This window comes from Crotalus tigris, unplaced genomic scaffold, assembly GCF_016545835.1.
Source record: "Crotalus tigris isolate CLP2741 ecotype Arizona unplaced genomic scaffold, ASM1654583v1 scf7180000017764.6130737, whole genome shotgun sequence".
Taxonomy (NCBI): domain Eukaryota; kingdom Metazoa; phylum Chordata; class Lepidosauria; order Squamata; family Viperidae; genus Crotalus; species Crotalus tigris.
In genome coordinates this window covers 2,491,637-2,610,606 of record NW_024096618.1, presented here as the reverse complement: position 1 = coordinate 2,610,606, position 118,970 = coordinate 2,491,637, and the positions used below count along the sequence as shown (strand labels likewise).

Sequence of the window (118,970 nt, the reverse complement as noted above, 5' to 3'; positions counted from 1 at the left end):
TTAATTTCATTAGAAGCTTTTCTGTCAGTTGTAAACATTACATCCTTCTTTCTCTCCTCCCTACCACTTCCTGGAATTTGGATTGTTTTGCAGATGAAGCATGAATATATCTTTCTGAATTTCAAATCACTAATAAAGCTTTGTGAGAATTATGTCTTTGTTGGAGGACTTCAGCTTCAGTTTAAACATCTGTATCTATCTGAATCATCCTCATATAGTACTGGAAATAATTGAATTCACTGTGTACTGCTACTGCTCTGTATTTCTGCTTCTCTGAAAATGAACATTTGGTGTCATGGATCAGTCTGCTGAAAGGACACTTCCAAATCCACAGTGGACATGGTCAATGGGAGAATCCATACCTGTTCTGTAAAGTGAGGGGTCTGAGGCCATAGCATTTGAGAGACATGAATAAAAGAAACCCTTAGGGAAAAAGCTAGGAAAGCTGGACCAGAAGCAGTGCTGAGGGTTGCAGGAGTCTATACTAGTATTCTGGAGAAGAATCATCTCTTCATGTTTGTAAGCAAAAGCCAAATTTAATGGTAGGTTTTTTTCCCCCAGGCATGTCTTGAAAAGCTCCATGTCTGAAAACATTGGAAACTTACTGCTAGTCAGTATGCAGTATGATTGAACAAGTTAGAAAGCAGCTTTCTGTATTCCTTTTGGATATCTGAGACTTAAATGCGGGACTCTGCTTTCCTCTGCTTTTATCTTTGTAAATCAAACAGGAAGTCTATATGGAATTAGGGAGTCTGTAACAACAGAGCCTGGGAACAAAGGCAAATGTCTGAATATTTACAAGAAATATTAACCATTTCCCCCTAGAGTCTGACAGTTTGCAACACAATGGAAAATTCAAAGTTGTTCTTCCTCATATAGCTTGTTTTCCTCCTCTGTAGGGCAATATGCCATCTGAAAATAACTGAAAATGACCATTTACCCCTAATATGTCTGTCTCTCTGTGTGTGTGTATTTGTTGTCTGATTACAAATGGCAGTTCATCCCAATTGCCTCATTGTTTCTGCTTAGGAGTGCAAGTTATATACTTTTGGTGATAGGCAAAATTTATTTTAGTTTTATTAGCTGCTTAGAACTTTCCTGGATTATTATTTCTTCAATTAATACATAGTGTATATTAATATTTTGTTCAGATTTTAGAGCATTCTCTCTTTTAGTGAATGGGTTGGTAACAGGTTTTGGTATTTCCCACTGCTTTCCAGAAGTCTGAAGAAGTAACGGACTTCTGGCTTTATAAGACATGACAGGTATTTGGTTAAGATGAGGAAAAAGTCAAAGTGGGAAGAAATAACAAGCACTTGATAAAAGGGTTTTTTAAAAAAGCCATTTCCTGAACCACAGTTTGTAAAAAGAAGACTCAAGGTGAAGGCTATATCGCAAGGCAATCTCCATGCAGTGATCAGCACAGATAATTTATTTGTATCTGCTTCAAAGTTCCTATTTATTAGAGCCCAATTGAGTAGGCCCCTGAATCAGTTGATTGCTTCTCCTCACAGCGGCCTCCCAAAGTTTGGTCACTTCGATACACAGAGCTGCTAGGAATGTCGGGACGCAGAACCGTCTCTGATACCTGGTAAGACAGACATTGAGACCTGTTAATGCTACTCCAATCTGAATATCTGTACCCTCTTTATTTTACCTGAACTATATACTTGCCTCATATATTCCTGACTATTGGACTTATCTGACCTTAATATTGTATCCTTCCTCCAAAATGCTCAGGATAGCACATGTGCTTTTCCCATGCCTTTTTTTTTTTTTTTTTTGTCCTTCCTAAGTATCTTTTGAGTTGGTTTGGGATCAGGGATAAGGTAAGATAAGAAGATAAGATAAGATAAGATAAGATAAGATAAGATAAGATAAGATAAGATAACCTTTATTGTCATTTTTTATTGTGGGCACAATGACACACATCAAAAATGAAATTTAGTTGTCCGCTCTCAAAGTGAACACATACATGACACACACCTAAACTTACTATATATAACATATACATACTATATACAACATTTGTGTAGACCTACACAGTGCTTTTTTGTAAAAAAAAAAAAAAAAAAGGTGCCAGAACTCACACACGTCATACAACCCGCCTTGCCTACCTTACAAGATTTACCTTTGTAGTTGAAAAAAAAAAACCTTCAATTTTTAGTGTATCTAAAAGACTAGGATTTTGTTCAAGGCAACTCTGGAAAATCTGTCAAAAAAAGGTGCCGGAACTCTGTTCCGGTTCGTTCTATGACAAAAAAAAGCCCTGGACCTACACCCCTACATATACATAACATATGAATATTAAACACTGTCCATCCTGAATATATAACGAAAGGAGGAAGCTTTAGTTGTCTCCATATGGCAAAATAGGGATTTTAACCTGGTTCTCCCAGTTCCTACTTTTTTTCAATTCTATCGTTTGCTGCAGGGAATTTTGAAAGACAGTTGGACAGATCAATGAGGTACCAAATTATGGAGGGCTACTCTAACCACTATGGAAAATTTTCCCTTTTTATTTTGTATTTTATATTTTTTGAAATTTAATAAGGTGGAAAGTTGATTTAAAAAGCGAAGGTCACACTAATCTCGTACTAAGAAAAGGGAGGCCCTTTGTGTAATTTTTGTGTAATTTTTACTTAAGCTCTTACGCAGATTCTTTGCTTTATCTTGTGCCAGAATAATTTTACATAATTCTCAACAAATTCAATGATTTAGCAGTTTTTGAAATTCAGGAGAACATTGCTTTAAATAGATTATGATAAACTAAGCAGACTTCTTGTATCATCTGAAATTCTTTAGAGGAAGTATAATAATAACGTGGAATGCTTTATGTATCTATTTTTTCTTAACCTAACTAAATCGCCCCATTTAAAGATATTTCTTTGTTTTTTTAAAGTAGTTTTATTATACTAAACCAATCAGTAAAAGAAAGCTTCCCTCTACATGATTCCTCTAAAAAATAAGATGTTCTGTTAATATATTCAGTGTAATCCTGCATGTCTAATCAGATGTGAGATTTGCTTACTTAAGTAGCACTTAACTCTCTGATAAATGAGTATAAAACTGTAATTTTCCCCTTGAATCTGTTTCTCTCTGATTTCTAATTCCATAAGAATTCAGCTATTGAATAATTCAGTATTAAGGATTCAGTAAATATTTTTGAAAATGTGTCTGATGGGAAGTTTTCTGATAAAATATATTTTGAAGGCATTTTTGCTTGCCTGAATTTGAAAGTTCCCTTAGCCCCTGTCTGTTTCCTCCCTCGTGTGACTTTTGTATTTTATTAAAAGTTTAATTTAAAAGCTTAGGAACTGTTATGGAAAAGCACCAGTCTTCAGTAATATTTTTGTAAAGTTAAGCCGGGGCAAAGTCAAACACAGACAACAGGGAGAAGCTAGCAATAGCATTATGTTAAATTGGTCCTTTCTTAAAGGGCTGTATGCCCAGAACATGGTGATCCCTACTCTAGATTAAGAAAAATGAGATGCAGTACTAGGCTTCAAAGCATGAAGCAGCTCATCACCTCTTGGTTTTCTACATTTGCAGACTTTTTTAGAGCATCCAGATCTGTTTTCCTCACTATTATAGAAACCCAGAATTAAGGATAGAACAGCAGGTGTTCTACTTAAATTAGATTGCTTTGTGGAACACAATGGATTGCAAATGAGTGACTCTCAGAAGCCGGTGCAAAACTCCAACTCTGATCCCTCAGAAGATGCTATCAAACTGAAATTTCTGGTGGGACTAAAGAAAAGATCATTTCACATGGGGAACAACTATAAGTGTAATGATCCTTTGTAATTTAATTTTAATTAGAGTTAAATGTCTGTTAAATGAAAGAGAATGTCTAGTAGTTTTCACCCTGTCTACATTTACAGTATTCCTGGCACACCGTTCAAATGTTTTAGTTGTTACTTCTAAGAGCATTTTCGTTCCTATTCTTGCTCTTATGCTTTGAGAGCCATTATGGCAGTAGTGGGATTCAGATATGTGAACAACCGGTTCTCTGTGTGGATGCCGCTTCTGGAAGTCCATTCTGGCCTGGGCAACAAAAAATTAGCTACCGGTTCTGCCGAAGTGGTACAAACCGGCTGAATCACACCACTGCATTATGGTAAGAATCAGGCATGTATACAATACATAAATGCCTAATCAAAGCTGAATCTGGCAGGAAGAGAGGGGAAATAGCCAAAGTAGGTAATGATGAGGAATTAATTAATTAATTGGAAAAGAAAATAGATTTTTTTCTCCCCCTTCATGGAGAATAATCCTAGAGAAGAGTCTGTCTTGCATTAGGGAAGACAGGAACAGAAGATTTTTTTCTTAAATAAATAAAGACGGCATGTTTGGTCTTCAGTTGCTTGGCTGGGCTCCTTTATTGGATATCCTTGAAACTTTTTATGAGGCTGCCAAAAATCCAAGTGGGAGCTTGGATAATGGCTGTTCATCAAGAGGATTATAGTTCCAAGTGTCTGAAATATGCCAAATTGCTTTCTTCTATAATAGCAGAATAAATTATAATAATAGCCCCAAGTGCACATTTCAGTTTAAAGGGTTTTTTCCCCCCAAGTCTGAACTGTCTATGTTGTGCCACATGCTGCCTCTTGTTTGCAGAGAGACCCTAGGAAGCCTAATGGTATATTTTGCACAGATTTACCTCTTCGAATTTCTTGGCCTTATACTGATCGGCACCTTTCAGGAAGTTGAGGAGAATGATGTCACATAGGACTGTCCCCTGAGGTGAGAAGAAAACAGGTGATATGGCTAGGCTAAATGCTATAGTGGAAGGCATAACTGATAACACATACATGCTGATATTATACAATTTTACACATTCTAAAATGTTAAATTTCCTAAAAGCCAGAATACTTTCTGCCGAGGAAGAAATCCAATTATATTGAAGGTTCTGCCAAAGCACGTCCTTTAATGCCCTACACAAAATTTATGGCACAATCAGGATAAAAGATGTACCATATATATATTCTTTTTTTGCATTCATTTTTAGATTTTAAGAAGAATAGAAAATTGTCAGAAAGATCAGAACTGCAGTAAACCATTTTTAAAAGTTGGTTGCAAAATTTGCCATTAATTTTAATCTACCCATTTATTTATTTATTAAACTTTGATGTTGCCCATCTCACTGGTATAGTATTTCTTAACATCTAATATATTATTTCACATGTTTAACTTCGAGGTATCAGCAGATGCAGATAGAGGTAGTCCTCATCTTACGATCACAACTGAACCCAAAATTTATGTTGCTAAGTGAGATATTTGTTAAGTGAGCTTTGCCCCATTTTATGACTTTTCTTGCCATGTTTGTTAAGTGAAACACTGCAGTTGTTAAATGAGTAACACGGTTGTTGAGTGAATCTGGTTTTCCCATTGACTTTGTTTGTCAGAAGGTTGCAAAATGTGATCACATGACCCCTGGACACTGCAACAGTCATAAACGTGAGTCAGGTGTCAAGCATCCGAACGTAAATCACGTGACCATGGGGATGCTGCGATGATCATAAGTGTGAAAATTGGTCATAAATCACTTTTTTCAGTGCCGTTGTAACTTAGAATGGTCATTAAGTAAACTGTTTGTAAGCTGAGGACTACTTGTAATCAGAGAGTAATCAGAGAGAGATTATTTTTAGTTCTAATGAGTTAAGAATTCAGAAATAGCAATAAGCACTTAGACTGATATACCGCTTCACGATGCTTTACAGCCCTCTCTAAGCAGTTTACAGAGTCAGCATATTGCCCCCAGCAATCTGGGTCCTCATTTTACTGACCTTGGAAAGAGGGAAGGCTGTGGAGCTTACCTTTGGATGACTAAATTTTCTATAGAAAAGGTGCCCTGTCTATCTTTTCTTTCAAATGACTCTGTTGCATTAAGTATACCCTTGATATGTAAAGTCATGCCAAGTAGCCAAACAGGCCAAAAAGCTGTCTTTTCTTAAGGTTTAAGGACACTTTCTTGGAGATACAGCTTAGCTTAGCTTTGAAAACCAGACACCTTTTAACAGTGAGCCAAACTTATGGAAGAAACAATGGAAGAAAAAAAGCTAATGGAACGGAGATAAAAAGCTGAGTTAGACCAAAACACTTACCACCCCAACAGAGGTGAAAGCAGCCACACAGTTGATTAGTGTTGGTATGATATTAAATTTTCCAGCCTGAGGGAAGATAAGGCAGAGTAAGCAAATAGAAACAGGTTCGCCTAAATAAATGGGGGATGGGGGAATTGGGGGGTAGGGCAGTTGGTACGTGTGAGTAAGCAGCTGTGGCCAAATGCTGCCTCTTGTTCTGTCTTTTGTGAAACGGCTTTTCTGTCCATTCATGGAATACAGGTGGTCCTCAGCTTACAATCATTTGTTTAGTGACTGTTCAAAGTTATAACAGCACTAAAAAAGTGACTTATGACCAGTTTTCACACTTACGACTATTGCAGCATCCCCATGGTCACATGATCAACATTTGGGATGCTTAGTGATTGGCATGTATTTATGACGGTTGCACTGTACCCAGGGGTCATGTGATCACCATTCGTAACCTTCCCAGCCGGCTTCTGACAAGCAAAGCCAATCGGGGAAGGCAGAGTCACTTAATGACTGCATGATTCACTTCACAATGGCAGTGATTTACTTAACAACTGTGGCAAAAGGGTTGTAAAATGGGGGCAAAACTCACTTAACAACTGCCTTACTTAACAATGGAAATTTGGGGCTCAGTTGCAGCTGTAAATTGAGGACTACATGTATTGCTTCCTTTTATATCCTCTCATGAAACAGCCACAATCCTGGCTCACATACTCTTAAAATTATAGCCTCAACCTGCAACCATTCATTTAGTAATGTTTAGTTACAAAAGCACTGAAAAAAATGATCTACGACTGATCCTTGCAGTTATGACCATCACAGCATCCCCACACTTACATGATGAAAATTGGGGTACTTGGCAAGCGGCATATATTTGCCATGGTTGCAGCATTGATGGTTGTAATGTGACTGCCGTGTGATTCCCTTAACAATCATGGCAGGAAATGTCATGAAATCGGCAAGGACTCATTTAACAATCACCTTGCTTAGCAATGAAAATTCTGGCCCTAATTGTGATCATAAGCTGAGGACTACCTGTATTCCAGAGGGCCATTTTCACTCTGTGGGCGCTCATTTCCTATTACTTCTCAATAATCTCTCCTTTGTACATAGCAGAATTGTTTTGTTGGGGGGGAGGGAACAGTTGACTTCCTTCTGAACATGCAGTTCAGATTGGAAGACTGGAAAGCCTATCTCAGTGATGGCGAACCTTTTAGAGACCGAGTGCCTAAAAACTGCCCCGCCCCCTGCCCCCATCGCTCCACCCCACCCCACCCCGCACCACCTGCTGGGCCACCCACCAACTCCACGGCCAGCCGCAGATCGCTTAAGCGGCCCTGCAGCGCCATGGTGGACACGCTCTCCATCTGCACCCCACAGCATCATCTGCATGCGACGGGGCGCGAGGGCAGAGTCTTGTCCCTGCTGCCCAGCTGCCATGTGCTTGGCTGCGCTGTTCCACACCCAGGGGTAACTCTCCTCCGGGGGGGGCTGCTGATGAGGGGATGGCAGGGCTGGGGCGATGGCACACGTGCCCACAGAGAGGACTCTGAGTGCCGCCTCTGGCACGTGTACCATAGGTTCGCCACCACTGGCCTACCTTCTTACAAAGATTATCAGTGAGTCCTATTGCAAGATGATACCTCCCACAGGCAAGTGACATGGTCCTGGTGCTTGTAAGGTAGGTAAAACATCCAGTGCTGTTATATTTCAAAATGCAAACAAGTCCAGTGTCTGACTATCTGCAAATAAATCAGTTTTCTTTTTCTTTTGCTTCTGAAACCGCCTGGTAATTTTTCTTTAGCATGACAATGATTTGGGCTACTAGCCTGGATGGTTCGTTTCTGTCATGAAACTGTTTACCACAATTGCAATGGAGCCCATTCTGCAAGGATGAAATCATGATTCTTTCCTGGAACAGAGTTACGGCAACATAGACGACTGTTTTCAGAAAGTAAATTTGGATTCACACTAATTCAGCTGCACATATTTCTTACGAAAGCAGTGGAACTGGTAATTATAAGTTATGGCCTGTTAATTTCTATTCCAGCTGGCTCAGGAATTCTGGGAGTTGAAGTCCACGAGTCATAAAAGAGCCAAGGTTGCCTACCCCTGGTCTAGACCTAAGCTCTATATCTTTTGTGTAAATTAAATTCTTCAAATCTTCCTCTGAAGATTGGATCAGGCCATCCACGATCATGGGAGATTGTAGATGAGATCCCTAGCCCTGCACGCCCCATTTGAAGGTGAATTCTTCAGTTGAAAAAGTCAATCTAGAATCTTGATTGCCCAGAAAAAATTCTTAACAATGAAACTTATGTATATTAATTTGATTTATCTCATTGAGGTATTTTGCCTTGCTAAGGTGTATCACTTAGTTTGATGAAGCAAAAGGCCCGTGCAGAAGGAGACGCTCACTCCACCTGTTAGATGTAGGGAGGATGAACTTTCTTAGTAGGTTCTACAATGGAAATGTCACCTGTGAAAATAAGCTCTGCCATATTCCATGGTTTAAAAGCGAACATAGTCTTTTGTAGAAAACCTTTGATGGGAGAATGTCTATGGAGATTCTCAGTTATCCAGGTCATGGTTGTCCCAAAGGTGCTGTTCAAAAGGCAACTGGACTTTCTTGGTTTTTTTCCCCTTGAAAACATTTAGCTTCTCATACAAGAAGCTTCTTCAGTTTTGAAGAGGCTACTTGGATGACAAGCAAAACATTTTCAAGGGGGAAAAAAAATCAAGAAAGTCCAGTTGCTTTTTGAACAGCACCTTTGAGATTTTGATGGGAGGTTTCACTTGGACTTTGATCCAGCTGAAGTGTTCCTTTAAAGATTGCACAGCTCTAGAGCTCAAGAACATTAAGGAGGCTTTGCTCTCACACTTTTCCTCCATTGGAGGAAGAAGAGGAGAAGAGGAAGAGGAGGAGGAGGAGGAGGAGGAGGAAAAGGAAGAGGTCAGAAGCTACTAATGTGGATGATGAAGGAGGCAGGCCCAGTGAGGGTGGCTCTACAACATTTTTTTATACATTTTATAATGATTTGCAATCTAGGGCACTCAAGAACCAACACCTTTCCGAAAGCAAAAGAACCAGGACTTCTTCTTCCTCCAGATACTTCCTAATTCCCTCTTTTATATTTGAATTCCTCTCCCTCTACAATTCAGCAGCCCTGGGGTCCAAGATGTGCAGGTCTGCCTTGCCTCACTTACATTTCCATATACAAGAACATCAAAGCGAATGCCGTATGCCTTCATCAGTGTGCGGAACTCTGTGCCGTTCTCTTGCTTGTAATATTTAGCATATCTGTGGACAAGGAAAAGGGGGTGGGTGTATACGTATGTATGTACAAACACAAATATACACAAAGACCTGGCCTAAGTATTCTGAGAGCAAACATAATTACTTGCCACATTTGCCATGCAACAGAATGGCAACGAAGAAGTTTTACAAGTGGCTATGGTTTCGGAAGGTACACGTATCTAGTTTTGGCATAATAGCCTGGGAGGAAAGATGGAGCTTCCTGTCATGTTAACTCTGTGACAATAGGGCAAACTTAGTGTGCTGCAAGAAAACCACTAGTGTATCAGAAAGGAGCTAATGAAAAGTGCTCAGGCCCAAAGTTTATTAAATCAATCCATTAGTCCCTAAGGAATAGTCTGCTTAACAGAGACCCTTCGGACCTTCAGGCTGGAAAAAAGTCCCTGATCATCTACAAGGGTTTTTTTTTTCCCCATTGGAAGTACCCCAAGACTGAATGGGAAAAGCAAATGGTCCAGGCTTGAATAACCCACCTTCCCATACATTCTCTGCATCTGGATAGAAAAGTGAGAGCTTGTACTGGTATGTTATGCAACTTATTTTATGCTTTGCCTGTGATGAAAACCAAAATAAAAAATGGCCTCCTTGTAAGAAATGTCTCTGAGGTATCTACACAGAAGAAAAGCTTTTCAGCAGATGGAATCTGAAGCATTGTATATTTGTAAATCAAAAGCTAGTACAATTGCAGAGAGAAATCTTAGTTAATCAATACTGCAAAAGGGGATTTCTGTGTACTGCTTTTCTACAGGACTTGCCTGAAATTGTATCCGCTTGAAACTTTGCTCTTTTCGGAGATGCTGTCAAGCCGACTGAAAGAATAACTGGGAATGCAGTGCTCCCAGGAATGATCCAGATCACACACCCATCCAATCTTGATTCCTATTATCCCACCCTGTGTAGAAAAGCACAGCTTTAGGAGAAATCTCAGGGAGACCCTAGCAATTAAGCCAAAGAACAAAATCAGAGCTGCTTCTACTCATTAATCACCTAATCCACTGACTGTTCGATCAATCAAGTTCACTGGCAAATAGAAAAAGGTATATTTCTTCTGCATAGCTCTGAAATGTGGGGTTCTGCTTATTAATAAGTGGTTAAGAATGAGGGGTAATTATTCCACACCAATTAATGCAACATACACTTCTGTATCAAAAAAGTTATCTATTGCTTTCCAGGCAATCCTGTTTTGTCTGCAGTCTCTAGTTGCCATGCTATTCTCTTGGTCTCATTTTGGCCAATGGCTCTCCTATTTCACTATTTATCTCACTGATAATTACATTTATACTTCTAAATTACCATAGAGATTAGAAATTAGCATTTTAGAATTTCAGCCACCCTGTAATTTCCGTCTGACGATGACTTTTCAACAACCCTGAGCAATCTCTATGGCTAACAGGGGATTTGAAAACAAATTTCCAGGCAAACCCAAATGTTGGTTGCTATTCCACTATGATCACTGTGCAACTGGCATTCTCACCGTCTTTGCCAATGACGTAAAGTTTTGCCCTGCAAATTTTACAATGTCCCCAAGGCGCAGGATTGGACAGAAGGGTTGCTTTAAAGGATGGAAGTGGCATTTCTGGATATCTTTCGTTGTGATGTTGGGTAGCAGGTTTCCCCTGTGAAGGAAGCAAAGAGGTGGTTGTAGTCAGAGGACAGAGTAGAGAATGACAATTCTGAACTTGGCAAAATGCATTTTAAGTTATGGGATTTTTCAAAGCCACCTCCTTAGCCTCAATTAGAGATAATACAAAGGTTGAGAGCTCTAGCTATTAAAACTACCAGCAGTTACCCGAAATTTGCTAGCAGGATACAGAAACTGTTTTCTTGTTCACTCAACCCACTTCATAAGTAACAGGTTGGTGGGAATTATTGGAAGAGTAGGCCACCCCATTTGAGGAGAAGCAGGGCAAGAAAGACTGATTCCACATCAGAGTGAATTTGTGGCTGCTCTTTACAAACAAACATATAAACAGGTGTAAACATAAACACATGCCCATTATCCAACAACTAATTAGATATGTCAATGTATCTTATATACTGATTTGATGGTCCAGGTAGACTTGTGAAAGTCAGTCTCTATCCATGCTACTTTTCCAAGGGACTTCCTGAAATTCACAAGATCAGGTGGTATTGGTCAGGCAAAATCTTTGTATCAGAGAAGTAATACTCAGTCCACTTCCACCTATTATTTACTGAGAAGTAAATTCCAAGGAGTAGTTTTGGTCTGTGTTACTCACTTTTCAAAATTGAACAGTGGAAAGCGAATACTATTCTTAATGAAGAGAGTGAAGTTTTCAGCTTCTAGCATTACAGGTCTGCAGAGAGAAAAATACTGATTGAAATTAGATTAAAATCAGGAGTGAATTAAAGAAAGGAAGAAAAAGAACTCTAAAAAAATTGTCCTCTGGAAATCTATATCAAACTGGAGAAACTATAAACAGGAAAATCTTAATTTCTCTTTGAAAGCAAAGGGTTAATACTCCTATTGGGGAGGGAATTCCCCCCTTTACCAAGGTTCTCATTTCGGATCTTTGAATTTCCCCACTTTCTGAACTTCTGTTGTCTTCTTCTAACTTAGCATTAATCATTTGTGAGGAGCATACAGAGATGTCATTGTAGAGGTCCATGGTCCTTATTGACAAGCAAGAGGGACAGTAGATAGGCATACAAAGCCAATAGCAAAATAGGACGGAGGACCTTTGGCAATACTGAACTTCATTCCTACTCTAAATATCCAACCGTTAGTTCTCTTAAGAAGAAAAACCGGTGCATTGAATGAGGATCTGTATTACAGCCTACATAAAACTCAACACAGTTAGTTGACCCTTCAAAATTAAAAAAAAAATCTTCAAGCAAAATCATCAGTTTTGCCCATAAAATAATCATACATGGCAATTCCATATAATTATTACAACTAGCTATTGCATTCCACAATTTGTCCAGGTCACACACCAAGAAAATTCCTTTAGTGATAGTGAGGCTGATGTTGAATCCATAGCTTTCCATGTGCACAGGCCTTTATCACCCGTCCCATTAAAAAAAAGCTAATAAAAACATATAAGTCAACCCTCCCAAAAGGAACTCTAGATTTCCAGTCAACTAGTTTTACATTCTGGGACTATGTTCCCAACTACAGTATGGCCTATGTTCCCTTCCTGTGAAATAACATAGGCTGCTATAGGTGAGTGCTTACACATCCACATTGTCCATTTCTGCTGGGCACCAGCCCTGGATCTGACAAGTCCGAAAAGTAGCATTGAAATTGACACATCGGCCTGTTAATATTCCTGCAGAAGGGGGGAAAAAACATCATTTCAATAACTAAATGCCTAATTCACTCCATTGCTTGGGATTCATCTTGACAGCTTGTCTGGGGGCAATTCTGCTTCCGTCTGTCTCATCAGTAGAATGAGGCAAAAAATACTTGTAATTTTTATACCCCTTTTTTTCCTAGAAAATGTACCCCAGCAAAAGGCCAATAATATAGCAGTAGCAATAGCACTTGGACTTATATACCACTTCATAGTGCTATCACACACTTTGGGCAGGTTACAGAGTCAGCATATTGACCCCAACAATCTGGGCCCTCATTTTACTGACCTCGGAAGGATGGAAGGCTGAGTTAATCTTGAGCCGATCAGGATCAAACTCCTGGCAGTGGGCAGAGTTAGCTTGCAATACTGCATTCTAACCACTGATCCACCATGGCTCTCATATATTCATATACTCATCAATAGTGGTACCTAGAAGCCATATTTTTTTCTGCACAGTTTAATTTATATTTCTATCAGATTTATCTTTCAAGAGATAAAAAGTCTCCCCAATATAAGGATAGTATCATCCAAGTTTTGGAAAATAATTTGTGCCAGAGAGGTAGAAAATGGAGGGGACAATTTGAAGCAGAAATAGAATTGGATTGGAAGGGACTTCTGTACAGTAGCCTGTTGTGGATGAGGTACCTTCGGGATGCATAGAGAGAATAGTAGTTTGCAGCCCCTAGAGCAGTGGTGGCGAACCTATGGCAAGGGTGCCAGAGGCGGCACTCGGAGCCCTCTCTGTGGGCACACGTGCCGTTGCCCCAACCTTGCCTCCCCCCATGACCCCCTCCTCTCCAGCAGCCCCCCTGAAGTAGAGTCACCCTCGAGCGTGGCCCACATGGAGCAGCGCAGCCAAGGACATGGCAGCCAGGCAGCGTAGACAAGACTCTGCCCTCACAGCCCATCATGCAGTTGATGCTGCAGGACGTGGGCAGAGGGTGTGGCCGCCATAGCACTGCTGGGCTGCCTGGGCGATCTGCGGCGGGCCCTGGAGGCAGTGAGTGGTCCTGTGGGTAGGCAGGGTGGGGGATGGAGGGGCAGAGCGGGGGTGGAGCGGGGAGGTGGAGCGGGGGCGGGGGCGGTTTTTGGGCCCTCAGTCTCTAAAAGGTTTGCCATCACTGCCCTAGAGGGATCAGAGAATGGGCAACACACCCTCTTAAAGTCCCTGGATACCCTACAAGTCCCAATGGGTCAGATGCACCATTTTCATTTGCTGGCTGAAAAGTATCAAATTGACATTATCTTGATGCTATTTCAGTGTTCTTTATGTTCCAGTGCTCTTACAGCTCTGTTATCTTTAGTCTCTTAGTACAATATACCGATACAACATACTCATCAATATTATATAAAGCAGAGAAAAGTTGTAAGAAATAGGAAGCCAAGTAAATTAAAGACACGTGATAATAGAAAAAGAAATATAGTTAATTTGATTTACATTCTCTATATTCCTCTATAGTTTTGTATCCTTGCAAACCATCCTTGCTTGTTTTGTGCCCGTACATTATTTTTTTCTTTTTTCAACTTCTTTCTCTCATTTTGAGGATTTAATTAGTTCCAGTCAACTAAAATTTTCACATTTTTTTCTCTCTCCCTCTACCCATTCACTGTTATATCTTTTGTGATTCAATACTCACTTATTCTTTCTATAGGATTAAACTACCACCAAGTGCTTCTTTTTTCATACTGGCCACTAACTTTTATATTTGATACACATTTATTCTGCACCCATTCATTCTTGACTCCATTTTTTCTTGATTTACCCTAGGATGATCATATGTAAGTACTACATTCCTACTAGATTCAATTTACTTTTATGTTTCTGCTTCATACTTCCATACAACAATCTTATAGATAGCTATTTTTTATTCTTTCAACAAATATTTGTTTCTTGTTAACAGATTACATGCCATCCAGTGGTGGGATTCAACCAGTTCACACTAGTTCGGCAGAACCGGTAGCTAATATTTTGTTGCCCAGGCCCAGAATGGACTTCTGGAAGTGGCATCCACACAGAGAACCGGTTGTTCACATATTTGAATCCCACCACTGATGCCATCTACTATCTTTCTACTGCTATTTGAATTTCTTAAATTTTCTCCATTCATTTCAATCTCTTTAGTAAACATTCTGCTGAGGATCACAAATGTATTTATTTGTTCAAGTCTTTTTGCCTTTTATGTATGAATAGCCATTCAATTTTCCCTGTAGTCTAATTGCAGCCTCTGTATTTTTTGACCATGAAGGATGCAATATCCAATTTGGTCACCGTGTGTATAGATTTTTAGCTGCTCTGTTCGACAGAACATTACCCAGAACAAAGAACCATAGCGGGGGTTTATTTAAATTAAATTTATTTAAATTTTATTTAAAACTAAATGTGTATATCAGTGATTGCATGACCCCTGTAGATGCTATACACTAAATAAATAAGTAATAATATTTTTTCCCTGTCAAACATAATCTTCTTGATCTTCAATACAGTACATTAATTTTCAGGTGCATGCTTCTCATTGTATTATACAGGCCACCTAACATTCACTGCAAATCAGACAGTAAGATGGTATTGTCTGCATACAAAAGTACAGTACATGCATATTCACATCCCAACAAATTCCTTCTACTATCACAAGGATTCCCTGCACGTTCACTCATAAATACATCATTGTCATGCTCCCACCTTTGTAGTGTACCATTTGCTAAGCATTTATTGTCATGCATACTTTCTTCCCTAATATACTGTGCTTATCACACTTTGCAGCCAACCTCCATCTGTATATTTATGCAAAACAATTCCATAATTCAAGCCTATTGTGCTTTCTCTAAACGAATGAATACACAATAAACTTTCTCACATTTTTAGATTTCTTACTAATTTGCTAAAGTGCAAAAATCTGGTCTGCATACTCTTCGCCTAGCGTAAAGCTGCACTGCTCTTCCCAGCTTTTACTGTCACCTCTTGTCCTCTTTCAGTCAGAATTCTGCCAAACCCTTTCCCAGGCACATTTAAACCAGTCCTCCTGCAACGTTTGCATTCACTTTTGTTACCATCCAGTTTGTATCAGAAAATGGTGTAACTCTAGCAATAGTCAGGCACACAGTCTTTACCGCATTGAGGGAAGTTAGCCCCCCCCCAGAAGGAAATATTAAAAAGGAAAATATATTTTTCACCAAAAGGATTTTTTGAAAAGCAGAAACCAAACTGGCCCCAAATTTCTTTGCCCCAAGCAAGAGCTAACCTCATAGAACTGCAGATATAAGACCGTTAGGAAGGTTGGAGCCAGGGAACTCAAGACAAAGAAATTCTTAAGAGTCATTAGCCCAGCCCCAGGGAAGCAGGAGATGACTTTGGGGATATAATAGGACTAACCCATTACCATCAAGTATACCATAGAGGCACACCTAAACTCAGGCCAGAATACGTGACACTGGAAATAGCCTCAAAGTTCATGCCACAGGAACAGGAAACTATTCCAAACAAAAGGCTAGAGGCGATGTAAAAACCTACAACACCATGTGCTCACCCCTTCTCTCCTCTGCTTTTTCCTGAAGAACCATCTTTCTGCAATAAACTGTAACCTTCTTCCCAAAGTAGTTGCCATGTTTGCTTATTTATTCCCGGCTTGGATGAACCAGGATGAAGACTTTACTTCTAACAGCATGTTAAATAAATTTCTTAGTCTCTTTAAGCCCCTCCATAATCATACTGGGAATTAACAGATAGTTTATGATGAGCATTTTCTCCCCTCTGCGTGAGATATCTGGCTTACCACCTCCGGTGATGGAGACAGGCTTCTTGCATTCACTATCTGAGGTACACTGGTAATGATGATTATTCTAAAAGAGGAAGACAAAGCAAAGGGCAGAAAGCATGAGAAGCAGAAATTACTGGTCCACTTCCAGGTCACCCCCCCCCCCTCCACAATTATATTATGAAGCTGGAAGGAAGTAGCCCACTATTTTGAAAGTCAAAAGCCCACCACTTAATTGTAGCTCGGTGGGAAACACATCCAGTGCATGCAAATTATTCCCAGGTGAGACTTTCACTTCTTCAGGTATGGCTATTAGAGACCTCAGTCTGGAATGCCAAAGAGCTGCTGCCTTATTAAAAACAAAAGCCGCTTGCTATAATCCAGCTTCACTCAAGTCATGGCCCTCTGCAGCTTTCTATAAACAATTCCATGAAGCAAAACACTAAAGTTTGGAGTCTCCTACCTGCTGTTAGAAAACAGCTCAAAATCTGTGCAAAGCAGAAGACAGCTACCACCCCTAGCCCCCAATCTCCAGTTTATCTCACTTCCTGCTCTCTTGTTTTACTAACATACCTCAGGGCAGAAGCCTTGAACCTGGTTCTCCGTCACAATGAGTTTGGTAATGATGACAAAGACTGATGTCCCCTGGCAGGTGGACAGATCCAAGAGATGAAGACAAAGGGGGAAAAATGTGATGTCAAATATCTTGAATGTAAGAGCATAGAGAAGGCAAATCAACTCCCAATGACTTTTTTCTGTCTGGGGATGATCATAATAGGCCCCCAGCCTCACAACTTTAAGATTTAGGATTAGATTAGAATTTTGAAAACAAAAGCAAAATGTACTAATAATAAAAAAGTTCAACAATGAACAGGATTATCAATTGAGGTATGAGCTCTCTCTTACTGGATGTTCTCAAAGAAAGATATGGTTTGAGAAAGCATTTCTCTGAGATTCTGAAGTTTGGATTCTTGAACTGAAGAGAGGCTTTGGACTCAATGGCCTACATGACCCCTCCCAGTTCTGTGATTTTTAGGACTCCACAAATGTCCATATCATCCCCCCCCCCAATATTTTTCAACACTGAAGCGTAAGCAGGACCACTTCCAAGATACAGGACGTTCCTAGCCTTGCTTGTGTCATTTCCACATTGCAACAGGCAGCTTTGCATTCCATTATTGCACGCCTGTAAAATGTTTCACAACCTACAAGTGTGCACAAAGAAAAATTGCACATTTCCTAACATGTATTTCACATGCTCCAGAAGTTGAGACTGATTATAGTTTCCAATAATGACCTGGCCAAAGGAAGGAGATGGAGAAACAGCTGCCGTCAGGACATCTACGAGTCAGAATGCTGGATTATGGCTATCAATGGACAGCCTTAATTAGAAGAATCCATTTTTAATACCACTATTTAGAAAAACTTTGGAAAACTTTAGCTGTCAGATAATCTTTGTAGTTGATTACTAGCCAATCTTATGCCTATCCTGCTGAATTACGTACATGGGATTTCTTCCCAGGTAATTAGGAAGTGGTGATTGGTCTATCTTTCAGGAAAAAAAGACACCCAGAATTGCTCACTGGGTCATTTCTGACTTTGCATTTAACAAAAATTACCAATTATTTTATTTTCTTAAATTATTCAGTTGGTTTTGCATTTACCTTCAGCTGCTACTTCATTTGCCATTTTCTCCTTATTCTATTGTCTAAATGCATAAACATTGTCCATGGAACAGTGTCTTTCCTAATACCAAGAGATTTTACATTGGTTTCACGTATAGTAGCTGAATTAACACAAATTTCTGCGATTTCAGAGGCAAAGTACAATATCAGCTCCTTCCCCCAAATCTACAGGAAAGGTGTTAAAAGAAGAACAAGGAAGGGTTTGTGTGCCAGTTAGATACTAGATAGTGTTCCTGGATTGGTCAACTTGTGGGAGGACTGATTAGCTCAAAAAAGAGAAGATCAGACCAAGCTCCAAGCAGGACAATCCTGCTTATAGTTGGGGATGCAGTGCAGAGGGGAAGGGAAGGATTAAGAAAAGCCAAGATGGTGATTACAATCACACAATTGAGACCCCATCCATTTTTATATGCAAGAAATGTGAAAGACACCTTGACTTTTCGGACATATCCCTTTTCCCTGCAGACAACCCTGGGGAAAGGAGGAAGCCAGTGGTTATATGGAACCAGCCTCAGAATTCATTACTATAGATGTGATTCGGGATTGGACTGGAAAAATAATAAATTGAGAGTTTGCTCGTGTTTTCAGTTAGCAGTCATTCTAATTATGCCATGATTCTTGAATATATCTTTCCCTCTTTGTAGTTAAGCAAGACTGTCAGGGTTCTTTGTGAGTATGTTCCCCTTTTGCGGTTTTCAGCAATCAAAATGAATAAATGAAGACATGTTCTCTAACTTTTAGAAAAACAAGTGGGATTTGCAACTCCATGCAGCATGAAAAATTTGTTAGGCATTCTCTATTCTTGTTCTCTCCCCAACCCACTCATCCATCCCTTTTCTTTTGAACAGGGACTAGCTTTGTGCAATGTACAAAATTGTTTGTTTACCTATGGTTAATTCAATAAACTGTAATTAGGTTGCAACAGCATGCTAAGCCATAAAACATGGTTTAGAAGTCTCAAGAGATAACCAAGCATAGAGAGATCACATTATGAGTCAGCTCAATATAAGAACTTTGTTAGTAAATTGGCATTCCACGTTCCATATTAGGATATTTATTCCCTAGTAATTCCCTAACTTCCTAAGTAAATGCAGAGGGGCCATTTCTGGCTTTACAGTATAAGCATGCCATTCACATCACGAATACCAAAAATGATAAAATTAAATGTCTTTTCAATTTGCTTGGTACTGTATTTCATTTTCCCTTATTTTGATGGTTGGTGGGTGCAGCCTAAAGAATGTGTTTTGGTTCTTTGTTGTGATGGTAGTATAAGCAAAACATTGTGATAGTTGTCAAGCAGCAGTCATAGATACCCCTCTTGAAATTCTCACATAATGCTCCTAAATGTGGGTACTTGTAGAGCAGGGGTGTCAAACTGCCAGCCCGCGGGCTGGTTTCATCATACCGAAGCCGCACCCACCCCATTGCTAGCAATGCAAAAAGAGTTGTGACACGTCGCGACATGTCATGTGACATGGCGAGTTTGACACCCGTGCAGTTGAGGGAGAGAAACAAATGAAAAGCCATGCATTTGCAATATTATCTTGCTAATGCTATGAATGAAATACCCAGATTAGATGTCATGATATTAATAAGTACATGTGAGATTTGTAGAATGATGTTATTACGTGTTTATCATTTTGATGTCATCATGCTTTATTATGGAACCTGCTACTCCTGCAATAGCTTTGTTCTAGAATATTGCAGAGATTTTTTTTAAGGGCATTGAAGTGTTAGAAACAGCAATGGACACCATCACTGTGTTGGGCTTCCTCTTTTGGTTGCTGTATACTCTGCAAAAAATCACTCAAGGTATTTATGGGGCATAGCTTGTGATGCACTGCACACCAGACTGAAGCCAGTTTGGTTAGCTGATTGCCCTTGGCTCAAATGAGGGACCCATTCATTTTAATACCATCTGCTTTTAAGCTCATCTCTCCTTTCTTCTGTCTTTCTCATGGCTTAATAGCAATAGCAATAGCACTTAGACTTATATACCACTTCACAATATATACAGCCCTCTCTAAGCAGTTTACAGAGTCAGCATATTGCCCCCAACAATCTGGATCCTCATTTTATTGACCTCAGAAGGATGGAAGCCTGAGTCAACCTTGAGCTGCTCAAGAATCGAATTCCTAGAGTGAGCAGTGAGATAGCCAGCAGTACTGCATTCTAACCACTGCATCACCATGGCTTAATAGACAGTGTATGAAACCAGTTGGCTACTGTTATTAGCAGTTGATTATGGAATTTCCTATCCCAACACATCTCCCCACATTGGGCAAATAAAAAGTAGAAATTACCCAACTGAGTGAAGCAGAGGAACCAAATCCTGGGTCATCAGTAGCCACCTAATGGACTATGTCTTGATGGTGGCATTATGGTGGTAGAATACAATGTGTTTTATCATGTGCTTTTAGACTTATTTGAAACAACTAGTTTTGAAGAATGTCAATCTGCCTAATCTCTCATTAAGCAAACAATCGTATGATGCTTACATGTCACACTAAGCTAAAATGTAGCTTGTTTAATTTGGGCTTAACTCAATGTAACTCAGACATACACACACACAAGGTATATCTCACTGAAATTGCTGTGCTTTTTGCTCCATATTTCAAGGGCAGATCACATTCCTGCATCATGGAAGAACTTTTATTATTGTTTTTAATAGCCATGGAAATAATGAAGTAATGTAATAAAATTAACAGACGGGGCAGGGAAGAATTTTCACTTGGTTTTCTCCCATTTTGGCAGCATGTGTGCGTTTGTGTGGGAGGTGGGATTTTATTTTTATAGATGTGTTAAACTGATCAGAGGCTTTGCATGCTGATTTCCCTTTGTTTCCCACAGGAAAATCATTCTGCAGCTGATATTTGGTAGCATGTTCCTGAGGGAGTTCTATGGATCCCCAAATGGGCTAAGGCTGCCTGTGGCCTATACTAAAGTTGCATGGCTTAGCTGAGAAGATATCCAAGGCTGCTGTTTGAAGGGGCTGGTGCACGTTCTCCAAGCATAGCCTTGCTCATTTTTTGCAGCAAAAACAATCTTGTGAGCCTCTTTGCTATCCTTTCCTTTTTGGACAGCCTTACCTGTGGAGGTGTGACGTAATCTGCTGTATCCATGATGCGGTTACTGTAATTGCCAAACCCCTTCACTTTTGTCACAACAGAGGATTCAATGGAGGTGTCCCTTATCTGGTAGGCCTTCTCATGCAGGAACACCCACCTGTGGAAAAGAGATCTTTCAATTTAATAACTCAGCCCTGGCTGGCTGAGGAATTCTGGGAGTTGAAGTCCACAAGTCTTAAAGTTGCCAAGTTTGAAGACCCCTGCAGTAACTCTTCTATGACTAATGGAAGGTACAACTTCTGTCCTGTTCCCAATGTTGCTGAATTGCCCAGAATCCACACCTCCCTCTTGCCTGAGGCTAGTCTATTGAGCACTTTAGTTCAGCTGCATTTGAAAGTTTGCACCTGCTGCATTATAAGAAAATATAACATGGGAAATTAATTAATTATTATCAGCAGCCTTCATGAAATGGTTCCTAGATCTGTAGCTTCTGACTCTTCTTGGCTTTGATTGGCATCTCTAGCTGTTCTCAATTAGCAGTCTCTCAATGGCATTCTCTGCTGACTAACTCCCATTATGGCTTATTTGGACCTATTTTAATCGTAGCCAACCCATTCATCTAGGGCGATGTTTCTCAACCTTGGCAACTTTAAGACATATGAACTTTAACTTCAACTGATCTAGAGATGCCATTTTGATGAAACATACCCTAGGTTTCATTAAGGTGTTGTATCTCCCAACCCTTCATACAACATTAATAATGATGAAATGCCTTTTGTTTTAAATTTTTATCTGCTAAGTTGTTTTAGACACCTGTGAATTGACTGCTGTAAGCTCAATTTTGTCTAACTTCAGGAAACTAACAAGTTTATTCACAGGTGAACTAGATTCATTCTGGTTTGCAATTCAGCCACCAAACAAGCCTGTATGAAATCTAGCTTTATTGTAATATAAGTAAATTGATTGTACAAACCTTTAGACTGCTAGACTATCAGTTAGAACTGGCCATTAAAGGATGTTAAAATTACTCTTTTGCTAACCTAATCAGGCCATTCCACACATTCACTTTACTTCTTGATGTGCACTGCCCTCTAGTGTACAGAAAAAATTTAGTTTATTACCACAATTCATTGAATTTAATTAACTCAGCATTGATTTCCACAAGAACAAGCACATGCAGATTGTCAGCATTGATAAAATTATCTCTTGAACTCAGGTACTGAAGAGTAGGCTCCCCTGGTTTTAATTAAACTTACTTCTAACTAAGAACATGCACTTACGAATGCAAAGTGTAACATAACCAAACTGCAAATTATAGAACCCCTCTCATAATTAGTCTGATTTCTCATGGGCAAGAGGGTGTAATGTGCTGATAATGTATAAGCATTTAACATATGTTTTTTTAATGGAATATGAGATGCCTAATTGTGATTCCGCCACTTCCTCTGGCAAAGTATTTCCAATTGCCAATTATTTCTTCTATGAAATATTTATACCAAATTCCTAATTCAAATGCTTCATTCTCACTGCTGGATTTCGCTCTGCCTGTTTAGATTTTTTAAAAAAAGAAAGACAGAAACCCTGTATCTCAACTATGAGACATCTTGCAGAACTTGCGATCAAATGTAGTTGATGCTACCCAGTTTGCACTGGAAGAATTTTTGAGCATCGTAAGAGGGAACAAAATCTCCATGAAGTATCAGATACCACACATTCAAGGCTGGATGGCCACTAATGGAATAAATTCAATTACAGCTTTTTTGCCTCCTACCTCCAGATCCACTGAGAACTTGGTAAAATGCTAACACCATTAACCACAATTATCTTGAAATCAAACTACCCTTTCCGCTAAATGTTCCTGCTTTTACTTCTCTTTTTGGTCATCATGGGAGAACATAATCCATATAGGCCATACCTTTCTTATTCCAATTAATGTTTATCATTTAGTTGCTGGTGTGCTAATTTCTATCTTCATGGGCAAGGTAGTTAAGTACCAGGGGAAAAAAAGAAAAGAGGGGAAAAACATGGAACTGGTCTTTGAGTTGTGTCTACACTATTCCATTTTCTCACTAATGATTTAGAGGGCTTTTTTTCATAGCTGTGTTAAAATAGAATCAAGATCACATGAAGTGTTAATGCCACTTTATAATGCCTTGGTAAGGCCACACTTGGAATACTGCATCCAGTTTTGGTCACCACGATGTAAAAAAGATGTTGAGACTCTAGAAAGAGTACAGAGAAGAGCAACAAAGATGATTAGGGGACTGGAGGCTAAAACATATAAGGAACGGCTGCTGGAATTGGGTATGTCTAGTTTAATGAAGAGAAGGACGAGGGGGGACATGATAGCAGTGTTCCAATATCTCAGGGACTGCAACAAAGAAGAGGGAGTCAAGCTATTTTCCAAGGCACCTGAAAGCAGGACAAGAAGCAATGGGTGGAAACTAAGCAAGGAGAGAAGCAACCTAGAACTAAGGAGAAACTTCCTGACAGTTAGAACCATTAACCAGTGGAACAACCTGCCTGCAGAAGCGGTGAATGCTCCAACACTGGAAGTTTTTAAGAAGAGACTGGACAGCCATTTGTCCGAAATGCTATAGGGTTACCTGCCTGAGCAGGAGGTTGGACTTGATGACCTCCAAGGTCCCTTCCAACTTTATTATTATTGTTGTTGTTGTTGTTATTATTATTTCCCTCCAGCCCTTGAAGTGGCAGAAACCTTTGCCAGTCTACTTTGCCCTATCCCATCACTGAACCCTACTCGATAACAAGTCGGGAAATGGTTGTGTCCCTGTAGTGAAAACCTCTGGTTTTGTTCGCCTCCCCACAAGTATCACTAGCAGGCAGCAGAAACGTCAACCAACTGCTGTCTTTGATGTGGGATTGGGGTTGTAAGAAAGTGAACTTTGTGCAAGAGTTTTACGAATGTGCTTCCCAAGGGAGCTTGTTAGGTTCCTTTGGGGGCTTGTGTTTAGCACTATTCTGGAATAGTGCTCTTCCATGAATTCTGGAGTAGCCCCATTCTTGTACAGCATTACATCTGAGTATATAAATAGCCCAAACAGGTTGGCAGGCAGGAGGGAACTGCTGAGAGGTATAGTGGGAAGGATTATTGGGTGGGATGAGGAAGGGCTGTATGGCAAAGAAATGCAAGCTGTTGTTTTTTTTAAAAAAATAATGTGGGGAGAGGAACTAAGGATGAGATATCATAATGGCAAATCACATCAATATGACAAGATGTACTAGTGTTTGTGTGTTTTACATTTAAATGTAAATTGGTTCTTCTTTTCCCCTTTGGAACCAAAGATGCTGGAGTGGGGAGGCACCCCCTACAGTAATGGATTTTAATCAGGGAGGGGAAGAATTTTAGAGTGTTTGCTAATTGATTAGAGCAAGTGTTCAAGAGAGCAAGGTTGGCTGGGAACAGCATTCCTCTGTTTACCAGCCAAGATGTTGCAATTCTCGTGATTTTTCTGGTCAGTTATTCCACTTGACAAACTTGTAAGCACATAATGTCTTGTTTTCTTTTTATTATTTTTTTTAGATGGGTTTACTGTTCTTTCAAAATCCCAGCTCCCTGAATACATTATCACCGGCATTGTCAATGAAGCATCTTTGATTATGTCCCGAGTTAAGACTTTTATTTATTTTTTATATATTTATTTGTTAAATATATTTATCGCCCATCTCGCTGTGAGGCTACTCTAGGTGGCTAACAATAGTAAAAAGAAAGCAAGCAAAAGGAATGCAAACAGAACAGAGGTAAAATAATAGAACCATAAAATAAACAATGAAAAAGGAAGACAATGAGAATCCATCAATATGATAACCAAAAAGATGGATGGGTGGAAAACAGAGAGCGAGGTGGGTGGGGGTGGGGGAGGTGGAGTCTGCCATCAATCCAGCAGCCATTTCCGGTGTGGAACTCGCTCTTTTGGTCCCCAGCCCAACCAGCAGAGCCAGGTCTGCAGGTCTTCTTTTCTCAGAAGAGGGAAAATACTACTTTTCAACTGGAACAGCTACAGATAAACATAAACTGCTTTTCTTTTCTAGTGAGCAAGGACTGAGGCAAGACTTTTAGCTCAATTAGTGAAACATCTTCATGCAGCAGCTAGAAGAATATGGTGACAAGCCTAGAGCACATCAGTCCAGACGGCATTGATCTAATAGGAGCTGCCCTTGAAGAGTATTCAGAAGCTCCCATTGGTGCAAAATGTAGCGGCATGGGCAGTCATGCCTGCACCGTTACACCCCTGCTCCATAAGCTGCATAGGTTACCAATTTAATTTGCTTCTGAGTCCAGTTCAGGATTCTGGGGGTAACCTATAAAGCCCTTCTGGGCTGCGTTGTTTCCCCAGTGACATCTACTCATCTCATCAGGTCCAACAGAAGAGGTTTGTGGTGGGTTTCCTCTACTAGAGAATGTCACCTGGCATTTACTTTTGTTGTAAACTACTGACAATCTGAATGGTTTATTGGTATGCTATTATTGTTGTTGTTACTACTATTGCAGGATGATAACATGATCTATCACTGAGCATTCAAGGCACAAGCACAATATCCTTTTGGCTTTTTCTCAACAACCTGGGGTCCTCCAGAAGAACTCAACTCATGTCACTCAATCAGCAGATTTATCAGGGATGAAGGGACTTACGGGACTGGCATATATGTTTTGAACTCTCAGTTTAGGTTATCTTGATGTCTTTCTTTGGTAAGGGAGCAGAGATTTTTGATTTGTTTTTCTCAGGAGGAAACTGGTCTCTCTGGATATGGAGCCAGGAGGCAGAGAAGTCTGGGAATCTGGGCCATTGGATGTCTCACTCCTTAAATCATTCCTCAATCCTCTTGTTTTTGTTTGTTTTTAATATTTAGCTCATATAAATCCCTGATGTTTGGTTTACCACCATGACAGTTATCTCATTGGTTCTATCAAAATGGAAGCTGAACTTCTGCCCCCTCCCCAACCCACTCCCGAAAAACCTAATTATCTGGTTTATTTCTGCAGTCCAAGTCAATGTCAAGCATCAGATCTCACACTCAAAATGTTCTCTTGGAGGCTTGGAGATGAACTAAAGAGCACTTCCAGATGACCCACCTTTCCGTCTCCCAGCATCCCAACACAGAAATGCCTGGGATTGATCCAGGGAGATTTGATTGTTTGTGAATCTATTAACCAGGTGAAGTGAGCAGGGGGAAATTGACCAGAAACTCACCAGACCTAATTAGCAATAGACAGTAATTGGAAACAGTCTGTTTTGAGAGGGCTGGAGAGAAAAACTGGTTGATAGGGAATGAACATCTCATGCTAAACCCTGGGCTATTTGTTGTTCTTGTGTGGTTAGTTGATTTCAAAAAAGAGCAACTGCTTTGAAATTTAAACAAAATCCTTGTTCTCAAAAATAACAGACATATATTGGGATTTCATGCAGGTTCATGATTTGTTTGGTTACCAGTAGGTTCATCTCACAATGAAATTGAAACTGACCTTTCTCTAGTCACCCTTAACTCTATCAAGATTAGCTCCTTGTGAATCAAGGGACTTTTTAGTCTGGCTTACTGTATGAATGATGGGGTGTGGTGGCAGACACTATCCCCACACCATATGAGTTCATAGAAGGGTCTGCATAAAATATGTAATTATCTTTTACAATATGGCTTGGTAACATCTTTGGGCTGCAAATTCAATCCCAATCTTATTTTTGCAATCCCCAGAACTGTGCTGCTGAAAGTCAGCAGCAAAATGACAATTTTTCAGCAGTGCAGTTTTTAAAAATTTTATTTACAAGCAAAACAAAGCCATTTAAATTACAAACTAGGTGTATCTAGCCTTGGGAGACTTGATGCACCTGACTTCTATAAACACTCTAATATTTCTAAGAGTGCAGAGGGACCCCCAGATCAGCATTACCCATTCCTCAGAAACTGCATATAATAAGGAAAAAACAGAGTTTCCCTCCAGCTGAAGAAAAGTGCTGTCCACTTTTATAGCTACAAGTTAGGTTATACATTTCTTTGAGCAGGGGCCAATTCTCCTGTGCTTTACTGAATAATAAAGGTAGTATTGTTTTCTGCATGCAATTCAAAATTCTGAAAAGTATATTTTCCTGGCACACAGACAGAGACATGTCAGCAACACAGTACATCCCCTTTGCAAGGTTTTCAGTTAGACTTAACTGAACTGAACTGCATACTTCTCTGCTTTCATTTTTGATGTGTGCCGTTGTGCCCACAGTAAAAAAAAAAAATGACAATAAAGATTATCTTATCTTTCATTATTTCTGTATGGAGCAGACCAGGATGACTTTTCCAGATTGTACAGCAATATTCCACAATGATAGCTGAGCATTCAATGCACAAGCATGATATCCTTTTTGGCTTTTTCTCAACAACCTGAGGTCCTCCAGAAGAACTCAACTATATCATTCAATTGGCAGATATATCAGAGATGATAGGATTTACAGACTGGCATACATGTTTTAAACTCTCAGCTATCACTGGATTTACAAGTAGGAGCTGGGGCAAGGGGTACCTGTGTACAATTACAACTAGTATGCCAACTATAAAATAAAATATAAAATAGGGAGTCAACCTGTTTTCCAAAGCACCAGAAGGCAAGACAAGAAGCAATAGATGGAAACTGAACAAAGAGACAACCAACTTAGAACTAAGGAGAAACTTCCTGACAGTAAGAATAACCAAGTAGCAGAACAACTTGTCTCCAGAAGTTGTGGATGCTCTAACACTGGAAGTTTTTAAGAAGAGATTGGACAATCATTTGTGAAAAATGGTATATGCCCAGGGTCTCCTGTTTGAGTGGGGGGGTTGGACTAGAAGACTGCCAAGGTCCCTTCCAACTCTGTTATTCTGCTAATACAACTGCTGCATTTGGTGACTATTTATCCATATCTTCTCAATTTCTCACAATAATGCGCCTTCCATGAGGCTATTCTTGAAGGCTGACCTGAAACCCGACCCGGTGCAAAACACAACAGCTTGACTGCTAACTACAATTATGTATATGGATGATATGATGCCTATAGTGAGATATCAGCACTGGTAGACAATACCATCTAAGGACTGACCTTTAAAGACCCAAATGGTCTCACTCTAAGGCAATATTTCTCAGTCTTGGCAACTTTAATGGCTTCAACACCCAGAATTCCTCAGGCAGCAAATACTCACATTGTAAAATTGCTGAGGTTGATAAACACTGATTTAAGGGGCAGCTTTCCTATTACAAAAGATTTCAGAGCTGCAGAAGAAGACCTTTTGAAAATGTCTCTGCTGTCAGAAGCCCATTCCCCCCCCCCCAACAAATGGTAAAGAGCCTTTCCTGTGTTGCTATTCCCCAGATATGGAATGTGTTCCCTCAGGACCTGTATTTGGCCTGCTGTCTCTCTGCACTCAAAAAATCTGTAAAGACTCTTCTCTTTCACTAGGCTTTTAATAGCGGAATTATTTTAGTGCCTATTTTAGTGTCAGTTTTGAACAGTATTTTTAGCTCGTTATATTTTGGTGTTTTAGCTTTTGTGAATTGCTTTTAATACTCACCAGGGTAGAACGATAGGAAAAATCCCTCCATCCCTCCATCTAATAAATAAAGAACTACAGAATAGAATAAAATCAATGAATTATTTGAACTAGTGGAGGTGATTTTGTGTGCGTTTATAGTCATTCTCCAGATGAGTTGACTAATATAGCAGTAGTTGGATTTAAGTTGCTGTGATGCTCCTCTTCCAAAATATAATGGATGCATTTAAGCCTTTGGGGTCTGAAAAGCAGAATGATATGGGTAACAGAATTCCAATATAAAAGCCTAGGCAAAGCTAAGGAGCAGCGAGAAGTCTCAAAGGGGATGGGGAGCGGGAAAGTAGGCCAACTGAATGAAAATGCCAAGCCAGAATAAGCAGCATAGCAAAACAAAGCTCCACCACATCACTGTCTAGATATAAGAGCAGAGAGAATGTCATATTGCAAGCAGCAATCCTCTTCATGTCATTGGAGATGGCATGAGTTATAACTGGGGAGCTGGCATTATAACCCATCATTATACAGAGGGCACCAGGCTGGAAAAGATAGATCTGTTGCTAATCCAAAACTCTGTCACAGTAATGAAGCAAGATGATTGTGCTGCTTGTCACTTGAGAGGCTTCAACTTTTGAACTGTCTCCGGTTGACTTGTACAACACTGACAAAAAAATAAAATAAAATAAATTCCCCAACAAACTCATTTTAACTGGGACATCTCTGTGGATATAAGGGTGTGTGTGTGTGTGTGTGTGTGTGTGTGTGTGTGTGTGAGAGAGAGAGAGAGAGAGAGAGAGAGAGAGAGAGAGAGAGAATGGTCTCCTTTTATCCATGACCAATTATTGCAATTCAAGTATTCGAAAAATGTACTTAAAAATTCCACACATAGAAAGACAATTTTATCCAGCTGAAATTAGTGATGATGAGCACTAAACATTTGCATCCTGAGAAAATGCTAATGCATTCATGTGAACTCGATATACATAGATAGGACCGTCTCCTAAATCATCAACGGAAGAAACTATTAATAATGGAAGCCCCATTGCTTTCAATGGGAGATGCAGGATAATACTGCATCTTGACTCAGAAGTGATTCAGCCTATGATTAATGAGTCTTACAGGTAGTCCCCAATTTACAACTGGTCATTCAGTGACTATTTAAGGTTAATATAACCCACCCAAAAATACTTGTGACCTGGATTCAAGTTTTGATGGCAGCCCTCCCCTGCAGTCATATCAGCATTTAGTTCTGTTTTTCAGCAAAAAACACTCTATAGTGAACAATACGTTTGCTTAACAACCACCATGTTCACTTTATGATCACCACATTTTCTTTACGACTTCCACAAAAATGTCATAAAATCGGGTGCAACCAGTAGTGGGATTCAAATATGCAAACAACCGGTTCTCTGTGTGGATGCCGTTTCTGGAAGTCCATTCTGGGCCTAGGCAACAAAAAATTAGCTACCGGTCCTGCCAAAGTGGTGCAAACCGGCTGAATCCCACCACTGGGTGCAACCATGTGATGACCTGCTTCATGGCCATCATGACTTATGATCAAAATTATTGGCTCAATGACGATTGTAAGTCAAGGTCTACCTGTATTCTCTAATAATTATGCTGTGGTTCAGAGTCTTAGCTACAAAGATCTTTAGCAAGAATTGGGTCAGATGCATTTCCAGCAGTAAGAAATAATCTGCCTAAAAAGAACAAAATTGCTCATCATCTTGATAGACTCCAGGGAAGGGAGCAAGATTTAACAATCTAGTTCTTGCCAGCAACACTGTATTTGAGCAGAACCAAATTCTCCTTTTGCAAGGGAGAGGGGGAGAGGGGGAATTAGTGTGTGGGTGTGTGTGTGAGGGGTGTTGGCAAGGCTGAAGCGCCTGTTGTTGTTAATGAAATTTTGTTTTAACAACCTCAAAAGGAAGAGGAAACCAACTGTGGCACTCATACAGAGCTTGGAGGGGAGTGGATGACAGGACTCAAGTTATTTCCTTGCCATGAACCCCTTTACCTATCCATAACCATCTAGGCCAGGGGTAGGTAACCTTGGCTCTTTTTTGACTCATGGACTTCAACTCCCAGAATTCCTGAGACAGGCTGGCTCAGGAATTCTGGGAGTTGAAGTCCACAAGTCATAAAAGAGCCAAGGTTGCCTGCCCCTGATTTCTAGGCTAACGCCTAGGAAGGAAGTTTACGCGAGGAAAGGCAAACAGACTCATTCTTTCCTCTGACATGAATGCAGTTTCCACATATTGCATCAGTTCTACAGCTACTGGCTGTATCACCCCTTTAACAATGCAGAAAGTGACTTTTTTTTTTTTTTTTTTTGCTTTATGTTATACTTCGGTAGCTGCATGTGTTTTTCAGTCCATTTTACAGATCAAAAAAGGCCACAAACCTACAGCCAGCCTCTCTAATGACTGGGACAAAATTGTTATTTTATCTTTAACTATAAATTAAGTTAAACTTCTGCAGATGGATTTGCAGGACATTTTGAAGAATACTGTCTTGATCGTGAACATCAGAATATTTTCCCTGGCTTATGTGATGTGTTTTCCAGATCAATGCTTCCCTTTGTTTTGAATTCATATTCTACCCTTTGGTCACTGAGCTGCTGCCTCCTCTCTCTCTCTGTCTCTCTTTCTTTACAGCCACTGTCTAGATTATTTAGTCAGTTCAAAAACATTAAAATAATAATGCTTATCATCAAATGGAAAACTTTAAAAACACACCATTAAATTGTTCCCAGTTCTCCAACAGGTCAACCTTACCTAAAGCTTTCTTCAGAGCAGACAACATGGAGATTTACAGATTTTTTTGCAATATTTGTATCCCCCATCATGCCAAGAAAACTGCACGGATATTTATATTTCCATATAAATGTTTTGTTTGCAAATGTATAAGCAAATAGGAAAAAGCAGCAGATCTGCTTCCTTATATTGTATCTCAGAATTACCCTGCCTGCTATGATCTCTCCAGCTTTCCTGTCCACCCATGTTTGAGTGGCTGCAAAACACGCCAGAAATAACCATAGCTGTCCCTATCATTTCTCTATTTTACCTGTTCTGGGTCATGGCAGAGAGTTCTGCCCAGATTGGCGACTGCTCCACTCATCACGGGAGGGTGATCAGGGTTTGTTTGTTTTTCCTGACCTTGCTGCCATCCCCTTGCCACACATCTCTGGTGAATGGGGAAAATGTCTACCAATCAACCCACTGTAGCAGGATGGAGGAGACCTCATTTCAAGACTCTGCCTGGGTTTCTGTAAGTGCATTATCTGCCTCTCTTCTCACATGCTATTTGGGCATCTCTCACGTTTAAATCACATGGAATAATAAGAATAATATTAATTAATGCAGAAATCACCCTAGAGAGAAAGGAAGCAGATTGCCTGTGATGTTTGCCTAATTAAATAGATTTTGTAAAGCAGGAGAACTGAAACTGAACTAGCCCATCTCTCTTACTTCTTGGGAGGGGAAAGTGATTGAAACTGAAAAATACAGGAAAGATTGCAGATATGCCACAAAAGCCCGCTTCAACATCTCTCCTTATTTTCTCAATAACAGCAAAAAATTAAAATGAGGTTGCTCCACCTTAAAATAAAGATACACCTCCAAGCACAACATTGTTAAAACAGAAGCCCCCCCCCCTCTTTCTAGCATGGCATGGCAGAGCATTAGCATAGTTTGCATTTCCCTTTTAAAAGCCTGGAGGGAACTTGGTTTCAAGTGTACTGGAGGGAGAAGATAATGGGTATCAAAGAAACTCAAGAAATAAAGTGGGAATGGAGAGGGGGAACACTGGGAAAGAAAGAGTTGTGATGGAATTTAAGTGGCCAGAATAGAAGGGATATAGCCTCACCTCCTGACATACCCAAAATATATCTGCACCACACAAGTTGATTGACTTCACCTCCAAAATAAGAGATGACGTTGAAAGTGTGATGGAACAGTGTTGGTTTGCAGGATGAGGGAGAGTATTATTTTAAAACTGGCAACCTAATGATCACTTAAAGAGGTTTTGTTTCTTATGAAGTGATGAATTGAAGACATGATACAACCATGGAGCACATTGTTATACTCTGAGTAAAACTGTACCATCGTAAAGAGGAAGTGAAGGCAGGGTCTCTGCCTCATATATTTATTTCCTGTCTCATATATATTGTCTGGAAGAGGTGTTGTGATGTATCACCTTTTCCAAACTCTGATGACTTACGTGTTCCAAATACTCCAAAAAATGTCTATAACATTAAGATTTTTTTTTTTTACAGAAGAGTTATAGGAACCACTAGGAGTCAGCACATTATTGGTTTCATTTTTACTGGGACTCTTCAGATGCAAGTAGCATCTGAACCCTGAATATTGTTCTATGTGGTTGAAGACCTCTACAAGGAATTGAACTCACAGATATTCATATTTTAGATGACTACATTATATACAACGCATTGCCTTAGGAGTTTTCTTCGTCTTGGTATTCAGAAGCTGCAGGTAGAGTTACCGTAGAGGAATATCTATAATCTATTTGTAGTCATAATGGAACATTCTTTTGTTAAGTTTCAGATTCTAATCAGACTTTACTATGAAAGACTGAAAGATATCCCAACTGATCGGTAGCAGAAATCATTCAGATTCCCGAGTGATTTACCATAAAATACCAAGTATTTCAGATTCTCCTTTAAAAAATAATAGCAACAACAAAATAGCACACAGAGAAACTCACTCTAATATATTGAGAAAATGCAGAAAATCCAAAGTATAAGGACATTTTTTGTGTGTGAAGAAAGATTCTGAGCTTTGTTCAACTGTGGTGCTCATTATAAATGCTGAGACACAGAATTGATCCAAACATGTAATTTTTACTTTGCGAGCCAACTAGTGGATTTTAGAACTTAATAAAAGTCTGAGTAGATACAGTAAGCCAGTAATTTGCCCATCCTTGCTGTGAGATGGATTTAATATGTTATCCTATTCATAATAATAATAGCAATAGCTAGGGCTTTTTTTGTCATAGAATGCCCAGAACTGAGTTCTGGCACCTTTTTTGGATGGAACCTTGTAGGGTAGGCAAGGCGGGTTGTATGACATGTGTGAGTTCCGGCACCTTTTTTTCTTTTACAAAAAAAGCACTGGCAATAGCAATAGCACTTAGACTTATATACTGCTCCATAGTGCTTTACAGCACTCTCTGAGCAGTTTACAAAGTCTGCATATTACCCCCAATAATCTGGGTCCTCATTTTACTGACCTCAAAAGAATGGAAGGCTGAGTCAACCTTGAGCAGGTCAAGATCGAACTCCTGGCAGTGAGCAGAGTCAGCCTGCAACATTGCATTCTAACCACTGCACCAAGATAGCTCTGGTCATTGTAACTATTCCATCACACTTAACTGGAATGTTCCTGCAACTATGGCTGTTTCTGTTATTGTTATGTTAACACAAGATCTTAACAGAAGTGGCTTTGTAACCATTGCCTCCTCTTCTGGTTAGTTGCAGACTTTCACCAGTGTTCTCATCACTCATGTCCCTGTAGATGATAATCACATTAATAGCTTCCTTTCCCCATGACCCTTCTGCTTATGTTATCTTAAAAATGGATTAAATAACTTCCAATTTCCTAACATGCCTTCCAACATAATTCTCATCTCATACAGTAGTCCCATGTGCCCTTTTCTCCCTCACACATAATTATAAGTAACATTTTCTGTGGACTGCTACAATACTCCAATTCTATTCCAAAGAATCCTCCAGAGGTGCTTCCAGATAAGGCTTTGAATTATGCCTCCTTGTTTAAAAATTTTGTGTATTGGTGGCCATCCAAGCTTTCCTGCATTTTCCCACCATTTCTTCCATCTTTTCCTTATCATTCACATAAAAAAAATAAATGAATGAGGGAGGGGAAGAATGGCTTCACAACGCTTTTTCGTTGTCCCTGAGCCAGAAAACCTTAATCTGGAAGTATCCTTAGGATTTAGGGAATTCCTCCAATGCATACAGACTGAGGCAAAATATCATCTCATCAGAAAAACTGTTAGTGAATTTTTGATGCTTCCTGCCTATGTCGTCTTCCATGAAGCACTGAAAACTATCTTAAACCAGGGGCTTGTCCATCTACCCAGTATTCTTTCCTCTGTTTGGGTTGAGACTCCCAGGCAGAGCATTTTCATATTGTTTACTGCTGGAACATTTTCACCAGAGATATCCAAAAAAACTCCCATATACAAAGCAAGGATTTTATCACTCAGTTGCGATTTCAGTGATTTCACTATTCTTCTATTCCCCCTCAAAACCCCTCCCTTATTCAGAATAGGCACTGGTTACTATATGGAATGATAAATTGTCACCAATTTCTTTGCCTCTTCTCTGCCTCTCCGCTAAAGTCCACAAAGCACAGAACAGCATGGATTCACACAATTATTGGTAACATCTGGCCATAAAGTGGTATGAATGATATATGGGAGCATGGTAAAGCAAGTATCGGTGTGCAGCAGATTATAAGGTTGCTACTACAGTTCTTTTTTTTTAATAATTTTTTTTATTTTCCATTTATCCAGCATAGTTATACAACAAAATTCACTTTACAAAATAAAATAAATTCATAATCATAACCATAACCATAAGTGCCACTTGCTCCTTCCCCCCAAGCTGCATCCACCCTCTCTTCTACTACAGTTCTTGATATCACATCGGGTGGTTTGAATCTGAGACAACGGTGAAATAATTATTCCAAAATGTTCACTCTTTTTCACTCTCGCCTTCATTTCATTAGTTCAAAGCTTCCTTTGCCTTCAAATGTCCTAAGTTCTAACTGTCTCTACATGATGCATAACAACAAAAAGGCAAAATATTTGCACAGGAAAGCAGAAACAAACACTGACAACCCTTCTTTACTTCTCAAAGTAATTGCCTCTAAATTAACAATAGGCAGAAATCCCAGATTTGTGTAGCTTTCACTTAGATGATCACTAGCTGAGGATCTTTCAGATAAAAATGGTCTGAATCCATTTTTCTACTTCTTCAAAAAAAAATGTCCTGTCTTCATCACCGCAGAATGGAGCAATTGGCAGCTTGTTACCTAAGCCCCTACCTGTAGGAGGAGACACTGGCAACAACCTCATGAGACATGAGCTTCCTTCCATACACTCCTTTTTCAGACCTGGCAGTCATAGATACCGGTATATGAATTTCTGCAAGCTTAAAGATAATTAGGAAGCAAATGCTTACCTCTATCAAATCTTCCCCATGCTTACGACCCCATGCATTTGAAGTTGCACTGAGGACACCAAATGTTCAGTCAAGCAGCCTGTCCTGCCTCGTTTTTCACATCAGTCAGTATTCAGATTTCCCCCCCTCCTCCACTGCATTCTTCCCACCCCCTCTGTTAAACTTTCTCAAATAAAGAAATCTTTTTTGAAAAGTGATATCTGCGGGTTAGATTCCTACCTGCTATTTACATCCTCCCCCCAGGTTGGAAGATATCACCCCCAGTGCATCTACTTTCCCTCACCCAATGAAGTATGAAATGATGAGCAGCTGGACAGCCCGGTTGATCACGCCGATGGTCCAGCTCTTTACCACCACCGATTTGGTGGTTTCATAGGTGAAGAAGTTTGCTACGCACTTCATGCTGGAGGAAAGCATGGAGACTGAGGAGCAACTCCAGGATGCCCTGCAAGCCAGAGGAGAAGGCCAAGGGTTGCAATGATGAGGGCAGGAACAGACACCAGTGGTGGAAGCGGTGCTGGCAGAATGCACAGAAGACACTTCCAAAGGATATCAAGTTGTCTCCTTCCAGCTCTTCTCTGCTGCAACTCTGGGCCAGTCTGAAGTGCAGGGACCCCTTTAATAAGATCTTGCTCCCGTCTCCACTGAACACTATAATGATGCTGTCAGAGGAAGGTGGGGCTTCCCAGCTCATCAGTTACAAATTGGATTCCAGCAAGTATGTAGATGGAAGACATCTTAGCATTAAATAATGAATCCGCAAGTGCTGCATTTTCTTGAGTGGTGTTCCAGCCCTACAGACTCTGCTTATGTGAGTGCTGGGAACTTCACACAGTCGAAAGTGGGGGAAGGGATCACAAACAAAAGAGGAAGGTTAAAGAACCTTAAAGAACCGTTTTCCTTGGAGACCAAATTGAAAAATGGGAGTTGTCCTAACACAATCCTGTCTCCACTACCTTCCCAGAGTCTCAGATCAATGATAGCGAGAAGAGCTAAGTAACTGGATATCCGGTGAGAATATCTGTCTCCAGATACATCTTTCAGGCTCCTTTCCAAAGGCGGCATGTGGAGCTCTTTCTAAAGCATGTGGGTTCAGACTTATTAATGTTCCTGTTGGGGATGAGAGTGTATGTACATGTGCTTTTTAAATATTAATGTTCACCATTTCCACAAAAGCGATTTCTATGGTCATCGCTTTGGTGATATATGTGTAATGAGAGCAGTTTCATTACCAATGGCTTGGTGATGCTATAAATCACTAATGTATAAATGCTTATCATAATTACATTACTTTTATATCTTGCCTCTCCTCTGGGAGATCAAGACTGGGCAGTACGCGCTCTCCCCACTTTGTTCCTACAACAGCAACTCTACACAATAAGAGTTCTTTGGTTGAGTAGAACTTGAACCTGGATCTCACAAGTGTCAGTCCATCTGCAGACCCCTTCCCAAAGTGTAAAACCATCTCTCTCTCTCTCTCTCTCTCTCTCTCTCTCTCTCTCTCTCTCTCTCTGTGTGTGTGTGTGTGTGTGTCTGTGTGTGTCCAGTTGGGACAGGGACACTTAACTCATCCTCACCTAACCCTGAGAAGCAGTAGCAAAGTGCTAGCGTTCAGCAAAAGATCTTGTGAAAAAAATGCTGATTTCAGAGAATGCTGATTGTACTTATAGTCCCTATTCTGTCTTGGTACTAAAGTAGAATAGGGGTGAGATCTGCATGAGAAGCAGGAGGAAAAGAGAGGTAGTGTGCAATTCTCCTCTGCAGCAAATAACTGACAGCAGACGGCCCATTGGTTTTCTGCTCTTCATTCTCTTATCCAATGGAGCGATCATTCCACAGAATCAGGGAATTGGTAGCCAATTGCTCCCTTCCTTTTGTCACCCTTTCTATGGTAGGAATAGCAAAAGTGAGAAAAGGAGAAGCGAATCTTAGAGATGCCAGCTGTCCAAGCCCAGAAAAAAAACAGAATAGTGCTTTCCTCCATGAAATGGTGGCTGAAGAGCCATTTTATACACATTTCTTCCCTTGCACCCCACTGTGTGTGTGTGTGTGTGTGTGTGTGTGTGTGTGAAGACCACTTGACATGAGAGAGAAAAAAACATCCCTGAGGCTTTGGCCCTGCAGCATCAAAACGGAGGGGACAGAAAGATCTACTATATTCTGGCAGGATATGCCTCTGCAGACAACATCCCTACAATAAAGCAAACCCACACTCTGGGCATTGTCTTGACTATGGAATATTGACTGAAGAACTGCCTCCATCTCCCTTTGCATTGCCACTGGAAAGTCAATTGTTACTCTTTGCTGGTAGCGGCTCTTTTGGATGCCAGGAGAACCAGTACTAAAAAGCCAAGTTCTCCACTTTCTCCTACCAACCTTTCACAGCACGTTCTCTAATTCCACATTATTACCACTGACAACAGAAAGCCCACTCCTTGGGTTTCTCTCTTCTGTTGACAGAACTGATGTTGAAGGACCTGCTTTTTGTCTTCTTAGTTCTGGTGCCATCTATGGGTTAGCACAGTGTTTCTCAACCTTGACAATTTTAAGGCACGTGGACTTCAACTCCCAGAATTCCACAGCCAGCATTGCTGGCTGTGGAATTCTGGGAGTTGAAGTCCACGTGCCTTAAAATTGTCAAGGTTGAGAAACACTGGGTTAGCAAGAGAAGTGGGCGACGGAACTGCTGGCAATCTCTCTTGTCTCTCTCCCGATTCTCTTGCTGCCAACAGGCCCAGTTTGTTCCAGCCTTGAACAGCCCAGGTTCTATTTTCATTCCACTCACATTTGGGTAACCAGGGTTCCTAGTTTTACAGACTTGGTTTACATGCAGATATTCTGGGCATTGTGTTCACCCTCGATCCTAAGTAGAAAAATGTCTCCATTTTCAGGATTTCAAAGCAAGGATCAAGACACTTATAAGAGCAATAGCAGGACTGTGCAAGCCTCAGTGCAGGAAAACTTCTATGCATTCATTGCATATGGATACCTGAAGGATAACACGCAATGGCAGTGTGGGACACAAGATTAAAATTACATTAGGCAGGCTCTACTTTCATAATTTGGTGGCTTTTGTACATTTCCTCCCTATGAATTTATAAAGGAATTGTGGGATTATTTTTGTAGATTATTCCCAAAATAGGATTGGATGGTATTTCAAAAGCATTTAAGCCTCTGGGATATGGAAGGAAGCTCATCTCCCATAGGTTTAGCAAGAGGAACCTCAGTTATTCAAGGCTTGAAAGATAATTACCAGTTCTTATGCATGGAAACATAACCAATGCAACTATTATAAAAGGTGTGTGAAATGCTTCACTTGAGATCGTCCGCCAATATCCAAGTTTGATTCCCTTGCACAAAAAAGTTTCAATATTGGTTAAACAGATGTGGCAAGAAGAATGTGAGTGTTGAGCACCTTAAACAAAGAACAACACATTTCACATAATCCAAAAGTACAGGCTGCCTCTCCCGACATGATGTTACCTCACCAAGCCCCGAAAGGACAGGAAAAAGTGTATGGTATCAAGAATTGTGCCCAAATTTGCTGGTTATATTAGGGAAAACTGTCCAATATACAATAGCTGGATAAGCACATGAAAGAGATACACATTTCAGAACATTTCTCTTCCTTCTATTACTATGATATTGAAGTGTCAGAGAAGATGAAGTCTAACACTGGGGTATTGGTTCAGTTGTATTCTCCAAGAGAAAATATTTCAGAATTATTGTATCAATGACCTTTTTTGTTCAAAGAAATTGCCCTGTGTCCTGTTGTTGTGCTTTATTAGCTATGGCAACTGCTTGTTCCTGCAGTTTTCTTGGCAAGATTTCAGAAGTGGTTTGCCCTTGGGCTGAGAGTGACTGGCCCGAGATCATCCAGCTGGCTTTCTGCTTTAAGGGTAGATCAGAACTCATGGTTTCTTGCTTTCTAGTCCCATGAGCTTAACAACTATGCCAAACTGGCTCTCTAGAATTAATACCCATATCATTTGAATAATTCATCAGCTCAGTACCTGGGAATTATAGAGCAGTCCTTAATTAATAAATAGAATAGGCAGGTGAATAAGGGTACCTGGCATATGGAAATTAGAATCTTTTTTTGAAAGATTCTGATTTCCATATGCTAGGTACAGGGTTTTGCTCTAGCTCTTCATTTTTGTAGAAAATGTTTTTTGCTATAGCAATTATACTGCAGTCCAAAAATGATCTATAACTACTGAAACAAATGACAGAGTATTACTATATACCAAATTGGGATTTTTTTTTTCTCCCTACGCTGTTCTATCACCTTCATATCTCTAGATCTTCAGCTTCTATTATCTGATCAACTCAGTGATTTAAGAATCTGTTCGATTGTTCTAGGAAGCAGTAAACTAAGAAATACTAAGCAGTATCTTAAAAGACGATGCAATAAAAGTGCTACACTCAATTTGCCAGAAAACTCAACAGTGGCCACAGGATTGGAAAAGGTCAGTTTACATTCCAATTCCAAAGAAAGGCAATGCCAAAGAATGTTCAAACTATCGCACCATTGCACTCATTTCATATGCTAGTAAAATTATGCTTAAAATCCTACAAGCTAGACTCCAGCAGTATGTGGATTGAGAACTACCAGAAGTACAGGCAGGATTTTGAAGAGGCAGAGGCACTAGAGATCAAATTGCCAATATACACTGGATCATGGAGAAAGCTAGGGAGTTCCAGAAAAACATCTACTTCTGCTTCATTGACTATGCTAAAGCCTTTGATTGTGTGGAACACAACAAATTGTGGCAAGTTCTTAAAGAGATGGGAGTACCAGACCATCTTATTTGTCTCTTGAGAAACCTATATGCAGGTCAAGAAGCAACAGTGAGAACTGAACACGGAACCACTGATTGGTTCAAAATTGGAAAAGGAGTCCGGCAAGGCTGTATACTTTCGCCCTGCCTATTTAACTTATATGCAGAGCACATCATGAGAAAGGCAGGGCTAGATGAATCAAAAGTTGGAATTAAGATTGCCGGGAGAAATATCAACAACCTAAGATATGCAGATGATACACTCTAATGGCAGAAAGTGAAGAGGAACTAAAGAGCCTCTTGATGCGGGTGAAGAAGGAGAGTGCAAAAGTTGGCTTGAAACTCAACATTAAGAAAACCAAAATCATGGCATCCGGCCCTCTCAATTCCAGGCAAATAGATGGGGAAGAAATGGAGGTAGTGACAGATTTTATTTTCCTGGGCTCCAAGATCACCTCAGATGGGGACTGCAGCCAAGAAATTAAAAGCTTTCCTGGGGAGGAAAGCTATGGCAAATCTAGACAGCATACTAAAAAGCAGAGACATCACCCTGCCAGCAAAAGTGCCATGGTTTTTCTAGTTGCAATGTATGGATGTGAAAGTTGGACCATGAGAAAGGCTGAGCGACAAAGAACTGATGCCTTTGAACTATGGTGCTGGAGAAGACTCTGCGAGTCCCTTGGACTGCAAGGTGTTCAAACCGGTCAGTCCTAGAAGAGATCAACCCCGACTGCTCTTTAGAAGGCCAGATCCTGAAGTTGAAACTCAAATACTTTGGCCACCAAATGAGAAGGAAGGACTCACTGGAGAAGGGCCTAATGCTGGGAAAGATTGAGGGCAATAGAAGAAGGGGACGACAGAGAATGAGGTGGCTGGATGGAGTCACTGAACCAGTAGGCATGAACTTAAATGGACTCCAGAAGATGGTAGAGGACAGGAAGACCTGGAGGAATGTTGTCCATGGGGTCGCGATGGGTTGGACACCGCAATTAACAACAACGTAAGAAAAATGTAAGACATGCTTTTCATGGCTATGTCAAATATATGTTAAATGTGGAACTGTTGTTAAAGACTCTCCCTAGAAAGAAATGTAGATTGAAGACTTGTAGCAGAATCAGTGAAAGTGTTAGGGGCACCTCTTACAAACACTTCCATGTATGTTTGGTGAAGAATCCTAGCAAACAGATTCACTCTAAGGAGCGATATGTAGAGCATGGCAGAGAAACATGTGAAACGCCTAAGAGAGATTGAGTCATTAGTACAGTGATTTAACACATCATCTCTATCAAAAACTACAGTATTGGCAACTTAGCGGCTGTGTTTGCCTAATTTGTTATATGAGTGTAATAAAATGTCAATTACATATAACTGACAACAAGAAACGCTAAAAGCCAAATTAAAGTTTAAGCTGAAAGGGTTGAAACGATTGAAATATTACATAAATTAATATTTATATTAATTAGCAAATACAACCTTTTTAGGGCTTACATTGATCAGCTCCTTTTGCTGTAATATTGGATGTAAATTAAACATTTGTGACTGTCAACAATTGAGACACCACAAGACTGAAGAAGAAATAGTGGGTGAACCAGTGGCACTATCACTCTTATATGTTGTTATAGGAATGACTTTTTAAAGCTAAGGAAAAACATGAGGGTAAAGTGTTTTAAACCAAACATTTTAAATCAAATTCAAAGAACAACCTTGCCTCTTTAATAATAAACAAAAATCCAGCCTGAATGATTAAAGGTAATATTGTTTTTTTCACATATTGTCACTTGGGAGAAGTATTTCCCAATGTTTTCACAGCTCAGCAATTATTTATCTATTGCAGTTGAGATTTACTGTTCGAGTGAGCAAAAATTAAGCAGTGGCAGTTCCTCTATAATATATTTTTACCCTGATCTAACAGAAGGAAGTTGAGAGCAATTCCATGAAGAATAACTGCAGTGAATCTCCCCTCTGGAAAGTTACTTTAAGCTGGTAAAACATTTATACTCCAGATCTCTTTTGTCAGCTTGAGAATTACTGCCCCAGGGACAAATAAAAGATAGTGCATGTGGAAAGAAAACAAACAATGCATTTTTTGTTGCAGGTTCAGACAAAGATTGAGTCTAGGAAAAATAAAGAGTCCCCAAATGACTTTATATGGAACTGTATTTTGAAGAAGCCATGCATAAAAGGGCTAGGCATGGGTGAAAAATTTTGGACTTAGTGGCAGCACAGACCCACTTGTCAATTCAATATGAAACCCCCTTTTTTCAGGCTTTCTCATGGGGATGGGAGGAAAGCACAGCCTCTGAGCTCCATGGATGAGACCCAATTCGTGGTTTAGTTCAGTGGTTCTTAACCTGGGCAATATTGCCCCCCAGGGGGCGATTTCATTTTTCATGGGGGTGCTGGAACAAAAAGGGGCGACACGGGGGCAAAGGAATGAAAAGGGGGCGATATGGGGGCGATGGAGTGAGATGATTTGGGGACACTTTTGAGACTTTTTCGTACAGTGTATATCTGTCGTACAAAAACATCAGATCGCTTGCTATTAGTGGATTGAATTGTGTTTTCAAATGTTCCTCCAGCTAACTTCAGTACAGAACGCCGTACTTATGTGAATACGCATCGTTTATCTTCATGCACGTTGCGCAGCAGCCTCTACCCATACAGTGGCACGCCATTGGCCAGAATATGGGAGATACGGGAAAAAGACTGGAAATAAATTATTTGCATCGATATGTCCTGATGACAATTTTAAAGAAAACAAAAAAAAATGTTTGCATAAATTGAAGAATTATTTCCTATGTTGTGATTGAGAGGTTATGTTGGGGGAGGGGGGCGATGACAACTTCCTCATTGGCTCAAGGGGCCGATTCGTTCAAAAAGGTTAAGAACCACTGGTTTAGTTGACCTTGAGTTATTAAATAAACCACATTTGGTTTCATACAGTTTGTCCAATCATAAAGCTTACAATATAATAAGCATAAAGCTTACAATAATACAATAAGGCAAAACAAAAGAAATCACACTGTTGTATTATGTGGACCCTTGGTAAAGAGTTGAAGACCCATCAGGGAAGGCAAGAATCTTTGGAATAAGCTTGTCTTCTGAACACTGCCAGGAAGTGCAGTAAATGTGTACAAACTTTTGTTAGCATGGAGGGTCAAAAGATGGTGGGGGCATTGTTTTTTGTGTTTGTCTTCTTCCCTTTCTTACAAAGGAGAAGTTGCTCCCTAAGGCCCTCCTTTGAGGGAGACGCTCGACACTCTCCTGTCCTATTCAACATCAAACACTATTCACTGGTTTGTTATTTGGTATCATAGTATGTTGATGGTATCCAATTATATCTTTTGACCTCCAAACTGGCTAGGTGAGGCTGTTGAAGTTTTGTCTCAGTGTCTGGAGGCTGTGGGGATTTGGGTAGGGAGAAATTATCCCACCAAAAATGAATATAACTGAAATGGCTGTGATGTAACCTGGTGGAATCTTAAACATGAAAGGTTTTATGTGGATATACATTAAATAAATGAATAGATCTGCCAACAAAAGTGTGTATAGTCCAGGCCATGGTTTTCCCAGTTGCAATATATGGCTGTGAAAGTTGGACCATAAGAAAGGCTGAGTGCCAAAGAATTGAGGCCTTTGAACTATGGTGCTGGAGAAGACTCCTGCGAGTCCCTTGGACTGCAAGGCGTTCAAACCGGTCAGTCCTAGAAGAGATCAACCCCGACTGCTCTTTAGAAGGCCAGATCCTGAAGTTGAAACTCAAATACTTTGGCCATCTAATGAGAAGGAAGGACTCACTGGAGAAGGGCCTAATGCTGGGAAAGATTGAGGGCAATAGAAGAAGGGGACGACAGAGAATGAGATGGCTGGATGGAGTCACTGAAGCAATAGGTGTGAACTTAAATGGACTCCAGAAGATGGTAGAGGACAGGAAGACCTGGAGGAACGTTGTCCATGGGGTCGCGATGGGTTGGACATGACTTCGCAATTAACAACAACAACAACAAAATAATTACTCTTTTCAGACCATCAATAAAATCAATAAACTATTGCTTTTTAAAAGCTAATGGATCCAGACATTTTCTAATTATGTTGAACATATTTTCTCATCTCCAATATGAATTTTTGAAAGATGTCTTTGAGATCAATTTCCTTTAGACTTTACATGAAATTATTTTTGTTAACAACACTACTAGTTTTAGTAGTGGTGCAGCCAGACAGCAAGAGAAAAAAATTCAAATTCAAAGAGGCAGAGAAATTATAAGGTGATTTTGATGGAAATTTTAAAATTGTTTTGAAAATGAGGACTAAATAGGGTGTCTGTATTAAAGTCAATTCTGTAGAATTAACATTAACAATGGTGAAATAATTTGGGATGAAACATGTTAGTGTCCAAGAAAAAATGGATAAAAAGTAAGTAATAAATGCTGTGACAGTTCTGAATAAAAGGACAAATCCAGTTTTAACATCTGGTTGACCATGCAACTAACCGTAGTAATATTAATAACATATTACACATATATAATTACACAATAATATATAATAAAATATATTTTATTTTCAATAAATTAAAAAACCTGCAGGCAAAGCAGATAATGCAAGACCTCACAATGGCTAAGAGCAGAAAAGCTGAAGAAAAAGACAGAAGGGCTCATTCTGGCTGCACAAGACTAAGCCTTAAGAACAAATCCATACAAAGTCAGAACTGAAAAGACAGTAACAAAAAGCAAATCCCACCTCTGCAAAGAAGTGGAAGAAAAATGGATCACCTAGTTAGCTGCTGCAAGAAAATTGCCCAAACTGACTAGAAACAATAGTATGATAAATTAATAATAATGATGCACTGGAATATCAGCAGGAAATATCATTTGATTGCAAGCAAGAACTGGTGGGACCACAAAATAGACAAAGTAATAGAAAATGAAGAAGCTCAAGTGCTCTGCGACATTAGAATTCAAACAGACAAACATCTGCCACAGACCCCAGACTGTTGATAAAAAAGACAAAAAAGTCTGGATAGTGGATGTTACAGTAGATAAAGAAAGCAGACTAGAAGCAAAAAAAAAAACCCGTAGAAAGTCACCAAGTGCAAAGATCTACAAATACATGTAGAATGACTGTGGCAAATGAAAGCAAAGATAATACCAATAGTGATAGTTATGATGAATAATTGTTGCTTTAGGGAAAAAGTATACTAAAGACTTGAATTATAGAATGTTTTGCCAAAACTGAAGGTTAGCTGAATGTGGTAAGAGCAGCGTATGTTGGAAATATATAATGCATGAGAATAAATGGGATTCTTCAGTGAATGGATCTATTCTGAAAGGGGAATAAGACAAGAATGTGTGATGTCTACTAGCTTGTTTAATGTGCTAATGGATATATACTCTAATGATGTTAAAAGTGTGTTGGTTAGAGATATAAATTCTACTCTAATGTATCTTTGTATGCAGGCAATTTTCTATTGTTGGCTGAAAGTAAATGGTAGTAGCAAACTACTTAAACAGACTGTCTGATGCAACAGCAGTTTGAAACTGAAAACTAACAAATCAGTTACCAGAATATATACATGTATATGTACATACATGTAATATCTCATCTTTAGTATTTAAGTTGTATTTAACAAGACCGATTGCAAGTGTTACATAAATGGCAAAAAGTCTTGAACAAATTCTTGAATTTGAATACCTTGGTTGAATATTTCTAAAAATGGAAAACTTGAGTGTAGAGATTCTAAGATGTGCAAATCTTGGTAAAAAGTAATGGATTGTATATGGTCTATTCTGAAGAATTTTTTCTTAAAAGAAGTAAAAATGTCTGTGCCTCTGCTCACTTTTTTTATAGAAGTGAAAGCAAATGTGGCACATCAAGAGAAAAAGAAAAATTGAATGCAGTGGAATAGGTACTTATGAAGAGTGGGTCAAGAATGAATGAAGAAATAGCTGATAAATATGAATTGAATGCGAAAGTGAGCGGCCAGTAAAGAAGAAATATCTTCAAGTACTTTAGCCATAAGAGAGACTGAATCAGAACTGACAGAAAAATATATAAAGGGAACGGGAAGGGGGAGCAAAAAGAAGTCGAAGACTGACAAGGAAGATATAGTTGGAGTTAGTAAAATCCTGAAAATGAGAAACAAGACATTGAAAGATAAAACAAGCATTGCGAGTAATGATGTATGGGTGTGATGGCAGCATGCTTGATTTGTAATGAAGAGCTACAGAGGCAAACTATATCTACCTCTGCTTTATTTTCTTAAGCTTTTTAAGTTCTTCAGCTATTTCTTATTCCTTTTGTACACCCTGCGTATTGTTGCTTGCCCTGAAAAGAAACAGCTTGATGACTTACTTATTCATTTTCGCAGTATTACTTATTTGTTAACTTCTTTTAGGCAAAATTTTGTTTCCAAGCCAGAGAAAGCAGGGAAATGCTTTCAATTAAGAATGATTTTGAGCCTAGGACGGGAGGCTGCGGTCCTCGCCATAAAGTTAGAGGAGAAAGGCAAGGTACTCTTTCCTCGGTGCCTATAGAAAACAGCGACGCCTCTCACCATCAGGCCTTCAGATTGTAGGAAAGCAAAAGTTAACATTCCCCCAGAAATCCCCCACCGTTGTTTCGGGCGCTTTTAATCAAAACCCGACCGCGCTCCAAAACTTTAGCCATAGAGACGTGAACGACTAGAGCGGAATTGTTCCGCAATCATAGAGGAACGTGGCGTAGAGCAGCCGTCCTTTTTGATCGGAAGTTTAGCACGCAGGAAGAAACGCCAGGTGGAAGCCTCGCAGGAGCGACGGTCGGTCTGTAGCTTCGGAAGGCGGAAGTGAGGTTAGTTTCCGGTGGCAGCTGAAGGGGTTGCTTGGGTCTCGTGTTGCGCAGGCGGGAAACTGGCGAGAGAAGGGTGAGCGATGCGGGGCTCGGGCCGGCGGTCCTGGAGGTTGTAACCCGGGTGGGCATGAACTCGCTGGCGACCGATGGCCGGTGTTGTGGTGGAGGCGGGCTTTGTATCTTCGTCTCTGCGCTGGCCGGCTGTGTAGAGCAGCGATCTCTGACATCCGTCTCTCCTAACTGGCGCCCATCCACTCTTTTGGGGGGGTGGGGGGGGACTGCCCTTCCTAAGTGGGGCAAAAGGGCTGTCCGTAGCTCTACATAAGTTCCTGACTTACTTCTGAACTGACAAGGGCCGTAAGGATTGCCGGCAAATTCTTTATGGGCTCCCACTGGGACAACTTAGTAAAGATCCCATGTTGACTTTGGGATACTGTCTTTAAAGCTGGCTTGACATGAAGAGAGTGCTCGGTTCGCAAAGGTAGAGGGAAGCTGGATTTTATTTTGGAAGTAAATGCTTGTATGTATCTATTTACTTTCCAGATTTCTGAAAGAAGGGAACCAGTGTTCTTGGTCTCCCAGGGCTTCCTTGGCTTCTCTCAGGGTAGAGAATATGCCATTCACTAAGACTTCTGCTTAATGTCCTGTGTGATTCCTTGCAAAACGATATACTAAACGGTATACTTCAGTGATCTCGCACCAGCCCCTGCCATAGTGGGCAGGGAGCTGTCAACATGGCAGATACATTGGAGTTCAATGAAATATACCAAGAAGTGAAGGGATCTATGGTGAGTGATTTAATAACATTTCTGAATAGATATTGATGACTTGGACATAGGGCGTGTAAACTGTGTTAGATGAGAAGCATTTATATACCTAGGTACAGATCAGCTTTGTAGATAACATACCATTTTCTGTCAGAGAATAGATCTTGTCTCCAAAGAATTTTGATTTAGGCATTGTGAACTCCATGATGCTACAGTAGCTTAATTACTAAAAATTTATCTTGAATTTGCTGATGGTAATCACATTTATCTTAAGGCCTTTTTAATTTTTAACATTAATGCCATTTAGTGTCTAGCTGTGGAGAGTAATGGTATATCTGGATATTATCACTGTAAAAATGCACAGGGAACCAGTTTAACTTAGCTTAGCTTGATTTAAAAATAAATAGTCCAAACTTCTAAAAATTACTGAATGATTTGTGTTATATGGTAGTACAGGAAGTCCTCGACTTACAACAGTTCATTTATAGATCACTTGAAGTTACAACAGCACTGAAAAAAGTGACTTGTGACCATTTTTCACACATACGACTGTTGCAGCATCCTCATGGTCATGTAATCAAAATTCAGATGTTTGGCAGCTGACTTATATTTATGATGGTAGCAGTGTCCGGGGTCATATGATCACCTTTTGTGATCTTCTGACAAGGAAAGTTAATGGAGAAGCCAATTTCACTTACCAGCCATGTTACTAACTTAGCAATTGCAGTGATTCACTTAACAATGTGGCAATAAATGTGTAAAATTGAGCAAAATGTCTTGCTTAGCAACAGAAATCTTTTGCTCAATCATGGTCATAAGTCAAGGACTATCTGTATTCTATGTCTCAATGCTACTGTTTTGGTATTAGCTTGATTTCTAGGAACAGTTCTCTCTTCCTGTGTATGTTAATGTTAGTTTTTAATTCTAATAAATATGTGACACTTGTCTTTGATAATATATGTTCTCCATTACCCTGAATTGTTTGTTCAAAACTGTTTTTTTCATGTATATGAAAGGAAGGCTAACCACATGACTTTATAGTTAAAACTTTAAATTGTGTGAGGCATAGGAAATAGTTCTAATTGGATAAACATATTATTGATGTGTATAATATCTTGAGAAAAATAATCTTCAAATAGTAGTATAGACACAATGAATGTGTCCCAGATATCAAACAAGAACGATTATGTTTTATTGCTAGGTTCCTTTTTTGAACGTTGGCACACTATATTAAGTCTGGGAGAACATTTATTTTGCTCTGCAAAAACAGTTACATATTCTAATTGACAAGATGGCCGCTGTCTATAACCTAGGTGTCAGTGATACTGAATTCATAATGACCAATCTAGGTGGGAACTAGCATACAGGAGTCCTTGATTTACGACCAAATTTCTGTTGCTAAGTGAGACAGTTGTAAATTATTTTTGACCCATTTTATGATCTTTCTTGCCACAGTTGTTAACTGAATCACTGCAGTTTTAAGTTAGTAATGTGGCTGTTAAGTGAATCTGGCTTCCCCATTGACTTTGCTTGTCAGAAGGTTGCAGAAGGCGATCACATGACTGCAATTGTCATAAGTATGACCTAGTTGCCAAATATCCGAATTTTGATCGTGTGGCCATCCCCGTGATGGGGATGTTGCAACGGTTGTGTGAAAAATGGTTATAAGTCACTTTTTTCAATGTTGTAACTTCTAATGATCACTAAATGAATGGTTCTAAGTTGAGGAATATCTGTATATATAAAATGTAGTCTGCTGCCTCTTAATTATTTGGACACGATGTTAGAAGGAATTTCTGTAACTTGATTGATTGATAAATTATGTGGTATTGAGTTAACTGAGTTCAGGTCTTTCATTGTCGCACTCATTGCCATTGTAACTGAAACCATCCACCTCGCTGTTGGTTGTCTTCTTCCCTCTCTTTTCACCTTTGTCAATGTTATGAACTTCTCCGGAGAATTAGGTTTTTGCATTTTGTGTGCCTATTCCCTCAGTTGTTTACCTATATGGATGTATGCTGGCTGCCAGTGATTCTAAATTTTAAAGAGGCTCTTAGAGGCTCTTGAAAGAATGAAGTTACTTAGGACATAAATTCTATTTTTTAACAGATAAGAAAATAGTTTATTCTTCCTTTAAATAGAAATTTGGTTTCCCTTTGTGTGAAAAGTTAGGTACCATCCTTTGCTTTTAGCTGCCATTCACTATTATTTTCCTACTAACATTTTCTGTTCTGCACTAGAATGATGGTCGTCTGCGGCTAAGCCGTCAAGGTGTGATTTTTAAGAACAGCAAAACTGGGAAAGTTGACAACATCCAGGCCTCCGAATTGGCAGAGGGTATCTGGAGGCGAGTAGCATTGGGCCACGGCCTCAAACTGCTTACTAAAAGTGGCCATGTCTACAAGTATGATGGGTTCAGAGAAACGGTAAGACCTTTTTGATGCAAATTCATTTTTGAACATGATGCATAGAGAAGAATGCAGAGCTTTAATCAGATAGGCAGTTGAAGATATTTTAAAAACTACAGTGTTCACTATAGCAAGAGATTTTGCAGTTGGATATCCAATCTGATTACATCTGTGTGTTTTTCAGTTGGAAGATATTTTAAAAACTACTGGAGTGTTCACTATAGCAAGAGATTTTGCAGTTGGATATCCAATCTGATTACATCTGTGTGTTTTTCAACCTTGGATCTTATAATACTGTTTGTAATATGAATGGCAGCTGTAGCAGCAATTCTTGTTTCCTATTTAACTCTGACTGGAGATACTGGCATCAGCTGGTGATAGCACCTAGCTAACCTTGACTAGCTTAACAGAGTTGGCCCTATTTTATAATGATGTGGGAGACAACCTAGACTTTCTAAAACTCTTCCTTCCTTCCTTCCTTCCTTCCTTCCTTCCTTCCTTCCTTCCTTCCTTCCTTTCCTTTCTTTCCTGTCTGTCTGTCTGTCTGTCTATCTATCTATCTATCTATCTATCTATCTATCTATCTATCTATCTATCTATCTATCTATCTATCTTTTGGATTCATTCAGTGAGAATATTTTTTAAAAAAGTCCAGAAAGAAAGAATGGCAAAACACTTTTCTATCAAGCCAGGAAAATTTCACAGTTATATCCCTACAAATTGCCAGTAGCCCAATTTAAATCAAAGGAAGTATAGTTTTGTTTTTGTTGGGGTTTTTTTTTGTTGTTGTTGTTCAATATCCACATAATGTTTCTTAATATTATACTTTAGGGCCTGTACTATAAATATGATTTCATATTTATAAAATAAATATCTGAAGTATAATGTAAATTTCTTTGGGTGAAAAAAGGGAGTAGGTTCAAACTACTTTTGTACATGTCTTTAGCTTATGGTGTGTAAATTGGCTGTTTTCATTCTTAGGAGTTCGACAAACTTTCAGATTTCTTCAAAACACATTTTCATTTAGAGCTTGCTGAGAAAGATCTATGTGTAAAGGGTTGGAACTGGGGGACAGTCAAATTTGGAGGTGAGTTTTACATTATAACTCCATAGAAATGGGTAGTTGGAAACAATTCAAGGAGACATACAGTACTGGTCAAAATTGTGGAAATCTTTTGGGAAAAGTGTACATTTGAGGTTTGATGGCTAATAACACCACTTTGTTTTTGAGTAGTAACATAACATTATATATCAATGGAAAGATAATTTAATCAAGAATGTAATGCAATAACTTTTATGAAGGATTTGCTATTAGAATAGCAGTTATAAAGAAGAAAAGTGAAACATGTAGAAAAAATGAGATATACAAAAATTATCACCATAGGAAAAAATGAGATATACAAAAATTATCACCATAGAAAAAACAATATATACAAAAATTATCACCATGTCAGTTAATTCATGCTAAAGGGTAACATTTAGCATGAATTATGCCTTACAACGTCTTCCCATGGAATGAACCAAGTCCTTTAGTTCTGTAGCTGTTATAATGTGAAACTAAGATTGAACGATTGCTTCTATTAACTGAGTTTTATTGCTGGGTCGCTTCTGATTAACAAGTTTCTTTAGTCAGCTCCATAGATTTTCAATTGGGTTAAGGGCTATTCCCAGGCCATTCCAGCAGTGGAATATGATTATCTTGAAATTACTTTTTGCACATAGCAAGAACATGAATGGAGCTGAATCCTGTTGAAATATAAATGCTTCTAGGAAAAGATCATGTGCGGAAGGCTTCAGTTTGGGCTCAAGTATTTCATTAATGTATTTTTGGCCATTTATATTCCTATTAATCACACAAATTCTGCCCACATCTTTTGATGTCATACGACCCCAGATCATAACACTGACTGGGTGTTTCAGGGTACATGTAATACAATCAGGATGCAAATCTTCTCTGATTCTTCTCTTTATGTATTTTATGCCATCACTACCAAACAGGGAGATCTTGGTCTCATCACTCCAAATAACACTGTCCCATTGTTCCTCTGTCCAAATAACTTGGGTTTTAGCCCAGCTTAGTCTTTTCAACCTTTGTTTGAGAGATAAAAGTGACTTTTTTTGTGGAATTCTAGATTTTAGGCCAAATTCCTGCAGTCTGCGCCGAACAGTCCTTGCACTCAACTTCACATTGCATTGCGCCATTTCATTTTGTATACACTCAGATGATTTTCTTCTGTCACGTAGACACAGTCTCTTAATTCTTCTATCATCACTTGCTGTTGTGCACCTTTTCCTGCCTTTACCAGTGTGGTTTTGTACTGACTGAGTCTCCTTATACCTCTTCAAAAACTTAGAAATGCCACCTTTGGTTAAGTTTCCACCAACTTTTCTTCTAATTTCTTTATAACTGTAGCCTTGTTCACTTAATAATACTATTTTACATTGCTTTCTAGGTGACCAGTCAACTCTTTGCACCATTACTTTAATTTTATTACGTTTTAAAAGCTCACTAAATGAAAGAACACAAAAAACCCAACCAGCCTGATAGCGATTACATAACACACTGACAAATGTCCTTGTCTCAGCTTCAATACATGACATCAATAACTGAATCCTACTGTGATCTGATTGGCTCATTGCCAAAACAAGATGACACCTGATTGGCTCTCTAAACACTCATGCTCATTGGCTACAATCAGATGAAAGAAAGCTAGCTGATATCAACCTAAGCAAGTTGTGCTTCCTTTTTCTGGTTATTTGGCTATAAATTTTCATAGAATACAGTACAGATAATTGAACAAATGTTGTTGCATTACATTCTTGATTAAATTATCTTTCCATTGATATATAATTTTATGGTACTACTCCAAAAACAAAGGAACATTATTAGCCATCAAACCTCAAATGTACACTTTTCCCAAAAGGTTTCCACAATTTTGGCCACTACTGTAGCTAATTGAAAATAATAAAAGTGTTTGCTTGGAGGAGGGATTGGTTGTTGGCTATGAGGTAGTAATTGAACATACATATAAGACTAATGTAATCATCAGTTATTAAACAAGCAACATTTGGCTAAGTTTTTATAGTGTATAATGCTAAGTCATAACTTCAAAATTGAAACCTTGTAGACCAGGACAATTGACTTTCAATCTTCGCTTGCAGCAGCTGCCCCAAACTTACAATCTTTTATGCTAACTACTGGAGGCTTTGTTTTTGAGGCAGATTATACCGTAAAATAGGCTTTTAAAAAGCAAAATTACCATTCCCCTCTCCTGCCTCCAACAAAACTGTAGGGGAACACTGAATATTTCAGTCCAGGTAATCTATCCCTTTTATATCACTTTCCTGCTTGGTGTAGCTTTGTTGTTCCATGTTAAATGAGGTTCCTAACAGTCAAAAGGTTGCCCACCCCTTCTGTATAAACCTTAGTATGCAGATCACCAAGCATTTTGCAATTAAGCAGTTAAAACCAAAGCCCAATGTGCTAAGCTTATGGCTTAGCAGGATGTGAGAAATAAGGTAATGTACTTTGGTGAGTTGAAAACCTTTTTTTTTTTTTTTTCCCCTAAGGGCAACTTCTGTCTTTTGATATTGGGGAGCAACCGGTTTTTGAAATCCCGCTCAGTAACGTGTCCCAGTGCACTACTGGCAAGAATGAGGTGACTCTGGAGTTCCATCAGAATGACGATGCTGACGTATCCCTCATGGAGGTCCGCTTCTATGTACCACCCACTCAGGAGGATGGAGTGGATCCTGTGGAGGTAAGTTGAACTTGAGGTTGAGGTGACGGAGTGGAGGAAGAAACACTTGTTCATGAAACTCTCCTTGCTGTTGCAGGCATTTGCCCAGAATGTATTATCAAAGGCCGATGTCATCCAGGCCACTGGAGATGCTATCTGCATCTTCCGAGAACTGCAGTGTTTGACTCCTCGTGGACGCTATGATATCCGTATCTATCCTACCTTCCTGCATCTCCATGGCAAGACGTTCGATTACAAAATCCCATATACTACTGTTCTGCGACTTTTCTTGCTTCCCCATAAAGATCAGCGCCAGATGTTCTTTGTGGTGAGGAACTTTGGAATCATTGTCAAAATATTTCCTACGAGAAGTAATTGCTGTGATTGCTGCTCAGAATAGGTTTCATTCAAAAAAAAAAAAAACTTGGTGTTTTGGGAGCTGCTTAAATTCTGTATATCTAATTTAAACCCCAAAATAAAATTATTCATCCTTTATATCCCTTTCTGGTGAAAGGAAGAACCCAGAAATAGCCTCTTTTTCTTAGTTTCTAGTTATTCCAGGCAGATGTCCGTCTTCTTGGTTATTATAGAAATAAAAGGAATTTACCTATTTTCAACATAACATTTAGCTGGTGGGACTCATATCTCTTGTATTTTGGGGCAATAATAAGAGTGGAAAGAAAGGCAGCTTTTTCCTCAGTTTCTATATTATTCTCTTTTTATCATGCTTGACCAATCCTATCTCTGTTTTGTTCCAGATCAGCTTAGACCCTCCTATAAAGCAAGGCCAAACTCGCTATCACTTCCTTATTCTATTGTTCTCAAAGGATGAGGATATCTCCTTGACCCTCAACATGAATGAGTAAGTACCCTCATATGGTCAAGAGTCATACATCTCAAGAAGCCATTGATACTTTGGCCTTGGATAGTTAAATAAGTCACACTGACTGGGATCACAGTTTGTTTAAACCATAGTCAAACAACCTAAACGTCTTTGTATTTAGTCTTGCATTTGTTCATATAGGCATGTACACATGTATAAGATAATTGCAAATATTGACCATTTATATAAACTAATGTCATTTATGTGAGAGCAGCACAGTCAACTGTTTTAGAACTGGGTCTCCATCTATTCTCTGTTACTGCTGTCAACTCCTGGACTCACATGATGTCCAGTGTCCTAGTATTGCATGGGGAGTCTCTCTCTGTCTTAATTTGTATTCTCTCTGCTGAAAGGGATGAAGTTGAGAAACGCTTTGAAGGACGGCTCACCAAAAACATGTCTGGCTCTCTGTATGAGATGGTCAGTCGCGTCATGAAAGCCCTTGTGAACCGCAAGATAACTGTACCCGGCAACTTTCAGGGGTAAGGAATGTAGATTGTAGGAACAGATGGAACTGTGAGTAACCATCTTTCAGTGTTTGGAAGGGGAGTGAAAAAGAAGGCATTAAGATCTGGGTGATGGCTATAATGAATAACACAGTAGTAACTACACTGAGTCTCTACTAACTATCTTTTCCTCTTCATTACTAGCGTTAAGCCAGATGATGGTAAACTAAGATAGGATAGTCAGGCTTTCTAGTTTGATAAGCTGCCTCTGTATTTTTTAAATAGCTGCCGTCATCTGGTTCAACAAAATTTATATTGATGTTTCTTTTCCTTTGCTAGACATTCCGGAGCCCAGTGCATCACGTGTTCTTACAAGGCTAGTTCAGGACTCTTGTACCCTTTGGAACGTGGCTTCATCTATGTGCACAAGCCACCTGTTCACATCCGCTTTGATGAGATTGCTTTCGTCAATTTTGCTCGTGGGACCACAACAACACGTTCCTTTGACTTTGAGATAGAAACGAAGCAGGGGACCCAGTATACTTTCAGCAGCATAGAGAGGTAAGCGAATGCAATCCAGCAGAGTTCGTGCTTTGTAAAGTATCGACTCTCTCCCTTTTCAGAGGATACTAGCAGAACCTTTGTGATTCAAAAATTCTGTTTGTATTGCTTGTCTGCTACAGTGACCCACGATTTCAAATGTTTTCTTTTTTTCATTTGATCCTCATCTTGCTTTGGTCCTTTTCCTCCTCCTGCTCCTCCTCCTCCTCTACCACCACCACCACCCACTTTTCCCGCTCCCAATTCTCTGTAGTAGCAACAAAAGATTGTACTTCCTGTTTGATCTGCTTCTGCTATAGGCAGGTGAATATTGGGTCCTATCCTAGATCATACTTTCTGTGATTTCTATTCCCTGCAGAGAAGAATATGGCAAACTCTTTGACTTTGTGAATGCCAAGAAGTTGAACATCAAGAATCGGGGACTTAAGGAGGTACTTGTTTCAGGGGGTGGGCAAGAGAGAACAAGGAAAGGCAATTGCTGTCTAGTCCTGTTCCTGATCTGCTTGGGGTGGGATGGGGGTTTCTCTTTCTCTCCAGAGCTTTCTTCCTTCTCAATTTCTGTTCTCTCCTTGTAGAAGAAAAAGGTCTGTGCGATTATCCCCTCCTCTTCCTCCTCTTGGTTCAGGTCTCCTCTGCATGGCTGTGGTGAACATTTCTAATCACCATAGTATATAACCTTGCATGAACCACAAGGATGGGGCAGTAGCCTGCTTTGCTCCTGGAGTGGCTTCTACCTAATCCACTGTAAAGTCACCAGCATGATTCCTCCCTTCCCCTGGGGAGGGAAAGGGTGTTTTAGCAGATTCTGGGAAGCAGCATGTAATTGGTTGTTGAGGCATTCGTGGAATTTGTGTACCAGAAGCTTTTTCTCTGCAGTTTGAGTGCCTAGGAGCATGGGGGGAACTACAGGTATAGAATCACTGCATGCTTCAGGTGTAAAAAACGACTGAAGAATTTTTATCTGCTTGTGGCAAGTGAAACACCCTTGTGCTAGCATCCATGGAGCCCGTTGTGTGTATTACTAGGGCATGAAGAATGTGACCTACGATGAATATGACGGTTCTGACGAAGACTCCCATGATGCCTACTTGGAGCGGATGAAAGAAGAGGGCAAGATTCGTGAGGAACATGCAAATGATAGCAGCGAAGACTCCGGAGAGGAGACAGGTGAGCTTTCTTTCAGTGGCTGGCCTGATTTCTCCAAGTTGCTTTCACTTTTAGTTGGGGGTCTTTTCGTCTCTTCTTCTACGTAGGTCCAAACACCTTGCATTTACTGTCAATTTCTTTGGATTAGAAATAAGAATATTCTTTTTCCCCCCCAGATGAGTCATTCAATCCTGTAGAGGAGGAGGAAGATGTGGCAGAAGAGTAAGTTAAAAAAAGAAAGAAAGATAACTGGAGATACTCTTGTTTAATGTCTGTGTTATATGAATGAAATTGTGGTACACTTTAGTATTGTTTAAGTAATAGTATTATATAGTGATGTTAGATTCATATGTCATCTTGAGCTCCTGAATAATAGGCAGGCTACAAATCTTACAAAATAACTACTTTTAGAAGGGCTGGTGCTGCTTTTCCTTGCAGTGAACATGCGGTCACTATGACCAGATTAGAATCAAAATATGCAACCTGGTACACTACAAACTATTATATTCATAACCTCTGAACATTAATCCTCAAGTCTAGACCCCTGGGAAATTGTAATCCAAAATATTTGCAAGTCTAAATTGTTTGCTTGTTTCTTAGAAAATTATTGAGATAACCTAAGAATGCAGAAACAGGAATATTTTAAGATTAAACTATTTCCAAGAGGAAAATATGAAATATCTGTGCTAAGAATGACTATAAAAATTTATTGAAAGGGGAGAACATTTGAATTTGACTGTAGAAATGCCATAATAAGCTAAGACTGGAGTTGGAGTTTATTTAATAAATCCCTTAGCCAGCTTTCAGAACTGCAGTTTTAAGGCAACTGTGTAATTGGAGGATAAATGTGGAAGCAATCTCTGGAAGATAAATTGCATTTAAAACAGAGTCATAGAATATAGTAAAAGTTACATTTTCAGGAAAATCATGAGCATCAAAAATCTGGATGCTTTCCTTGAAGCTGTTGGATAATTTATTGGAGGAAATGATGTCAGGAAAGACAATCTGCCTATTTATGAGTGGCTTTGCGTACTTATCCATGTTTCCCTGAAAATAAGACCCAGTCTTATTTTTTTTCCTCCAAAAGAGATGCCAGATCTTATTTTCAGGGGGGGGTGTCTTTTCCACGGTCTCACCTTGTGGCGGTGGCACCGACCGCCCCACCCAGCCAGCTCACTTCTTCTGCAGTTGAAGGAAATGCCTCTGCAGCTGAGAATGGAGCTCCGGCCTGCATTCCGGAAAGGCCTTTGCAGCCGAGAACCGAGCTATGGATTGAATCCATAGCTTAGTTCTTGGCTGCAGAGGTCTTTCCAAACAGCCTCTGACGGCGAAATGGTGGCCATGAGGTACCGCAAAAGAAGTGGGCTGGCGAGGGAGGCCTGGCTGCAATGGTAAGCAGGTGCAGGGCGTGTGGGACAGCTCCACCTCCCACCCTCACCCTAGCTTGATTTTTAGGCATGCACCTTGCCCCCCCCCCCAAAACGGGCTTATTTTTGGGGTAGGGCTTATATTAGGCCCACTCCCAAAAATCAAGCTAGGGCTTATTTTGGTGGTAGGTCTTTTGGGGAAACACGGTATTAAGTTTTTTTATGGGTTTCTGAAAAGAAAAAAAAATACTTGCAGAAATAGAAGAGTGAGTTTAAAAGTCATTTTTTCTGAAGATTCTTTCATATAATAAAGCCTGTACATTTGTGCTTTATAAAAAAATATTTCTGCAAAGGGCCATGTGCCGTTTGCCACTATGTGTATGTGTAAGAAATAGTTTTGTAGAAATGTAAACTCTTCTAGTATCTGATTTCTTCTAGCTTGATTGTATAGAATTCTTTGTAAGATTTGTTTTTAACATAACGATACTGCGGTGTGAAATGTCAGGAATGATAGATTAGATCTGAGTTTTTATTAGGATAAGGAAGTTATTCAAACCTGTGAGTATACCTACATACATGCACACTTATTTTGCTAATCATTGTTGACCCACCCCTCTTGACTTTTTCTTGAGACAGGTTTGATAGCAATGCCTCTGCTAGTTCTTCTAGTAATGAAGGGGATAGTGATGAGAAGAAGAAACCTGCCAAAAAAGCCAAAATTGTTAAAGAACGGAAGCCCCGCAAGAAACAGTCTGAGGTAAAAATTGAGCTTCCACTTAACATGTTTTGGTGTCTGTCTGACATGGTAATGATTGCATTCACTATAATTAGAACCAATCTTGTATCCTGTTGAGCATTCTCTTCTGTTGTTCAGAGCTCACTAGAGACTCAGTCTTATTCAGAGTAGCTGACCTCTGTCTTAATTTGGAGGGTTTGGGGGGGGGCTAGAGGACCTTCACATATGACTTAATTGAGTAACTCCCCTCTGTGACTCCAGAGAACGGACACTATCGGCAAGACTAACTAAAGGAAGAAAAATGCTCTCAAATTGAAATCTGTTCCACAAATTATATCTGAGTCAATGTAAAAATGAACTTAGTATAGGCCTTTTTTTTTTAATGTGGAGATTAACCTTTGAAATAAATTCCCTTGAGGCTTCAGTGTCGTAATCAAAATTTTAGACGGCATAAAGAAGTGGATTCTATGTACCGAGAAAGACTTCAGGATTATAGACTCAGAAGTGACCATCGAGGTCATCTAGTGTAACTCCCTATTCAGTGCAGGATCCCCTAGTCCACAAGTCTTAAAGTGGTCAAGGCTGCAGACCCCTGTCCTAGAGCATGAATGAAGCTGCTAAAAAATGTTGGGGCCTCCTTAAAAACATTATTTATAAATTTATAAATATTATTTAATGTATTTATATTTATAAATGATATTTCTAAATGGACATTTTGTGATTGACCACTTTCACTGACAATCATTTTGCCAATGGAGAGCCTCTCTTAAGACCACCCATGGCAAGTACTGAAAATCCCCAGCATGTCTAGTGTCTCAGTAATGTCCGCCCTCACATGGTTGTGGGAAGGCTGCCTCCATTCAGTGGAGGAGAGTCTTGACTGTGAAGGAACTCACATAGCATTGGGTTGCTGGAGTACAATTGGAAACAAGTTGGCTGGCATTGGACATGGGAGGCAAACTGCTTCTAAGCATAGTTGTCATCACTTTAGAAGGAGTTTTTATTAAAGAAGTCCAAAATATAATCTCAGTCCTGCAGCTGCCAAATTACCTGAAGGAGAAAGATTTCAGGCATTTACAGTCTATTTCAGTGATTTAATTTTGAGTCTACTTCTGAATGTGCAGATTCAATTTAACTATGATATCAATCAATCCACATTCAGTGATAGGCCTGTGCTTTCCTTCCCAATCTGTTTTGCTTAAACTGCGTTTCTTCCAACCATGCATAACCAAGACTAATTTTAGCTAGACCAGGACACATCATCATCATCATCATCATCATCATAATAATAATAATAAAGTTGGAAGGACCTTGGAGGTCATCTAGTCCAACCCCCTGCTATCCCCATTTATTTAAAAGCAGAGGCCTGAAAAGTCACACAGAAGGGAAACATCTTTCACAATATCTGTAGGGTAGATTGGGGAGGGTAGATTGGGGAGGAGGCTTGTCCTTATTACACATGTTTCCGTTTTTCTCCTGATTCTCTTCTCTTGTATCCCCCTCCTAGGGTAAAAAAGGGAAAGACCCCAATGCCCCAAAGAGGCCTTTATCTGCGTATATGCTCTGGCTCAATGCTAATCGTGACAAGATCAGATCAGACTGCCCTGGCATGAGTGTCACTGACGTGTCTAAGAAAGCTGGGGAACTGTGGAAAGGAATGTCGAAAGAGAAGAAAGAGGTGAGTCGAGAGACGGTGCTGACCAGAATCCCATTTTATGGGGATAGACAGTAATGACGTCAGTGACAATGTAAGTTTTGTGTTGTTTTCTGAAAAAGTGTGGTGTTATAATAAATCCCAAATTACTAACTTTCTAGGGTAAAGTAATCCTATTCTGGTCATTAGGGATTCTCACAGGAGTACTGTGAGACATGATAGACATTTCTGAAATCGTTACAGTTGATAAGGACTTTAAACATAGTGGGAGAGGATATGCTTTGCAAACACAGCATACTGAACTCAGAGGTCCAATTCTTGTGTGCTTTCTGCCCAGAAGCTCATTGGATGACTTTCGGCCAATTACCCTCTCCAAATTATGTCAAAAGTTGATCTGGGGAGAATTTGAAGGGGGAAAGTACTGTGTCCACTTCCCTGAATGCCTGAATTTAAGCCATGATTCAAATCAAATACATGAATAAACAGTTATCTACATTGGGATTGCTGGGGATTTGGAGAAACAGCTCTCTGAACCCAATGAGAGTCTGCGCTGGATTTAGTAGGGCTGCTCCTTTTGTCCTGTTCTGCTATTCACTAGAGATAAACAGCCATTTTAAGATCACAGTGCTTCAACTCCCTAATGTGCTTTGCCTACCTCCCCAGATACATTTGAGTGTTTAATTTGTGACAGTCCATTTCTGGTAAGATCAGACTATAGTCGGTTCCAAGATTGGAATCTTTTGCCTCGGAACATTTTGCATATCCTTGCTTTCTAGGACATAGTAATCCTATCCTGATCATTAGGCACTCCCACAGGAGTACTAAATCTCATATGGGCTTTTGAGTCTAAAACTGACCTCCTTCAAAGCCTTAGCAAATCAGCCTAAGGTGAAAACACTATTGATTTAAAGAAGTTGGGATTTTGAAATGTAGCTTTCTGTTTCCGTGACATTGGATAGGGTACACTCAGGAGTCAGTAGGAAAATTATATGCATTAACATGTATGTGTGAATGGGGAGGAGAGATTATGCAGCTTGAACAAGAAGTGTAGAAATGGCTGTTTGCCTTGTAGGAGTGGGAGCGCAAAGCGGAAGAGGCCAAGAGGGACTATGAGAAGGCCATGAAGGACTACAGCGAAGGGGGCAAAGTGGACAGTTCTAAGAGGTGAGCAGTTATGCAAGAGTCTTTTCCTCAACCCCATCTCTCCTAAACCAAAAGGACTCTGCTATTGCAGAAACTTATCTGTGTTTTTATGTGTACAGGGAAAAAGCCAAAAAGAAAAAGCCAGATAAACCAGTAAAAGGCAGAACAGAGAAGAAGGTAGCGACACCTGTAAAATCTGCTAGCAAGACTCCTCTTAAACAGTTAGGTGAGAGCTTCAAGAGCAAGGAATTTGTGTCCAGTGATGAAAGTTCCTCAGGTGAAGATAAGAAAGAGGTGAGTTTTAAAATACATTAGAAGTGGGTGCTGATCCATGGTGGTATAGTGGTTAGAATGCAGTATTGCAGACTAACTCTGCCCACTGCCAGCAGTTCAATCCTGACTGGCTCACGGTTGACTCAGCCTTCCATTCTTCCGAGGTCAGTAAAACAAGGACCCAGTTTGTTGGGAGCAATATGCTGACTCTGTAAACCGCTTAGAGAGGGCTGTAAAACACTGACACAGTATATGAGACTAAGTATTATTGCTAGTGCTATTGCTTTATGTTGGCTGTAAACTAAAAAAAAATGGAAAAGGACATTGTCCAATTTTATGCAGATTCTTTTTTAATGCTTGGGCTTGCTGCAGAAAAACCTATATAATCATCCTAAAAGTTATAGATTGGCGTGCTCAGAATCCGATTGCTATACATTGCATTTGCATTTAGCAGTGAATATTTGTTTACTTGGGATTTATCTCCTTCAGAACATTTTACTCTTTAAAGCTATTCTCTTACTATTTGGTGTGTGGAGTGGCCCTGTTCTTGGACTCCCCAGGGCTGAAAGTATGTGTGTAATACATCACTATTTCACCTGCTGAACACCATCAGACTGGATGAGAGGATATGTCCAAACATCATCTTCCCAGTTGTCACCATCTGTCATCATCTGCCAACTCCAATGCCCAATGCAAGTGCATTAAAATAGGATGGGGGCAGGAAATGCCGGCTTTCCTTTTTGGATGTGATTCTTTTAATTTAGAGCCTGTAAAGCACGTATCTAATCCCGTATGTCTTCCATATTCCTAACCACGCTTGTTCTCTTCCAGGACTCTGATGAGGAGGAGATAGCCAGCACACCACCTAGTTCAGCAGAGTCTGCCTCTGGCTCTGATTAGCCAGGAATACTCAAGCCATGACACTGGTTCCCCCCTAGCCCTGCTGCAGATGGTATGGTAGCTATACTGCCGAGGGGAGACTGACTGGACATTTTCATCCAGGCCAATAGGCTGAAGACCTGGCAAGGCATAGGAATACCTTTCTTGTTTCACCGGCCTCCTCGGCTTGTTCCCCTTCCAATACCACAGTAATTAATCACAGCCAATTACTGCCTTTGGGGAGAAAGGAGGCCGCCTAAAGAGAACTGAGAAAGCCAGCAATCCCTTGTTTTCTGCCTCCATGTTGTTGTAGGCGTACTGTATCCTTTCAGATGGCAAGCTGAACAGCATACAGCTGGAAGCTGGGACACTATACGGTCTCCAGAGTCAAGTTCAGTTGGTATTTCATCTTTCCTTTTCTGTTTTTTAAACGTTCTCTGCATTTCTGTTTTATCATGGCTACCTGAACTAATAAAAATAAAGTGAATATAGATGGGGTTTGTTGTAATATAATCCAAGGTAACAGCCAAACCGATGAGCAGGTATCTTTCCATCTGGAGAGCCGCAAGGAGCAGAAAGAAAAAGTAGCCAAGGTTCCTGCAGCAGCAAATGCAGGGAAAGACTTCCCCTACCCCCACCTTTCTTGACCTGAGCCAGTAATTTCCCTGGAGGCAGTTGGGTAGTAGCTGTATCTTCCTCTGCTTTGGGCCAAGGGTCTTAACTCTACTGCCTTCCATTAGCAACAGCACTAATTGTATTTAAAGAGCCATTGTGTGCTGCTGGGGCTAGGCTAATGCAAGAAACAGTCAATAGTGTGGAGGGCTGACAGTGCAGGAGGCTCCCATCAGCGATAATGGCTTTGAGCATCTTTGGCATTAACACTTGGGACATTCCTGGTTTCTCCTACAAGTGCTGCATAAGGCAGGGTGGGGAGAGATGCTGTTGTGCTCTGGCCTTCTAGCAGCGGCCAGAAAGGAACACAATGAACGGTGATTTTTTTGTTCTCTCTTAGAATCAACTGTCCATAACAACCAATATGAAAGCACTTACCAATATGCACAACTCTGGAAGGATTAGTGGAGGGCTGGGTGTGGTCTCTGGTTGCATGATAGTGGCTCTTCATTTGATAAAAGAGGTTATTCCTCAAATCTGACCAAAGATTCATGAATAGAAACACAAGCAGCTGGAATTCCTGATTCAGCGCACGGAGTTCACTAGTCACTGCATTAAGAATTCTCCTGACATGAAACAAGTGCCAGCTTAATCAGTATTCTGTCCCCTAGATATGAAAGAAAAATCATTAGAGAGACGTGGAAGCAGAATGTGGCAATGGAATCATTTATCCCAACTGGCATATTGCATTGTTACAGGATTTTCTCTTGGCTAATATCTGAAAAGGGAAAACCAGTCAATGCTACTGGCCGTCACAACATCATTAGAGAGTTGGGCCATACATATTAGGCATTGCTTTGAATAATTTATATGTTTTAACTCAGTTGTTTAGACATTAGAAATGAAAGCTATGGGCTCCTGCAATTTTAGAATGGCTGGTTTTACAGATTACATTTCCCCATATTACTATAGTCAACTGCTTACTGTGTTTTTCATTGTCATAAAATAACATTCACAATTAACGCTGACTATTTTTACTAATTTCCTTGTGAAATGACCAGAAAGAGTTGTCATTAATAACAAACATGGCTTGATTCTTATCTGCTTGGGCAAAATAAGTTGTTCCCTCTTGTATTCCTGTCCCTTTTCTATAATCCCTATGGAACAGGATGTCTGCACATTTGCGATGGGAGCAGGAGGTGCCTTTATTGGTTGTTATGGACAGGTCATCTGCAGTTGTCCCCCTTTATGGGATGTTTGAACTGAACAAAATACATTTCTGCATTCGTACATTGGCTACCTATGATATAATCTATGGTATTCTACAGAGACAGATGATGTAGAATCTGAGGCAGATTCATTTGTTAGTCCTTCCCTTCCTTCTTGCACCACCTGAATTTTGAGGTTTTATTTTACATTCTTTGCTCTTTTAATGAATAAATGAGAGGCTATGTACTGTGAAGGGCCAGAATCTAGCTTCATTATTTACAAATTATTTCTAGGCCTCACCTTGGCCCTATAACGGGTTTTCAACTTCAGCAACTTTAAGACTTGTGGACTTCAATTCCCAGAATTTCTCAGCCAGCTTTGCTTTGCCCTAAAGCATAGCTGTAGTCTACAAGCTCTGTTTGTAAGAATCCTCATTTACCCAGAAAAAAAAACAAAACGAGAACATTTAAGGATGCTCTTTACTCACCTGTTTAGCATCTGGAAAACTGGATTGTTTCAACTGGCTTTGGTAGCTGTTTTGTGAAAGTACCTTTTCATCTTTAAAAAAATATACCTACTGACTGAAAGAGATAATTTGCCCCTGCAGTTAGATTCAGTGAAGGTTTTATTTTTTATTTTTACTAATAATGTCAAATAAGTTTTAGTTTTGGTTCATAGCTATCTTCCTTCAGTGATTATGATTAAAACTCTCTTTATGTACGCATAAGAGATTGTTCTGCATAAAATGTGTCACGCTTCTCTTGATTCTTAATTATTCTACAGATAAAACATAAAAGGGAAACATGATTGTCATAGGATTACAAGACTTTTAAACAACATGTTAAAAGTGAAGGTGTGGTATAATTTCCTGGCACATCAGGATTTTTTAAAATTTCTTTCTCCAGTGATGAAATAAAGGAGATACAGCATAACAGATGTCTTCTATGAGTTTGTACGTAGACCTAGTGTTGGTTGTCCTCTTAATTCCAAAAAGATAAAAAAAAACATTTAGGAATGTTTTGGATGAAAGGAATTAAAGCATAGGATGCAAAGGCAAAAAAAAACCCTTATGCCTCATTACCTTTCACCATTCTGACACGGGTTTAATGGGCCCTCCTACCTCGATTTTTCCTTCTCCCGCTCCATGAATAACTGCATGATTTTTCTAATAATTCTTTATCATTAGCAATGTCTCCCATTTAAAAATAACTTACTATCAGCTCTAGGATGCCGACACATCAAGAAAGCTATACTTGTATTTTATTTATCTGGAACTTTATAAGTAGGTTTAGATTTATTTAACTAAACCTATTTATTTATTTATCTAGGAAGATAGTCTTGCAACGCTGCTTCCCTCCCTCCTGTATTCTCATTGGGTCAGGGAGGAGCCAACTAAAGCCATCTCCTCCCCTAGAGCTCAAGGAATGCTTCTGCCCCCTTTTTTTGTAATGGCTTCTGAATATACCTTTCAGACCATCTTCATGGGAAAAGGACCCAGGTATTTCGGTCCCAATTTTTTGCTAGGCAGTTTGAGTTTTAAATACTTCATGGACAGATAAACCCTTTCCTCACACGAAATGACCTCTGGGGAGCTTTTTTCTTATCAGCTTGTTTTTTATGTTTCTGAAGCTTTTTTCAATGCTTTCTTGGCATTGTCCCACATTCCCTTCTAAGTTGACACCTGATTGGTCTAATATCTGAGAGGCAGGGGGATCTTGGGGGTATTCAGGCATTGGGATAAAATCCTTTTCAGTGGCGATCTTAAAAGGCGTGAAATTGGTGCTACTGTGGACAGTGTTGTTGTAAGCCACTTCAGCGAATGGTAGGAAGTCGGTCTAGTTCGTTTGTTGGTAACCCACATAGCACCTAAGATATTGTTCCACCATTGCGTTCGCTTTTTCAGCTGCCCCATTCGTAGACGGATGAAAAGCCAATGACCTTGTGTTGAGCCAATTATTTTCAGAAAGTTTCTTCATAATTTAGCCGTAAATTGCACCCCCATCAGAGATTGCATGCTTTGGCGCGTCATGTAGTTGGTAAATGTGTTTAAGGAACATCTTAGCCAATTTCTGGGCTGACGGGAGGCTGGAGCAGGCGATAAATTGAGCCTGCTTTGAAAAAAGATCAATCACAGTCCGTATTACCGTATTTCCTCTGCTTTCAGGTAACTCAAAAATAAAGTCTCCTCCCAGGGTTGAGAAGGGTCCACAACAGGTTGCACTAGTCCAGGGGGCTTCCCTGAAATTCTTTTCATGGTAGCACAGACTGCGCAGCTTTTTACATAGTTCTCTACATCTTTCTTTAAGCCCGGCCACCAAAATTGCCTGTGAATTAAATGTAGAGTTTTCAAGTAACCAAAGTGACCAACCTGTTTTACATCATGGCTGTGCTGGAGTGCTTGGAGTCTGAGTGATTCAGTTAGATATAATTTTCCCCCCTTGTAAGCCAACCCATCCCTGTGGGTCAGGATGCTTTGATTGTCCTTGAACCATTGATCATTAATCAGTTCTTGCTTTAACTTCTTTGTCACAGGATGGTCAGGGTTAGGAGTTTTTGTAGATTGGGGGGTTGGTGGGTTAATTTGAGAGTGTGGACATGTGGTGTGGACATGATAGAATCTATGACTTGCTTGTGCTGGCTTTTATACTCAGGCAATCTGGATAGAGCATCAGCTAAAAAAATCTTTCCACCCAGTATGTATTTTAGGGCAAAATTAAAACAATTAAAATATTGCGCCCAACATACTTGTTTGGGAGACAGTTTACGAGTTCTTAATGCCTCTTAAGTTTTTGTGATCAGTCCACCGTGCTCGCTTCTAGGTAATGACGCCATGTCAACAGTGCAAAGGCTTCACTCCTTCGCTCAGTGTCAGTGAACTTTTTAGAAGTGTAAGCACAGGGTTGTAAGGTCCCGTCACAATTTTTCTGAAAAAGTACTGCTCCTACAACCAGATCACTGGCACCGGCTTGAATAATGAATGGTTCCTCTAGGGGTGCTTTAAGATTGGTTCAGCAGCAAATAATCTTTTTAAATTCTCAAACGCGGTTTGGCATTCCGTAGTCCATTGTAGTGGCTGATTAGGTCGTGGCTTTCCCCCTTCCTTGCCAGTTTTTAATAGGTCTGTCAGGGGTAAAGCAATTTCAGCAAATGATGGGATGAATTGACGGTAGAAATTGGCAAACCCCAGGAAGCTTTGTAGCTGCTTTCGAGTCTTTGGAGGTTGCCATTCGATTACAGCTTTCACTTTGGCTGGATCCATCTCAATGCCCTCATTGGAGATTCTATTGCCCAAATAGTCCAGACACATCTGATGAAATTCGCACTTAGACAGTTTGATGTAAAGCTTAGCGCTCAGTTTTTTCAATACTTCTTACACCAAGCTTACATGGTCTGTCATATTCTCGGTATAGATTAGGATGTCATCAAGATACACCAAAACACAGCCCGACAGGGCTGAAGTCGTGCTATTAACGAACACTAAGCCAATACATATATAAACAGCTGCCTGGGATAAGGTCTTCAACAGAAAGGAGCCCACTGAAGTTAAGCAGCCAATAAATTGAAATAAACACAAAGATCTGCTTTGTACTGTGGTGACTTGGCTCCCAACTTTTTGGGGTGGCATTGTCAGCCAGGAAGATCTTAAGAGAATGAATGGGAAAATGGAAAGGCAGTGGTTTACCAAGTCTCTATCACAATTTTACAGCTTTTAGAATATTTTGTTGGTGTATCAACTGTCCTGTTGGCCGTCAGCTTTCCTGTTGTAGCCATGATTCTCTTGGAGGAAAACCTCAAATATTCTTGATTTCAACATATGCAAGATTAACTACCGTATTCCATATTTCACAGCATATGCATTATATGTGCCCTTCTCTCTTGGCATGCAGTGTTGGATGTGAAGTTTAATCTAAAGGAAGACAGGGGAGGCAATTTGCCCATTCCTCTTTCCTATTCAAGGCTTGAGTGCCTTGAAAACTACTTTATCAAAGAGGAGGGGAAGTCCACCCTCCAGAATAGTTTTTTGAAATTGCATGGAGCAAAGGCACATCACAATTTTGTATCTAGCAGGAGATTTTACTGGACCTTGTTCTTTTCCATGAATTAAAGCAATTCTGGTTTCATCCATCTTATGAAAATGTAGGAGATGGCTGCATAAGAAGAATATTACCCTAATGTAAATATTCTAATTTTCCAATATGAATAATCATGCGAAGTCATTTGGTCTTTTATCAAAATGTGATGATGGCAGTTAAGATTGAATCGCCTTCAATCACATATAAAGAAAGTAGAAATGTGCCTTTGTAAAGTACATGAGATTTTTTTTTTTGAAGTCTTGAACTTTTTGTGGGGGTTTTCTTTAAGGATTCTTTTATCTTGAATGATTTTCTGCATCTGGTTTTGTGGGGGGGGGACTACGTTTGGGGAAAAGGAAAGAAAAACATACACATCCTCCCCCAAGTTATGGAATGAATGTAGTATCTTAGTTATTTTCACATATATTTTTATTGTTATTAAATGTAAATGCCTGTCCAACAATGACAGCTAAACCTACACACTTATTATGGTCATATCTAGTCCAGCAATTTTGATCAATACACGTATTTGTAGACTATTATACAACAAGGGATATACAATATTTGATGGTCCTTAGGATTTGGTCAGTCCTTGCAGAAAAGCTTCTTTTAATGCCTATTTTCCCATCTGTTTTTCTTCTCGTTACTTTCCATCTCTAGAGTTTTTTGTCTCTTGTAACTGCTTGGTGATAATGGATATTCAACCTACTATATTATGGTTAGAACACCTGAACTGGCTCTGCTTCATTTTTCCCTCTGCTAGGATAATACATTTGAGGAAAAAAAGGAGGGGTGTCCCAGAGGCATGATCCAATTAGAGTGGATTACCTGATTTCAGCCATCCATTTAAAAGGATGTAGAAAACCTCAGAGACTCTCTTCCAGTCACCTGCCTGTCAGATCACATTTTCTGCTGTGGGATAATTTAATAAGTACTGAATTGTTTTGCTGGAAGCTATCAGGGAAGAGTCTGTTCTTTCCTCTGCTACTTGGTGAGGGCAAGAGCGAGGACTGAATGCTTCAGGGCTGCAATAGCTGGCTTAAGAAGGATACAGTGGAAATCAGACGCAAATCTTTCGTGGTGCAACTGGAAGCAAAACAAATATAGAATCCCTTCCCCTACCCCAAGTTTGGTGTTTCTTGCATTCATTGGGAATGTACAGATCAGTAGCCAAAAATAAATTGGGACATGCTTCCTTCACCTGCTTGGTGGCTCAATCTAAATGATAAGGTTGGGCAAACGGGAGCTATTAACATCCTATTGCATGGCCTTAATAGTTCTTTTACTGGACTAGCGTCTTCATCTTTCCTGTTTTGATAGTCAACCATTTTTATGAAAAGAGTTAGCTCAGCTTGCAGTTGCAAGGCTAGCCTAATTTTGTTGACCGACTGGGACAGCCCATCCATCTTTTTTTGCATAGGAGAGCAAGACACCTGCCTTTTAAAAACATTCTCAGATAGGCAGAAACTAGTATTTAGTGGAGAAGGGATTATGGAATGGTGTAGACCAGGAGTGTCAAACTGCCAGCCTGCGGGCCAGATGCATCATGCCAAAACCACCCCCACTGGCAATGGGGGAAAAGTCGTGATACGTTGTGACACATCATGTGACGTGGCGAGTTTGACACCCCTGGTGTAGACATATTAAGTGGCAAACTTTGCTTCACTTTGCATGTTCTTCTGCCATCTCTGACTTTGTTTTTATTTATTTTTTAACAAAAGGAATATTTGGTATCATAGTGACTTAAAAGATAAACTGCATTATTATAGCAAGGAGTTTTGCAAGTTATTGGTTCATCAAATGCATATAAGAGGCTAAAAATGGTAGGGCACAATTATCTGAATTTTAGAAATGCTAGCTAGTAAAGCAGTAGTTTGTTTTTACAGGTACCATGTCAATTAGTTCTAAACCTATTCAGGCTCACTTAGCTGTAAAAACACATATAGTAGAGCACAAAAATGAGAAGTACAGGTAGTCCTTTACCTACGACCACAATCGAGCCCAAAATATCTGTTGCTAAGTGAGACAATTGTTAAGGGAGTTTTGCCCCATTTTATGATCTTTCGTGCCACAGTTGTTAAGTGAATTACTGCAATTGTTAATTAGTAACACAGATGTTAAGTGAATCTGTCTTCCCCATTGATTTTGCTTATCAGAAGGTTGCAGATGATCACATGATCCCAGGACACTATAACCGTCATCACACGACCATGGGGATGCTGCAACAACTGTATGAAACAACTGTAACTGCCAATTCATGTCACTTTTTTCAGTGCCATTGTAACTTTGGTCATCAAATAAACTGTTGTAAGTTGAGGACTAACTGTATTGAGAAAGAAAAACTAGGTCTTAGTACTTGAGAAAGAAAAAATAGGTCTTAGTACTTGAATATATGAGTAGTCTTTTAAATAATAGGTTACACATGAACTAGGCCACAGACCAACTCATAACCCCCTGGTGTTTTGTATGACATTCCCTAAAAATGATTGTCAACTATCACTTGAAATTGGGAGTACTGTACTCCAACCATTTGCCCTTATCTTAGTTGTTGTCTTTGAAAACCTCATGTCTCAGTTTGGCTTTATCCTATGATATTTTTCAGTCCACTTACTTGCCAAAACTAGATGCATCCTCCAATTTTTCCCCTAGTAAGAAGCCTATGAACTTCTAGGGTTGAGGGGAAACATGAACCAGGATCTCCCAGATCCCAAGCAACACTTTTATTCCTACACCACAACCAGCCTTCTATTACAACAATCCTGTTTTTTTCTGGCAATTACTCCTTTGGGGGGGGGGGTTGGTAGCTAATCTCAATTCTTATTCACAGAATCTTACAACACTAAGCTTTATTCACAAGTGAGACGTAAAGTCTGAAGAAAAAGCAGGAATTTGGTGACACGTTTGTACTCCTTGCCATTGGTACTAAACACCAAAATATCCATTCCACCAAGGCCTTTATAAAAATATGAGACTTTATAAACAATCTTTTGGATTGATTAGAGAATTCTTGTTTGGAATCTAAATAATATTGAAGAGTTGGTGGAAAGCTTTCAACTATTCTCACAGGCTTGCTCATTAGCCAGGATGCAATTGTACACATTTCCTATATAGTTAGGTATTGCTGAATTGGGTTCACTCCTGTTGATTATATGAACAAATGATCATTCTCTTGGCTTGTCTTTAGTGATAATTTGTAGCTCTTACAAGGAAAATTCTGTAATTCCTTTAATCCTAGCAATTCTTCCCAATATACTCCCTTTCTACTTCTTTATCCTGCCAAACATAACATTTTTTTTCTAGTTCATTATTTGTTCACATCCCATGTCTAAAATATACAGCATGACTATCTACTTGCTAATTGTTTCCTAAGGGAGCAGTCAACTATTATTTGGTCCAGAACTGATAAATTTTCCTTTCAATCCATGGTACTCTTATAATAGCTGTCTTCAAATTCATAATTCAAAGGCATTTAAAGTCTTTCTTTCTCATTCAGTATTCAGCTTTCATAATTATGTGTTACTATTAAGCAGACCATTGGTTTAACTATTTTAATTGCTGTCAGTGTAAAGAATATCTTTATTCTTCATGATGTTGTCTATGCTCACCAATGCCTTCCTCTCTAAAATTAAACTTTACTTTTCCAAATTTCTGTGTACCTTTAGAGTCAAAGTTATCAAATACCTTTTCCCCATCAAGTGTGAATTCACAAAGCATGCAGGTTGACATTAGTTTGTTCGTATAATGTATAATATTAAGGCAGTTAAATAATAAAATTTATGATACATCTTTATTTTTAACTAATAACTGATAATGTTTCCACTTTCAATTTTGATTCCAGCTGTCATATGTTTTCCAATTCTGCCATTTTTAATGCATCCCTTTCTCAGTTCCTGTCCTGTTTTTTTTTCCCCAAATCCCATTTTTATGGTAGCACCTTCTAAATTGAAAAGATCTCCCAGTAGAATAATCAAGTTTTCTGGTATATTCATTAGTCTTAATGAGTTCCACATTCTGGCATGCTCCACATAGTCAAAGGCCCTGAAGTTGCCAATGAAATTAAAGACAAACCTCCTTTGTATAGTCTCTTGTCCTTTCTAACACCCATCTTACATTAGTTATTTGATTTTGGGTAGCTCTGTTGTTTATAAAACCTACCTGTTTGACATTTTTTTTCATTTATTATGATTGCATTCCTCTTAAGCAAAACTTTGTATGAGGAACTAATCATTTGATAATGTGAACATTTCTTGTTGTGCCTTCCTGCTTCAATGTCTGATATACATCATATTTCTTATTCCTCAACTATACTAATTTGTTCCATATTTGTTCATACCAAGTTAACATTTTTACACTGCGGTTTCCATAAAGGGTATCCATATTTCATTGTAGTTGTCCATATATAATCTGTGTCTGTAAACAACTCCTTCATAAATTACAGCTAATATGTTCAATCCATTCAGTAATTAGGGCCATAAATATTATGCAACTTTCCAATGTAAAAGGACAAGTCTCTTAGCAGTAAAAAGGACATGGAGAATACATTTCCATATGTTGTTCCAAAAATACGGATGTCCCAAAATATTAAATTTTGCCCCCCAAACAAATGAATACATATCATTACATCTCCTCAGAAGACAACAGGTTTAGAACATTACAACAGCATGTGCTTTAATGAAGGATTATTTTCATTAAAACTTCAACAACGTAACAATTTATTCATTTCTTTTCAATACAAATGCAATTGGATCCAATAAGCCCAAAGTATAACTTTTTTGTTGAATAGGACTTAAGTTTAAGATTTACTGAAATGTTTGATTCTAATGTTAAAACAGTTTGGATATCAAACTGATTTATCAATAACAACTTATTTATAGAAATAAATTGCAGGCTTTTTATTTCCTAAGGTTCAATGATCACTTCTAATAATTGAGATGTCTCTGAAATTGAAAATGACACTAGTTCAAATTAAGATGTCATATGGTATTTATCCTCTGACAAAAGAAAATTATTTTAAAGGATAATCATTGTCCAATAATTGATCTAAAGTAAAAAATCCAAACATATATCCAAATCCATATTATGTACTTTTAATCAACTTTAAAGTCTAGATTAGCCCATAGTGTTAATTTAGCATGAGAAAAAGGAATAAAATGCAATTTTAGTCCAGGATAAAAAGAGAAAGGGAAAGGTTTCCCATGCCATTGTGTCTGATTCTAAGGGATTGTATTTATCTCCAATTCACAGCCTAGTATAGTATACCACAATTTTTTAAAATCTACATAATAGTGGCAGGAGTTAGGTTTAATTCATTATACTATATTCTATCATATCATATTTCAAATACAAAACATTCTAATTATCAAAAGATCCTTTTTGTGTCTGGGAAGGAGAATTATACTATGCAAAGTCTTCAAAATGTAATACTATTCAAAATATATGCATATTTCAAAATTTGAGAAACTAAAACTGCCATTGAAAACTATGTTTTTCAAATCTATCTTCCAAACTGAAGAATTCTGTAGAAATTTATAGAACAGTATACTGAGTTTTTGAAAATGTATCATACACACACTTCTCCACAAATGGCATTTTTGTAACGTGCAATAATTTCTTCCCAGAACATAAATTTAGGTCACTGTAAAACATCTGCTTTAATTCAGTATTTTTCTCAATGTCTCTACAACAACATGATGTACTTATTACATTTCTTCACAAATACAATGGGGTCTTTGCAAAACAAGGAACTTCTTTTCATTACTGGTACCATCAGTAAACAGACTACTCTGTGTCTTTAGTCTGGATACATTATAATCTCCAGATCTTTCCAAGTACTGGAGGAGCGTCTTTCCAACTTGGATGGGGCAGTGGAGAGTGGCGCCTCAACATCTGGCATCCAAACATATCTCAATGTTGCATCCATTGAGCAATCAAAAATATACAATACAAAAAGGCAACACTGAAACAGATTCAATAAAACACAGCATTAATCGTGTCTATGCCCATGTATTTTTCTTGATGACAATATAAAAATAAGTTTGTCAATGCTGCCTTCTGGGCCAGATTTTAAGAGTTTCTTTTCCCAGATATGTTGGCTTTTCTCACATCAATTGTCTGGATAGACTAGAAGGTTTGGGAATCAGTGGTGCTATAGGTAATCCTTGACTTACAACAATTCATTAAGTGACCGTTCAAAGTTACAACGGTACTGAGAAAAGGTGTCTTACAACAATTTTTCACACGACCTTTGTAGCTTCCCCATGATCATGTGATCAATATTCAGATGCTTGGCAGCCGGTTCATACATAATGACCCTTGCTGTGTCCCAAGATCATATGATCACCTTTTGCAACCTTTTGACAAAGTCAATGAGGAAGTCAGATTCACTTAACAACCATGAATATCAACTGCAGTGATTCACTTAACAACTATAGCAAGAAAGGTCATAAAATGGGGCAAAACTCACCAAACAAATGTCACAATTAGCAACAGAAACTTTGGACTCAGCCATGGTCGTAAGTCGAGGATTACATGTATTCTATCGTAGTTCTGCTCTTCCTAATTAGTTAATTCCAGTCAGTGGTCATGGAAGGAAAGAGGTTGACTCCACGGGAATGCTAATATAGAGTTCCATAGGGCTCTGGCCTCCACTCGTGCTGCTCAACGTCTATAGAAACTCCTGGAAAAAGGTTATCCATTGCTTCATTACTACATACTTTGACACTGCAGGATGAACTGAAGATGCCATAAAAGTCCTGAACCTGTGTCGAAGATTCAGATCATAAGGATTTGAATGGACTAAAAAAAGTTTGAATTAAGAAGACAAAATTGCATCAGTAAATGTGTATATCACTATAACACTGGCTTTAGTAGTTACTCTGGATCAGTGATTCTCAACCTTTTTAATGCCGCGACCCCCAACTGGTCGTAAGTCGAGGACTACTCAACCGGTCGTAAGTCGAGGACTACTCAACTGGTGCAGCACCGTTTGCAGAATGAGACTTTTGGCGGGCTCAGCAGGGCAGAGACAGCCTGGACAATTCCTATTGGCTTTTTAAGCCAATAGAATTAGACTCTATTCAAGAGAGTCTATTCTATTGGCTTTCAAAAGCCAATAGAATAAAAGGGAGTAGCACAGCTAAGGAAAAGGGGGAAAAAATGGCGGACTGCGTTGTTTGGTGACCCCCGTGAAATGGTCGTTCGACCCCAAATGGGGTCCCGACCCACAGGTTGAGAACCACTGCTCTGGATGGAGTAACTCCTGAAGAATGTAGTTCGCAACTGGGTGTGTGTGTGTATATGCATCCTTTTGGACTGTTAGTTTCTACTCAAGCAGCAGATAGAAACATGGCCAATGGGTTTTTTTGTCCAAAATCTGGCTCACAGTACAACCCTATCCAAGGATGCCCTGACATTGATAAGTTACACCAGAAGTGTCAAACTCGCAACATCACATGATGTGCGGCGACGTATCATGACTTTTTTCCATTGCTGGCAATGGGGTGGCTGCCATGACGCATCCAGTTTGACACCCCTGAGTTACACCTTGATCACCTGATTATACCCAGGGCTGTCTTTGAAGAAGAGCTGCAGCAGATAGAGAATGTAGTAGTCTGTGGGATAACTGGTGGAACAACTCTCCAGTGTAGAATAGTACCAATTCTGAAGTCACCACATTGATTGCTAGTAGGTTTCTAGGTTCAATTGAAAGTGCTGGTTAACACTTAGAATGTCTCTTTTTGGCCTAGCACCAGTTAATGAAGCTATACCTTACCAGAACTAAATTTGCTGATTTGATCTTTTAAAGAAGACCTGTTGAAAATCCTACCTGAGGAAAATACTGGGGTGGGTGGGGTGGGAGGAACCAGAAGACAGACTTCTGTTCCACTTCTGGAATACCCTGTTCCCAGAGATGCATACCTCTTAGTTTCTACAAATAAGTAAATGCTATTTCAATAAAACTTTTGCTCCAACTGGTTTGATTGCGGGTGTAGAGGAAAACAGAAATGAAGTTGAAGTAGGCAAGAGCTGTTAATTAATAAGAGACACTGACAGTAAATAACATTCCAGCTCCTGGAGGGAGCATGAGAAAGACGCTCAAAATAACCCAGCTTTGATTCTGTTGGGATAAGAAGGGGCAGAGGGAAACTCTGGCAGGATTTCAAGATATTGTTATTATAGCCTGTAACAATAAGAAGAGTCCTGGTAGTGTCCGTGGTGCCTGTTTCCGGACCTGGCTTAACATAAGGGGCTGGCAGAGAGTAATTATTGTATGTTTGTTGAGTAGGGGACTTTACTGTCATTTTTCTTTGTGATATATTCGCTATATGAGACCCAGCATGCTTTAGAATTAGGGTGGGTTATAAATATTGCAAATAAATAAATCTCACCCTCCTCCCTTTGTGAATTACTTTTAGATTCCACCTGGGAAGCACTGTCAGGCATCAGAGAATTCACATGCAACAGATACAGATGCTGTTCTGCTTGGCAGAACTGCTTACGCTGCTTTTTGCTGATCGTTTTCTTCCTCTTGTGTTTGTTAGCAGTGAAAGCATTTGTATTTATGAGAAAAAGAGAACGGAGGACAGTTGAGAGGAATGAGCAAGAAAGTGAGACCAAACAAATTAATGTGCTGCTGATAAGGAATGTAATTGCCAAAATCTTAGAGGATCAGCTAGCTAGATAATAGTTTCCAGCTGACTTTAAAAAGGGAACCAAGGTCATGTTGTCAAGAAAATGTCACAGACACATCTGCCCATGAAATCACCAAAAGTAGAACCTGAGGCACTCCTTTAAGGAAGAGTTCCTCAAAATGGGTTCTGTGAGAACTTAATGGGATTCTATAAGAGACTGAGAAAAAATAATAATTTACTCAGACCCAGCCAATTTTCCATCTTGACTAGGGTTTCCAGGAATTTCAACCTCCCCCCTCCAACTAATGGCATCTGTGGTCTGACAAAGTTTAAAAACCCATTTTAAGGTGTTAAGTCTCCATCTGCTGGCCACATTTATACAGTATTATAGCTTCTTAAATACACAGCATCTTCATATTGCATATAAAGAGGAGAAGGCAATTAGCCATGTGTTTTTCTCTGCATATTTTGAAAATATAGCTGCCAGTTTGTCATATGTAATAACAGTTCACAACTGTAGTGCATGTCTAAAATCATAATCTTTACAAACATCTAATACGTAAATTCTCCAGACTGCTTTGCAATTTATAGAGCAGGGTGGCTTTTCATCCTTGTAACCCCAAGCCTTTTACAATATTAACAACATACAGGGTCCATTTTTATTATACTTAATTTAGTTTCCAAACCATGTGCTTTCCTCCATATCATCCCTCCTCACAGTCTGGAGGAATGTCCAAGACCTTCCAAGGTCCAACTGTCATCGTTTGCTTCATGAGTTAAGTGGGTAAAGCCCATAGAATCCTAAATGTGCATTACAGTAGCCTCCATAAGAATACTGAAATATGGCCAAGACCCTTAGGGTCTTCAATAGCATGTTGTGAGACTGTCTACATCAAGGATTCTGTGATAAAGCAGGGTGTCATTTCTCAGTAGTTCCTTAAAATAGCTGTACCTTTTCCTGGGATCAAAGACTGCTTTCTGCAGCTGCAATACAATGCCAGGAAAAAATGTACTTGGTTTAAACAGCTGCAGACAGATACTATATGTGCACTCGTGGGAACTCTGAACTATTTTTTCTCTGAATTTGAAGTGTTGCACAGCCCTAATCTTTTGCATCCTTCCAGAGGGAACAATGGGCTGATAAGGATACATGACAAGGAAAGGAAAGGGAGAAAATTATTTTCAGCAGCAATGGATAAATAGTATTTTTCAGGCATATGAGATTGAAAGCCAAGCAATGATTGGTTTCAGAGATGTGAATTAAAGAGCAGTAGATTCCTGCTTCTTAGATCTCTTCCAGTTATCTCCTGTAACTAATTTACACAGCAACAAAACAAAAATACAAGAAAATAATATATATATATATATATATATATATATATATATATATATATATATATATATATATAGGTCTTTGGTTGTTCGGGTTTTCTCCCGCGTAAAATTGGAAGTGTCTTGGCAACGTTTCGACGAAGTCACATTCGTCATCTTCAGGCTGGTGTTTTTAGCTTCTTGCTTTAAAAACACCAGCCTGAAGATGACGAATGTGACTTCGTCGAAACGTTGCCAAGACACTTCCAATTTTACGCGGGAGAAAACCCGAACAACCAAAGACCTATATACAAATACCCGCGAAAACCTCAGAAAACATATATATATATATATATATATATATATATATATATATATATATATCAGGGAAGGTAATTTGGTTCAGCAGCTGTTGTACTACTGAGAGTAGCACTTGCCAGCATGTGCAATGTGGGAGAACGATGGAATGTATTACTTTCCCAACACAACAATTAGGGCTGTGATTGTACACAAACATAGCTAGAAATAAGCATATAACTGAACTAAATAAGACATTTCCCCACCTGTTTCTATAGCACTGTCCTGAAGATATGAATAATTAATGTTTTAACCCTAGAACAATATAACACCATAGAGTAGGTGTTGGAGACTGCTTCATCTTTTGCTTCTATGAGCTGTTTTGTCAACTGAAGTAAGCAGCAAAATAAGGGGAGAGAGCAACTGTGGTGTAGTGATGAAAATGATAGCCTTGGATCATGAAGACCCAGCTTCTAATCTTCCCTGAGGCATAGAAACCAACTTGGTGTCTTTAAGCCAGGCACTGCCTCTCAGCCGTAGACTAGGAAATCCAGAAACATCTACCCACCAACCTGCCTTGAACTGGTGTGGCAGATTATAGTTCATAATCTCAGGGAAATAACTATTATTTTGCAGTGGAGGATACTCTGAGACCCTTATCTATTATTATCAGCCCATGTCAAACACTGCAATTTTTATTATTATTTTTGTCCCTATGCTTCTTACTCACCTATTGTTAGTGAAATGAATCTCTTGTGTTTAAAAAAAAACCAAAGGATTTGTGCTTCTTCTTCTTCAAGGTATAGCTGAGATAGAAGTAAGGCTTTTCTATCATTTTACTACAAAGATAATGAACATTTATTAGCATCCAGTGATGGACTCAAATCCAAGACAGCCATATATGAACTGACTTTATTCTTTTTATGGAAGTTCTGCTGCTTAATTGCTCTGTATTCTTTTACTACTCTGCTTGGGTTCAGGAGCACTTCTCTAACAATGGCTTCCAATTCAAAATCTCTCAGAATGTTACAGGCCCATATTAACTTCCAAGCTGCAAGCAGCTGAATAATCCAGAGTAAAGAATTACAGAAGAGAGTACAAGTATCCCTGGATAGGCAGAGTAAGTATAGAGAAGCAAGACAGATAGCTAAGATGGTTTTAGTTTGATGGGTTGCCCTGCCCTGCCCTGCCCTGCCCTGCCCTATCCTATCCTATCCTATCCTATCCTATCCTATCCTATCCTATCCTATCCTGCAAGGGGCAAAGAAACAGATTCCAAAAGACAACACATCCCAGACCTTTTTATCTTCATAGGTTAGATTTGGGAAGAGTAGGTTTATTGTGTAATGTGTTTGGAAACTCTTGAATTATGGCAAGTCCTGGAAATGCAAAACATCTCTGCAGATAAGAAGCAACAAGCCTGATAAAGCAAAAATGGGAAAGCCTATCTGCATAACTCTGAATATGTAAGTAGCAATGTGTTTGTATGAGAGAATGGAGACAGTGGTTTAGGTCAAATTAAAGAAAGCTTACCATACAAAGACTATTGGCTCTACTGTGTATCTGACTGAAAGAATGGGCTCTTTAAGAATGCAAGCATCTCCTCAGACCAAGAGGCAAATCTCTGAATTGAGCAGGCCATACACCAAGAAAATGATTCTAGACCAGGGGTGTCAAACTCCTAGCCCATGGGCCGGATGCATCATGCAGAAGCCGCACCCACCCCAGCTCCGGCAAGGGGAAAAAAATTGTGATGTCACAACATGTCATGTGACACGGCAAGTTTGATACCCCTGATCTAGACAATGATTTTTCATTGAATTTGCAAAAGAGATTTACTAAAGTCTCAAAGATAGAAAGAAAACAAAATAGAGAAATCAAATCCTATGATAACATCTGAATGAATTAAAGATTGTTAGAAGTACAAAGAAGGAATATACACTTGGTTTGTTTGACCAGGATTAATATAAGACATGTTTCTGTGAAGTTCTAATAAAACATATGGAGTTTTTGCTGATTTTGGGACTAAAATGTTGATGATTTATGGATTTGCATATAGAAAAGTGATAGATTGTGGGAAGAAAAGATGTTTGTTTGAAACCTTATAGGTAGTGAAGAGGTATCAAATGTCAGTCCTCAAGAACCAAGAAAGATATGTATAATTACTTCTGAGCAATTACTTTTATTATTCTTCATCTATATACAGAAATCTTGCCAAGATAAAGCAACTACTTGCATAATTAAAGATATACTTTGAGAATTACTAGAGAAGAGCCTTTTAAATCTCAACCAAATTATCTAAGCTTTACTGTATTTGGCCCTCTGGAATGCAGTCGCTCCCTCCCTCCTGGGAATCCAGACTATATTCCACCACATTCAATTTGTTTATACTTCTTGCGATGAGGCTCGGAAGTCACTTCTTTATATATTGCTTTTCTTTCCTTTTTTATGTTCTTTTTCTTTTTCTTTCTTTGCACTTTTTATTCTATTTCTCCTTCTCACTGAGTTTAGTTTGCATTTGCTTTTACTCTGATAATTAAAATCTGCAATATACATGACTTTAAAAATGGTGATGATGTTCTAGATTCTTTTGTTCAGATGTCTCTGCCATTGTGTTTTATTGTACTGAGACAATAAAATCAATAATCAAGATTATAATATCCAAAATACATGAGCAGGAATACCTAGTGCAGTGATGGTGAAACTTTTAGAGATCGAGTGCCCCAAAACCACCCCGGCCCCCAGCCCACCTGCGCCCGCCTGCAGGGCCACTCACTGCCTCCATGGCCCGCAGCAGATCGCCCAGGCGGCCTTTCAGTGCCACGGCAGCCACACCCTCCGCCCACACCCCGCAGCATCATCTGCATGTGATGGAGCACAAGGGCGGAGTCTTGTCCCTGCTGCCCAGCTGCCATGTCCTTGGCTGCTTTGCTCTGTGCCTGCTGTGCCCGGGGGAGACTCTCCTCCGGGGAGGACTGCTGGTGAGGAGGGGGCTGCGGGGTGAGGCGGGGCTGGGGCAATGGCGTACATGCCCACAGAGAGGACTCCGAGTGCCACCTCTGGCATGCGTGCCATAGGTTTGCCACCACCAACCTAGCAGAAACAGTGACATTCTCCGAAGCCTCTAATTTCTAGGGTAGAGAAAAAAGGAGATCACATATGAGGGCATTTTGACCCAAGTGGGCAACCCCCCTCCCCCCATGCTTCAGAGATGCAAATGAGGGAGAATTAGCCAAGATCTTTCTTCCGAAAGAAAGGCAAAATAGACAAGATGAAAAAGGCAGGGCTACCACCCTGTCAGAAGTAAGTCTTCATCCTGGTTCATCCAAGCTGGGATGAATAAGCAACATGGCAACTGCTTTGGAAAGAAGGTTACAGTTTATTGAAGAAGCAGAAAGATGGTCCTGGCAAGGAGCAGAGAGGAAAGAGATTGAGCACATGGGCAGTAGGTTTTTTATACCCTCTCTAGCCTTGTTTGGAATAGTTTCCTGTTCCTGTGGCATGAACCTTGAGGCTGTTTCTGAGTGTTTGTCTAGGCCTTGATATCTGTGATTTAATCCTATTATCATATCCTGCTTCCCAGGTGATGGGGCTAATGACTCCTAGAGTTTGGGTGGGGCATGCAGATTTTCTTTGTCTTCTTGATTGCTCTGGCTTCAATTCTCTGATGATTTTACATCTGCATTTGTATGGGGCTAAAGTCTTGCCTGGGGCAGAGACATAGATTTGGGGCTAGGTTTGGTTTTAAAAAAGTCCTTTCGAAGAAAAAATATATTTTTCTGCCCTTTTAATATTTCCTTCTCTGGGCTAACTTCCCTCAACCCTAAAGGACAGGAAATGACACCTGTTGGGGTGAATAAAGTGATGTCTTCATCAGATGTTTTACTGCTAGAGACTCCAAAGAGGGCACCAATATGCCTCAGACTAACACTTGGAAGAGTAGCAAGAAAAGCCTTGGGCAACCTACTCAGATGCCCGGGGGTGTCTATATAAAGATCAGAATCAGGCTAGCAATGGTTGGATTTTGAACAAGCTGCGGGACAGAAAGAGTATTCATGTTTTTGAACTTTGGGGCTGCAGAACTTTGGGCTTGCATAGCATGGCAAGCTATGAAAATAAACAAATGATTTATAGAACAAATCTATTCAAAACTCTCACTCAAGGCATAAATGATCAGGCTCAAGTTATCATACTTTGGACACACTATGTGAAGACCTAGCTATAATCCTCGGGTACTAGCAGTTACTGTGCACGACTGATGGATCTACTATTGGATCTACTATATGGATCAGCCCAACCAAAGAATCCCTAAGACCACCTCCATCCACACAGACAGGCTTGTCACCAGAATATAAACTGACAGCAAACAGCACTCATTACTAGCATTGATGTTGTTATCTAATTTGGGTAATGAAACATCTACAAGAAAACAAAAAAGCTGAGGGAGCACCAAGGACCCCTCATTTCAACACTGAGCTACAAATATTCTCCTTCAGTGGATCTACTATTGGTAGACCTGTAGGGCCAGATAGTGGACATATCATACCAGAATCTGGCTACTGAGTCCACACCAACCTGATGGCACGCAGCAAGCTACTACTAAAATTAGTTAACAGAGGCTGGGTTCATGCAACGCAAAGTACTAAAACCCAAGGGGCTTAATGTTAACAGCGCACTTTTCTCAAAAGTAACTCATACTCCGTTCAGCGGACTTTACTTTTGGAGATTATGGGGTTTAGCCTAAAAGAAAAAAAAAATAGGAAAGAGAGGCGTCCCAGCCAGTCCCTGTCCCAAAATAGTTGCCCGGGCAGGCTGTTATTAATTACGTTCTCCAATCTGAAACCTTTACGTCTCAGATCCCGGAAAACAGCAGCCTCACCCACAGAGCTGTGATCATCGGTATTGGGCGGGGCTTTAAGGAACAAGGGACCGCCTTCCTTTCTAGAGTGGGTGGGGTGCTTGTTAGAATGCTGCTTGTTAGTCTCTGTTGTAGGGGAGAGTGGAAATTAGTTACGCAGTCGATATATATAAATACTGGTGCTTGTCGAATAAGAAAAGCTGCGTGGGTTACGCGGGCAGGGACTTGCTTTCAAAGTTTTGCTCATTAGTCATAACTACAAGAGAACGCAACCAGCCAGAATGAACATCGCATATTTATTGCGCATACTTCAAATGCAAATCGCAGGCTCATTCGCATCCATGCTTATGGGGCGGGATCCCGTTTGCAGAAATGCTTCAGGTTACAAAAGGGAGGCGCATCCGCACAGCTCCACCTTTCAGCCGTTCTCGTAGACCAGTTTTTTCCTTAATAAGGCGGCAGGCAACGGGTTCTCGTCCAACGTAAGCTGAGATTCCGTCGCTAGCCCGGCCTTTCCCTAACTACTCTGGCCTCCTCGTTGTGACACGTGGGGTTGGGTGTCTCCGCGGCTATGAATATGAATTAGAGCGGGCGTGGCCAGCCTGGGCCTTGATTGGGAACGTCATGAATATGCAAACAGTGCGAGGATCGCCGGAGCCTCCGTCGCGCCCCAGATCACGGAACCTGGTAAGAAGACGTCCGCGGACCCCCCCCCCGAAAAGGTGGGGAGCCGCGTGGCTTCTCGCATCCCGCGCGGTGAAATTGCGGCTTGCAGAAAGTGGTAGTGGGGTGCCGGAGGCTCTGGGCGGGAGAGGTAGGGGGAGGGTCGAGGCCGGGGGATAAGGGGGGGGTCAAGAAAAGGGGAAGGAGCCCGAAGGTACGGTGAGTGCATGTGAAAAGGGGGGAGGCCGAGACCACCCCCCAGATGTTAAGAGTTGGGGGGTCTTGGAAACGGGACGAGACGGAACGGGACGGTTACGAGGGAGGTCGCTTGCGAGCAGTCGAGCCATAGCGGCGGCGATCTGTTCTAAAGATCGTAATTGCTGCGAGGGTTTGTAAAAGGCCTGGTCTGAAGACCTGACCGGCTAACAGTACGGGCAAGGATGGCGACCTGGCTGCAGCCGGAAGGCCAGTGACGTTAGTGCCATATGGTATGGGGTTGCGCTACTTTGTGTGTCGTCTGGACTCCCGGCGGCTGTTCCTTGTCCTGGTTTTTCGCCGAAGTTTGGAACCGTGTGGTGCCTCGTTTTCCTGTAGCTGGTATCCCTCCTATATTTAATCTTTCCTCCTCCTGCTCCTCTTCCTCTTGCCTGCCTGGAGTACTTTGCAACACTACCTCTCTCCAACCACTCCCTCTCTTGGCTGAGGTTCAGATACACACACCCCTCCTTTTAAAACTTACTGAATAGCAATTAGTGCAGACAGTGACCCTAAAATACACCCTCTGACCTGTTCTTGAAACACATTTTTCCCCAGTCCCTGCTTGCCTTGGGAAAAGAATGGTCTGAGTCAGTCTAGGATAATTCCTCAAATGACATTTTGGCATCATTATTTTTGCCTTTTGTGGGGAATCAGTTGTTTACAATGCAGCTCCATCCCTGATAGGAATAATCTGTTCTCTTTGTCTCCTTGAGTAAATCACTTGCTAGAAATCTTCTACACACCTTCCAGTTTTTAAAACCATGTTCTTATCTGCTTAACTGAATTGTATCCTTTGATACCTTTTTACTTTGCTTTCAAAATCTTGCGATAACCTCCTATATCTGCTCTGTTTTTATTTGGATCTGTTGCTCAGAAATCAGTTTGAACTAAAAGAGCCACCAACTGTACCTTCCCAGGAAAGGGGGGGGGAACCACAACAAGGGGGTAGTGGCTCAAGAGACTGGTTTCTCCACCAACCAGAAGGAACATCAGATTCTAAGGACAGTTATCTGGAGACTGGAATTATGGTAACACTTTGGTGGTTCTGGACTCATCTTTCAGCTGAAGGAACAAGAGGCACATGTTGCTTTGCAAGGGAGAATGTCTGGAAGCCAAGATCAGCCCAGTTTAAATTACATATAAATGCCAGCATATTGCTCTTCCTTTCCTTTCCACTCCCTGTCTCTTGTGTGTGTCTTTTTGGGTTGTGAACTAGTGGGCAGGGCCTTTCTCTTCCTTTTGGTGAATGTAAACTGCTTTGGAAAAGACTTATATGAAAAGCAATGTTGAAATAAACCTAACAGTCTTTAACATAAAATTTATGCTTGTGTTTTTATTAAGCAATGTTAAAATAAGCCTAATAGTCTTGGCTTTTTATTAAGCCAGTCTGGTTTCATCTAAAACCCCTATTCTTGCAAGTTTTTTTGAAGTCCATCTGCACTTACTTATTCTTCTCTACTTCTCCACCGCTGTCCTTTCCCTAAGGAGGCCCGTCTTGGTTAACTATCCCATGACAGCTTTTAATCCTTGTTCTTATAACAATCGTGTGTGCACTGTGATCAGTCTGCTCTAACTGTGGGCATCATCCAGGTGTATGGACATCAATTCCCACTAAATTTCTTATCAGAGGTCATTCCCAATGGAAAAGTCAGAGTTGGTACACTCACATCTGGAAATTCCCCCAGTTCAGGAAGGCTTTTACATGTAAACCTTTCATACATATAATAGAGATCAATGCCCTCTGCCAACATTTTATAAATAGGATAATATATAAAACAAGAATCCATAAATGGCAAGGGATTTACTTGAATGTATATTATATTTCAGACTGTATTGCATGTTGGGGGCGCTTGAAAGACATGGTGATAACTTTTCTTTCTCTTATTCTTTTTATCAATTTTTTAATTTAGAGAATTTATATGGCTGCCCATTTACTCTCAGAGACTCTGGGCTGCTTATAAAAAGTAAAAACCCAATTTACAAATAATACCCTCCCCTGGTGACAGCAATTAATCAAACCACTTGGTGGATTCCATCTCACTCTGAGTTCCCCATGCCCATTGGCAAAACTGGATTTTCAAAGCCTTGCGAAAGAGTGTCAAAGTGGAAGTCAGTCTAATTTCCGTGGGGATGATATTCCAAAGGGAGGGAGCCACCACAGAGAAGGTCTTTCTTCTGAGTCCCACCAGATGTACCTCCCTAGGAGAGGGGACCATTGTTATTACTTTCCTTTAATGAAGAGGTAACTTTGTTCCCTCATTCCTTTACGATAAATGTGACCAAAGCATGAATGCTTTTAGATGATGAGATCTACAATTGGTAACCTGGTCAAGTACTAATTGCACAAGATGAGTTCCCACATAATGAAGACTTTTGGAAGAGATGGTTATGCTGAGAAAACATCACTTATTCTCCACATCAGGAGTACCTATCACTACTATGGAGGGAATCCCAATCCACTCAGCCCTTTCCCTATAAGGCCCCCCACATGCCTGCTAATATTCTATGGAAGGAAAATTCAATGTTACCCTTTTTTTGGCAAAGGTTTTCTACTTTTATCTATTTCCTTTTAGCATAGAGTTGCTGAAGATGTAAATGGTAGTTGGGAAAATGTTTAGTATGTTTACTTCTCTATGTCCATCTACTCCTGAAGAATGTTTATATAAATAACTGATAGAGGAGTTTGGATTTTTTAAAAGTACAGTGGAAAAAATACCAATTTTAGTTGTGGTTTTGGAGATAAATGTATCTGAAATGAATAGAGTTTGTTAATTTCACCCATTTTTTTGTCTTTTTTAGAATTTCAAATTCTGGATAGATTGCATTTAGAACACAGTGCAGAGATACTCCTTAAAATAGTTAGAGGCAGAGTTTACACATCGTGAGTTACATTTTCAAACCAAATGGAACAACTAGGTTAGTTCAGTACAAGCTTGTAAGAAATATCTATTGCAATAGGTTTATTTCTATATTATAATAGATATTTCAATTATTGTTGATCATCATTTTTTAAAAAAACAATTAGAATGCAATAATTTGGGGAAACTTGTTTAAATTCCTGGGAGCAAGTAAAGAACAACACTTTATGTTAGAGAAGTAGACTTTATACTATAACTTTATGTTATAGTATAAGAAGCATTCTATAGAACTGTGTGTGTCAGTGGTCCTCTTAGTTAAGAAAAAAGGAAATTTAGCTTTGTAGATATGGTTGGACTATCATACTTTACCATGCTCATTTCCTGTGCTGATTTAGGACAGTGAGAATTGACATCTAAACTACCTGCAGGCCAAATGTCCCCATCTCTGCTCAAGAGAAATGAAACAGTTCTATTTCAATTTGGTTTTGAACTAATTGATCACAGGTTATACCGGGACTGATGGTCCTGGATGCTTAATCCACCAATAATGTAGAGAAGGTCTACAACAGAGGTCCCCAACCTTTTGGGCACCAGGGACCAGTTTCATGGAGAAAGATTTTTCCACAGACCGGAGGGGGTGTGGTTTTGTGTGCTGCCTGCATCCCACGGATGGGGCTTTGCTTGTTTGTGCAGACCAGTTGCTGGCATGCCACGGCCTGGTACCAGTCTACAGACCGGGGTGGGTGGGGTGGGTGGGTTGGAGACCCCTAGTCTACAAGATACTTCCTCTCTGGATTTTTCTGTAGGAGATGTTTTATTTAATATCTTAGAGGTATGAATATTTTATAACAGGAGTTTATGTAGATATTTAACACTGCCCTTTGGGCATTCTGTCGTTTCTGTTTCTTGGCTCAGTTTTTGCACTTGCTGCCTTCTTACATGTACATTTTTGGCGTCTCTGTGTCTCAAGTTTCTTCCTTCTATATTTTCTCTGCTATTTGCTTGTTCCCCAGGATTTCCTCAATCAGATCCTTAATATAATCCCAATGGGAGGGGGGAGGGGTTCTTGTGTAATTTAAAGTTGCAGTGTCTCAAATTGTAGTAGGTGTTGATTCTGATTCAAGTTCTAGGAAACTCTTTTTTCTCCAATTGCTTGTCATGTAATCGCTAGATGATTTAGATGTTTCAATTGAACTTTGTGCTTAGCTATTACTTAATTTATCTTCCTTGGGTAAATCACTGTCTCTCTTATTTTAGTTCCCTAAACAGGGAACTAATTTTGTCTTACATCACCAAATTCTAAGGAAGTATAATGAACATTTCTATAGAAAGCAATAATCACTCTGCCTTAGAAGCAACTTCTTTTCTTTGCACACTGAGCCTTTCTTTGATCCTTGCAGCTTACTCGTTATTCTATACATTTATTTTCCGCTTTTCATCACTGTAGCCCAAGGCTCATTTGGATAATACGATGTATTTCCTTGCCTAAAATTTTTCTTTAAAGATGCATTACAATTAATTTTAAGCCCTCCCCCCACCTTTTTTTTTCTGTGAGAAAGTACTTACAGGTAGTCTTCAACTTAAGATCACAATTGAGCCCAAAATTTCTGTTGCTAAGCAATACAATTGTTAAGTGAGTCGTGTCTCATTTTACAACCTTTGGTTGTTAAGTGAATCGCTAAAGTTGTTGACTGAATCAAGCGGTCATTAAGTAAATCTGGCTTCCTCTATTGACTTTGCTTGCTTGTCAGATGCTCCTTAAGAAGGTTGCAAATGACAATTCCAGGATCCCAGGATGCTGCAATCATTGTAAATACATGCTGGTTGTCCAGCACGCAAAGTTTGGTCATGTGACTGTAGGGATGCTGCAGTCGTCATAACTGTGAAAACTGGTCATTTTCAGTGCCATTGTAATTCTGAATGGTCATTAAGCAAATGGTTGCACATTGAGGACTACCTGTGTAGAAAAATTGGGGGTTAAACTTAGGGTTAGTTTTTGCATCTATTTGAGAGGTTGTAATAGAAAAAAATGGTTTGTTTTAAAGGCTTTGAAGCCAAAATGTGGAAGAATATGAAAGAAAGCCTCTTTTTCCCCTGACCTCCACCCGCAGGGTTCTTGCAACATGAAAAACTCTTGAGGAAAAGAATTTTGCTGTGCTAATTTCTACCTATTTCTACCTATTCAAAAACTCCATAAATTCTTTTCATCATGTGATATTCTCAGCCGAACAGAGTCCCGGTTCTTTGTTTACTCATTGTGCATATTTTCCCGAAGTATGTACTTCCTCTTTGAAGGGTTACTTCATACTTATTTTATACGGATTTTCAGTGCAGAGAGAAAAGTAAGCCATCTAATAACATGAATGCATTTCTCTCTTTCTCCAATACATTACTTTTCAGAGACAGGTAACATTTATGTAGATCAATCTTATGTGTGCATTGGACTGGACTGCTTGATAAAATGCCGTTACATTACCTTATATTTGGAATGTTTCTCAGTTTTACCCTGGTTGACAAATGTTTTTTACAACCTGATTCTGTAGATATATTGGAACTACAACCATCATAACTGCTGGGTGCCTTTGTGGATCAAAACAGATTGAGTAGTCTGTATTGGATGGTAGTTCAAGAGCCAAGTCTTTGCATAATTGGAATTAAGATTAAGAAAAGAGAAAAGGGTAGAAAAAAAATTAGTACAGATAATCCTCATTTATAACCAGTCTTTGCACGTTCGTAAGGCCAAGGAAAGCTGAAGTAAAAATGTAGGTGCTGTGTCGTTTCACTTAGCAAATGCTTCGTTTGATGATTGTGTTTCTGATCCCAATTCTGGTTGCTAAACAAGGATTACCTGTGTGTGGATAATACAAAGATTCAACTTGAGTCAGTGTTATCCGTAAAAGAGGTTGGCTTGCAGATACAAAGGGGTGAGATGAAGGGCTAAGCAGCAAGCGGAGAGCTGTCAATCTGCTCTTCAGTCTCCTTCATTCAGGCATGGAAAAAGTTGCTTACTGCTGGTCCCCAAGAGGCAGACTAAGAATGGAGGTGTCTTTAGAGTCTTTCGGGGATACCTTGTTCTTCTCTCTTTGCCGATTGTGACAGTTTTTTTTCTGACTGAAGGGAAGCTCTTACGAGCCCTTCTTTGGCCTCATTCTGGGTCCACTTCTGCTTCGAATATAGCCAATTGGAACAGTTTCTGCTACACACACACACTTCGTAATGCTGTTTCCCTTCTTAGAGAGAGTTTGGCCCATTGTTGAAATCTAGTGGGAGGTCGTTGCTGTAGTGATGGGAGCAGGCCCCAGCTTTACCTCATTGAATTCCAGTGGCTCTGCCAAGTGATTGAGAAATCAGGAGAGGGGAAGCACTCCAGATGTTTACTTCTTGCCCTGCACAGTCTGGTTGGGAACATACAGCGGGGATGGCGCTGAGCTGAATTTCTCCCATTACTGGGGAGAGAGGGAGGTAGCTGAAAGGAACTTGGAAGGAAGAGAATGACTCCGATTAGAAAAGCAGCCAAATGGGAGTGCTGTGCTGAAATGACAAGAGCTGACAACAGAAAGAAGGAAGGAAGGAAAGAAGGAAAGAAAAAGAAAGAGAGAATGGAAGAAAGAGAAAAAGAAAGCACAGGAGTGGAAGAGGCAAATTTGGCGTTAAATGGAGAGAATAGCAAGTTGGCAGAGGAGGAGAGGGTGTGACGAAGGTGGTGCAAGTACTGTGCAGAACAGGGCAGCAGCATAGGTTAGGAAACCTAAAATCTGATGCATTGACGGTTTTCTACTTTCAGTGTGAGTCATGGCCTGTGAGAGCTGTGCTCCATCCTTGTTCCAGCCTGCCCTGGGAGTGGCCTAAAATGATCTCTCCCTCCCTCCCTCCCTCCCTCCCTCTCAGAAAGACAATGAATGGTACCTGGTATTAAAGCTAAAACCGTAAGCAAAAGTATTGAGGAAATTTTGTTTTGATGATTCAATATCAGTGCTGTGCCATTAGATAAGAAACCTTGGTTATCTCTTGAGAGGATTTTGCAAATTGCCTAACTTTCTTTTTGTGTGTGTGTCCCTGTCCTAGGGGCTGGCCTTTTTGCTGACTTCTGAGTCGCAGCCTGATGTGATGGATTCTAAGCCTCAGTCGCTGTGTTCTTCATTTTCCATTACCGCCGCCAATGGCCGTAAAGACTCTAAACCACCATCAAGCAGCCCTGAGATAGGTATATCCCAAACGACAGCAGAACTGCGTTCCTTACCACGTGGCAATCGGCCAGGTTTTCTGTTGCTAATAAGAAAGTGGTTCTCCTAAGAATTAAGTGCTGAATGTTAATATGAAATGGCTCTTTCTGTAGTATTGCAGATTGCACATATGGGAAGACATTTTCTGATGAATTCTTATGCATAATTTTCCTTCCCACTTCTGAAATATTGAACACTAAAGGACACTTTTTGCTGACATTCTATGTTGTAGATTCAGGAAGATTTTTTTTTGTTGTTCCTTCTTTCAGGACACAGATTGGGACTCCAAGTTTTCGCTTCTCCTATAGTCTAAAGTAGTGCTCCCTCTACCTGGGTAAACCCAACATTAAAATGGGTAAAAATGTATTTTTCTTTGGGTAATGGGTTTGTGTGTTGATCTCCAGTCACAACAAGGATATTTAAATTGACTTAAAATGTTTTCCCTACGTTGGGTAACAGGACTTTCTGATAAATGGTTTTGGATATTGAAGGAAAAAAATTGAGAATCGCTGGTCTAAAATGCAATAATCTGCCAGGAGCTTTAACTATATGAATTTGGTAGTCTATCAAGGATTGATTTTTACCTGAGACTCTTGCACCTTAAAATGCAGCCCACAGAGTCTTTCATGGGCTGTGCTGTATTTTTCTTTGTCACCAGAGATTTGCAGGCTTGGTAAGCTGTCCAATGTGACCTGGGTCCCAAGTTGCATACAGTCTTCATGGAAAATGTTAACAAATTATGCCCACTTTATTTCCCTCTCCCCTCTGCTGCCACTCAGCACAGCATTGCTTATAGCAGTGTTTCTCAACCTTGACAATTTTAAGGCATGCGGACTTCAACTCCCAGAATTCCACAGCCAGCATTGCTGGCTGTGGAATTCTGGGAGTTGCAGTCCGCATGCCTTAAAATTGTCAAGGTTGAGAAACACTGACTTATAGCTTTTTATTAGAGGAACAACAATGATGCTTGAAATACATGCATGTGATTGCACTTGCCTAATCATAAATTCTCTGTAATCGCTGAACAAGCTTCCACTGCTAAAGGGATAAGAGGACTTAAATCTTTTCCAAAGCAAGCTACTCTAGGTTTGCCAGGAAGACAGTGGACTGTTAAACCTTTCCTCATCACAGAGCACAGATTCAATAATATCCCCTGATAATTGGGAAATTAAGCATAAAGGGCATTCGTAAGACTAATTTAGGCTAAGAATTTTTGTATTGGAGTCTTACAATTTAATGGCTATGTGTTTTAACAATTAATTTCCTATTAAATGCTTCTCTCAGGGGATGCCCGTCCAAAGCCACCTGTGAAACCCAAGCCTTGTGTTCTTCCTAAGCCAGCAATACCAGTGAAGCCTGTGCCTGGACAGCGCCAGACTCTTTCTGAGGTGCCTTCTGCAGAAAAGATCAATTTGTTGGCTGGGCCTAAGCCGTATAGCAGTGGAGCTGGCAATGCTGTAAAGCGCCTTTCCTTTAACCTGAAGTGCTCTTCAAGAGAAGTTACCAATGGGAAAGAGGTTCCATCTTCTTTCTCCACTGCAAGCAAGTCTTCTGAAGATAAAGAAGGTGCTGAGCCCACAAAAAAATCCAGTGCTATTGAAAAAACTTCTGAGGAGGAGTGTAGAGAATCCTCTAGTATAGTCAGATGCACACTCCCCTTCAAAGTGAAACCGGTGCCAGTAGCAACTAAGCCAGAGCGTTTTCCTGGGACCACAGTGGAGGAAATCTTGGCCAAAATAGAAAAACCCAGTGAGAGTTCACCCAGCTTTGACCGGCCTCGGCTAGTACGCTCTTTCTTCAGCCAAGATGGTGGGTCAACTGTTCACCTAGGGCCTAAGGGTTATGTTGCTTTCCGGAAAAGTTTCAGTGGAGAAGAAGGAGTAGGAACGAATCCAGAAGGGTCTGCTTACCAAGTCTCTTGTGAAATTAAGGAGAGGAGTTTGTCAAGGAACAAGGAATTAAAGGAAGAAGACAGGAACTCAAAGGTGTCTGAATCTCAACAGCCAGAGACAGAGGTCAAAAGAAATGAGATTTTCCTTCCTGCAGACAGGTGAGGTACATATAATCACAGTGGACCATTCTGAAAGTTCAGCTTTGCTGTGTGACTCATCGACTATATTCTTAGCATAGATATTGATTGTAGATTAGTAGGTATTCTGTTTATTGTTAGCATTCCAAGAAAAATGAAATTAATGCACCAAATGTATCTGACAGTTCCTTTCTTTGTTCTTTTACATTTGGCATTAGCGGGGGCAAATGCTGTTTTCAATCTAGGACTAGAAGATTAGGTTGCTACATTTTTAAGATTCCAGCCCTCTCATATATGTATACTTGGATCAGTCTCATTCGACTTGATGTGACTTTTCTTTGAATAATCATGTCTAGAATTGAGCATATTTCTCATAGTTCCATCTTTGCCAGATCACAGATGCAAAGAATATAAGGTTGCAAGAGATAGCAGCTGTCGGATTTAAGTGATACATTGATAAGGAAGAAGAGATAACATCTGATGAAATAGAAAATGCTTGGAATATTCAGCAAGATTTAAAATTTCCATAACTTTTGCTTTTAACACTATAATCAGTTCATATAGATCAGGCATGAAGAGCTTCCTCATTCTTATGTAGATTGCACATGTGTTCGGCATGATGCCCTTAATGTTTGCATTTAACAATATAATCCATTTATTTAGATTGGGCATGAACAGATTCTCCATTGTGAAGTAGATTATACATGTGATAGGCACAATGCCCTTAAAATAGGGATGGTCCATTTTTATGGGCTTTTGAGAGCTAGCCTTTGGGCACCCCTTTGTGCCTGCAGCAAGAAGATGTAAAATAAAATGGCTGTTTGCCACTGCTGCTAGAATTGAAAAAAAAAAGTGATATTCAGGATAGTTTAAATTGGAGGAACTTTGAAGTCACTCCACTATTTATCCTTGAAGATGATGAGGAAGAAGGATGATTCTTCTCAATTTTTGGAAGCTTGTGCAACAACTTAGGAGTGTCATCTTCACACACCCACTTCCTTAGTACAATGTCAGTGGTAGTATGTATGTGGAGAAACTCACATTCCAAAGAGTTTAAGGTAAGCAGTGGTCCTCTGAAAGACCTTTGAGGGCTTCAGGTTGGCTATATGTGTTTTAGATTCAGGATCCTTATTTCTCTTTTTGTGGTTGTTGATTTACTTGGTATTCATCCTGCCTGCATAATCATAGAAATAATAGAAGGTGGTTCTGTTCTGTAGTAACAATACATCTTTCTGTTAGCAGCTCCAGCCAGCCTAGCAGGAGCTGCAAAGGAGACCAACTTGAATCCAGCAGTCCGCCATCTTCTCCTGGTGTGAGTTATCTGCAGCTCGGCAATTCCTCCATTGGTCTGTCTCCTTCCAGGCTCTCTTCTGTCTCAGGGGTATCTGCCACCTCTCTCCTTCCAGGCCCCCTCCCTGTAGGGTGCGTGTCTCCTTTCTCTACTAATGCTTCTCTTCAAGAAGAAGTAACCCTAGCAGGAACTTTCATGCATCAGTATTGGTTATCTTTGCCCAAACTTGTTGCTCTTTAGGGCATAGGTTATGGCATTGTAAACGAAGAAACAAACACTTCTATATGCTGATAGGTCCAGGTGCTTGATGTTTCAAAGTGAAATATTCAACTTGGCTAACTGTGTTAGATGTTAACACATACAATTTATATTTTTCCATCCTGAATGGCATTACCCAGAGTGTAAAAAACCTTAGTTAGTAGATCATGAGAGTCTAGGTAGTTATTTCAGTACTTTTTTTTTTTTAAAGTAACCACTTCACATCTAAGCCAGGAAGAATAAAGCAGTGTTTCTTCAGATCTTTAAAAAAAAGAAAAAAGCCCAAGCTAACTACACAGAGAGAACCAAAGCTAATACAAAGTTACGGGGCCATGGCCAGGGGGAAGGGAGCAGTTGTGACTCAGAGTATATAGTTCAACGACCTGCCAGGTATGTATGAAACAATTCCCACTGCTCGCCCTGCAGCCAAATCTGTTAGTTAGGGAAAGCGGAGCAGCCTCTTGCTGAATGCCCTGAATGGGCGATGGTAATCATTAACTCCATTTGCCTTAACTTAAGGAAAAAGAGCCATCAGCTCATTGGGTGTGTTTAATAACGCTGCTTTGTTTTGCTGCTCTATCTCTTTGCAAACCTAATCAAAGAGAAGGCAAAGCTGGGGTGGGTGGGGCATGCACTTTTGTTGTCACTGGACAGCGTTGATTGATTTCTTCAGCTTCTCTTTTCCCCTTCCTGTTCCACTCTTTGCATTTCATTTATCTTCTGGCTTTAACAATAAAGGGGTGATACTTTGGGGAGGGGCTTTCAAGGTGTAGGATCGTTGTTCTTTTTTTATAATATTTTATTAGTTTTCTATATTCACAATTCATAGGTGCTTGGTAAACAACGTGTTGTCTGGGTCTATTTGTTTTACTTAGTAATACATGTTAAAGTAAGGTGTAGGATCATTTTTTTTTTTTTTTTTTGATATGTAAAAGCAGAAAGATGCTGCCTGTGGACTGATTCAAGGAAAAGGGACACAATTGGGCCAGATAATCTTATAGTATATTCTAAATAATAATCCTTGGGTTGTAGGATGCAAGATGATCAAGTTCTAAGATTTTGCTAGCTGGTTTTGGACGTTTTCAGGAAAAGAAAGTAATTTAATTTGTTCTTCCTGTGTGTCTCTTTCCCCCCAGACCAAGTTCTCTTCCAGAGTCACACCCGGATCTCCTGATGCCCCTTCTGAAACAACCCAACCCCCTGGTGCTCCATACCTTCCAACAGATGTCCCATGTAGTGAAGCTTTGCTTCCACCAGGCTCCCCTGATGGGTCTGATAAATCCTCCAGAAGTCCTCTGGTAGACTCTGTCAGTCACGTTCAGTTTGCAGATTCCCCTGTAACCATTGCAGATACCTGGCCTCCAGGATCCCCTGTTAAGACTGCTCCAGGACAGTCCTTGCTTTCAGACTTGGCAGAGGTTCCTGCAAGACACCCTGAGGTCCCTCTTGTCCCTGAGCATACTGCCAGTTTGATCCATTCGCCCATCGAATATAATCTGCAGTCTCGCCAATGTCTTACGGGAGTCTCGGAATCCCCTGGCTCCCCTAGCATTCTTTCAAAATGCCATGTTTGTTCTGATCAGCCTCCAGGGTCCCCTTCATGCATACCAGACACCCTACTCAACAGGGAAAAAGATTATCTCAAAAACCAAGCACACATTCTTCCTCTTGAGGACAAGGCTCCCCTGCTAACTCAGCGGCGTGCTTCAGAGGGGGTGGTGCAACCACAGGGTAAAAAAATGACTAGGGAAGAACTAGGCGGCTCCTTAGCTGCACTGCCAAGAGAGAAGGACCCATCAGTAGTGCAGACTTTAGGAGGAGAGTCTAGTTGGAGTCTGTCACAGTCATTTGAATGGTCATTCCCTAATCAGGGACTGGAGTTGGGTGGGAAGAGATTACTATCTCCTCTCAACTCTCCCATTCAGGAACACGATGATGACAACCTCTTGGAAGCAGAATTGGGCGGAGAGATCCCTCCCCTTCAAGGATCATATCAAGAGGCAGGTTCAGAGGGACAAATTGGGAAGGAAGAGGTGACTGAGGCTAGTGAGCCCAGTGGCAATAAGGAATCTGAAAGGAACTGGAAGAAGATTGAGGGGCAGCTAGAAACCGAATCTACTCTTGAGTTGTCAGCACCTGGTGGTCCCTCTGTTCAGAGAAAGATTGGTAGCCCTAATCTAAAGGACCCAGTGGTGGCTGAAGAGGTTACTTTGCAAGAGGATCATGATGACTTCCTCCAGTTTCCCCCAAACCACGAGGAAGAGGCTCTACGAGCAATGGAGCCATTACCAAGTGTAGAGCAAAGTGCTCCTCCTGCAGAGCCTTGCATCTTGTTCTCAGAAGGTGTCCAGGTGCAGACTGCTGATACCTGTCAGGAAGAATGTGATGCCCTGGGTATGGCACAGGAAGCCAAGATGGGTAACTCTGACCTACTGGGTGGAGTTGAACCTAATCCTAATTCACATTGGCTAGATGAGCTTCTGGCATCTCCTCCACCTAGCGCTGATGATACAAAGAGAAATACACCCCAGGTGGAAGACCCCACAGGACCACAGGTAAAAACATTGTACTCAGTATTAATTTTATGGAAGGCAGTATTCTATTCAAAAAGAATTGTGACAAGAAAATCTTACTGGCATCAAATTTCCTGTGCACCTAAGAACGTGGCATATAAGGCGTTAAATGGACACGAGCATGTTTAGATGAGTAAACATTCCTGCCCAGTTAGATGACTGAGCCAGGGCTTGTCTTTAAGAACAGCAGGCTGCCTTTTTTAAAGTAAGCTACAAAGTAGTTAAACTGGTTGGGTGGCTGCAGAATGTACAAGAGCAGAGACTGAGCCAAAAGGTGCTGCCATATGAGATAATCCTCCAGTCATCTGGGTGAAGTTAACTTTCCTCTTCCCAGACCCAGTTCTCTTTGTGCATCAAAGATACTCTTGGTTGTTGGACCTCTTGGTTATTAAGAAGTTACTGTTTGGATCCATTACAGTCTTGTCCAAAAGTGAATGTAATTCTTAGTTAACAAGATTTAAGTTATATACAGTACATCAATTACTGAGCGCAATTTGATTTCATTAAGGTCCCATGGATGCCATTCTGAAAGAATGAAAAATCAAGTGGGCTGATAGATTTAGGACTTCAGTAATTTCCAGTGGAAATTAACCTTCCAATTGGAAATTTTGATTGGGCTATATAAACTCCTCTATACTTTCCTCACCTTTCTTGCCATAATATCTGAATTATTTCTTAAAGGAGATTGTTTATTTTTATTGGCATATTTCATCTTTACAATTTTTTTTATACTTCAGAGTGCTTTTCTGTTTCAGAACATGAGCCTTAGTAGTATCTTTGATATTTGTAATATATTGCATCTATGCATGATTGGATATAGCTTTCAAACCTATCGATGCATGTCTAATGGTAAATAGGATTGTAATACATGAATCACATGTACAGATAATATCTTATTGTGGGAAATGGCTCCCATTAACAAACAGTTCATGCATAGCTTGGGAATGTAGAAAGCTACTGTGAAAAGTCAGAGCCCCTTTGTCCATCTAGTTCAGTATTGTCTCATCAGTACTTTTGGATTTTTCACAACTGGGGCTAATTTTTATTTCTAATCTTTACTTCTGGATCAAACGTTTAAGGTTTTACCGAACATTTATATGTTAGACTGTCCTAGCTGTTGATCCTGATTCCCTAGTTGAAAGTCAGTGGTCCATACACAAAGTAGAGAATTTGTAATTGTCATTATGTTGAACTATAACTCTTGAGCAGCCCCAGTAACATTGCCCATTATGAAATTGCTGGGTGTTATAGTTCAGCAATATTTGGAGAACCACACATTTTTACCTCTTTAATATCTGAATGATTTAAAAATGGTTGCCAAAGGACTTTTCTAGCTCCAAGTAGTTCTCAACTTAAAACTGCTCGTTTAGTGGCCATTCACCGTTACAACAGCACAGAAAAAAATGACTTGATCGGTTTTCACACGACTGTTGCAGCATCCCCATGGTCACATGATCAAAATTCAGGTGTTTGGCAACTGGTTCCTATTTATGACTGTTGCACGGGTTCCGGGGTCACGTGATTCCCCTTTTGCGACCTTCTGATCACCTTCTGACAAGCAAAGTCAATGGGGAAGCCAGATTCACTTAACAACCATGTTATTAACGGTTGCAGTGATTCACTTAACAGCTGTGACAAGAAAGATCACAAAATGGGGCAAAACTCGCTTGCTTAGCAATAGAAATTTTGGGCTCAGTTGTGGTCGTAAGTCGAGGACTACTTGCATACAAGGCTGAAACTAGGATCTTTTGTGTTTAAAATATGGACTTTTGCTAAAATATTTTGATTTTTTTTTAAAGTAAAATATGAATGGTTCCTAGGTTATTTTTCTTCACTTTGTTTAATGTGTACTTCTTGTGATTCACATCCCTCTAATTTATTATCCCAACCCTTTGTCCATAACAATCTCATTCAATTTTCCCATTTGCCTTGGTTTTTTTTTTCTTTTTCTCTTTTTTATTTTTTAGGATCTTCTGGGATGGTCACGGAAGGACCTTCATAGCGAGTTTGGCATTGTAGGTGCTGATCATTCTAATACCTTTGGCTTGGGCTGGACTGCCGATGTAACCAAAGTGAAATGGCTCGGAGAAACAGAACAGGATCGAGAGTTTGGCACTGGCTTACAGGACTGGCCAAACTCATACACTGTTGGTAATGCCAAAGGTCAGGATATGGAATTTGGTACCAGCCAGCAAGAATGGGCAGGAGGATCAGCCAGTCCAGGGCAGGAAGAGTGGCTTGCTTCTTATGGTAGCCATTGTGCTGATCATCCAACCGAGGAATCAGATTGGAGCAGCACATACAGCATCAGTGCTGCTGAGGGTCAGGACGCAGAACCCTACGTGAGGAAGCCGGGCTGGCCAAAACTCTGCAGTGCTGGCAGTGATCAACAGAGCAGTGAGTTTGTTGCAGTTGAGAAGACAGATTGGAACAGCCAATATCATGATGATGATGCTGAAACAACTGCCTGGCCCAAATATATGGAAAATATCAGTTGTCCAGAATCAGATGTCAGCCCCGAATCAGCAAAGCTGCCTAGCGAATGCACTATTGAGAGCCAGCTGGAAACAGAGCTCAGTGTCAAACATTCAGATGACAGCACCCCAGTTTCTGTGTTCAGTGCCAGCCATTTAGTCTGGCCTAGTGAATCTGATTCTGGCAGTGGTACCAGTCAACTACAAAGAGAGTTCAGTGCTCATCAAGTGGAACAGTCTAGTGAACCTCAGAACAATCCAGAATCTCAGCTTAGTTTTCAGCAGGACTCAAGACCAGATACATATGGCTTTGATGATGGCAGCTATCCAGAGTCTAAATTGAATGTCAAACAGTCTGACTGGCCTAGTAGGTGTGAAACAGGAATTGCTCAAAACCAAGATGATGAGTTCAGTGCTGATAAACCTGACGAAGTCAAAGAATATGATGGTGAAATAGGTTGTAGTATTGAAAAAGACAATGGCATCAAAGGCAGTAACTCTCAAATGGAGGTGGACAATCAACAATTCTATGCTCAAAGACCAATCTGGTCTGATGAATATAGCCTGAATAAATTTGAACCACAAGAAGATTGTTTTGCTCCTGGTAGAGGAGATTGGATCAAAGACTCTAATTTCTCAGAAACTGAACAGAACGATACTACCAGACAGGATCTAATACCTGGATTTGGCTCACTGGGTTTGTCTGATCAAAAAGTCACAGTCAATTTAGAGGAATCAGTTGACAACCTAATACATCAGGCTGGGAATTTAATGAATTTGTCCATGGATGAACCCCGAGGAATTGGAGAAGGTGAATCTGAATGCATTCAACATCTTGACATTGGGGATTTGGCTATCTCCAGTGATTTAAAAGTTGAGAGCTTAGAAGCTTATAAAAAACCTGTGGAGAAGCAGCTTGACTGGGACCTTCCTTTTGGCATGGAAACTTCATCTGCCACATCAAATACAAGATCGGTGAATGCAGGAGGCAGAGAACCTGATGTTGGACAAGCAGATTTAATTAACGATATGGATGTATCTGACACTAAAAAGGCAGATGTATCTGATTTGAGGCCTAAGGCTTTGGATGGGACTGAAGTGGTATATAGGGATGAGAGCCATCACTTGGAGATTACTGGCTTAGAAGATGATGTGATGCAGCATCAAGGAGCAACACCAGTATCTGGAGAGAGGTAAAGACTGTTACAGTTATTTGATAGCTGAGATGCAAAGAAGGAAAGGATGGACTAACACAAGGAATTAAAGTAGAAATTAATTTTGCTCTTGCATTTATTTGTTAATCAGTTATGGTAAATGATGAGTAATTGCTCATATCTTGTATTTGGCTGTGCTTCCTTTCATCCCTGCAAATTACCAGTTATTAGTGTATGCAGTGCTATATAGTTCCTTGTAATGTAGACTTGATGAAGTATGTTGCAACTTGGTCTGAAAGTCAGACAGCGTTGGAAGAATCCAAATCTGCAATGCCCAGATTGCAGTTCTGTGGAAACACAGTTCAGTTCACACTTAAGATGGTTGCTATTTTAGTTCTAGTCTTGTCTAAAACAGCCTACCCCAACTGGACAAAAGATGTGTAATTTCAATTTCCAGAATTCTCAGTAAGGCTGTGATGAATTGAAACTCTAGAAATTGAAGGCCACATCTTTGATTAATGTGTAGGCTGAGGAATGCTGTTTTAAGCCAAGTGGGAAATAACTTGTATTTTTCACTTATTGTCAAACTACAACTGCTAGCTAGGGTCATTGGGAACTGATGTTTAAAATCATATATATATATATATATATATATATCCATAAATTGTCTATTAAATAATAAAACAAGGAGATTTAAGAGTGATTGGATAACCACAAGGGGAAAGCTAATCTATATCCTCTTTGTTAATGTGGAGAGAGGCAAGCATAGAGAAATAATGGTATCTAATGAGTCTTGAAGCTGTGTTTTCTGGCATTCTATGTAATCTGGCCAAAAGCCCCAATTGTAGATTTAGTAGTTATGGTTAATATTTCTCTGATTTTCTACTTGAGAAAATGTAGCAGGATACCAACTTTGCTGCAAAATGAATACACAGATGTCAGTTTGAGTTGCTCCAAACGTAAATGTAAATGTAAAGTTAGTCTTGGGTTTTCTGCAAGAGCTGTTCTATATGATCAGTAGTTCATGCATTGTACTATTTGGTCTTGGGTAGCTGCCATATTCAGCAAAAGGGATGGCAAAGGGACTTAAATTCCATTCAGTGTTGAGTTTAGCTGTCTGTATCTGCAAGGTCTAGTCTTTTTTGCACAATATCAGCCAACTCTTTCTCTCTGAAGGTGATCTCTCCTGTCTCATTCTTGTATTCTCTGAGGTGAATGCAAGATAATATCCATTTTTTCCTACAATGTATTCTTGTTCATTCTTATCTCTTCTCAGCATATTTTACCTACAATAAGACCCACATCTCACCTTGATCTTGCTGATATTTTTCCATTTTCCACAATGCTTGAATTTTGATTCTTAAAGTTGATGGATCATAGTTCAAAAGCAATATTAATCAGTAATTTCTGGCTAATAGTGTCAAATTTCTTCTGCATTCTACTAGCAAATGCATAAATTCTTCTCAAAATGTATAAGGTATTAGTAACACCTAGGAATCTCAGAATCCATTCTCTTAAGCAGATCATGACATTATTTCTTTTTAATACATATATTTTGACTATTATTGACTTGCCTATTTTCCTGATCATAGATCTTCTTACATGACAGCTTCTCAGTGATTAGTTTCATTAGCACCCTTCCTCACATTCCAGTTTTGATCTACTGCTACTTAGGCTACTTGGCATGAAATGTCACACAGCTTCCAGTAAAAAAATGTATAATGTAATGTTGCGAGACTGATGACAACAAGCAGTGCTTTGCAAGGACTCATAGCTAACATAAATGTTCATTGAGCCGTATCCTGATATGACCTTAATATATCTTTCCTATTGAACCCTTTCGACCTCGATAGAGGCTGAAGATTTAGAACAGCTGTGGAGTAATGTTGCAGTAGGAATTTCTCACCTATCCTGAGGAGTTGTTCATTTTATATTTAGTAGATTGTTCTGCGGTAACACATCCAAAGGAAGAAATAATCTGGGTGGTAAGAAATAACGGAACAGTTTTGTCTTTTGCCAAAGTAGTGGAACAGAACTACCCTATGGAGATTCTCAATTCTGGGACCATGACTGTTGCTTTTACTGAAGAAATAACATTTCTGAAAACAAGTTAGCTTGACAGGAATGCAGAATTATAGCCCGCTATTTTTATCTCTGTCATTCTCTTTTTCTCAGTCTTGCACTGACATTGGGCCCATTTTCTGCTTGCATACTGTATGCAACATTCGTGTTTATATCCCATTTTCTGTGACTTATCATCAATTTTTCTCTGTATCCTACTGTTAGAGGAATTCATCTCATTGCATGGAATAAGGCATATAGATTCTTGGCTTATTCTTCCATAATGCCCTCACTGCTTGACATCATGAAAGGAAGAACATATAAGAAAGTGCTTCTGCATAATTTTATAAAGAAATCTACATAGCAGTAAAAATGCAGCACATTTCTCGATGTCATCAAATCATGTTCTCCATGTATTTCTAGATATTGGAGAGGAAAAGTTAATCAATTTTAAATAGTTGAAAATTGCCACCATGTAGTTCATGATACTTATGATGCTTAAAGATTTATTCAGGACAAGTACTGGCTGAGTTGGTTTGAATAGGTAGGGAAGAAGAAGCCTTCTGTATATTAAGGCCATCCGGCTGCTCTTTCCAACTCAAGTCTGGATTGGTAAGATATTTTCAAATTGTGCGATAACCCTATATTGAAGGGTATATTTTGGCAGCTTAATTTAAACATGCCAAGGTTCACTCTATTAATTATGTCAGTCCTCCCCTCTCAATCACCCTCCAGATTGTATTTCCAAGAAATCATAACCAGTTTTTCCTGTCTTATTAACAGGTTGCGTTTACTGTTGCATATACATAATACAATCTTAACAGTTAAAGGAAAACTGCTCAAGAGGAAATTATTTTCAGAATAAAAAGATTGAGGGAAGCGAGTAAGGGAGAAGAGAAAGACTTAATTCTAATCTGCCAAAAAACTGTTTTCCCTATCCTTGAGACTTTTTAGGAGAGTGATGCCCAATTTTGTATAATGAGATTAAGAGCATAATAACCTTCAGCAAGAGAATCCTGAACTACTTTACATATTATGCCAAATTTAATGTGGCATACCTGGAATCAGATGGGCTTTCAGTTTGTTATTAGACCTGCTGTTAGAGGAGTATTATGGCAAACACTATATAGAGAATAGAATCAATTAGCCATCAGACAATGGATACATTTTTATTTTATTTTTTTAAAAGATGGCTGCCCATCTTAAATAACTCTGAGCAGCTCACAAGAAGTGTGAGCTGCTCAGAGTTATTTAAGAGTTTAAGAGTTTTATATTGTAAGACTCCATAAAATGTCTTACAAGCATAGGACACAAAGAATCTTCCATAAGTAGAGAATACAACTTCTGATACAGAATTGTAGTGCTAACCTCAAGGTAAAAGGTAAAGGTTTCCCTGTCAATTGAGTCTGACTCTAGAGCATGGTGCTTATCTCTGTTTCTTGGCTGAGGGAGCCAGCATTGTCTGAATACTATTTCCACGGTCATGTGGCCAGCATGGCTATATGCCAGGGGTAGGCAACCTTGGCTCTTTTATGACTCGTGGACTGCAACTCCCAGAATTCCTGAGCCAGCCATGCTGAGGGAAAAGGGAGAGGTTTCCAAGCTAAGCCATGCTGGCTCAGGAATTCTGGGAGTTGAAGTCCACAAGTCATAAAAGAGCCAAGGATGCCTACCCCTGCTATATGCTAAAGGCGCACAGAACACCTGTTTATCTACTTGCACATGTTCATGGTACCTGTTTATTTACTTGCGCATGTTCATGCATTCAAGTTACTAGGTGGACAGTGCTAACTACAGTTGTATAAATTGCTGTACATGTTGAAAATCTCTTTTTTTGGTGTTTGGACCTTTAAAACCCTCAGAGTCTTCAAAAACTTTTCATGGTTAAAGGTGATAGTAATTTATTCAATATAAAAAAAAATTCTCTGGAAAAAAAATCCTTGTCTTTCATTTTTCTTCCTTTTCATCTTTAAGATTTGTTCAGTCTGACTTCCATTTTCCACATTATTACAACATCTGACTAAAAAAAATTCTAAACTTCATAGACAACTTAAAGTGTAGGAATATATCTGCACTGCAAACTTTATTCTAACTCCTTAATTAAGGCTTATTGAATTCTGCCTTTTGTTTAAATATAACATTCCTAACCCAGGGGTAGGCAACCTTATTTCCTGAGCCAGCCATGCTGGCTCAGGAATTCTGGGAGTTGAAGTCCACGAGTCATAAAAGAGCCAAGGTTGCCTACCGCTGCCCTAACCATTGTCATTTTCACTTTCTCCTCGCCTAGAATGGGCCTGAATATTGTATGCTATCACCATTAGACCAGTGGTTCTTATAATTGGCCATTTGGAAGTCCAGTAAAGTTGAAGACTTTAGGATTGCAGCCCCATTGAATAGTGTGGGGACTTAATTCTGTGCTTGGTACAGAGTATCTGTATCTATTGTTTGACTGTTCTGGAAAAAAAAAAGTCAAGAAGACTTTAAGCCAGCATATTGCAAGCTTGTGAGTTACAAACTACATACAAAGGGGGTTGATATTGTAATTATAGTTCACTGTGGAAGTCACACTTCTAAAGTCACTATTATATTTCGCTTGAGGGTAAAATGAAGTATAAAATTTTATTTTCTTCTGCTTTCTGTGTAATATTTAGTTGTCTTGGATTTTTTAAATCTTATCTGCATGTTTGAAGTGGTACAGCCTTATAAAAGATTTGTGATTTTTGTAATGATTCATATTCAATATGCTTATACTGCTTTTGTTATTGATAAGCGTATGTTTGAATCCTCTCTTGTCCACTTCAGTATATCTCTTTATTATATCTGGAAAGTCCTCCCTCTCGCTTTGACTGTGCAGCTTAGTCGTACAAAACATTTTTTTTTTTAAAAGGGAGTAGTTTAATTTGGGGCTCGTTGATGGCAGAGAAGCAAGTACAGCAAACTAAAAGAAATGAAACCTTGTTAAGAATTCTATTTTGTCTCTTTATCTCAAACTCAAGCAGAAAATGCCACAGTCAGCGCCTGTCCAGTCCCAGCTGCCTGTTGGAAGGAATGGTTTCCAGAAGTGCCAACAGACCAGAGGCCCAGCAGAAGAGGCCTGCCTCTTTCCATAGCTGCCATTCGGAAGAAAAAAGGAAACTGAATAACTTGCCCAGTGAGCTGGTGCCGGCAGCTGACAAGATTAGGCCATCTCCATTCCCACTGGAGGATGTAGGAGAGGTCTTATCTGACACGGATGGTGGCATCAGCCAGCCGAACAGTGGAAATTGGAGGCAGCATCCTGAAGAGCAAAGTGAAAGTGAAGCCACACAACCCATTTCCCAGGACGATTTGGAGGGAGCTGAAGCATTAACAAGAGAAAATTTCACCTTCTTGGAGGCAAGTACTACCAGGAGTGGCTACTTGAAAGATAAGAAGGCTCTAGTAATTTAGTAATTAAATCCTAAATAACACCATCTTACAAATATGTCCTGTTTTGACTTCTTTATGCTTGCAGGATACGGATGTTCTTGATAATAGTGCACATCGGGACCGTGCAAATTTGGGGCGCAAGCGGGGTCATCGAGCCCCAATCACCCGAGCAGGAGGTACTGTGTTAGAGAATGATAGGAACAGCTGGATGTTCAGAGATTCTACAGGTAAAATGCCACCAGGCTGATCTGGGGATGAATTACTGATTTTCCGTATCAGTGTTATGTCTATACGCTTGGCTTGGTTCTGTCATTTGTGTGCAGCATGTTCCTTGAAGCTATTGTGTATGTTAATGTCAGCCTCGTGAGAGAGTCCAGAAAAGGAGCACATCAAGAAGTACTAGCCCTTTCTTTATTTTAAGGATTCTTTAACATAATCTTGCAAATCTGAAAGTACATCTCTTTCACTCCCCCCCCCCCCGCTTTTACAGTTCAAGAAACTAGAAAGGTGCCTTTTGAGATGTTTGCCACACCTGCATTCCTTCTGTGGGCTTGACTACCTTGTTAAATGACCTTTGCCTAGCATGCAGCTCTTCCTCTTGACTCCCAAGATCATTCCCACTTACAATTACAGTTACCTGTTAGTTATGGATTTACCTGTTTCCAAAAGAAGGCACCACCTATACCAGTGGTGGTGAACCTGTGGCACGCGTGCCAGAGGCGGCACGCGTAGCCCTCTCTGTGGGCATGCGCCATCGCCCCAGCACACATCTCTAAAAGTTCGCCATCACTGGCCTAAGGTTAGCCAGCCTGGAGCCGCCATTGGGGAGCCCACCATCCCACCTGCCAGAGATCCCCTGGATCTCCGTCAACCCTGCCCAGCTCCCACAGGTGTCCCTCCCCATAAACAACATCGAGGTGGCTAGGCCCATCCCGGCCATGCCCACCCAATCTGCCATGACTACTGCAGCCACACCCATCCAGTGGCCACGCCCATCCAGTCTGCCAAGCCCACTGTAGCTCCGCCCACCGAGTGGGCCACACCCATCCGGCACCCGGTGATACATAAGTGGGTTTTGGGTTGCAGTTTGGGCATTCAGTCTCTAAAAGGTTTGCTATCACTGACCTATACTTTGCCCTAAGTCAGGACTTACCAATCATAATGCATTAATAATGATTTACTGAAGTTCTGAAATCTGTTATTTTCCAGTGCCGTCGCTGTACTTGATATTTGAAGGAGTCCATGAAGGCAGGTCTCTTGCCTAATGATCTAGAAGTAGTCAATAAATAAATAAATAAATAAATAAATAAATAAATAAATGCAATCTAAAAATAGAGGAGAATGGGAGGTGAGGGATAAAACTTGTCAGATGGCTGCCTTTGAGCCTTTATTGTAGGCTCCAAAATTTTTTCCAAGTTGTCTGCCATTATTTTGGTTTTATGGTTTGTTGTGCATTAATTTTTCTGGATTTTTCTCTTCTCGCCCCTCCCCAGAGCCCCAATTAGTTTCTGCAGTCTCTGATGAAGAGGTCCACGAGGAGACAAAGAGCAAGAAGTCACGAAGCTCTCCATTGTCCAAGGGGGTAAAGGTAGCCCTCTTCCCAGGCCTCAGTCCTTCAGCTTTGAAGGTAAGATGTAAAGGAAGTTGGGGATAAAACAGAAGAAATTAGAATATATTGTCAGATTGGTTTATGGAAACTGGATTGTTAAGATCATCCCAAGGTGAAATCAAGTTTGTTTGTGGGATTGGGAGATTAAGGTGTAACAGGGACCCAAGCCTCTGATCTCCTAAGCCTGTTAAGGTGTAATGAAAGTAAGAGGAGGATAATGAAGAGGAAGTATGGGATAGCTTATTAGCAAAGACTTGGAGCTTTGCTAGGGCCGGCTTGTAATTCTTTTGCTCTTGATCCCTAGGCTAAATTGCGAGGGAGAAACCGCTCAGCTGAGGAAGGGGAACCCCAAGGAGAAGCAAAGGAGGCTGCTGTACAGCGTTCTAAATCATGCAAGATGGGCAGCGCTAGTGGGAAGCCTCTGGTGCTGCCACCCAAGCCAGAGAAATCCTCAGGGTAGGTATGGTTGTACAGGAAGAGGGGCTGGAAAATTGCAGGTAAAGGAATCCTGGAGGCTATAGAAGCACATTTGGCTTCAGTATTCTAGGATCCATCATCATCATCATCATCATCATTATCATCATCTTGGAAGGGACTTTGGAGGTCATCTAGTCCAATCCCCTGCTCAGGCGGGAAAACCCTATACCATTTCGGACAAATGGCTGTCCAGTTTCTTCTTAAAGACTTCCAGTGTTGGCGCATTCACCACTTCTGGAGGCACTGGTTCCACTGGTTAATTGTTCTAACTGTCAGGAAGTTTCTCCTTAGTTCTAGGTTGCTTCTCTCCTTGATTAGTTTCCATCCATTGCTTCTTGTCCTGCCTTCAGCCGCTTTGTGTGATAGCAGGTGGTTAACATAGGACTCTACCAGGCATGAAAATCTTTAGATTTCACCCTAGGGTAAGACTTGAGCTTATGAGTCAGTGCCAGCCCTACTCCAACGGCAAATTCCTTCTGCAAAGCGGATCTTTTTGAACCTATTTTTGAGAACTACTGATGATAAGGGTATCATATTAACTTGGAATCTCTGTGGTATTTGTGAGCCATGTGGGTTTTCAGGAACTTTTTCTTATAGTTTCTTAGCTCAGTCCCTGCAAAAATTTGAATACGTTCATTCTGGAATTCTTTGCTTAAGCTTTGCAATGTTTTGTTGTTAGTTTAAGGCCAGCACCACCTCAGAAGCATATTCATAGTGGTGCAATGTGTCAATAATGTCATATTTCTAGGAATATTGTTAATTTTTGTCCTGAGTTTGAGGGCCCAAGCCTTCTGGAAGAAAAATTAGCTTTGGATAATGATGATTTAACTTATCTATACTCTGGTTCTAGTTTATCCTGCTCTGGTTCTATATGGAATGTCACAATGAAATGCACTGAGCAACCTGGAAAAAAAGTGGTCTTTAGAAACTTAGATTGAGAAGGCTTCTAGTGTGAATCCTGGCTGACAGATGGCCACTGTGCAGAATGAAAGACTGGCGAATGGACCAGACCTTTGAATTTGTCCGAAGACGTTGGGAGATCACCCACAAGTGCTTTGAATGGCAGTTTCCCTGAGAAGACTGTAAAACAGCAGTCTTCTATAGGTTTAAGTGCCAGGAGTTGAAGGAGACAGAGAGATTTGGAATATTCCTTATTTTTGTTGTAAGATTTGAAAAACAAGTATATAATCAAATAATATGCTCATGGGGAACAACTGAAATGGAACGAAATCCCTGTTAAGAACTGAGGCTTGCTGAAAGTTGCAGATGGATACCAGAAGGAACTAAAAGACCAGGCAGAAAAGAGGTAAAATGACTAAACTGGCTATAACATTTTCTTATCATAATATTTTTTTACATGGGCTGAAATATTAATTAACATCTTTTAGAAGACAAGGAGAAAAAAAAATAAACTTTTACCTGACATAGACATTATAGAGTTTGAGGGTATGGAAGACCACAAAATTCACATGAGCAAAATGGGAAAACAAAAGAGAAATCAAGAAAAGAATCTGGATATGGAACAGCCACAATAAGAAATTCTGGACAATGCCTCTTTATGGGAAGAAAAGGATCTTTTCGGGAACATTTGCAATAAGAAATCCTTTGCCTCTCTATGGGATTTACAAAGTAGGCTGGTGAAAACTTGGAAGACTTCTTTTAAATTCTAGAGAATGATGAAAGATTAAATCCTGCAATGCCATAGGAATGATTTAAAGATTGTGCAGAGCAAAAAGAAAGAATATAAACGTAGACTATTGGACCAGAGATAATCATCACATTCATCGTAATCTTGTCAAAATACAATCATATACTAGGAAATAGCAATCATATTGTTAAAAATAGTATTTTCTGCATTGACATTAATTGTATAACAATCAAAACATTTACTAATCCGCTATTTGCACAATTTTGGAAAATGAAAACCTACCATCAGACCAGATTATAATTTTGAAAATCCTAGATTGTGCAGAAATGGACAGATTAACGTTGGAAATGAAGGAGAAAGAAGATTCAATCTTTTATAAAACCTGGGGAAAATTTTATCAGTGGGTTGAAACACCTTAGAATAAGACGAGATTTTAGAGCTTTATTATATTAAGTATTAAGGTTGATGATTGGAAATAGTTGTTATGCTATCAACTATGTTAATTATTTAAAGGAATATTAGTGTTTTACCAAATGTCAGTTGTAACTATACTGATTTATTCTTATAAATGTCTAGTATTATATAAACAATAATACTCAATATGAAGACCCGGACAACTGCTTGTTCGCTGAATTACGTATTTACTGTAGTTATCCATACGCTGTCCCCTTTATCCCGATTTTCCTGTACCTGCACCGACCCCACCTTTTTCCTACCCATATAAAATCTAATAAAATATATATATATATTTTAAAAAAAACATTTATTAATCCGCTATAGATCTTCCTCATATAATCCACATTTTCTCACATTTCCAACTTTCTAATCTCTGTTTCTGTCAGCTAACCATTGGTAAAACAACTCCCATGTCATACAGTATTCAGTTTCTTCTTTTTCTTTAATTTTTAATGTTAATCTATCCATTTCTGCACACTCTAGTATTTTTTTAATTATATTTCCCTCTGTAGGGGTTTCTTCATTTTTCCAGTGTTGTGCATACACTATCCTAGCTGGTGTTAATATATATGTAAAACTGAATATGTAATACCTTTATTAAGAATACTGAGAGGAGCTCTGTGGCAGAAGAGAACCTCTGAGAAAGTTCAGATGGAGAATGTCATTCTAAAAAATACATATATTCCTATTGGGCAATCCTCTCCGTATTCTTTGGTTGTCAGAGAGCACAAGGAAGATTGAGTGTGTTTTCCTGTCTAGGAGCATTTCTCACTAACTGCCACTATCCAATATGGGTGCTGGCAGAAAGCTGCCAGATTAAATAGCACTACCAACTCCTTTGTTGCCTCAGCAACAGAAAAGAAAGCCCAGAGGGAAAGAGGCAAAGAACATTTCCTTTTATCTAGCTTATTGGCAGAAGAGACCTGTCCTTCCACTGTCAGTTCTCCAACCTCGCAGAGTGACCCCATACAGTGATGGGAGCAAAGGAACCATTTTTCTCCTCCTCCTTCCCTTTCTCTTACCCTGCTTCTCAAGTACCAGGCAAGAGGGGAGTTGGGTGAGAAGAGAACCATGTTCCCTTTTTCTCTGCTTTTCTTGCCTTGAGGGAAGAAGGCTGAAGTAAATCTTCTGATGTCATTTTGTTGGTCCTGTGGACTATTCAGAGAACTGGCATCAAAAAAGCTGTTCACACCGACTCTTTCTCTTACTGTTCTCCCACCACCCATGCTGAAATACCTCTTGGGCTTCAGTTTTCAGGGATTAAGCTTTGAATAGAAAACATGGATCCGCCCAATCATTTCCAGTGCTGCACCTTCCTGTGATAAGTTTTCCACACTGCACTCATCCATTAGAAAATATTTTTTTTGTAAGTTATAAGCCTTTGAGAGGCCTGTCACTATCTTTAGCATAGTACCAAAGTTCAGGATTTAGGGATTTGCCATTTGGACAGTCCTTCTGTTGAAAATCCAACGCTGTTGTGAAATCTGTAGTGCGTAACAATGGTGATTCCAGATTACTTGTTGCATAGCACAAATCTAATCCTTTAAAATTATTTTTCTTATTTTCCAGAATCTAGCAGCCATTTTGCTTTATAAGCTTGTCTTTCATTGATCTATTTCCATCTACCTTTCCCTTCTAAACTTTATCTAATGATTCTCCTTTTCCAGTTTTTATACTTCCTGTCACGTGTTCTAGGAGGGGAAAATGACAGAACTGTTGTCATTTTACTGATCCATTGGTGAACCAATGAAACAAAGCAAATAAATAAATAAATTAGAGACTCACCATTTTGCAAGCCCACTGACCAAACCAAACAGCAAATATAAAAACACTAATCCAGCAAAGGAAGGCACTTTCAGGAGGGAGCTGTCAAGTAAGCAGCTCAGGATGAAATAGGCATAGTGAGCAGAATCAGTGTCTGCAGGGAGGTTGGTGTTTCTGCTGTAGCAAAATTAAAGGGATGGCATTTATCCACAGTGAACTAAAGCAAAGCAGGCTGATAACTCAACTGCACGTCTTTCAGGAGAAATCAGAAAACATGCTTTTGATGCAGAGAAAGATGAGTCAGGCAGTTTTTGCCTTTATGGAGAGCTGGTTGAGGTTGATTTGGTTTGTTTCTGTCCTTGCGAAGTAGTATGTGGGCCACTAATGTGCAGAACCATAATAGTGTTTGAGGTACCAGTCTAGAAACCAGGATAATGTAAGTTCTAGTCAAGCCTTGGGCACAAAGCCAGTGTATCACCATTCTCTTCAGCTCTAGCAAGGAGGCAATGGCAAACCACTCCCGAAAACCCTTGGCAAGAAAACTGCAAGAATTTGTCCAGGCAATTGGCAGGAGTCAAATTGATTGAAGGCACAAAAAACAAATGTGCAGATATGCAGAGGAGCCCTCAAAGGGCGTGTTCGGTTTCTTCGTTGTCTGCCTTTCAGAAGGTCGATTGCTTTAGAGAGCATTCACAAATCTAGTTTTTTATTAAGTTGTTGCTTTGATTTATTTTATTGATTTCTGTTTGTGGTTTGTATTATTATACTGGGCTTTATTATAAGTCCGTTCAGTATGCTTTAGTAAACAAAGGTAGAAAACAAATAAATATAACTGTTAACATATTTTTGTTCAGTCTATATTGGAATGTCTGCATAATTGACATACTGAATGCTCTTTCTAGAGGTTCTCCTTGGCTACTTGGTCAACATTTAAAAACTATTTATTTTCTGAAGAGAGGAGAGGGGTAGGGTAGAGTGGATTGGAGGGTCCATTTGTGCATTTATGTTGGGTGAAAAGGAAAATCTACACATGCTCAAGCTTGCTTCCAAACCATAAAATCATTTTTCGTATTGTATACCACAGAGCCACACTATTACTTTTGTGTTTGTTTTTATTTTCCATCAATAACGGAAGAGAAAAATATAATAACCAAGAGAAAAAAAAAGGAATAAAGGAGAGAGCAAAATGAAAAAAACTGGAAAATAGATTGAAAATTATAATTAAAATTAACATATAACTAAACCAGGTGTGAGAACCAGTTTGGTCTAGTCTAGTGGTTAAGGCTAGAGACTGGGAGACGGTGACTTCTAGTTCCACCTTAGGCACAAAGCCACCCGGGAGACCTTGGACCAGTCACTTCCTCTCAGCCCAAGAAGGAGGCAGCGACAATCTTTCTTGGCAAGATTTTTCAGATTTCAGAAAACTCTTGCCAAGAAAACTGTAGGGACTTGTCCAGTCAGTCTCTTGAGAATCACACACGAATGAACAGAAAGGGAGGAGGGAAGCAAATATACTGTATGACAGTGTTTAAGTCCTAAACAAATTAATTTTAATCAAGTGGTATCGTCTATCCAGGATTTTAAGTCAGATAAGATAACCTTTATTGTCATTTTTATACTGTGGGCACGATGGCACACATCAAAAATGAAATTTAGTTGCCCGCTCTCAAAGTGAAACACATACATGACACACACCTAAACATACTATGAACAACATACGTATAGACCCATATCCCTACATATACGTAGCAAATAAATATTAAATATTTTGATTCCATCTTGAATATATAACGCAGTGATTCTCAACCTGTAGGTCGGGACCCCATTTGGGGTCGAACGACCATTTCACGGGGGTCACCAAACAACGCAGTCCGCCATTTTTTCCCCCTTTTCCTTAGCTGTGCTACTCCCTTTTATTCTATTCGCTTTTGAAAGCCAATAGAATAGACTCTCTTGAATAGAGTCTAATTCTATTGGCTTTCAAAAGCCAATAGAAATTGTCCAGGCTGTCTCTGCCCTGCTGAGCCCGCCAAAAGTCCCATTCTGCAAACGGTGCTGTACCAGTTGAGTAGTCCTTGACTTACGACCAGTTGAGTAGTCCTCAACTTATGACCGGTTGGGGGTCGCGGTATTAAAAAGGTTGAGAACCACTGATGGAAGGAGGAAGCTTGAGAGTTCGCAAGGTTAATGCTGTATGGAATGAAACTCTGGCTGAATCTGGATGTTCTGCTTTGGATACCACGAAGCCTCCTCCCAGAAGGTAACAAGGAAAACAGGTCGTGAAGAGGATGTGTAGTGTGTAGATGGCATAGAATCTTTTCACCAGAGTAAAAGAATCTCTTTAGCTGCTGCCCAGGAAACAAGTTCTTCATTTTTTGATGGGCTCCAAAGTTTTAGAATATAATTCAACATTACATTCATATCTTGGCCCTTATATTTTCCATTCTTATTTTTTTAACTATTTTCTGATTTTCAGATCAGAAACCTCTTCACCCAACTGGCTGCAGGTTCTGAAGCTGAAAAAGAAGAAGAGTTGAGATCCAGCCAACCTTCAGGCAAGTATCTTGTCTTGGGAGGAGATTTGAATCTAGCTTCCCTTGAATCTGGCAATTTGAGCCTGCAGTTGTGCAGTGGAATCATTAAATATGCTCCATACTGCACACTTGGGCATTTTGGTTCTGCAGCTGCAAATAATGTTTGTGGAATTTGGCAGCTGGGCCAGGGTTCCCACAACGAAGTGCTTATGGCTGCTCAAAGACCTGGAATTGCTGTCCCTAAGAAAGATCAGGCACTAAAACTCCCAACATTCTTCATAGCTGACAAGTTTGGAAGAATATAAGAGTATCTGTTAGATTTCTGAATTGTCGTTATCCATAAATCCTAAATTTATCTCTTCCATGTGCTTCATCACATTCTGACTTGAGATACATTTGCAGTGTCAAAAGATTTTCATTAGCATTCCATAGTTGAGATTACAGTTTGGTTTTTTTAATGAATTGATTCTGGGGGAATATTTGCATCCTCTGATACAATGTAGCAATGTGAATTGAGTTAATTTCTTTGAAGATCAGAGATAACTTTCTGGGCAAAACTTTGCACTGTCTATATTCTCCTTTGGCTTTTACTAAAACAGTGCTATGAGATTGGGCTTCCCATATATTTCTCTCAACTTTTTGTTCCGATGGAAGCCCAGCATTACTAGAGGACAGATTTTTTTTCTTAGAATTGCTTGAACGGGGGGGGGGGGGGGAGGAGGGGGGAGACTACACTAATATATTATTTTGGATGCATTGCAGCTGAGCCTAAAATGGCACTCTTGCATCCTAAATAGATATATTATTCTCCGGATTCATTATGTTCTTTCTCTTACTTGTTTGAGTCTCTGCAGTTAGGCAAAATGGAATAGCCTAAGTTTTTCTTTTACCAGCAGCCAGATATCAGTATCCATATTTTAACAGAATTGAGCCATGGTGACATTTACAGACCCTCTTTGTGATTTTTCTGTGTGAATAGCCTGGGTAAAAAAAACAATCCGGGAGCTCATCATATGATGTGACCCAAAGGAAACGTGCTTGGAAATAGTTTTGCAAGAATCAGCATTCTGCTGGTTTATGCAGTTATTATATTATCATTCCCTACCATAGAAATGCATGAATAATGTCCCCCAGTGCAGAGTGGCCTGATAAATCACCTGATAAATGTACTTTACTTGCCCTTCTTTGATAGACTCGCTTTTAACTGAATTTTCATGCTAGTGCTTTGTCCAGTTAAGTCAGTTCCTGCCAAAGCACCCATGTAATAGTAGTAGTAGTAATAGTAGCAATAACAGGAATAAAATATTATCAAATTCCCACTGAATCTTGAATGAGAATGCCAAGAGCTCACAAGATGCCATAATTTCAGTTAGAGCTAATTGGTCTTGTGCTAAAATATTTTGAGGTGATGTTTGGGTAGCAGAATCTGAAAAAGTCACTAGCCCTTGATTTAAACCAGTGTTTCTCAACCTTGACAATTTTAAGGCATGTGGACTTCAACTCCCAGAATTCCACAGCCAGCAATGCTGGCTGTGGAATTCTGGGAGTTGAAGTCCACATGTCTTAAAATTGTCAAGGTTGAGAAACACTGGTTTTAAACTATTTTGTTGCAGAGTCTTTTTCCATAGAAGCCCTTGTCCCAAATGTACTGCACAGGGGATCGGACACAATGCATAACTGAAAAGAGTTGAAGAAAAGTCACCTTGCTACATAACAATTAAATTGTTCCAAGGACTGTGCTTGTTTGCAGGGGAGACTAAACATTTGCCCGTGAATTAGACTCGAGTGACTAATCCCAATTGTGTAGGAGGGATCGAGTGCTTCAGCAGAGGGTCCTGCCAATTTTTGTAATTCTTGTCATTTTTTCTGTTGTTGTTGTTGCAGATATGCTGTCCTACTTCTGGGGCCTTAAACAGCAGATGTTCCGGTCAGCATTTTATGGGTTAGAGGCGGAGTTCCCATCTGACATCTTGGAGGGATTTGGGGGAGGGAAGGGATTTGTGGGAAGAGGGAGGACGAAGCACATTTATGCACTTTGTATCACATTCACTCACTCATGCATACGGCGGTCAATTCTCTTTGCCATTATATTTCCCATTTCTTCTCCACCCCCCCCTCTTGTGCTCCATATAATTTTATGAATTTTTTTTTTTTTTTGTAATCAACATGCTTGGCACTAGCCCCTTTTCTTTCACACTAAGATAGGGAGGCAAGACAAGAAAGTGAGGCTTTCGCTCTCTCTCTGCTGCCATATATTGCATTTCAGACAAAGAGGGAAGGATTGTTTCCCCCTCAGTCACTTGAAACAAATAAATAAAGGTTTTATGGCTACGAAGGCCCTGCTGTCGTATTTGCTTAAATGTAATCCTTTGATCTGTTTCCAGAGCCAACCTTGTTACTTGGCAACATAGTCTAGAGCAGTGATGGCGAACCTTTTAGAGACTGAGTGCCCAAACTGCAACCCAAAACCCACTTATGCATCATCTGGTGCCGGGTGGGTGTGGCCCATTGGCTGGGCATGGCTGCGGTGGTAACTGGGTGGGACTAAAAAGTTTGATCAATCAATTCCAACTTTGCAAGATTTTTTTTTCCTGCGAGAAGTTGAAATTGACTGATTGATTGAACCTTTTTTTTTGTACACGGCGGTGGAG

The 118,970-nt window shown here is 39.9% G+C and overlaps 3 protein-coding genes across 14 annotated transcripts; 2 read left to right on the top strand and 1 right to left on the bottom strand.

Annotated features, from left to right (window-relative positions):
• Positions 1 to 1,450: 1,450 nt before the first annotated feature.
• P2RX3 (purinergic receptor P2X 3) lies at positions 1,451 to 36,399 on the bottom strand. Its single transcript, XM_039340961.1, has 12 exons — positions 36,266 to 36,399; positions 21,252 to 21,387; positions 17,051 to 17,122; positions 16,496 to 16,562; positions 12,605 to 12,698; positions 11,649 to 11,726; positions 10,886 to 11,027; positions 10,167 to 10,303; positions 9,303 to 9,396; positions 6,108 to 6,173; positions 4,664 to 4,741; positions 1,451 to 1,588 (listed from the first exon to the last, which is right to left on the bottom strand). Exons 1-12 carry the CDS (start codon positions 36,397 to 36,399, stop codon positions 1,463 to 1,465), a joined length of 1,224 nt encoding a protein of 407 aa, XP_039196895.1. The 3' UTR covers positions 1,451 to 1,462.
• An 11,086-nt stretch (positions 36,400 to 47,485) lies between these two features.
• On the top strand, positions 47,486 to 66,344 carry SSRP1 (structure specific recognition protein 1). 3 transcript variants are annotated; one of them, XM_039341175.1, is made up of 18 exons: positions 47,486 to 47,588; positions 48,132 to 48,376; positions 50,596 to 50,781; positions 51,745 to 51,850; positions 54,334 to 54,524; positions 54,601 to 54,831; positions 55,262 to 55,365; positions 55,740 to 55,868; positions 56,172 to 56,393; positions 56,752 to 56,824; positions 56,969 to 56,977; positions 57,419 to 57,560; positions 57,716 to 57,761; positions 59,543 to 59,663; positions 61,150 to 61,320; positions 62,369 to 62,460; positions 62,559 to 62,733; positions 63,544 to 66,344. In XM_039341175.1, the coding sequence occupies exons 2-18, from the start codon at positions 48,323 to 48,325 to the stop codon at positions 63,610 to 63,612; spliced, it is 2,121 nt and encodes a 706-aa protein (XP_039197109.1). In that variant the 5' UTR covers positions 47,486 to 47,588; positions 48,132 to 48,322; the 3' UTR covers positions 63,613 to 66,344. The 3 variants fall into 3 exon arrangements, with proteins under 3 accessions (XP_039197109.1, XP_039197108.1, XP_039197110.1); XM_039341174.1 differs by having other exon boundaries at positions 47,579 to 47,661; XM_039341176.1 differs by lacking the exon at positions 56,969 to 56,977 and having other exon boundaries at positions 47,579 to 47,661.
• Positions 66,345 to 84,721: 18,377 nt separating this feature from the next.
• On the top strand, positions 84,722 to 118,654 carry TNKS1BP1 (tankyrase 1 binding protein 1). 10 transcript variants are annotated; one of them, XM_039341170.1, is made up of 12 exons: positions 84,724 to 85,268; positions 92,426 to 92,564; positions 93,868 to 94,633; positions 95,852 to 95,924; positions 97,298 to 97,468; positions 98,087 to 98,716; positions 100,702 to 102,401; positions 107,420 to 107,798; positions 107,917 to 108,058; positions 109,325 to 109,458; positions 109,745 to 109,896; positions 110,768 to 111,958. In XM_039341170.1, exons 1-12 carry the CDS (start codon positions 85,206 to 85,208, stop codon positions 110,853 to 110,855), a joined length of 4,437 nt encoding a protein of 1,478 aa, XP_039197104.1. In that variant the 5' UTR covers positions 84,724 to 85,205; the 3' UTR covers positions 110,856 to 111,958. The 10 variants fall into 10 exon arrangements, with proteins under 10 accessions (XP_039197098.1, XP_039197104.1, XP_039197099.1 ...); XM_039341167.1 differs by lacking the exon at positions 110,768 to 111,958 and adding exons at positions 116,262 to 116,340; positions 118,204 to 118,654 and having other exon boundaries at positions 84,725 to 85,268; positions 97,298 to 98,716; XM_039341164.1 differs by having other exon boundaries at positions 84,722 to 85,268; positions 97,298 to 98,716.
• The last annotated feature ends 316 nt before the right edge of the window (positions 118,655 to 118,970 follow it).

What these genes read in the sequence shown, in the direction of transcription:
- P2RX3 (XM_039340961.1), bottom strand. Translation starts at nt 36,399, where the DNA reads ATGCTTTCCTCCAGCATGAAGTGCGTAGCAAACTTCTTCACCTATGAA. An exon ending in TTACGTCATTGGCAAAGACG is followed by an intron (nt 10,304 to 10,885) that starts GTGAGAATGCCA and finishes TTTTCTACACAG; the next exon opens with GGTGGGATAATAGGAATCAA. An exon ending in ATGTTCTTGTATATGGAAAT is followed by an intron (nt 6,174 to 9,302) that starts GTAAGTGAGGCA and finishes ATCTTCCCTCAG; the next exon opens with GCTGGAAAATTTAATATCAT.
- TNKS1BP1 (XM_039341164.1), top strand. Translation starts at nt 85,206, where the DNA reads ATGAATATGCAAACAGTGCGAGGATCGCCGGAGCCTCCGTCGCGCCCC. An exon ending in ATCAAGCAGCCCTGAGATAG is followed by an intron (nt 92,565 to 93,867) that starts GTATATCCCAAA and finishes TGCTTCTCTCAG; the next exon opens with GGGATGCCCGTCCAAAGCCA. An exon ending in AAAATTTCACCTTCTTGGAG is followed by an intron (nt 107,799 to 107,916) that starts GCAAGTACTACC and finishes TTATGCTTGCAG; the next exon opens with GATACGGATGTTCTTGATAA.
- SSRP1 (XM_039341175.1), top strand. Translation starts at nt 48,323, where the DNA reads ATGGCAGATACATTGGAGTTCAATGAAATATACCAAGAAGTGAAGGGA. An exon ending in ATGGAGTGGATCCTGTGGAG is followed by an intron (nt 54,525 to 54,600) that starts GTAAGTTGAACT and finishes TTGCTGTTGCAG; the next exon opens with GCATTTGCCCAGAATGTATT. An exon ending in CCCGCAAGAAACAGTCTGAG is followed by an intron (nt 59,664 to 61,149) that starts GTAAAAATTGAG and finishes TCCCCCTCCTAG; the next exon opens with GGTAAAAAAGGGAAAGACCC.